Source organism: Cydia amplana, chromosome 9 (assembly GCF_948474715.1).
Source record: "Cydia amplana chromosome 9, ilCydAmpl1.1, whole genome shotgun sequence".
Classification (NCBI taxonomy): Eukaryota; Metazoa; Arthropoda; class Insecta; order Lepidoptera; family Tortricidae; genus Cydia; species Cydia amplana.
This window is the reverse complement of record NC_086077.1, coordinates 830,214-958,303: the sequence shown is the minus strand read 5'-3', so window position 1 is coordinate 958,303 and position 128,090 is coordinate 830,214. Positions and strand designations below refer to the sequence as shown.

General features: G+C 39.0%; 8 protein-coding genes across 9 annotated transcripts; 2 read left to right on the top strand and 6 right to left on the bottom strand.

Annotated features, from left to right (window-relative positions):
• Positions 1-4,930: 4,930 nt before the first annotated feature.
• LOC134650884 (cuticle protein 7-like) lies at positions 4,931-9,458 on the bottom strand. The gene is made up of 4 exons (XM_063505820.1): positions 9,348-9,458; positions 8,423-8,590; positions 6,118-6,351; positions 4,931-5,442 (listed from the first exon to the last, which is right to left on the bottom strand). Exons 1-4 carry the CDS (start codon positions 9,441-9,443, stop codon positions 5,332-5,334), a joined length of 609 nt encoding a protein of 202 aa, XP_063361890.1. The 5' UTR covers positions 9,444-9,458; the 3' UTR covers positions 4,931-5,331.
• A 4,954-nt stretch (positions 9,459-14,412) lies between these two features.
• LOC134650796 (intraflagellar transport protein 56) lies at positions 14,413-30,757 on the bottom strand. The gene is made up of 13 exons (XM_063505729.1): positions 30,731-30,757; positions 29,011-29,133; positions 28,414-28,597; positions 25,709-25,764; positions 25,082-25,257; positions 22,358-22,420; positions 21,274-21,420; positions 20,672-20,795; positions 19,593-19,772; positions 17,588-17,785; positions 16,400-16,555; positions 15,670-15,776; positions 14,413-14,640 (listed from the first exon to the last, which is right to left on the bottom strand). The coding sequence occupies exons 1-13, from the start codon at positions 30,755-30,757 to the stop codon at positions 14,430-14,432; spliced, it is 1,752 nt and encodes a 583-aa protein (XP_063361799.1). The 3' UTR covers positions 14,413-14,429.
• Positions 30,754-44,858, top strand: LOC134650883 (coiled-coil domain-containing protein 40). The gene is made up of 21 exons (XM_063505819.1): positions 30,754-30,929; positions 31,478-31,593; positions 32,322-32,460; positions 33,919-34,005; positions 34,802-34,934; positions 35,927-36,084; positions 36,270-36,383; positions 37,095-37,225; positions 37,442-37,584; positions 37,786-37,886; positions 38,156-38,338; positions 38,782-38,949; positions 39,429-39,506; positions 39,709-39,877; positions 41,525-41,733; positions 42,097-42,216; positions 42,454-42,549; positions 42,941-43,144; positions 43,611-43,769; positions 43,907-44,049; positions 44,673-44,858. Exons 1-21 carry the CDS (start codon positions 30,756-30,758, stop codon positions 44,851-44,853), a joined length of 3,006 nt encoding a protein of 1,001 aa, XP_063361889.1. The 5' UTR covers positions 30,754-30,755; the 3' UTR covers positions 44,854-44,858.
• Positions 44,859-47,539: 2,681 nt separating this feature from the next.
• LOC134650794 (gastrula zinc finger protein XlCGF46.1-like) lies at positions 47,540-51,468 on the bottom strand. Its single transcript, XM_063505728.1, has 7 exons — positions 51,277-51,468; positions 50,799-51,207; positions 50,171-50,437; positions 49,567-49,765; positions 48,862-48,951; positions 48,371-48,517; positions 47,540-47,737 (listed from the first exon to the last, which is right to left on the bottom strand). Exons 1-7 carry the CDS (start codon positions 51,397-51,399, stop codon positions 47,593-47,595), a joined length of 1,380 nt encoding a protein of 459 aa, XP_063361798.1. The 5' UTR covers positions 51,400-51,468; the 3' UTR covers positions 47,540-47,592.
• A 1,295-nt stretch (positions 51,469-52,763) lies between these two features.
• Positions 52,764-53,144, bottom strand: LOC134650793 (bone morphogenetic protein 2-like). The gene has a single exon (XM_063505727.1). The coding sequence runs from the start codon at positions 53,142-53,144 to the stop codon at positions 52,764-52,766; it is 381 nt and encodes a 126-aa protein (XP_063361797.1).
• A 997-nt stretch (positions 53,145-54,141) lies between these two features.
• On the top strand, positions 54,142-54,869 carry LOC134650633 (uncharacterized). Its single transcript, XM_063505566.1, has 2 exons — positions 54,142-54,186; positions 54,435-54,869. Exons 1-2 carry the CDS (start codon positions 54,142-54,144, stop codon positions 54,867-54,869), a joined length of 480 nt encoding a protein of 159 aa, XP_063361636.1.
• A 1,673-nt stretch (positions 54,870-56,542) lies between these two features.
• Positions 56,543-57,944, bottom strand: LOC134650918 (protein FAM234B-like). Its single transcript, XM_063505870.1, has one exon. It carries the CDS (start codon positions 57,911-57,913, stop codon positions 56,582-56,584), a length of 1,332 nt encoding a protein of 443 aa, XP_063361940.1. The 5' UTR covers positions 57,914-57,944; the 3' UTR covers positions 56,543-56,581.
• A 4,986-nt stretch (positions 57,945-62,930) lies between these two features.
• On the bottom strand, positions 62,931-115,035 carry LOC134650927 (suppressor of cytokine signaling 2-like). Of its 2 annotated transcripts, none has more exons than XM_063505882.1 (5): positions 114,586-115,035; positions 75,157-75,374; positions 69,307-69,452; positions 65,319-65,561; positions 62,931-63,095 (listed from the first exon to the last, which is right to left on the bottom strand). In XM_063505882.1, exons 1-5 carry the CDS (start codon positions 114,602-114,604, stop codon positions 63,002-63,004), a joined length of 720 nt encoding a protein of 239 aa, XP_063361952.1. In that variant the 5' UTR covers positions 114,605-115,035; the 3' UTR covers positions 62,931-63,001. The 2 variants fall into 2 exon arrangements, with proteins under 2 accessions (XP_063361952.1, XP_063361951.1); XM_063505881.1 differs by lacking the exon at positions 114,586-115,035 and adding an exon at positions 80,547-81,202.
• Between the last annotated feature and the right edge of the window lie 13,055 nt (positions 115,036-128,090).

Genomic DNA, 128,090 nt, shown 5'->3' with positions numbered 1-128,090 from the left:
AGAGGCAGTGAGTACAGCTGCATATGTGATCAACCGGACCGGACCAAGTAAGGTACCTAATAAGACACCATACGAGCTGATGTATAACAAAGAATTTGACATAAATACATTGCACAAATTTGGTTCAGAGGTGTACATCCATATACCAAAACAGAAACGTCTTAAATGGGATGCAAAAAGTAAGCGCGGTATTTTTGTGGGATATGGAGAGTACAGTAAGGGGTACAGGATTTGGGAACCTAATACAACTATCGTTGATACATACAGAGATGTTACATTTATAAAAGATGTTACAGAGAAGTCTGACGGAAAGAAGAAGAGCAAGACAATAGAAGAAGGAACAAAGAGTGATTGTATTTTCCAGGCATGCATAAGTGAAGACGAAGAAAAGGAGTCATCATCTGAAGAGTTGCATGAGATACCTGGATATGAAACCCCAGATGAATCTGTGGAAAATGAAAACAGAATTATGGAAGATGAAAATCAAATTGTGGAAGATGAAAACCAAATTGTGGAAGATGAAAATACAGAAATTGGCCCTGATACAAGGCATGAAAATAATGCAACACGTCGAGGAACCAGGGCTAGACAGATAACCAAGCCTAAGCGTTTGGATGACTATGTTTTGGGATTTACAGCAGTTAATGACGAAAGTCAACTCACTTATAAAAATGCAATAGAAGGAAGTGACAAAAATAAGTGGAAAGAAGCCATACAAGCAGAATTTGATGCTCTAGAACGGAATGACACTTGGATAGAGACTGATTTACCAGCGGGAAAGAAGGCTATTGACACCAAATGGGTCTTCAAAATCAAGAAAGGTGAGAATGGGAAGCAACAATATAAAGCAAGACTGGTGGTTAGAGGTTTTAAGCAGGAAGATAGATTTGATCACACAGAGATTTATGCACCAGTGGCTAGACTGCCAACTTTGAGAATCCTACTTGCAGTTGCGTGCAAATATAAACTGAAGATGTTACAGATGGACGTAAAGAGTGCCTTCTTGTACGGAGACATACAAGAGGACGTATATTTGGAAAGACCTGAGGGAATGACGGAAGGCAGTAAAGTCCTTAAACTGCAACGATCAATATACGGATTAAAGAGATCACCGAAGATGTGGAATAACAAGTTTAATGATTTTATGATTAAGGAAGGGTTTTCAAGAAGCGAAGCGGATTGTTGTCTGTACTACAAGAGCAAAGACAAAATTTATGTACTGATATATGTGGATGATATACTTATTTTAGGAGAAAATTCAGAACAGATAAATCATTTAAAAATGGCACTGGAAACACGTTTTGAAATGAAAAGTCTCGGTGAAAATAATCTAAAATATCTTGGAATAAACATAATTAAAGAGAATGACACCATAGAGTTAAACCAAAAGCGATACATAGAAGACATCTTAAAGAAGTACAAAATGGAAGAATGCAACACCATAGCGACACCTATTGAAGTGGGTCTTGAACTAAATTCGGAACCGTCAAATGACGCCGAGATGACTACGAAATGCAGAGGACTCATAGGAAGCCTCATGTATGTAATGCTGGGTACGAGACCGGATATATGTTTCGCTCTCAACTATCTTTCAAGATTTCAGTCGATGGGATCTTCTGGATTATGGAAAGCACTTAAAAGAATTCTTAGGTACTTGAAAGGAACCATGGATGCTAAACTTATTTACAAGGCTACTGAAGAAGCACCGTTGTTGGGTTACACGGATGCTGACTGGGCGGGAGATAAGGCGGACAGAAAGTCGACATCCGGATATGTTATGAAGGTTTTCGGATGCACAGCTTCGTGGGGTTGTTCAAAACAACAATGCATCTCCCTTTCTTCAACCGAATCGGAATACGTAGCTTTGGGGAAGGGGGTCACGGAGGCGTGCTGGATACGTAACCTTCTTCTGGAGTTAGGGCTGCATTTTCAAAATTTTAAAATATACATTGATAATCAGTCAGCTATTCATGTTGCAAATAATGTAGACAACAAGAGACTTAAACATATAGATCTAAAATATCATTTTGTTAAACAGAAGGTGACTGAAGGTCTATTGTTATTAGAACACATTCCAACAAGTCAACAATTGGCTGACCTGTTTACAAAAGCGTTAGGGAAAGTGATTTTTCGAGACCTGTGTTCTCAAATAGGTTTGAGCGGTAATTTTTAACTTAAACTTAAAAGTATGTAGATGGTATCTGACAGACAAGTAAAGTGTTTATTATTTAAAGACCCGTAAAGTGTTCTTTTAGTTTATATATTTTGCTGACGTTTTTTGTTTGAAGGACTTGTAAAATATTCCTTCAGTTTATAGTTTTTATGCTGTCGGTACCTAGCTTGTTTTTGTTGAGGAAGGGTGTTAATGTCAACAAAAAAAAAACAAATATAGAGTATAGTCTATGATATTTGATTGTCAATATCTATGGTCAATATAAAACAAAATGAGAGTGTTCTTTATATGAGACGCCATTACTGTAGTTTTGCTTGAGATTTAATAAACATTCATTTGGTGTTATAACAAGCTTTTCTTTCCTGCTTGGAGCCCTAATCCTAATAATATGGCACAGATTCACGTTGAAATAAATTTAGTAGATATTGAGATCGCAGAGAACGATGATCAAATTAAACATTCTACGTGTAGTTAAGTGCTTATTTATCAAGTAATTGCTCTCGAACTATCAGGTACCTACGTTACATTATAACACTATTTCATTCCTTAGATCTCGAGCGTCCTAAAACTTTTTAATGATTTATGTAAATTATTTAAAATATAATGTGGACAAACTAACATAGGCACTAGGCACCTATAGGCCTTTGCGTGGAATACCTGAATACCTAGCAGAGTTTTAAAAAGTGAGTAAACAAGAGTTTTCTGTAGTAAAATGAAAATTATGCATTATTTTGTAACGTTTACCTATATCCGATAATAATCTGCGTAGTAATCTAGCTGCCTTACAGGGCTGCCTCGATTAACATACGTTAGGGAGTCTTGCCCTAACCGCATGGTAATAGCTCGTTAGGCGACGGAAACTTCACCCAGTCTACTGACCGACGTGTGCCACATACACACTATTACACAGATAGATGTAATTACTTCTTAAACACTGTATAATGGAGGTATAAGTAACCTTTAATATATATACAAATTTTTAATTATTGAAAACGACCGTTTTCCAGAGAGATGTTGACCCATTTATACAATGGCTCATTTTATATTTTAATTATCATTCTCTAAGCCAAGCCATTAACATTGGAATGTGGTTGTGGTTGTGGTCTTTAAATGAGCGGGCTTGTTGAATATGACTGTCAATCTTAGTTTAATTATTTGGGCAACCAATTCTAGGATACATTTCTAGTACATTACTGCAGACGCCGGGAAAGAAGGGCTTGCCGGGTGAGTAGGTATAGTGATACGAAGTCGGCAAGACCTTTTCACGGCTAGGCATGTATAGTGCTTTTCTCAAACATATGCAATGAAATAAAAAAAAATCACCACTCAAAAAAACAAATTATAAATATCAACCACAAATAGCTACACGACAAAAGTTTTTTAATTTTCCTTCCAATCCTGCCATAATGACTTTTTTTTACGGAAGTCGTCCGTATTTCGCGTGTGTAGTGTTCGAATAGACCCTATTAGGGCCATTATACACAACCTGATAATAAGAATCTCAATTTCAATAAATAAAATAAATGCAGAGGATTTTAAATATTGTCTATGGTCTCTGGTGACATACGTATAGACAAGATTTTAAATTTATTCATCAACACATTGAATCATACAGATTCGTACTCTTAATATCATCAGTACGTTCGTGTATAACAGGCGTTAACACGGATATTTTGGTTCGATAACCATTCATTCACTAAAAATAAAAAATATAATTCGGCTAGCCTGTTCATGGACACAGACCCCATGTTTACATTAGAATTAAAAAAAAATTACTTCCCGGCCTAGGCCTTCAATTTCGTATGAAATTCCTTTACAGTTCTCTGGAGTTGCTCCGCCCTAAACGTGATACTTCGAAGCCTGATATAACGCCCGGAGCGACGACATTTCATTGCATGTTTGAGAAAAGTATATTTTTCATATTACGATCTAATCTCCAAAAATGATTAATTTTGAGATGTGGCCGTATTGCGGGCAGGTGGAGCAGTTTAATTCTTTAGTATGTCTTGATGGTCAAAGATCGTGAGTTCAAACCTCGGTTGCGTTTACAAACATGGCGTCCCAAGGTACAGTCGACGACAAAGATAAGTTTACATTATTCACCTTATTATAATCGAGTGGATGCAGGAGTGTAATAGGTAACCTACTGATTACCATAATACGTCGACTGTACAAAAAACAAGTTTCAAATGCACTTTACTATCTCAAATTTAGAAGCGGTGACAATTTTAAAAGTGGAAAAATTACTGTCAAGACAGTAACAATTCACGATCTCACGGCCTCTGGATTTCAAGTCTCACCCAAAACAGTAATTTTCCCAGTTTTAAATCTATTCTTAGCTTAATAGCATCGTTCGCCGACGTTTCTGCTGGTTAAAAATTAAAATTAGCGGTGACAAAGTTGAAGTACTATATGTGATAATTTTTAGGTCAGCGAGTTCAGCGACGTCAGTCACGCAAGTTAACAGCAATTTAAAGCTGTAATTAGTCAGGATTCCGACATACCTATTGATTGATTTATCGCTCGTAAGAGATCTTGCTCAAATATTTAGTTTTCCTTGAGTGATTCAACTATTAGTAGGTTACATCTGTTACTCAGATCACCGAATACCTACACTTAGATCTTTGCCTGTTTACCTATAAGTTGAAAATGATGAAATATTTTTTAAGTGGACACTAATAAAACTAATAGAACTTAGGTCCTTAACAGGTATCTCTTACAAGGTAAAAATACGAGGAAAATGAAAAATATAAGAAGTCGGTGCAAAACTTGCATTTATTTATTAACTATAGGTACATCATATTTACATACGTAAACGCGTCAAGATCATGTTCGTAGGCAACAGTCAAAGCATTAAATAAATAAACAATATTCGTGTCGTTCGGTCCATGGGCGAGCATTGCTGAGCAACAACCACTAATAATACTTTTAAACTTAACCGACGAAATTCAAAAACCATTCCCTTTCCATTCTGCGCTCGCTCCCACAGAACTTAGACGTTTTTACAACTTCAAACATAACACAAACGGAAATAACGCCGCTTGATTTTTGCGCAGTCGAAAAAACGCCTCATTTTCAAAATATCACAGACTGACCTTGCTTAACCTTTGCTATAACTAGAGCGGGTGTTGGTCAACAATGCGAGGGCGGGTGGTCGGTTAGCCCCAGGGGTGGGCGACGGCTGGGAGCGTGTAGCGGGCGGCGGGGGCGGCCACGGCTACCGGCGCCGGCGCCAGCGCCACCGGCGCGTGCGCTACCGCTACGGGTGCCTGGGAACAATGCAAAGGTTTTAGGTTAGGTTTTCACGTAGAGCAGATAGCTGAGGGGCTACCGCGAAAACCATTTTTCGCAAATTGCGATCTTTCTCTTTTACTCCAATGAAGGCGATTAGAGTGACAGAGAAAAATGCCTGCAATTTGCGAACTTCGATTTTCGCGGTTATAGCCCTGGCACGCAAGGAATGCGAGTTGATGATCTACCTTTTTGCAATACAAATTTCCATACCTACTATTGCTGTCATCGTTCGTCGTCATCGGCCTTCATCATCATCATCGGTCCAGAGAAAAAGGCAGTCTAAATCTAGCTAAGCACCGTGTCATTTATTGGACAACTGCTTTCAGATATTTTACCCTGTAGATTATCTCAGGAGGTTCGCTTTCTCCAAATAGATTAGAAATATTTTTTCATAAACAATCATAGCCCATTGACGTATATCTCAGGACGGGCCTTACGGGCAATAAGAATGGGGCATGAACGGGGCCAGTACAGCGGTGTGACACCGCTACAACGCGATTGGTTGATGAGTTCGCGATTGGTCGCATCTAGTTGCGTAAGACTGCACGATTGGCTCGAATTCGTGAGTGACACCGGTGAACTAGTACAAATTTAGTGTCCGTTAGGCCCGTCCTGAGATATGTACATCAGTATAATAGCCACTGACTTACCGCATGAGCAGCAGCCCCAGTCCTCTCCACAACAGCATTGAACCCGTTAACCTTGTCGGCCGTGTACGTAACCTTCCGGACATGTCCGTCCGGCTCCACGAGGCTGTAGGAGCCGTGGACGACGCCGTTCTGCAACGTTTCGGCTGCGTTCTTCTGGTCGCCCGTGGCCGGGTCCGCCACGCCGTACGAGAAGCTGTAGGCTGGGTTGGGGTCTACTGGCTCCGCGCGGATTATCTGGGCAAAAATTTGTTGATTAGGATAAATTCTAAGTATTTTTATAACAACAAGGGACTTATGGGACGTTTAAGTATGAGTGAGAATATAATTTCTAAGTACTTTATATCCTTTCTTACACACACACACACACACAAACACACACACACACACACACACACACACACACACACACGATACACATCTATTACATAATGATATTAAAGATTTAAATTACAATCATTTAACTAAAAACAAACAAAAAAAACATTGATAACCTCCTTTTGAGATTTGGAAGTCGGTAAAAAAATTATCTTCATATAACTTTGATACACTATCGCAATGATTTTTTACAATTATCAACTCATCACAGTATACACCAACAATTAGGTATTACAAAAAAGTTTTTATCAACGAATTTTATTGGCATTTTTTTTGTGTATACACGTACCTACAATACTTTACAGCGAGTCAAACCAACAGTCAAACGAAATAATTGAACGAACTATAGTTCGTTTTTTTAAGCATTAGAAAGAACTTGAAAGAAGGTAAGCGATCTTGACATGTCTTTTAATTGAAAAACGCTTTTTAAAAATCAGTAACTATTACTTATGAAAGCAGAAGACTATAAAAGATCGTATTAGATTCATAATTGTTACATATTTACCGTAACTTATTTTTAAAATGTGTTTTTCAATTAAAAGACACATCAAGATTGTTTACCTTATTTCTAATACTAAAAAAAACGAACTATAGGTTCAACGTGCGTTGATGTCTTTTATTCTGCGGTTTGTTTTATCCCTGCGCCGGCGGCACTTAATCTGACATTCATATTAGTTCAATAAAGCATTTCGTTACCTACGTTATATTATTTGGGCTATTTTACTTCAAATTGTACACTATATTTTTTTAAATTTGATAGTTTCTATGTTATTTTATTTCTTTTAATCTTCTTTCGATCCTGATAGGAGAAAAAAAGTCTCCCAATATTTTTATTTCCATTCCATTAACATTTTTCATAGACTTTATACAGGGTGTTTCCTGTAACAGGAGCAATAAATTAAACTGTGGGCTGTAGGTACTCCTCAAACTGACCAACATTTGTTCAGCAACTTTTATTACACTTTAAAGTTTATTTTAAGACGCAATTTATTGCAAATTGTGTTATGTTTAAAGCGTGACAAGCAACTTCAAACGCACTGATGTCAGCGTACATTGAAGGCAATATTTATTTTGTATGAAAAAGAGGAAGTCTTTTAAAGGATTCATAATTTTTAAAAGTTGCTGAACAAATGTTGGTCAGTTTGAGGAGTACAGCCTTTAGTTTAATTTATTGCTCCTGTTACAGGAAGCACCCTGTATGACGGTAACGAAATTCTTTGATCGATAGAGGTCGTGATTCTGATTAGAAATAACATAAACATTCTCAAATAAAAAAAGTGTAGTGTAGAACTTAAATAAAATGGCCCTATAGTTTGGTGTACACGTACAGTCGCCATCAAATATATCGGAGCGGCTAAGGCGCTCACAAATATCTGAACACGCCTCTATTGTCAGGGCGTTAGAGTGCGTGTTCAGATATTGTGGACACCTTGGCCGCTCCGATAGGCGATATACCTATTCGATGGCGACTGTATTGTGGCCTACTCCACATAAGCACACATAAGTCTGTAGCGAACCTTTTTCCGTCGCTAAGTCAATGTTATACCTAGGTGTCACTTTAATTGTCTAATGTAAGATCTTCTTTTAATGTCGTAATAAATATTAATACGTTTTAATTTTACGAGATTAATTATTTCTTTAATTCTAAAATAGGAGTCCCACAACTGGTGACCCCGACGTGATGTGAACACGCAACCTTCTGATAATCGGAATCGGCGCGAGCGACGATCGTTGCCTAGCAACGGTTGCCGGCTCGCGCGCCGCCATGTTGTCGACTTTCGTTGTGGGTCCACACGAAGAAGGTTTTGTTGATTTATTTAATCTGCGTAATTTTGATACTGATGTGGAGTAGGCCACAGTATTTCAGCCTTGATTCAAACATTAAAGTCGAGTAAATACAAATATGGTATGGTATAAGTAAGTGACTCACCGGCGCATGCGCGATGGCGGGCGCATAGGCGGGAGCGATGGCGGGCGCGTAGGCGGGCGCGATGGCGGGCGCGTAGGCAGGCGCGAGAGCGGGCGCGAGGCCGTGTCCTAGCGGCGCGTACACCGGCACCGCCGCCGCCGCCGCCAGCGCGCACACCGCCACTAACAACTGCACAACACAATTAGGTAATCACTAGTACTGTACACGAAACTACAAGGTCATATTAAAAAAAAAGAATAACAGCTGGGGAGCTAGGAACTCTAATCAAATAGGTACCAATATTATACTATTCTTTGGTACCAAAAGTAGGTAATCACTAGTACTAGTACTATACACAAAACTGCAAGTTCATATTTAAAATAAGAAAAAAATAGAATAACAGCTGTGGAGCTAGGAGCTCTAATCAAATAGGTACCAATTATTTTCAGTCAACTAAGGGACACACTTTACAGACTAATGTACATTCTATAGTTATAACCTGCACCAAAGAAGGTCCGGTTCTTAAAAAAGCTAGCCCACTTTTAAAATTTCAAGCTTTTATAAGTGTGCTAGGGTTCAGGCGTTCATGTTCACTAGTACGTCAACTAGTGCTATAGACAAAACTGCAAGTTAATTTTAAAAATAAGAATAACAGCTGGGGAGCTGGAATTTCATATGTGTTAGAATTTTTCACGATTTCAGGGTTGGCTCTATGGTGAAAGTTGTTCGGTATGATGTAGTACATAATGAATATAATGATATACCTAATTAATAGGTATAATAATAATACACGTATTTTTTTAAATATATGCCTAATTCAACGTCCCACTGCCCCCATTTTAATGATTATTATATTTAATAATTATTAGATATTGACATCTTTTCATTTTGTTACCCTTAAATATTTTGATAAAAATATTAAAACAATTTAATACAGTAATCGTACCTTAGCGATCATGATCTTGCGTGGAGGTAGACAGCACGTGTGGCCGGACCGGCGCACGCATGCTATATATGTGCGCAGGAGTTGCACTTGATACATATTTCGCAACCTGCACAGTGTAAAGCTACAGGCAGTAACCGAACGTGCACGCTCAAGCAATGTAATTTCTGTGTGAATCAATATGAAAAGCCTCTTGGAGACATCGTCTCTAGGTACTAAGTGACACTTTTGTTTTATACATAGCTGTAATATAAAAACCGGACAATTGCGAGTCGGACTCGCCCGCCGAGGGTTCCGTACTTTTTAGTATTTGTTACAGCGGCAACAGAAATACATCATCTGTGAAAATTTCAACTGTGATAGCTAGCACGTTACGGTTCATGAGATACAGGTGACAGACAGACAGACGGACGGTAGAGTCTTAGTAATAGGGTCCCGTTTTTACCCTTTGGGCCTTTGGTACGGAACCCTAAAAATAGAAACTGAGAAATATAAATTAGTTGAGTTACTTTACTGTATTATTCTAAGTATTGTTGCTTTGTGTAGCGACAGAACTTGTGCCGTATGTGGGACTAGATATTCATTAATTCATACAACAGGCAGGACTGTGTCTGTCTAAATTGTCTTACAAAACTATGGCTTGTTCTTATAAACCTATAGTATGTAGGTACCTATATAAGTAAGTACTCGTTACATAATAAGATTATACTCGTAGCTGTATCATTAGGTTTATTTTTTTTAGACGATAAGCTTTTCCCACGGTATTCTCCGTAGGAATATAAATAATCTTTAGGAAATAAATGAGCTCCTATTTCTGCAATCATGCGCAAAGCATTGAGCCATTTTTTATAAAAAAAATCGACCACGTTTACAATTTCAGGGAAAAATGATAGTATGCGATTTAACAGCTTTTATATGGCTCTCGAAGCAGGACACACACCGTCGCGTGATAATATGTCCGTTTTCCTCCTAATTTGTGACTTGGATAACATCCATAAGTCAGGAACAAATATTCATGAAAAACACACAAATAAATGCCCTTACTGGTATTTGAACTCGGGACCTTCTGTTTCGTAGGCCGAAGCCCTAGTGTAAAAAATCGATAGCGTGACGCTGACGAGCGTTTGCGCTTGCATTGTCTACTTTTGTTTGGATTATGAACAGCGCGCCAAGCGGGACGTTTTGGAAACTCGAAATCCCATACAAAATGAGACTTAACGCAAACGCGTACGTCACGTCACGCTATCGAATGAAATGTACACTTAGGGGTCATCACTACCGACTAGACTAGGAGGTATTGTCTGGTATTAAAGTTCTTAACATGGCCTTTACTTATTTTAAGTTGAAAGTCCTAGTTGATCTATAAATGTACTTATGCATATGTATTTAAGCAAATTACCATTGTATTAATCAAATTAGCATAAGTTTTAAATTAATAAATATTATCTTATCTTATTTTATCTTACTATAATTGTTGATTTAGGTATAAGAGCCTTAAGGAAATACATAGGTATGCAATCTAGAAAATATTAAGGCCTCACAGTCCACTTACTTTATAAAATATTGAGACATTTATCGGGCTTCGTTACTCGTTATGTTGGACGCTGATTGGCCACATGAGTCTAGTTCTGGGTTTGCAATCAAATATCTGCATCTATTGGTTACATTTTATTTTAATTTACACATTTACATACATACCTAACACTTAATAACATACTTAGGTGTTGGTTTTGGTATAACGTGCTTTAAGATTATACTTAATACCTACAGAAAATTTCGATAATTTAATGAAATGCAAAGATAATTGATTGTAATAGAGAGGTAAAGTCAAAGAAAAAGCGTGCCCATTAGTTTGACATCCAAAACAGATGGCGCTTTACTGCGTACAACGTTAGCATGCACCAATCTGCGTGAGCGATCTACTGGGTCGTGTCAAAACCAGCTCAAAACTATAACAAATTATGAAATCTGAATCGAGCCCCAGGTGTGAGTCTACGTTTCACGTATGTAATGCGGGCATGGTCCGGAGCGACATGCCGGGCGTTGCTGTCACAGCTAATTGCGGCGGGAAGGCCGCTCACACAGTTCCTAGGCGAGGGCCCGATCACATATAGTACCTACACACGTGGCCTGCGAGTAACGAAGTTATAGCTAGCTAAAAAGGTTTTAATACATGTAAAGGTCTATAATGTGAGAACATAACTGAGCTGGGAAAATAACCATTTGTGTCTATGTTTGTGGGCTACTTTTTAAATCGTTCCTAAACCAGACAAAAATATGGCTAAAAATGTGTATAGGATGCTAAATAAGGTGAATTATATAAGTATTTATTTACATACTGCCATGACAACGTCAAATTATTTGAACATAGGTAAAGAGTCTTGAAAAGGAGTCCGCAACATACCTAAATGTCAAATAACATTGTGAGGAGTATTTATAACACGTCTAGTATACATGCACTAACGACCCGCCCCGGCTTCGCACGGGTTAACAAATTATACACAAACCTTCCTAATTTCACACACCGCATGAAAATCCGTTCAGTAGTTTTTGAGTTTATCGTGAACAAATACACAAACAGACAGACGTGGCGGGGGACTTTGTTTTATAAGGTGTAGTGATGAGTGAGAGGGCTCTTTGTTTTTATCAGGTCTCACTTACCTACCTAGTCTTGTTGTTTAGGATTTAAACAACCTAAGATAGTTCTCCGAAGACGATGATTCGTAAATCGTAACCTAAAAAGTTGACTATTTGGGAAATGTGTATGCTCTTACGATAATAAATCTTTTGATAGTTGAACGCGAATCACTCCTAATTTTTTTTATGTAATAGAAAGCAAACGAGCAGACGAACCGCCTGATGGGAAGCAGTCGTCGCGTCGCCGCACATGGACATAAGCAACATCAGAGGAGCCACTTATGCGTTGCTGACCTTTGATAATCCTAAATACCTGCTACTGCTAGTGCGATATTTTGTAAATAGCATCACATGTTCTAATAGCATTAAGCATTAAGTTTCCATTAACAAAATGCTTTCACGTCAACGCCATATTAGTTACCTACCTATTACATGATCTGTGCTATTATTAGGTACTTACTGTTGGGTTAAGTTAACTCTTTTCCTTTTCCTTTGATATCATAAATGGAGGTTAAACTAGTTGGACTTAGTTAAAACAGCAGACACAGCATATACCTAATTGCACCACATACCTATAGTTCTAAAGAATTTCGCAATCTTACTAACTGTATCAATTGAAATCAACCCGATCCTGTGTCGTTATACTTCAAACTTTAATCCTTGTGAATAAAGTGCAGTTTCGGTGAACAGGTACATACGAGGTATTAGTAGTGTGGTTTGTATAGAAGTGGGTCACATTCGATTCCGGTGCAAGCCACATGGTGCGTGCTTAAATTCATATCTGCCGCGCCCTGTCGCCCGCACAAGGATTAGTGCTTAGGGAGATCACAGTATTGTATAGATGCGGCATTGGTATCAACTTGGCTAATATTTATTTTTATGTCCAGATTCTAACACAGGTACCTATCGGCTTGTACAGTAGCCATCAGATATCGGAGCGGCCAAGGTGTTCACAATATCTGAACAAGCTCTCTAAGGCCTTGACAATAGAGGTGTGCTTAGATGTCTGCGAGCACTTTGGCCGCTCCGATATATCTGATGGCGACTGTACCAATGAGTTTTTCGGAACTTATTTTACGATATATCATTTGACATTTAGTCGCTTTTCAGTGAAAGAAAACTTCGTGAGGAAACCGGACTAATCCGAATAAGACCTAGTTTCTCCTCTGGGTTGAAAGGTCAGATGGCAGTCGCTTTTGTGAAAACTAGTGCCTACTTGGGATTAGTTGCCAGGCGGACCTCAGGTTCTCATACGCCGCGGCAAAAGCCGTGACAATGCGAGGAGGATGATGATGATTGAGTACATTCAACAACCAGCCAATTGCAAGATTGACCAACAAGTTTAGAACTGCGGCCGCTACCAATAAACTGGTCAGACTCACACATCTATCGATAGCCTGCATCAGTCCCGTATGTTGCAAGGACAGGTCCACGCCTGGCGATATGTTATCGGTCGTTCATTACATTATATGTAGTACTAAGCTTTATCAGCCCGGCGTTTAAGTCCTATAATTCATTAATTATTCCTACTCGCGCAACACTTTCAAAATATAACTCTCACATATGTACACACGGGTATTACGGGTAAACATTAAACTTTAACGGGGAGTTGCAATTTCTTTGTCTACCCCGAACATTTTTATAAACAAATTTCGGGTAGTTCAGTGTTGTTTTATTTATGCATGCAATGCAACATGTTGGCGCGTAGCCGTAGGTTTGCAAGGAGGCGACGCTGTTCACGGCATATTGCCAATGTTTTTACACCTGCAGCCTATGGATCAACTACACGCAGAAGGCTTACAACGCTCTACGCGTGCAATATAACAATGCCTATAGGGTTCTGATGGGGTTGCCTCGTTTCTGTAGCGCCTCGGGGATGTTTGCCGATGCCGGAATAGATGGATTCCATGCCATCATGCGAAAGAGGTGTGCTTCAACCCTGAGCAGGATACGGGACAGCCCCAATAGAATCCTGGGCATTGTATCAGAGGCGAGGGACGGCCCCCTAATGAGGCACTGGCTTTTTTTGCATGCGCCAGTTCCTTATGTACCGGGTCATAGGTTAAGTTAATTTTGTTTTATTTTGTTTTGTTATCTTATTTTTTAGTTTTATATAATAGTAACCCTAACTTTAAGTTTAGTAATAATGATACTAACCCGGATGGACTTTCTCTGAAATAAATGCTTTTTTTATTTTATTTATGTCTCCGTTGACATTTGCCGGGACGTCAGTCTTTCTATGACCACAGCTGGTGCAACTCAGCTGAAACGTCGTAATTTAAGATAAAACAATGAAGATTTTCAAATTAGTTGAGCAGTATGGAATAGGTTTATTATAGGTACCCATGGGCGCATTTAATTACTAACAAACTGTTCTGCAGTTTTGTAAGTATATATTTTACGCTTACTTATCAATAAATTAAAAAAAAGCTTGTGTATAAACATTTATTAGACAGGTATCCTGTTCTGCTGCGCCCAGCGCGCTATAGGGCGCAGGATGTGGTCCGCGCGCGGCGCCCTGGTCCCGCGCAGCAGCGCCAGCGCGTCGCGCAGCTCCGCGCTGGCGGCGCCCGAGCGGCCCGCGGCGGCGGCGGCGGCCTGCGCCACGCCGCACACCGCGCCGCGGAGACCCTCCCACATCTCGGGCCCGCCGTCCAGTCTGAGGATATTTCAATGTGGACTCATCTAACCACAGACAATCCAACCTCTATACATAGCATAGTCGCGCTACCCCCTCTGCCACACATACGGTAGCGTTACTCCATCTTCGAGTCAATCCCGTGCCGTGATTGGTCCGTGTTTTTGAACGGACCAATCACGGCACGAGATTCGCTCACCTCGTCCCCCCGCACCCCCGTATTTTTGGCAGCATCGGTTTCATGAAAGAATTGGCCTAAGCTCAGTCTAGAGGTTGGATTGTCTGTGCATCTAACAGATCAATAGACGAATAGATCCAAAGAACTAATATGAGGACCGATTTTAGTTCATATTTAATAAAAATCTCAAACATTTAACTCACTGAACGGGTATTTTGAAATGATTAAATTATGTAGAAGAAGCAAGCATCCATAGTTTCATAACCAAGAGTGTCGATTTATATTACACATAGGTACTGTGAATGCTTTTTATATGAGTTTTTTTGTTTTATTTATTTATTCACTTAAAAGTTTAATACAATTTTTACATGCATGCCACTATTGGAAACCTCTAGGGTGTATGTAATAGTTGGCGAGATCGCGCGGTCCAAACCGCGTTTGCTTAATACTATTTATCAGTGTTGGCCAAAACGTTAATGCAATTGAAAATGTTGGCCATTAACCATTATAAATTAAACCGTAAACTGTAATCGTCCGTTACGGTTTAAGGTTCAATTTATAATGGTTAATGGCCAACATTTTCAATTGCATTAACGTTTCGGCCAACAGTGCTATTTATTAAGTACTTGCTTAGATGTGTTTTATAGGTAAACTTAAGTTACATCTATAAACATCAAATAACTGTTTTATTTTATACATTATTCTAAATTTAGGTAGTATTATATTAGTAAGTATTAGCGGTATTAGCATACATTTGCCGTGGTTTACGTGGTTTTTGAATAGGTACTTAATGATGGGAATTAATAGTCAGAGACATGAGAAACAGAGTCCTCACTCTACAAAGAAATAGGTGTAGAATAGGACAGACGTACTTGTCAAGCATGTGGAAAGCCTTGGCAGCGACCAGGAACTGCCCCATTCTGTAGCTGTCATTGGCCACCAGTTGCAGCAGGGCGAAGCTGTCTGGCGTGCCCGCCGCCTGTGACACGGGTGCATGGGTGGATTTCAGGGGCTTATAACTTGTATATAAATATAATAGAAGCGGGCGTCACTTTTTGACAGCTTTTGTTAGAAAGGGACTTCCACTTTAATTACATCTTACAAGCTTTTGAGCAACGGGCCCCAGGTTTACATAGCTAATGTCTGTTTCAGAGAGTTGTTCGATCAGCGGCGGGTTGTGCTGTCAGAAATGTTGATGCCCTAAGTATATCTAGACCATAGCACAGAAATCAGAATAAATAATAGTACCTACTAGGTACAGACGTTTCACTCTATAACAAAACACGTCTATGACAGATATGACCGATAGGTGGCGCAAGCGCGAGCAGGCGTCCGTTCCGTAGCGGTGCGGAGCAACTACTATGGCTAGACACCAAAATTGGTGTGGGCATGTACTTGTGGCGACGCGACGAAATCGCGAAGTGAGCCACGGCTGACCATAGTACCCCCCTTTTTCCGATTATCCGGATATCTATTCGCGTGCAAAAAAACTCGCCTAATCGCTAGATAATCATATCAGCTGACAGCCACTTAAAAGGTTCAATATGTGACATGTGACTCTATCACGTCTCTCTTCTCGTGACATAATGTGTGTTATGTCACCTTAGCACAGATGTCCCAGGCGAGATGAGCGTCCTTATTCATGATATGGCAGCGGCACAGGCACGCCAGGTACGTGAAGGAGCTTCGTATGGCGTCGTCCTGGATGGCCAGGAGGCACTCCTCGGCTTCCCGGTAGAATCCCGTCGCCACTTTCGCCTATGAACAAGTTATCCATTTCTGTTATAACGTAACAAGCAACAGAACATAGTCGATAGGATTACATCGCCTACAATTTATTTGCTTTGCCCAAAGCTTGACTGGGGATGCTTCCGCAAATATCCCACCCGAGTTGGACATTTAGTGGTCTTGGAGCTTCCACAGGATAGATTTCTACTGGTTCGCCACCTAGTTTGAGATAACAGAACGTCTTGTTCCAATAAAACTCACAGAAACGGCTCATTGAGTACCTATGTTTAAAATTCCGCTACCGGAAAAAGGTCATTTTTAGGGTTCCGTACCCAAAGGGTAAAAACGGGACCCTATTACTAAGACTCCGCTGTCCGTCCGTCCGTCCGTCCGTCCGTCCGTCTGTCACCAGGCTGTATCTCACGAACCGTGATAGCTAGACAGTTGAAATTTTCACAGATGATGTATTTCTGTTGCCGCTATAACAACAAATACTAAAAACAGAATAAAATAAAGATTTAAGTGGGGCTCCCATACAACAAACGTGATTTTTGACCGAAGTTAAGCAACGTCGGGCGGGGTCAGTACTTGGATGGGTGACCGTTTTTTTGCTTGTTTTGCTCTATTTTTTGTTGATGATGCGGAACCCTCCGTGCGCGAGTCCGACTCGTACTTGGCCGGTTTTTTCTTCCAACTTAGCTATCGGTTGGGAGAAAGAATGGCCTTTTTCCAGGCACAAATCAGAACACCAATAAACTAACCTGATGATGATGATAATGCATTCCTGTTATCCCTCATTAGGGACATAGGTCTCGTAGAAGCATCTTCCATTTGTCGCGATCTTGAGCGGCAACTTCCAAGTTTCCAGCCGAGTCCAGTTGCCAGCCTCCTTCTTAATTGAAGGGATGTTTACAAAAACAACATAGGTAACTGCTTAGAGCGGTTGACACTTTTTTAAGAACATTGTTAATCGTTTCGGGTGTTAACCAGTGTAGTCAGTTATGTTGTTTTTGTAAACATCCCTTCAATTGATCGCCGCCATGTAGCCTGTAATAAACTAACCTGGGCATAGTTAAAGTTGAAGGTGTCATCATTGACGAAGAAGCTCTTGATGGAGTTGAGGTAGACGAGCACCTCCTCGAAGTGCGCCGCCAGGAAGTAGGAGGAGGCCATGCACTGCCGGCCGGGGATGGTGTCGCACTCCGACGCGGAGCTGCCCACCAGGTGGTAGCTCTGCTGGGCCAGCTTCATCTGCTCCTCCTGACCATGAATCTAGTATTTTAACTGGATAGGGCATGAGTGGTGGGGATAACTGACCGAACGGGATAGTCTTATGTATCTTTCAGTAGGAGTAGTAGTAGTAGTAGTAGTAGTAAACTCTTTATTGTACAAAAAGACATATTAAAAATAACATACAATTAGTAAGAAGTACAAAGGCGAACTTATCCCTTTGAGGGATCTCTTCCAGTTAACCTTTGAGTAGATGAGAGGAGAAAGTGAAAAGAGGGTGACAAATACAGCAAAATGTACAACAAGGTACCAGAAAGATAAAGGATATAAATACATACAAAATGTATAGGATAAACATACATATATTACACAAAAAGGAATGGGGAAAATACACATATATACATTGGAAAGAATTAGAAAGATATAAAGCAACTATACAATAGAAATATAGACAAATTAATCAGTCAGATCAGATAGCCATAGCTTCTTTAACCTCTCCTTGAACGACGCAACCGATTGTGCCTGCCTGAGCGAAACAGGCAGCTCATTCCACAGCTTCACTGGACGCACTGCGAAGGACTTATTGTATCCTCGAGATTTATGAGGAGGGATGGCAAGTGATAAATTCGCGCTCGAACGCAGACGGTGGCCACTGCCTTCAGCCAGAAATTGAAATTTTTGAGAGAGGTATAAGAGCAAGAGGAGTAGCAGCGAAAGCGCTATTATTGTTTGTTTTTTTCAGTCTCACTTTTTTTTATTCCCCACCATAAATTAGTATGGATTATGGTGGGCAACAAATTTAAATTCGACCAATCATAGTGTCGCATTGACTATGTTTTGTCCCTCGCGGAGGCACGCGTATATCACTTCTATAGGATCCTACCTTCTATGCTCCTGAGTGTCACGAGAATCATTTGACCTTGACACCAAGCTGAGTGGAAACCTTTTCAGTGACGTTTTAAACCGTTTTTGTGACATGTTTTTGTAAAATTTTGTGGTATAAACGTCCTGAATAAATCTTAGTCTACTCTATTCATTGCGTATGTGTAGTTACCTACAGAACTACCATCTACCACTACCATCGCCCTCACTCTTAACTGTTCATCGGTGGACCTTTGCCTTTTGTATCTAATAAGGTCCAATAGACAGTTAAGAGTGTTGCTGTTTGTACTTTCCCTACCAATATTATCCTATCTACTAATTCGATCTCTACCACATTGTAGCCGCCGTGCAGGTCAGGATCTCGACGACTCAAATAAAAAGCTTCAATTCTTAGTGAACTGATATAATCTTCCAAAGATACTGGTTACAAGGGTTCTTGCCAAAATGGTTTGCATTTAACCGTTTAGTCAAGAACCCCTTGTAACAAGTACATTGGAGAATTATATCAGTTCACTAAGAATTGAAGCTTTTTATTTGAGCCGTCGAGCTCCTGACCTGCACGGCGGCTACACACATCTTCACGCTTAAACCGCTGTACCGATCTAGGAATTTTGATCAAATTATAGGTTTGGAAATAGTTTGAGTCCTGTTGACATACCTGAAGTTTTTAACCGAGGATTTTAGGACGGAAAAGTCAGTACATGATTGTATTATTTACTGAACTTCAGTGTCAAACAAAACCAATGGCTGACAGCAGAAGGTTGCGAATGATAGGTACTATTTCTTATCATGTTCTAGACTTCTAGATGTGCCTAACTTCTCTAGACTATTCTAAACTGTGCCTAATTATTATGGAGTACCTAACCGTAAGAGTAAGCCTAACGCGCCTGAACAGATAAGTGAATGGGCTTAGGGCTCCGGAAAGGCGCGGGTACTACAGTCCCCGGGTACTCACGTCCCCGGTGTCGTTGTACAGGCGCACGGCCACGACGGCGCGCAGGATGTAGTGCAGGGGCGAGGTGGGCTGCACGGGCTCCAGCAGGGCGCGCGCCTCCAGCGCGTCGCGGGCGCGGAGCCGGTACCCGGCCAGGTTGAGCCGCGCTTCGGGGACCACGTCTACCAGCTCTGGTAACACCTGGGAATCAGAACACTGCCCTGTTAGAGCATTTTCACATTATCCGATCCGATATTGGGTGTCGTACGTCTCGAAAAGAGTAGTTACATATTTTCTATCTAGATACGCTGTTTTGCCATTCCGTTATATACTCACATCATACTGACATCATCTCTGGCGTGGTCCTGGATTTTTGCTACGGCTTATGGGAGCCTGGGGTCCGCTTGGTAACTAATCCTAAGAATTGGCATAGGCACTCGTGTTTACGAAAGCAACCGCTGACCTCCTATAACCTAGATGGTAAAAACTAGGCCTTATATATTGAGATTAGTCCGGTTTCCTCACAGTTAGGGTTTGCACGACGGATCCGAAATGTATGGGAAGATCCGCGGATCCCGATCCAGATCGTAAAATTTCATACATTTCGGATCCGGATTGAAAACCCGACTTACAATGTTTAAATTCCTTCAAAAGAAAAGAGACTGGTAAATATCAAATTATATCGTACCTACATTAAATTCAGAAAACTCATTGGTACGAACGAGCCAAGGTTTGAACCCTCCGCCTCCCTGATTGAAAGTCGCACGCCCTAACCGCTAGGCTACCAACACTTCTATACATATATTTTAGTGATTTGTCATGGATTAGGTAAGGTACGTCTGGATTGAAATTGAAATTGATTGAGTCAAATTCTGAAAGTCACATGACAATAGCTGAGAAAACCTCCTTACTTTTTTATACTTATAAATGTGTCTCCTACGTCCGTTGGCTCGTTGGGTGGATACTATGTGGAAGATTGCGGGTCACTTCTGGATGAGATTGGCTCAGGACCGTGATAAGTGGCGTACTAGAAGAGAGGTCTATGCTCAGCAGTGGGCGATAAAAGGCTGATATGATGATACGTAAAATAGGGACCATACCTTCAAGGCCCCTTCCCCATTCCGGAACACGACGAGGTTGTGCTTGACCAGGTCCTGGCCGAACGTGTGCTGCTCCGACGCGATCTGCTTCAACTCGTTCTCTGCTGCCTTCCCGTTGTACAGCCTATTCGATAAACAGTTTAAAAGAATGTGTAAGGACATTGTTTTATTGCGGGCTTACCACGAAATTTCAATTAATGGCCGTCAAATCTTTAAGAATAAGAATGTTTTATTGTATACAAGAATACAAAGACAATAAAAGAAAAACATAAACAAACAAATAGACATGTTGAATAGGAGAACAGCAACAACTAAATTAGCATAATTTCTTAAGTCTAAGAGGAAAGGGGACGACCGCTTCTTTCGGTCAATATCCAGAGAGGACAATGAGGACTACGTTTGTATGAAAAGGCGAATTCGCACGTGTCCTCCACTTTGATCTTAAAACTTTTGTTTTTTCTTAGCGCTGGGTGCATGCTTCTGATTAGACATGTGCTGGTTTCGGTTCAGCGACTTGCGCGCCACTTTTTAAATACCTCACTTCCAAATAGATTTTTGGAAAAAATGATATTGAATCTTCAGTGTCAAAATTGTTCCATCACCTGAACAGGTTGCAGGCCTTGAGGTTGCCGGCGACGGTGGAGGTGGGATGCTGCGCCAGATACACCCCCAGCACCTCCTGCGACACGTCGTAGTAGTCCAACTTGTAGTAGCACAGGGCCACATACACGTTCAGGGCCATGTATGTCCTAAAAGAACAATGTAATCACTAGACAATTATATCAACCGAGAGATATATATATATCGACTGGTATGCAAATAAATATCTCTATCTCTATATATGAACCGATCGATATAAGTCTAGTGAAACTAACCGTGAATCATTCAAAACAATGTATTCGATTAAATATAAGTATTATAATAATAATAATAAGCCTTTTATTCAGACCAATTTTAAAAATTTACAAAGCATATCCTTAATCTAAGACATCGACAATCAGTTAGTCTGTGTGCCTAAGTTGGCAAAGGCCTCCTCCAAGTTTTTCCAATCAGCACGATTTTGCGCCATTCTGGACCACGTGCTGCCTGATACTAGCTTAATTTCATCTTCCCACCTCCGGTTTGGTCTTCCTCTTTTCCTTTTTGCTCCTCTAGGGTACCAAAATATAATTCTTTTGTTCCACTTTTCTTTATATAAGTATTAGTGCGATTAAATTGCTTTACCTTATGCAACTGCTGTTTATGTCTCAAACTACGAAAGATTACTAAGTATACTAAGACTTATACATCGAATATTACTTTCTGGTTCCTACCAACTACCTACCCTAGGTACTAAACGATATACCTAAATTATGACTACTAAACATATCTTCAAATCTAAAAAAATATGTACCTGGTCTACCTATGGATACTTATTGGAATATCTGGGTCAAACAACATTTTAGAAAAAGGTCCCTTCTGTGGAAAAAAAACAACAAAAATTCAAGACCCGGGTACCTACACAATAAATACATAAGTATATCACTATTTTCTTATTTGAGTCTCAAGTAGTACTGAAAAATGTATTCCGCCTGTAAAGGTGCAGTGTGAACAGGAAAACATGTCCACAGGAAAACTTGAACGAGTTGACTATACTATAAAATGTGTATGACCCATCTACAAGGCATCTATGTGAGCTTGAGTTACCCGGAGTCATACGGCAATAGTTTAATCCAGTCCGTATCGTCATCGTTTTGATATTTGTAATATCTGTGAATTTTAAGTATAGTACATTTTAATACGGGACTGCAGCCGTTATTTGGCTACAAGATGATGGTATATGGAGAACTTATGACTTGACAACTACCTAAATAAATTGTATTGTCTGTGTCCTTTAAGTTTTATATAAGTAATGATATCTCTTAATTGTCTTCGCATCTGTATTAAGCGTTAGCGCAAAATCCTAACTCTCTGAGAGAACTAGATCATATTTAGTTGGCTCTCAAGTACTTGCTTATGCAGGGCATGCACTACACCACATAATCATTAGGCACTAACAATGTCAATGCAATGCCCTGATCTACCACTATGATGTCATAACGTGGCCTCCGTACTTTCAAATAACGATTAGTATCTTCACTTTGTTATGTTGTTCAACAGTCAATTTAAAATGTACCTACGAGGGCCGACTGAAAAGTTCGCGGCCTTAGAAAAAAAATTAAACAGAGTAATGGCGACAATATTTAAACTGCCAAAGAGGCGGAGAAAAAAGTTGCATAGTTCTTTTTTTTATTAACCGACTTCAAAAAAAAAGGAGGTTCTCAATTTGACCCGTATGTATGTATGTATGTATATTTGTTCGCGATTATCTCGCGTTTGGCTGAACCGATTTTGATGCGGTTTTCAGAAAAGTGTTTGTTACATTCTGGAGAAGGTTTTAGTATACATAGATCTGAGCTGATGCTGAACCCTGGCTGTACATAGTGGAACTCAGGTTTGGTACAACATAGGCCCACGCTGTTTTGGTCATCCGACACGCCTTGATGAGCACTTGGGAGAGCAGTACCCAAGATAGAGCTGATGCTGAACCCTGGATGTACCTAGTGGAACTCAGGTTTGGTGCAACATACGCACACGCTGTTTTGGTCATCCCACACCCCTTGATGAGCACTTAGGTGAGCAGTACCCAAGATAGAGCTGATGCTGAACCCTGGATGTACCTAGTGGACCTCAGGTTTGGTGCAACATACGCACACGCTGTTTTGGTCATCCGACACCCCTTGATGAGCACTTGGGAGAGCAGTACCCAAGATAGAGCTGATGCTAAATCCTGGATGTACCTAGTGGAACTCAGGTTTGGTGCAACATAGGCCCACGCTGTTTTGGTCATCTGACACCCCTTGATGAGCACTTGGGTGAGTAGTACCCAAGATAGAGCTGATGTTGAACCTTGGCTGTACCTAGTGGAACTCAGGTTTGGTGCAACATATCATATAATCTGTTTTTGTCATCCGACACGCCTTGATGAGCACTTGGGTGAGCAGTACCCAAGATAGAGCTGATGCTGAACCCTGACTGTACCTAGTGGAACTCAGGTTTGGTAAACCATAGGCACCTACTTTTTTGTTTAACCGACTCGTCGTCGTGTGCCTATGTTGCAGAGTTACCTAGAGACACCTAGGTATGGGTCGATCGACTTTTTTTTTTCGAACCGCCTTAATAACTATAGGAAACAAACTCATATTTTAGCTCAAAACCTAAAATAAATGAAGAATGTCTATCACTAAAAAGTAAAAAATAAAAATAAAATTAACAAAAAATAATTAAAAAAAAAAATCAACCAAAATAACTACATTTTAATTCTTTTTTTAAAAAAAGGGAACCGCCTTCAAAAAATCAACCCACTGAAAAGCACAAAATAATTTTTATATACCCCACCCCTATCCTTGTTCAGTCCCTATACCGTCGTTAAGCAAATTTCTGCCAAAAAGTAGTTAATACCTAATAATAAGAAAATTAATAGCCATCCGGGTAATTACTTAGTTTTTGAAGTCGGTGCCAAACCAAAATTTTAGAGTCTTGCATTAGGTACTTACTAACTACTCGTTTTTTATTCTGTTTGGCAGCAAAGAATATTTTTGTTGGTTTGGCACCGCCTTCAAAAGCTAAGTAATTACCCGGATGGCTATTAATTTTCTTATTATTAGGTATTAACTACTTTTTGGCAGAAATTTGCTTAACGACGGTATAGGGACTGAACAAGGATAGGGGTGGGGTATATAAAAATTATTTTGTGCTTTTCAGTGGGTTGATTTTTTGAAGGCGGTTCCCTTTTTTTAAAAAAAGAATTAAAATGTAGTTATTTTGGTTGATTTTTTTTTTTAATTATTTATTTTTTTGGGAATCTTGTAAGCAACGATGGTGATTGGCTTTTGGCTTCTGAAACTACCTTTTTTCAAGCCAAAGATTAGGGTTTGCATGACGGATCCGAAATGTATGGGAATATCCGCAGATCCAGATCCAGATCCGGATAATTTCATACATTTCGGATCCCGATTGAGAACCCTAGTTCTGATCCTTATATTCCGTTCAGACACTAACCCGAGGGCCACTGAACGCTTAGAGCCGTGCGATTCGTGGTCGAGGCGTAAAAGAGCACTTTTAAGTCGCATTATTTTTCAAAGCGTCATTTAACATTTTGGAGGCCAATGACCGATATATCCGTACCGTAGGTCTAACGCCGAAGATGGATTAATCGGTCACAGACCACGGAGCAACATCGACCTACGTGCATATACATAAAGTTCAACTTCAGTTTTGACACTTCAATGACGTGGTGTCTGTGTGACAGCTTTTGTGTTTGACACGGCGTCGAAAAGGTTAAAGTCGGTTTATATTTCAAGGCGTCCATTTAAAGCGAACGCTACGTACCTCTTCTCTAGTAGAAGCTTCTTGTAAACATCGATGGCCTCCTGGTAATGCGCGCGCAGGTAGTGCACGGAGGCCAGGCTGAGCTGGTCTTCGGGCACGTCGCGGAGCGCCGCGTGCGCAGTCATCAGGGTCTCCTCGTCGCCGAGCTTGTGGGCCAGGTGGAATTGGAGACGGGTCTGAGGGTCGAAGGGTTTTACGACTAATATAGGATATATCTTCTTCTTCCTCGGTCCCTCATTGCAGAGGATCGCGAGTTGCGACCATGTGTGCTTCGTCTCCATACAGTGCGATCAAAAGCCATATGGGACACGCACTGCATGCTGCCACCAACCATCCTCTTCACAACATCAGATAGGATAGATATATAGGAACGTGTAATTGTCGCAATTAGTACCTATGTGATGGCTCTTCTAAAAAATGCAACTACTTAATCCGAAAGGTTTCCATGTTAGGTTAGGTCACGATTATTGAAAAATTACGAGGTAAGAGAAATAGTTTGTTTTGCCCAAGGAAGACGGATAGAATGACCTTACAAATTTCCTTCTCTCCTCGCTGTTCTTCTTACCCCATCCGACTATATTCACATGATGTATAATGAAACATTTTACCTGGAACGCTTACGCTTACCTTGAGTGCGCAATTCGGTGCTTCCTCCACTGCCTCTTGTGACTCCTTGTACATTCCTACGCAAAAACAAAGTGTTTGCTTTTATTCATATGGTAAACGTTATCTATATATATAAATGCAAGTGTCCTGACTGACTGACTGACTGACTGATTCATCAACGCAGAGCCGAAACTACAAATGCTAGAAAGTTGAAATTTGCACACTAGGTTGCATTTATAAAGTGTACACGAGATAAGAAGCGATTTTGAAAAATTCAACCCCTAAGGGGGTTAAAAAGGCAATGAAAGGTTGTATGGGGTACAAGTTTTATTTTAAGCTAGGAATTTGAAACTTTGTAAAAATGTATTATATTAAAAAACAAGGAAACTAATTTCAGCGTTTTCGAAAATTCATCCCCCAAGGTGGTGAAAAAGGGGTTGAAAGTTTGTATGGAGATCAAATATTTTTGTGAGTGTGGGACTTGAAACTTTGTAATTGAGGATATTATTATAAGACACGAAAAGTAATTTCAGCGTTTTTGAAAATTCATCCCCTAACAGGGTTAAAAAGGGGTTGAAAGTTTGAATCCATTACAAATGCTTTGAAACTTCTTAGAAAGGCATAATAGCCGATTACAAAAAAAAGTAATTGCGACGTTTTAGGAAATTCAACCCGTAAGGGGGTTAAAAAGGGGATGAAACTTTGTCTTGGGGTGCAAATTTTATTTTAAGCTAGGACCTTGAAACTTCGCAAAAAGGTATTAAATTAAAAAACAAGAAAACTAATTTCAGCGTTTTTAAAAATTCATCCCCCGAGGTGGTGAAAAAGGGGTTGAAAGTTTGTACGGAGATCAAATATTTTTGAGAGTGCGGGATTTGAATCTTTGTATAAAGCCATATTATTAGAAATCAAGAAAAGTAATTTCAGCGTTTTTAAAAATTCAACCCCTAACGGGGTTAAAAAGGGGATGAAAGGTTGTATGGGGTACAAGTTTTATTTTAAGCTAGGAATTTGAAACTTTGTAAAAATGTATTATATTAAAAAACAAGGAAACTAATTTCAGCGTTTTCGAAAATTCATCCCCCAAGGTGGTGAAAAAGGGGTTGAAAGTTTGTATGGAGATCAAATATTTTTGTGAGTGTGGGACTTGAAACTTTGTAATTGAGGATATTATTATAAGACAGGAAAAGTAATTTCAGCGTTTTTGAAAATTCATCCCCTAACAGGGTTAAAAAGGGGTTGAAAGTTTGAATCCATTACAAATGCTTTGAAACTTCTTAGAAAGGCATAATAGCCGATTACAAAAAAAAGTAATTGCGACGTTTTAGGAAATTCAACCCGTAAGGGGGTTAAAAAGGGGATGAAACTTTGTCTTGGGGTGCAAATTTTATTTTAAGCTAGGACCTTGAAACTTCGCAAAAAGGTATTAAATTGAAAAACAAGAAAACTAATTTCAGCGTTTTTAAAAAATAATCCCCGGAGGAGGTAAAAAATGGGTTGAAAATTTGTATGAAGATCAAATATTTTTGAGAGTGCGGGACTTAAATCTTTGTATAAAGCCACATTATTAGAACACAAGAAAAGTAATTTTAGCGTTTTTAAAAATTCATCCCCTATAAGGGTCCATAACGGGTTGAAAGTTTGTATAGGGTTCAAATTTTATTTAAAGGTAGGAACTTGAAACTTCGTAAAAAGGTATTTTATTATAAAACAAGAAAACCTATTCAGCGTTTTTAAAAATTCATCCCCCGAGGAGGTGAAAAGGGGTTGAAAGTTTGTATGGAGATCAAATATTTTTTAAGAGTGCGGGACTTAAATCTTTGTATAAAGCCATATTATTAGAGCACAAGAAAAGTAATTTCAGCGTTTTTAAAAATTCATCCCTTAAAAGGGTTAAAAAGGGGTTGAAAGTTTGTATAGGTTTTAATTTTATTTAAAGCTAGGAACTTGAAGCTTCGTAAAAAGGTATTTTATTAAGAGAAAAGAAAACTAATTTCAGAGTCTTTGATAATTCATCCCCCAAGGTGGTGAAAAGGGGGTTGAAAATTTGTATGGAACCCAAATATTTATTTGAGTGCGGGACTTGAATCGTTGTATAAAGGCATAATATTAAAAAACAAGAAAAGTAATTTTAGCGTTTTTAAAAATTCATCCCCTAAAGGTTTAAACGGGTTGAGAGTTGGTAGAGGGTTCAAATTTTATTTAAAGCCAGGAACTTAAAACTTCGTAAATAGGTAGTTAGGTAGTAGGTTTTATTAAATAGTGGACTTGAAAATCTTCTGGGGGTTGAGAGAGATTATATCGTGAAAAATTTTATTCAGTTAGGGGCTTGAAACTTCGTATTAGGTTATTCTGTGGTATTATATAGCCAGGTTGTGAAAGACAAATCTCATGCGTTGTAACAAATGATTAACCGTCCCTACTGCTATCTTTTGCTGCATAATGTTCTAAGCTAATGTAGAAATTATAACCACCAATATACAAATCGACGCGTACGAAGTCGCGGGCAACAGCTAGTGTCATATAATCGCGCGTAGGTAAACTTGAATCTGAAAAATCTTTGGGAGTACCACAAGGAAATGTCTTAGGTCCAACACATCTTCTCTTGGTGAGTGGATCAGATCTTTATAAAGATACCTATGTGTAATTTGATTAAGGAGACAACAGTGTGCGATGAAAAATGCATTCATATTCACCCAGAAGTAAAGGCATCACTGTACACTAACCCAGGTAGAAGTAGCAGACAGCGAGATCCATACGCCCAGTGTCAGCTATAAGCGGGTCAAGCGGACTCCGCGCCAACACGCGCTTATACGCGTCAAGTGAGCGACGATATTCTCCCAGGTGGAAGTAGCACCACGCCGCCCACACGTCCGGCCACACGTCCGTGTTGCCTTCGTGCTTGAGGAACTGCACATTGTTTGTTTGTTGAAGGAAAAATTATGACGAATGACATCAGGCTATACTTATTCTGTTAATTGACCAAAGCAAATTAGAGCTGCGAAATTGCATGGAGAAATTATGAAAAAAATCATTGAAAAAAGTCGTCATGCACTTTTAGAGCCATCCAACACTAGCGTGAAGCGTCTCCCTGCAAGACAAAATGTTGGCGCGACTGCGCAGTGGCGCTGACTAGACGCCGACGCTAAAAAGACGATAGTGCGGGGTGGCTCTTACGGCTGATGGTACATGCCTACATGGTTCTTTAAAAAAAGTGTGCAGTAGTTTCGGGTTTACAACGCGTAGGGGTTTGGAGGAGCGTGGGCTGATGATACATGCCCCTGGGGTTTGAAGGAGCTGCGCATGTATTCGGCGTGGCTTACCTCAAGCATCGTGAGAGCCCCAACATAATCCCGCTTCACAACGAAATCCTCTAGTTGCGGAACATGCTTGGCTGAGCTGCTGCTGGTGCGGCTGTCCGCTGCAGGCTTCGATCTTGACAGGATCTATTAGAATTATTAGTGGGAATAAACCTCTTGTTTTATTGAGGCGTTGCTGGCAAATGTTGTTGAAATAATTCAATCTAATTTAAGATCATTCTGATCATTTAATATCTACATACTTAAAAAATAATCCGCTTATAAATGAATACATTCAAATTCTAGGTAGGTAGGCGTACATAGGTACTATAAAGGTAATCCCGGTCAGACTGTACGAAAGGGGGGGCTGGGACTTAGAATTTTTTTTGACAAAGTGGTATCATTATGACACTATTTTTAAATGATTGTAATGTGTAGATCACGTCAAAATAAGCATCTTTTATTGGAAAAACTTTTCTCTAAAATAAAAAATGGCCGAGTTAGACGCGACCAAAGATTGATGTTTTTAAAGGGAGCTGGGACTTGTAAAATTGTATTATTATAAAAACGTCGGTTCTGGCGCTTCGCCGGCCGCTGCCGCGGCACGCTCGCTTCGCTCGCTCGGCTCGCGCGCTGTATGGTCGCAGTTCTACCTAACACTCCTCCTCGCTTCGCTCGTCGTCGTACCTACTCCGACCTGCCTTAAAAGCCTGGCCTGCCTTAAGCTCTATCTCTGCCATTTTCAGTTTTAGTAAAAAGTTTTCCAAGTAAAAGTTGCTTATTTCGATGTGTTCTATACATTAAAATCATTTAAAATATATGTCATAATGACACCACTCTCAATGAAAATTTTCTAAGTCCCAGCTCCCTTTAAAAATATCAATCTTTGGAGGTGTCTAACTCGGCCATTTTTTATTTTAGAGAAAAGTTTTTCCAATAAAAGATGCTTATTTTGACGTGATATACACATTACAATCATTTAAAAATAGTGTCATAATGACACCACTTTGTCAAAAAAATCTAAGTCCCAGCCCCCCCTTTGCTACAGTCCAACCGTAATCCCTACTAATATTATACTGTTATCTATTCATGAAATTTGGTAAGAAGATAAGAGTCCGGGGGAAATAATTACTGTACCTACGCAGAGCTAATAAAAAACAACTAGTGGGATCGAAGGACCTTATATTTTGCGTAACTCCCATAAACGTTCCACAGGATGAATAGGTATTCAATTATTCATCCACTAAATTTCTAAATCAATTGAAGTGTAGGTAGTTAGTATATTAGGTATGGGTACCTACTAAAGATACAATTAAGACCTACCATTTTCACGATATTTCACTGTAACACTGTTTTACGTGTAAATATCAGGTAAATATAAATACTGCGTATCACCTCAAAAATGTCACCCCTGACAATACATTTGTTGACATAAGATGCCACTGCGTTGCCATGGCAACGCTTCGCGCGAAAAGTTTAGTCAATTTGAACGAAAACAGTTGCTTGGAAACGCCTAATGAGAAACTTTTCATTCAATAATAATTTTGATAAAATTGTGGGTTATTTATTTGTGTGAGTTATTTACCGTAGTAATTTGGAATATTTGTGTTCATTTGACTGTAGGTAAGTACATATATTTTTAAGTGTAGAAGGTACTGGCTTTACCTTATTTTATATTTAGGTCACGTTATTTAAATTTATTTAACCTTTATCGTGATTGAAATGTCTTTTTTACACTGATTACTGTATTAATCACTTCACAGATCGCCATGTCTGCGTCCACAAGCCGACCGTCGACACCTACCTGCGGTTGTACTGAAGACAATCAATCTACGCCACCTCTGCCGTCCCCACACTGCGTGTGCCCCCGAGATGAGCTCGACATCGTGATTCACGAGGAACATTGTCTCATGTACAAACATGAGACTTTAATTTATCCACACGTAAGCTTTAGATGCCCAACACTATAGTGTCCTCAGAGCGTCGGTGTCTAGTCAACTCTATGGCTGCTGCTCGACGCAACGTTGACGCAACTACGTAGCGACGCCGTTTTCTATAGCGCTGACTGACGCCGACGCTCAAGAGACGCTAGTGTGGGATGGCCCTTTAGTTGCCAGAAACATAGCCGCCGCTATACCATCTAAATTCGCGCACAACGAGTGCATCTTAATATTCGTAATCAATGAAAGTTGTCGAGCGTAATTCAACTAAAATTACGCGCATATGTCCCGTTTTAAGCGCCGAGAGCCGTGACGTTAGTGTTTGGAAAGACAGACAGACAGACGCACGAGTGATCCTATATATAAGGGTTCCGTTTTTTTCCTTTTGAGGTACGGAACCCCAAATAAGACTACACTCATCCCTTTTTTGGGTGCTAGTAGCTATAGCGTACGACAAAGATAGTATAAATCTCTCGATATATGTTTGAAATAAAGATAATTGGTTTGTAATCTAATGAGTCAGTCCCAGTTATTCTTGATCGTGTCAACAGGAGCCAGAAGGGTGCGAGTGCGTGACGCCGCAGTTCGAAGGCGGCTTGTGCAAGTGCTGCAGCTGCCCTCCGGAGCAATGCCACTGCAGGAAGGCGGGCAGGGAGGCGGTCGATGAGTGAGTGCATTTGTAGACAAAAACTGTATGTTTATGTGATCAGAGTAGTTTTCTTTGGCTCGGTGCTTCGCCGTCGATGTGATCCGACCAGTGTCATCGTAGGAACGAGATGGTAGGAATTTTGATGTTCAGCTTTGAAACTTATGAGGTCCAGTGACGAGAAGTTTGTGAGGATAGATTAGATTAGATTTAGTTTGACCTATAGGCACTTACAAATAAAAACACTTTGAACTTTGATTTATTTCACAACATATGATTACAGTTCAAATTATTACAATAATGACAATTTATAAGAATCTATATTGTGATATACGACATAGGTACCTACGGTTTAACAATATAATGTTAGAGTAGGTGTTTCCCACAAGATACATCTCACATTACTTTACATAGGTATTGATTATTGTGCTATTGATTATAACTACTAGCTACAGTAGCTACCTTACGTATAAAGCTCAAACTTGACTTAGCTTAGAAGGTTTTAGTTTCAAGGGTTTTTTTATTCTTAATTTTTATAAAGGCTTCCGTACACTCGTGGTGACGATGCCAGCTTCATAGGGGAGTTCACGTGTGTAACTAACCCTCAGACCTAAGTTCAAGATATTAGTTTCAAGGTGTAAGAAATTATTTGCCAAGCCGACGTCATATGTGATTGATTACTTCGAATCGACATGTTCATCTCATGTAGATACCTACCGCTACCTAACGTTTTTGATACCTACCAACAGATGGCGCAGGAACCGCGACGTGGGCGCCATGCCAGCTGTGCTGGAGTCCACACACCCCCTCATGCAGAAGTTCCAGGCCTCGCTCAAGCAGTTCCTCGAGAAGGAGAACGCTATCGCGGCCGAAGAGATACTGGAGCTGGTATGTTTATGGACAAGATGAGAATGCCTAATTTCCAGTGTGTGTAAGAATTAGAACCAGAATTATTTTATTTGCCAGAATACTTAAAAACAACATGTAGTACTTACCTACAGGATGTTAAGGTACAGTAGGTGATAAAACTGATAAAGTATTTAGTCGGTGAACGAGATGCAAAAAGAAAACGGTATCAACAAAATAACATATTATATGTAACATAACATATTAAGAATCCCTTATCCAGGTTGCCCTGAAAGATTGCCCCTAAGTAGGCAATGTAGGCATGGTTCCCATTTAAACTGTAGAAGACTGATTTTGACTTGACTTACACAAAACTAGCGGAGCTGACTCAAAAAAGACGTTTTTTTTTAAATACCACATCGGTGGCAAACAAGCATACCGGCCGCCTGATGGTAAGCAGTCACCGTAGCCTATGGACGCCTGCAACTCCAAATGTGTTACATGCGCGTTGCCGACCCTTTAAAAACCTGGGTATACTCATTTTTTGAAGAACCCCATACTGTAGACCAGCGGTCGGCAACCTTTTAGCAACCTAGGGCCACATAGTAGTTAACGAAGTTGACGCGGGCCGCACTTTGTTAATATATACAGGGTGTCCCAAGAAGTAGTGATATACTGAAGCTGGGAGGTAGAGGACCTAGAGGGCTATCTGAATCACCCCCATGTATGTTCCGCGATTTTTCGTATTTTCGGAGTTATGATTTTTTTTAATTTTTCACCTATCGCCGAGTACGATGAGATTTTTATTTATGGTGACGTGAATTATTGCGGTAGATGCTTGATTTTTTTTGTGTGCTACGCTGATAGATAGGCCAATTCAGTGGTAACATTTACTATCGTTAGATCTTTCAATGGAATTAAAAAATAAAATTAATGCCAAGAAAGATAAAATTACCCAGTATGTTCACAACTTCAAGGGCGCTTAGAAAAATAAAACATACTGGGTAATTTTATCTTTCTTGGCATTACATTTTTTTTAAGAACATTCAGAGATCTAACGATAGTAAATGTTACCATACTGAATTGGCCTATCTATCAGCTTAGCACACAAAAAAAATCAAGCATCTACCGCAATAATTCACGTCACCATAAATAAAAATCTCATCGTACTCGGCGATAGGTGAAAAATTAAAAAAAATCATAACTCCGAAAATACGAAAAATCGCGGAACATACATGGGGGTGATTCAGATAGCCCTCTAGGTCCTCTACCTCCCAGCTTCAGTATATCACTACTTCTTGGGACACCCTGTATATCAGACATTGTCGTTTGTCAATATTATATACAAAATAGCCAGGGAGGCTCGCGGGCCGCAAGTGACAGGTTCACGGGCCGCATTCGGCCCGCGGACCGCGGGTTGCCCACCGCTGCTGTAGACCCTCGGGGAAACCTCGTTTTATTCACTTATGTTGATTAATATGACACAAAGTTTATTTACAGAAAGACAAGCTCCGCCTGAGTAAGTTGGCGTATGATAAAGACTTGGAAAACATCTACAGAAGCGACCACGATACTAATGCGCAAAGGGTAAGGTATTATTTTATTAAACCTAATCTCAGTAAAATATGCATAAGCAGGTACGGTCAGCTAAATGGAATAGAATAGAATAAAATTTATTCAGGACGCTTATACAACAAAATTTTACAAAAACATGTCACAATAACGGTTTAAAACGTCACTGAAAAGGTTTCCACTCAGCTTGGAACTGGGAACTTGGAATGGATTCGTCAAAAAGATTAATAAAATCGAGTAACAATCTTGAAGAAAAATACTCGTCTGACTATAATTAACGGTGGATATTTTTCGGAATAATTTTACACAGTAGGCTATAGTCTTTCACTGAGCCTAGCCAAGATGACCTGACTGTGATGAGTACCTACATCAAAAAACCGGCCAAGTGCGAGTCGGACTTGCGATCCAAGGGTTCCGTACATTAAGTCCGACTCACGCTTGACTGCACATTTCTAATAGGTTTTCCTGTCATCTATAGGTAAAGAACTATTTTGTGTATTTTTTTTCAAAATTTTAGACCAATTAGTTTCGGAGATATAGGAGGGAAATGGTCGGACAGACAGACAGACAGACGCACGAGTGATCCTATAAAAGGGTTCCGTTTTTTCCTTTTGTGGTACGGAACCCTAAAAACGCCAAACGAAAAATATAAATGTATATCGGAATGACATGCAGATGCTACGAGAAGTCACGCGTCTATTTCAATACATTATTTAAGTTTCGATTAGCATTTTCTATCATAGATCGTCATCTTGGCTAGTCCCAGGCACACGAACTATCGCTTTTTGCGCTAAAACATGTTTAATTGCAGGCCCTGATAGAAGAGTACGAGGCAACTCTCACCAAGAACAGGGAGCTCCGGATGGCAGCTGAGAAGCGTGCACAGGACTCCGCCGAGACCTACAAGCGGGCTAAGGAGAAGCTGGAACAGAACATGATCGCAGGTACGTACGGAGTTATCCCTTTGACCGCCAAGTGTGTAGTTAAGATGTTGACATATAGGCCCTGATAGAAGAGTAGGCTACTCTTAACAAGAACACGGTACTGAAGAAAGAAGCGGTGAGAAGCGTGCACAGGAGTCCGCAGCAGAACTATCAGCAGCTAAGGAGAGGCTGGAACAGAACTTGATCGCAGGTACGTATCGGAGTTATCCCTTTGACCGCCAAGTGTGTTGTTAAGATGTATGACATATAGGCCCTGATAGAAGAGTAGGCTACCCTTACCAAGAACACCGAGTCCGAACAGAACTACGAGCGAGCTAAGGAGAGGCTGGAACTTATTGGAACAGAACATTATCGCAGGTACGTACGGAGTTATCCCTTTGACCGCCAAGTGTGTAGTTAAGATGTTGACATATAGGCCCTGATAGAAGAGTAGGCTACTCTTAACAAGAACACGGTACTAAAGAAAGAAGCGGTGAGAAGCGTGCACAGGAGTCCGCAGCAGAACTATCAGCAGCTAAGGAGAGGCTGGAACAGAACATGATCGCAGGTACGTACGGAGTTATCCCTTTGACCGCCAAGTGTGTAGTTAAGATGTATGACATATAGGCCCTGATAGAAGAGTAGGCTACTCTTAACAAGAACACGGTGCTACGGATCGCATTCGAGAATACTTAAATTTCCCGATGTCAATCCCAATGAGATATTGCACGAGAGGGTTTAGGCTATTGTCCCCACGCGGACACAATGTTGGTTGGGGACTTCACATAGGTACATCTTTGATTTTCTTCGCGGAGGTGACCAGGTTTTCCACATGTTGTTTCGCTGAAAAGCGCCTGGTAAATACCAAATAAAATACGCACATAAGTAAGTAAAAAATAAATCCAGTTGAAATTATCCTTCAAAATTATTCTCGTTAAACTTGAAAGAAGTGGATAAATGTAGGTAGTAGTCATGAATAACACATTTCTCAATAATATGGTTTTTTAATACAGAACGAGAAGCGATCGAAGAAATGGAGGCGCTTACTTCGCTCTGCAGACAGCTTGAAGCGTGGCGTGAGGAGACGGAGTCAGAACTCACTGTCAACCAGCGAATGTCTGACAAGATGAGAGCTGAGAAGAAGGCGATGGCCGACGAGAAAAGAGAGCTGGTAAGTTAGAAAGAGATGTATGATGATGATGATACGGTATCATACATCACACTTCACACTCACAAGAAACTAGAGAAAGATCTACCTATACCCAGATCTCACAGAAGTTTCAGGCTGTAGAAGGGATTTTACTAAAAATCTAAGTTTGAATCACATATTTATGACAAGAAACTGTATATTTGCAGGACATGGTGATCTACGGACTAAGCAACGAGGTCTGGAAGCTGGAGTCCAAGCTGGAGATGTTCAAAAAGCAGTTCGAGATCAAGAACAACGAGATGGAAATAGTTAATGACAGGGTACGAGTACGCTTAGCAATTTGCCTAACGATAGGTAGATATGTTTCCCTCCTCTTATCAATTTAATTTTGCGAATTGTAAGAAAAATGAGAAAAATCATGTAAATATTGGGTGTCATTTTGTAGAATATTAAGTTTTATATTATTAAACGTAAACAGAAACTCGAATGGCATGATACGATGTCTTGTGTGGCAGATACAAGGCCTCCTCCAATTGAGGGGGGATTTAAATCTTCTCGGGGCAGAGGTGTAGGGTTGGAGCCGGTGTAGCTTTATTTGACGTTCATTAGCGCATTGTAATATGCCTACTTGGATAAACTATCTTTTATCTTTATATTTATCAAGGTTTATTAACATCACCGTGAGCAAATTGCAATTAAGTATCCTCAGAGTTTTCAAAGAGCAAAGTATGCTAGGAAAACCGGTGCCTTTCTCCTAACCAGTACCGTCTTTAACATAAGGGCACACGGGGCCCGTGCCCAGGACCCCCATCCTCAGGGAGCCCCCAAGGACAGACAGGAACAGTATATTTGATTACCCATAAATAATAAATAGAAGATCATAGTAGGAAAATGTTAGTTTAATTAGCTTTCTTTACTTTCCAAAAGGGCCCCAAATTCTTTTGTGCCCAGGGGCCCCAGCATAGTTTAAGACGGCCCTGCTCCTAACACACTAGATTTTCAATGTCAACAGTCCCGAAATGCATTTCCAGGTGACAGCATACTCGACGGAGCTGGAAGACCTGGAGCTGGACAAGCGGCGCCTGGTGAGCCTCTGGAACTCCGTGCTCGTCAACATCTCGCAACGGGACAAGGTGTTCGACTCCGTGCGGGACGACTACAAGTGAGGAAATAGAATAATAAAGTAAAATGGAGAAAAATTATCACCTCGGCCGAGATTCGAAGTCACAGCTCTGGGACATAGGTTCATCACTCTATTCAACTGAGCTAGCGAAGCTGACGGATTTGGCCACCCTGACCTTATATACTAAAATAGATCGAATTGTAGTAGGGCGTGTTTTCGTGTCGGAAATTGAAATGACGCACGTTTCACTTTCAGCACCCTGAAGGAGAGCTACCGCACACTCCTGAACAATCTGGAGATCACGAAGAAGGTCACGATGGAATCGATGGAGAAGAGTGCTGAGCTGGCTATGAACAAAGACAAGCTGATGTATGATATCGGCGCCATTACCAAGCTCGGTGGGTACTGGCCATACTTGGCCATAAATAACCGCGAACACCTTCGTTCATCTATTTGCTTCTCTTCCGCACGAATATGCAAGTGCGGTAGAGAGGAAAATAGACGACCAGAAGTTCGAAGAGGTTCGCGGCCCCGTGATGGATAATATGGATATTTTAAGTATTTTTTTAAATCTTTCACATAATGTTGTTACTTTACAGTGGACGGGGAGGAGGCAAAGCGCCTGGCTTATGAGACGCAGATACAAGAACTCACCGAATCCATCGAGATGACCGAAAGGGACCAGGAGCTTATCCAAATGGTTATTACGTTATTAAATATTTGTGGGCAATCTAGATTGTCTCTGCGCACTGTTTTGGTCACAGTTCACCTAACACACTCCTCGCTTCAGTCGTCGTCGCACCTATCTAGGCTATATGCAGTATGCAGTTCGCGCGCCTTTGCAAGCCTTTCCGCAGTTTCCACATTTCCGAACTTTATCACTGCAAAATCGACGCAGAGTTAGCCTAGACAGACTAGCGCAATTTAAGTGCTGTATTCCACAGAGAGCAATTTAACGTTTGGTTCCAGGAAAACAAAACATTGCAAAATATGCTGACGACTACAGAGAAGGACTTCGACCACAAGACGGAGATGAGGCTCAAGCTGGAGACGGAGATCCTGCAGAACATACAGGACTGTCTGCTCAACGACAAGGCCGTGGAAGCCATGGCCAAAGGCATCAAGAAGATGAGAGAGATGTCCAGGAAACAGGTTAGTTAAACTACTTTTAATCAAGCAGAAATGTCTGCGAGCGATGCTAGAGAGGTTAGTTAAAGATTGAAGCTGTAGAGAGATCCTGTTAAATATACAGGATTGTCTGCTGAATGAAAAGGCTGTTGAATCTATGGATTATGGCATAAGATATCCAGTATATCTTCTCCAAAAAAGTTACGCCAACAGAATTGTAACGTTTTCCTAAGACAAAGTTTACTATTTCGAAGCTTTGTGTAAAAAAATTAAAAATGTAATCATAGTCAGAGTTTCTCACAAGGTGCACCAACACAACTAACGGACTGATCAACGTCGCGCAGAGTTTTTTCTAAAACGCTGACTGCAGATGTCTTGGGTGCAACCGAATTTGTACACTCAAGTAAATCCTAGAACAAAAATTGGCATAGGATATTTTAGCTCATGAAAATTTTCGCGTTTCCCAGGAAATAGGTCTAGTAGGTATGGAGAACGCTCACGCCAAGGTGATGCTGGACATCGAGGTGTACCGCAGCCTGAGCGCGCGCAACAAGAAGGTGCTGGAGGAGGTGGAGGGGAAGGTGCGAGAGCGGGAGAGGGAGATCGAGCGGCTGGAGGAGAAGTATGACCTGAAGGTGAACACTGGCTAGTCTTAACTATTTAGTAAGTATAAGCTGTATCCAGGCGAGCTGGGCAAATCGACCGATCGATTTAATCACCAATTTGCATTCCATAGATAGATACTATCTTCGAAAATTGGCATTTTTGTGTCCGCACCTGCTGATTGCACGGCCTGATTCGATTGGACAATTTCATCAGATTGGCGAAAAATTGTCTCGTTTGGACTCCAATATAGTTTGTCAAGCCGGATATGTCAGTAGCACTTTAAAGCAAACTAAAAGTATGGTATCCCTAGGAAACAAAAACAAACCACACACAAAAACACACACACATACAAAAAGCAGCAGCTCACTGTACATCGAACAACCATGAAATGTAAACAAAAGAGTTCCACAGATAAGATATAAATGACAAGCGGTTTTCGAAAAATTCAAACCTAGTGTATGTTGTATGACTTGTGTGTAAATAATAATGTTGATTTTCTTATTGACAGACAATGGACCAGACAAGAAAACAGAGAGAACTCGACATTGTCACCAAGAAATACCTCGCTTTGAAGGCGATATTTGACGTAAGTATCTAATTTTGAATGCATAAGTTAGACCAAGAAAAGTCTGCAACGATTTTGATAGCATACGCATATCATCTTGATCTTACTTAGAAGTTCCACAAACCTATTTTCATATTGCTATTGAGCGTGGAAGAACCTCCTCCGTTTTTTTCGTCGGTTAATAAATACTTAACACAATACAAATTAAGTTGTCTGTATGCAGAGTAAATCCCCTCAAGAGCGTCGTATAGAAGAGCTGGAGATGCAGATCAGGACGCTGCGCGAGCGCACGGAGGGCATGCAGCACGAGTGGCTGCGGCTGCAGAGCAACGTGGTCAAGCTGTCGCAGCAGCACCAGAAGGTGGTGGCCGACGTCAACCTCATCAACAAGCGTGAGTGCTATTGCAATGTTTACGTATATTTAGGTATATTCATATTCTTTATTTGTACATCATACATTGTCACAGACGCGTTATACAGGATGACCTTAGCCATTGGACAAACCCATTGGAAAAACCCGCTGAAATCCCACTTAAGGTTACTTCTGAGGAAAGCTCTAACGTTATTTTTTTGAAACGAGAGCAAAAGATTAAAAAAATTGAAACAAAAGTTATTTCCAATAATCGACAACAAAAAGAAAAATAATGTATTAGAGACAAACCAAAGAAAGTCTGCAGCGCAATAATTTGACATCGAATTAAAAAACTACATATGGCAATGTTTTTTAAGCAGTCAGTAAACGTCATGCACTATGGTATGTGTTTGTCAAAATCGTTTAAATATTCATTGTGTTTTGTGATGAACGGAATAAACATGGTGAAACCTTACAAAACCGGCGTGCGGGAGTTACTTTTCCGCATGACGAATAATTTTACACTTGTAAAAAGTCAGCACGAGGCGATTCAAGCTGAAAAACGACAATGTTTACAAAATTTGGAGTTGATGACGGGTAAGTGGAATGAAACATCTTAATACTTCACCATATGTACCTACTTAGATAATATAATATTGGTTTAGACTAAGGTTTTACAGCAAATTGAACACACCTAATAGGTATAGGCATACTTATGAACTTCCTCTAACATTTCGAGAAACTCATTGGTACTAGCCGGGTTTTGAGCTCGAACCCACAACCTCCATGCTTATGCTCACGGCATGGGTACCTACTAGTTAAAGCTAAAATTAATTTTTAATATATGTTTATTGTTTTAATGGTTTATTTCGTTTTTCCGAAAACTTTAGTTCGCAAATTGCGGGCAATTTCTCTGTCAATCTAATTACGCCTTAATGGGAGTAGAAGAGAAAGATGCTCGCATATTGAGAACTTCGGTGTTCGCGGTAGGCCCTCTGTACCTATTTACCGCCGTCGCGGATATTACAAAAGCTTATTAATTTTGATGAAGCCAAATGTCACATTCTCCCAATATTATTTATCAATATTAGTATATGTCTACATATTAATAGTGACATCTATTGTTGGAATGAAATTTATTTTACCATAAAAATTAAGCTGTGCATACAGCTTAATTTTTTCATAGACGGTAAATATGGTAGAAATTTCACAAGTATCAAGACTATTTAATCCATTTTCTGTGGTGTTGTCGCATACTGATTTTTAAAAACTACTTTTAATCTAGCGCTGCAGACTTTCTTTGGTTTGTCTCTATTAATCATTGGCAGTGCTTTTGACAATTTGTTAGAAAATGTGCGGCAATGATGACATTTGTCAAAAGTCGGAAAAAGGGGCAAGCTATGGATCGATGTTGTCTGCAATACATGATTTTATTATTTATGATGGCGCCATCTATGAAAACCTTTGACAGTTGCCGCATTGCACCCCATGCCTCTTGCATGGCGCTCACAACTTATATATCGGAGCGGCCGAGGTGCTCAAAAATATCTGAACACGCACTTTAACTCCTTGACATTAGAGGCGTGTTCAGATATTTGTGAGAACCTTGGTTGCTCCGATATATCTGATGGCTACTATACTTGATAAAGTGACAAATGTCGTCCGAGACTATATTTTTTCTTTCCAGAAATCCAAATCTGCGATCAAAAATCCATGCGCATCCAAGCGGACATCGAGACCGTGGCCGCGGAGCGCGCAAGCGTAGATCGCTCGCTACGGGAGCTGCGCGGGCGACTAGTCGTGTTGGAGAGAGAGAGAAAGGACGCTGGAGAGAGAGGGGAAGTGTTGAAGCTTGAACACGCTTCACTGGCTGTAGAATACAAGGCCAAGCTCAAGGTACGTCCATAGATCATAGTCGTAGACTACTTACTTTCACAACAGCTTTCTTTTCTCGGCGTGAAACGTCTAGGTTTGGTGAGTTTAGGTTAACAATGGTTACCTATCTCATCTCCGAAAATTTTAAACCCGAATATTAAAATCCAGAAAAATGTTAATTTGACCAAATACGTTTTTTTTTTAACCGTTGAATTTTTAGAAGGGTCACCTAATCTAACATGGCTTTTACAGGATGCTTTTTACAAACGTTTAGAAAATTTAACTGTTTAAAAATACGCGTTCGGTAAAATTAAAATTCGGCAAGTGAAAGGTCGAGCAAACATATTTGAAAGTTGAGATATGTTACCCATTACTCACTTGCAGGACGCGGAAGCGGAAGTGTTCGAATTGGAGGAGTCTATAGAGACCATGGACAAGGAGAAGATCAACCTTACGCAGAGCCTCGACCGCGTGCAGCGGGAAGCGCTCATTTGGCAGCGGAAGGTGACTTCTTATTCCCACCTTTTGCAGGCGTTTTTACTATTCGTGTATCCGGTCCGATGATGATTTGATGCCCTAACTACTATAAGCATTTCTAAACCATGCAGTGCGTCAATCAGGAAGAAATTGTACATCGATTCCACGTACTACAACAAATATGTTTTCCTGCGTTAATTTTTTGCTTTGGATTTACCTTCGGTTCCAGTAAGATTAAGTTGCTTAAATATGTTGTATTGACAGGGTATTATGGCTGTTGAACTGAAGAAAAACATGCAAAACGCCAAGTCTGCGGCCGGTGAAATCGGTCAAATGAGGATCGAGATTCACAGGATGGAAGTAAGAATTAACCGTGTTCTATATAAACACTTAATGGAATAATGAATAATTTAACCGTCCTTGAAAATGCCAACTACTTACTGGGAAGCGGCACAGAATAGAGAAGAGCGGCTTCTTTGTCGGAGGCAAAGATCCTCAAAGAAGAGTTTCATTACATTGCGTCATTTGATCGGTCGGCTGAATTGTTGTAACCTCAATGGTCCGCAATGTATCTAAAATCGCATGCTACTTCGCGTGCCGCCTAAATCGCATGCTACTTCGCGCGCCGCCTAAATCAGCCCTAAGGGCTAGTTACTTAGTAGCTACAAACGACTGTCAAATACAACTTGCCGTTGACTGTGACACTTTTGAGTGCCAAAAGACTAGCCAGTCTCAAACCAGTTACGCACAGGTCCGCCGTGACCAACTCCGCCGCACCGCCGAGAAGCTGTCCGATGACCTGGCGTTGTTGGTCACCCGTCGCGAGACCGCCATGGATAAGAGCCGCTCGCAGGCTGCCATTGAGGCCGCCCACGGGACCCACGGGACCACGTCACAGACGCAGTATCATCATAAACTGAGGCTGGCGAGGGCTGATGTACAACGAGTCACCAAGGTAAGAACAATAGGTCAAGGTCTGATGGTTAAGTCATAAGCTGCTCTGGAGGCCGGCCATAGTTCCCATGGAAATACATCAGACACAGTACCATCATGATCTGAGGCGAGAACTGACGTGCAACGAGAAGGTCTAAACACACGCACACACGGCACACACAGACACTCACCACTTCTATTGGACCACAAGTATCAGTTTTGTAGGAATTCTCACTACAGCTATCGTATCGCGGTCTCGCTATCGTAAGGAACCGTACGACATACGGAACCACGTGACTCGTACAAGTTGTTGTGCCCCGAATCATGAAGGTATTGAAGACCAACGTTCACCAGCGGCCAGAAACTTAGATACGGAAAAAGCTCGAGTCTCTTACTTGAGGGAATTGAATTCAAAAAATGCCAAACTAACTCCTGCTTGCAATATACAATAGGTAGGCTTTTTTCTATTCTCTTGTTTGAATTTGCAGGACTTAGCAGAGGCGAATGCAAAAATGAAGAGCCTTCAACAAGAACAAGCGAGGTTGGAGAAAGAGACAAAAGAAACCAGCGCTCTCAACGCGCAGCTCGAGGAGCAAGTTGCCGCGTTGCTGCGCGACTGTCGCGCGGCAGAGCGGGACAAGCAGTGGGTCAGTTCTAGATGTAGATAAACGTAGTAGGCTGTACGTACAAATTATGTCTTTCCAAATTAAAAGTGCCTGGTTTGTCTCTCTCATGTCACCAGGGCTTATTCATACCTTTTAAATTTGACTATATCCATCCATAGCTCCTGGAGCGTGTGGTGCGCGCTCAGCGGCTCGGCGCCGAGTTGGGGACGGCAGTGAAACGGCAGTCGCTGCGAGTCAAGAAACCTAAAGCCACCGTGCTGGCTGAGTATAAGCAGGCTACTGCGCTGAATGAACGCATCGGGTAAGTCTGGACGTTTTAGAACAGGCAAAGGCCTTTGAGTGAGTCTAGTATGAACATTTTCTATAGAAGCTTTGGTTCTACGCGTGGTCAAAGAGGGTAGATTGTTGACCAATGGAAAAATATTTTCATTGGAGCATAGATAGATACTACAGTCATTATTAGAGTTAGACTAACACACAAGACGTATACTACTGACGAAACACATGTGTTCCCCAAGGATCTGCATTAGGCTCACTTTCTTACTATTATGTTATGAATTACCTAATGTTATTGACTTACCGAGCTACAACTAAAAAAAATGGTTTCGAGTCGATTAACCCTTTAACCGCCAGAGTCTGATATATAAGACATTACATACCCAGCTCTTTTCGCCACAGTCTGATAAATAAGACAAAGATCTGATTTGGTTTTTACAGCACATTTATAACTCCCGTAACTATGCCAACCTTACTCTGCGTGGTGCAATTACTGTCGGTGGTGACACGAGCACGCTCTATCAAAAATTGCTGGCGGTTAAAAGGTTAATAACATTTCATGATTACTACTTCGAACCTGACCTAGGTAACATTATATGTAAAAAACAGAGATCGTTTTAACATGTCATCCGAATATTTGATTTTCAGGTCCATAGTAGCCAAGCTCGGTCGCGAATACCCACATCTAGAAGACAGGCTGGAGATCATCTCCAACACGCTGAATATCTTCGAGCCGAGCGAGATGCCACGATTGTGCGACGAGGGAGGTGATTGTATCACTAGCGAGCTGGAGGCGAGCGACGTCGCTGAGAAACCACTGTGCCCTTAACGACACTTAACATCAGTAGCATAGGTTAAAGACTCGCGCCGAACATCTTCGAGCGAGCGAGATGCCACGATTGTGCGACGAGGGAGGGGATTGTATCACTAGCGAGCTAGTGGCCAGCGATGTCGCTGAGAAACCACTGTGCCCTTTAACTATAAGTACTTGGCATAAAGTGGATGTAATGCAATACCCCCTGTAGGTATTGGTTCCTAGCCAATATGACAATGATACATCAACAAACGCCAAGCGAAAAGAAAAAATGTATCGGGGTGACAGATACTATTTACGCAAAGTCACGTGACTGTTTCCCTAGGTACATTATTTGTTTCGATTGGTTATCTTGGCTAGGCCCCCATGTCAATTGCCTAGTGTTGTGAATAACGCTCATTTTGAGGTTTAAAGACTCGAACCCTTAAGACTCTCGAGACTTAACGCCTCATAGGCGGCAAAGATGATTTCTTACAGCCATACGCGTAAAATAAATAAATACAATTCTCAAATATAGTCGAGTCTTCAAGACTTACGAGTCTTGAGGGCTCGAGTCTTTAAGCCTAAAAATAAGCGTTATTCACAACACTCCAATTGCCCCATTGAGCCATGAATGAGTCAGTATTGTCAATGTTTGCAATCAAGGCATTATAACGTGATTTTATTGCTGAATATTTTCGTTTTTATGTGTGGTCTTAGTATTTGTGCGAGTACTTAGTGTTTTTGACGTTTTTAAATAAATATAATAATGTAATATGAAAGAAAAATTATAAACTAAAATTAAAAACTATATAAAGCTACAACTAAAACATAAACTAAAATTATAAATAAAAAAGTGGCTCCAGCTCTGTGCCTTTGGGCAGGGTGCCAAGAAGGCTGGCGGCATTGCCGCGCTGGACGGCAATACCAATGCGTTGCGCAAGGTAGGAGCCAGCCCTCTTGTCACCCGTCGCCTCCACGAGGCGCTTCGCCAGCTCGGTGAATATGCCGTGGGCGCCAGGTCCCCACGGCCCAAGGGTTTCCACCCCAAACGGCTCAAACATGCAGCCAGGATCAATGGCTGCATATTTGCGCCGCTTGAGGTGTTCAGCCGCGTTGGCGGCCGCACCAGCTCTGATTGATGTTCCTGGAAGATGGGACGGCGCAAGGGTGTCCACGCATGTGGCATCCCAAACTAAAGGCCGTCCAATCTTCCAGGGAACGAGGGTCATGCCGTCCGGTCTTTTGCCATCATCGCGGGCCAAACCAGACGGTTCCAGAACCGCCGGCACCCCAGCCGTGACAAGAGCACGGCGGAGGATGTCATTTAGGCTCGCGTGTCGTGAGAGACGGCCGACCCTCCTCGCACAGGATAGGCCGTGGAAACCAAAACGCGTCACGTTTGCACCGCACTGGCACAGATGAGGAGCCACACAAGCCACCCCCAAGCGCAAACACAAAGAAATCCTAAAGGTGTTCGTAGAGAGAAGTGTGCCCAGGTTCTTTGATGGCAGGGCCTGCAACCATGAGCCGGATTCCCATCTCGTCGCAGCAAGGAGACGAGCGCGCTCTGTGGTGCTGGTAGACGTTTCGTACAGATTATCCCGTACCAGCAGACAGAGCGGCTCGTCCCATTGGTGTTGCGAATGGCGAGTAATGGGCAAGTCCGTGTTTGGGCAGGCCGTTTTCCAGCTGTCGATAGCCTCCGGCAGGAAAGGGACGTCCAAATTAATAAGGGGGTCAGTTTTAAGGATTTTTCGGAACAGTTTTTCAATGTTATGCGCTGAAGAAAGAAAAGCCGGAAGAGCAACAGCAGAAGTTTGTCGTATCCCAATACCACCGTGCCTAATGGGCAGGGAGGCTTGGGACCACTGAGAGTTGTCGAAAGTAATGTTAAAAATGGACGATACTGTAAATTTTATTTCTTGGTCTAGTATTTCCAAAAGGTTGGGATATTTCCAAAAATGGCTACAACGCAGGACATAAGTAAATTTAGGGACAAACAAACAAAATTTAATTATTGTGTAGGCCATATGAGGGTTAATTGTGAGCAAGCGGTCCGAATAGTTTTTAAAATTTTGAAGCTGATTATTAATGTAATTCGGGAAGGCTTCGTCCAGGATCGGTGAACCTAGGAGGTAAAGTGAACTTTCATCCAAAACTTTGATGCCAGGAGCTAAGGTGCTGAATTGTAATATTTTGGAAAAAAAAGAAAAACATTTTTATTTATAAGGAACCTTAAAAATTAAACAAATAAGAGAATATTACGATCAGAGATCCGGATCTTAATCACAGATTGAAGTTGATACTTACCGTGAACGTCAACGAAAATGTCCCGTTTTGCCTTGGAGGATACAACTAAACGGAGTAACCATTAACAGGCTTTCCCCTCTGTCGAAAATAGGCGGCCAACGGTCATACACAATGTATGGACTGACGTTTATCTGACATGGCTATTTTTACGTTACGCATACATTTGACGTTCCCCTCCCCCGCAAAAATCGGCAGACTGTTTTGTACAGAAAATTACAGACATGGCGTCTCCGTTTGATTATATCCTCCAAGCGTTTTGCTATCACAATACATTTTAAGATTGCGGAGAGTTTCAACCTTATTTCTTGGAGATAAAGTTCTCAATCCTTTGACGCAGCGCAGGGAATATCAACTTTTTCAACAAAAAAAAAACCTCATGACACGTTTAGTTGTTTCATTTCATACACGATGAACTCCGGCCGCGGAGGGAATTTCAACCTTAATTCTTTCTCATAAAAGTCCTCAATCATTTGACGCGTTTACAAATTTCTTGTGCGCGGTGAACTCGTGCCGGTTGCGGTGGTCGGAGCGGCCGAAGCGCGCGCCGCAGAACGCGCACGGGTATCGCTTCTCCTTCGTGTGACTAATCATGTGGGCCGATAGATATCTAAAAACATATTTTTGCATGAGACATTAATTAATGGATCTCATCTACTCAAAGGTTAACTGAAAGAGATCCCTCAAAGGGATAAGTTCGCCTCTGTACTTCTTACTAATTGTATGTTATTAGTACACCAAACGAAAACCAAAAATTGCCAATCGGGGAAAATAATTCGTGTAGTCGCGTGTTTTGGCATAGTTATAGGGAATGGTATATTAAACAACATACTAAAAGTACCGGAGGGGGGTTTTAAAGGTCCCTTCATTGTTTTTTTATAAATAACTCGTAAACGGTGGCCCATAGCATAAAATGTTCGTTTACATACATAATCTACATAAAATTGTCTACAAAAAAGATCTTGTACGCTTTCTGCTACGATCTAGGATCCATATTTAAAAAAGATTTTAAAGCGGGAAAGTTACTTATAATCAATCCTAATATCGTTCTTTTTAGTTTTTCGTAAATAACTCGTAAACGGTAGCACATAGCAAAAAATAGTCTATTGCGTAAATAATTTGTATAAAATATCCTACAAAATAGATATACAGAGTGTCCCAAAAATATCACGTCAAACTGACACTAGAGGTGAGGTGGTGACAATCGGTCGAGAAACTACGGAATTTCAAATGGCGCCCTTACCCTTTCCTCACAAAACTCATGTCGCAGATCTCACAGCGGAAACTCTTGACGTCTACATGAGTTAAGCGATGGTTCTTCAGCGTTGTCCTGTCTCCGAATGATTTGCCGCACTCTTCGCACTCGAATGGACGTTCTTTGGTGTGCGACCTGTCGATATGTCGAACAATATGTCTTGTATCTTAGACAGATGTAGTGCATAATTATTTTCCATCGTATTTTCACGGAAACGTACGAAAGCGTCTCGCTATTTCAGTCAGGCTCGGTACAATAAGTATGGAGGTTGACTGAAGTAGCATGAAAAATACGAATGGAAAACAATTATGCACTATATCTGTACTAAAATGACACTTACAACTTGGCACAGTACAGCGGCATCTGTTTTAGATGTCAAACTAAGGGGTAAGGGGCACGTTTTTTCTTAGACTTTAACTCTCTGTTACAATAAATTCTCTTTGGTAATACTAATACCTATATTATATATTTTTGCTTACCATACATGTTTTTGAAGTGAATACTTTTTGAAGAAAGCCTTCGAACACAGATGGCATTGATACAGTTTTTCTTTTATGTGAACCATCCGACTGAAATAAAAATATAGACATAAAAATACACACCTGGGCAGTTCTTATTTTATTTAGTCTTATAATTAAATAAATATATGTATTTATTTAATTATAAGACTAAATAAAATAAGAACAAAAATTATAGGACGCCTTTTTATAGGACATTTATATATAATAATTTAATAATTATGGGAACTAATATATAGGATATAATATTTAAAACTTTGGCGTTTTACACATATGGGGCATTATCTATGAAAAGGGTGTCGATGGCGCCTACGCCGCACAGCGTCGCGCGGCATTGTATTTATATCGGAGCATCGTTAATAATGATGTAAGCGCCATCGACAACAAGGTCCCTTTTCATAGATAACGTCACATATTAACTGACATGGCGTTTTACACATATAGACGGGTCTATCGCGAAATTTATTTTATTACGCGGCTAACCGCGACCACGACCAGTGAAACCTGTGTCGAAACGTTCTGTACACAAAGGTAATAAAATAAATTTCGAGATAGACCCGTCTATAAATGTTAGTTAATATAGGATGCTAGTTAGAATCCTAGTTAGGCCGACTGAATTAAGTAAGGTGTGTGTACTGTTTAACTTTAAGGCATTCTAGTACTTACATATGAGTAGATATAGACATTTTAGATCGGAACCTCTTGTGGCACTCATCACACTCATATGTAAAATGTTTAGTGTGCCCGGCCACATGCGCTTCAAGCCCGGACCGAGAGATGAAGCGTTTCGAACAAAACACGCAGCCGAAAGGCAACTCGTGCCGGTTGTGGACTTGCATCTTGTGTGTTTTCACACTTGACACTTCTGGAACACAAGTGAGACAACTTTGGATAAGTTAGACCAGGGGTCACCAAATGGCAGACCGCCAACCTATTAAATTTTTATGCTTATTTAATAAACTCAAGGCGAAACGGACCCAGGTGGTCATTTTATTTTAAGAAATGGAACCCTGAAGAAACTAATTGGCGACCCCTGAGTTAGACCAAGCTAAGCTTTGAAAAAGAAAATGACAAACCATACTTAGTGAACAGATTTTTTTTGTTGAACAACGTTAAATTGTATGTAGGTGGATTTTTCTTTGTATGGCTGTGCCTAGGGTAAATTGAGTTCGACAATTCAGTTACCACAAATCATGGAGCTATAATCTTGCAGAATAACCAAGGTTCACCAAATAATTTTTTGCCAACATAGATTACAAAAATAACTTGCCTTTATGACAAATATCACATTTCATTTTATGTCCTAAATGTGCCACTGCATAATGCTTGTTTCTACCGCTTCTTGACGAGAAAACCTTCGAGCAGGCCTGGCACTGAAGCATCTTCCGTTCGTCCTTCGGTCGGTGCTGCAGCAAATGCTGTGTGAGATTCACAACTGTTTTGCCACATTCCTCGCATATTCGTTTTTCTGGCTTAGTTCTTTCTGCTTTCACTAGACTTAGTTTCTTTGGATGGCCACGTTTTTTATATGATGATACTAGAAAACAAGGTTTTATTACTGGATTACAGCACCTAAAGTAATTTCATAATTATAGTTTGTCAAAGGACTGTCTCATTTCAAACATAGGCAGAGAGAATCATATTATCTTTGTCTTACACTAGTACTAGCACCCAAAAGAAAAGGATGAGTATAGATTTCCTGAGGGGTCTTACTGACTGACAAATCAGTTTGACCAACTGTAATAATTAAACTTTTTTTGACGTTCCTCAAAATTTGCACGAATTTTGCCTCAGAATTTGAATAAGTGTAGTAATAAGTGTAGTAATGCTTAAAATGTGGTTATGCTAACTAGTATCACAAACTTGATGGTTTTTGTATATCTATTTTTTACTATTACCTTTTTGTCTTCCTCTCTTTACAATTTTCACTAACTTTTCATCTCCCTTTTTCTCATTATGTTCATCCTTAACATCTATTTCTTCATGTCCTGGTGTGTCTGCATTTTCAGTATCTACTTCATCTCCTAATGTACGCTCATGTTTAAAGTCTATTTCTATTTTGATCTCTGTATTGTATTCTTCAACTATACTAGGACCATATTCATCAATTTCCAAGGGATTTTCATGTTTAATTCCATTTCCGTCTACATAAATAGATCTTTTTTGGTCTACCGACTGCTCAGATGGCTGCAGAGATCTCAAATAGGCATCATTTTTCAAAGATAGAACCTTAAACTTGTAAAACGATATAATTTTTCTATAGCACTTGTTGCATAGTTTCGTTGTTATTTTGGAGTCTTCCGTAACCTGTAATGGTACTGAGTCATGTTATAGTTGTAATATAACGTATATGAAAGTTCAAACACTATTGTTTACCTTTATATCCAGACAAAACGCTATGATATCAATGCATTTTCTGTTGTCGTCTTTTATACTCCTTTTTAGCTTAGAAATATCTGTGTCGGCTGGAGTTTTAAGGCAGGTTCTGCAAGTATTCATTTCTATTGATTTCCGTGTTGAATATTTAAGCCTAAAACAACTGCAAATCAGAAAGAATAAACTATTCTCGGCTACGGGACCTATTGATGTATTGTTATGACAATAATGCAACAATAATGACATTGACAGCACTAAGTTTTATTTTATTACACCAAATTGGACAGGCTCAAGCACTAAACCATACTGCCTTGTTATAAGTACATTTCCATTCGAAAAATCATTTCATAGCCGGTCAAACAACTTTGTCAGTAGAAAAAGGCGTGAAATTCGAATTTTCTATGGGACGATAACCCTTCGAGGCAACATTTTTTTTTTAATTTGCCGCTTTTCTCTACTGACGGAAAGGGCTTCACAGACTACATTAGTAATTTTTTTTGTTAAAGTTTCGTTATTATTCGTATACGCAGTCAATTTTCTAGTTATCAATGAAGATGCATGATTGTGGTTTAAGCCGTACAAGCAGACCAAACTACTTCCCGGATCTTAACTGGGGAAATACCATGAAATTACTTACATAAATGTATTGCCACCTTTGAAAATAGATACCGTCAACCGGAGTGAATAGGGATGGTTGGGGTGAATAGGGAAATAGGTATATAAAAGCATAAAACGCATGAATCTAGTATTAAACTGGATTGGGCATGGTGGTGGATAACTGACAGAACGGGATAGTCTTATGTATCTTTCAGTAGGAGTAGCAGCGAAAGCGCTATTATTGTTTGTCCTTATCACAGTCTCACATTTTTTTTATTCCCCACCGTAAATTAGTATGGATTATGGTGGGCAACAAATTAATTCGACCGATCATAGCGTCGCATTGCGTATGTTTTGTCCCTCGCGGAGGCACGCGTAGACCATGCACTTTTATAGGATGCTACCTTCTCTGATAAGACGTTATTTTCCTGACAATTTCGTCAAAAATACGCACACAAATTTTTCAATCGAATGATAAGATTTGTGTCGTCGTGGCGGCCTAAAGTACAGAAGTTTCGAAAAAGTAGGAAAAGTTCTTGGAAATTTCTTGAATATGTCACAGATACCTAAGTATATAAGAAATTTCCATTTTATGTTTCGGAAACGTTTATTCCCCATACAAAAATGTGAGAAGTTTCTGAATCTTTCCTGTGTGGAACATTCGCAATTTTGGAAGCATTCCTTCGGCACATCAGTAGCGGGTAGTAGTAGGCGGGCGGCGCGATCAGTGCACGAGTTGCAGTCGTCGCGAGCACTCGAGCCTGAGGAAGGACCCTCGAAGGGCCCGAAACATGTCGCCAATAGCGACTAAAAATTCAAGTGAGTGAAACCGTTGTCGTATAAACAGTTTAAAATATGTCTCAGGAAAGTTTAATATCGAACAATATAGTTTATCGGCAACCGCAACTCTTAACTTTCATGTCCGAAAAATTTCTAATCACCACATCTCTTTCCTCTGAAATATATAACAAAGCAATCGGCTCAAACTCGGTCGGCACGCAGCACGGTCTCGGCACAGCGTCCTGTATTTTCCTCTTGAGTGTTTGTATGATTGCGTGGCCCGTCGTGTTCGGGAGGTTCTGGGGTAGACACTCGCCGGAACAGTAGCCAGCGTCGTAGTCGTATAGAGCGAGTATGTAGTCGCTCCATCCTAAGTCTGCGAATCTGACGGTCAGCGGCCGGCGTTGGCACACGTATTCTGGCATGCTTGTGTGGTAACTGGGTGGGGAGTTGTCTTCTGGCTGGTTAATGGAGGCTGGCTTGGCGGGCATTGTAACTACTAGTGGAGACGTTAGGTCCTCAGGTTTAGTAGCCTGAAAAAAGAAGACGTGCTGAAAAATGGCCTTTGGTAGGAGATTCTCGTAACATATTAGGTATGGGAAGAAAAAGTGTATGTTATGTTATGATCCGAGACTCGGTAATCGTCAGACGATTCGTTTTATGTACCTACTTATGCACAAAACTTACGCTTAGTAGCGGTTATTAGGTACCGATGTGACGTCGGAAACTTGATTTTTTTATATTTTCAAAAGAATAGCTTCCCTGAACTAATTTTCCTGAAATTTACGAGAATTTTGTGAACATTTTGGAAACCTTCCGCCACTTGCACGTCTGTAGGGTTTAGGCCTTTAGGGTCGATGGTCAATGCAGAAGATGCTGATACAATTTCATCCCTGGGAAGTTGGGAACAGGGGGCCTACCGCGAAAACCGAAATTCGCAAATTGCGGGGATCTTTCTCTTAGAGTGACAGAGAAAAATGCCCGCAATTGACCAACTTCGATTTTCGCGCTTATAGCCCTGAGGCCTTGTTCACTTTATCTTTCTTATATTATTTCAGTAAACTTACCAGTTTCTTAAGGTCCGGTGGAGCACCATTTGCAGTTATACACAGTGCAAGCATCACGCTAACCACGACGCACGCGCAAGTTTTTATACGCATCTTCATATTTTTTATGTTCCGTCCGAAAATTCACACAGTTGGAAGCACAGTGCCTGCGCCAATTTGAAATTGTATCTCGGGTTTAAAGGTAACGGGAAAATTGCAAAGAAAAACACTCGAGTAGAGGAATGTATCCGGAAAATTAAATACGGACATGATGTGACTAGCCGACTAGCCGTGCAAGATAAAACTGACTTGAAGGCCTAACTGACTGTACGTTTGTTAATTTGGCTAGGCCCCTTTACCAGTAGCTTTATTGGGATTAGTCCGGTTTCTTCGTTACGTTGTTATTCATCGAATGGTAAATAAAATATCAAATATTCCGTAAATGATCTCGAAGAATCTGCGGAGTTCAACCCTACGACACGTCCGGGTTGAAAGTGGCATGCTTACATCATGCTTATCGCCAACCCAATAGCGATTCTGAGTAAAAGCATATAAAGGAATTGTTTTGCATTTATTATAATAATAGAATTCTTACGTACACAAGCCGATTCTAGTGAACAAATAGGCATTGTGAGAATAAATGTTGTTTTACTATTTACGGCAGCTATATATACTTACCTATATAAGCCTGCCTAGACAACAATCGCCTTACAATCCTCGCCTCCAAACGATCAGGCTGTAAAAATGCAGATTATTTTCATATATATTTTCTTACTTAACTTCATAACAGTGAAAAGCGTATGCTGCCGCACTTTCGCCATTTCATTCGTACCAAAAATAAATGAATTCGGCCCGTGCGATACGTACGTACGATACGGGCTCAGACACACGGAATTCACTAATGGCAACCAGGTCCGTCCCGGTCCGTGCAAGGTCAGAGTATGCAACGACGGCAAACCGACGACCGGCATTTACTGTGGGAAAGGACCTTGCAATATCTTCGGCTGCAATTGCGATGGAGGGTGTATCGAAGGGGATCCTGATTATCCAGAGGACCCTGTGAGGAATTTTATGGACTATTATTCGGTTGAAGTGGATCTCGCTACTGAGCCTCCCACCACCACCACCATCTTACCGACCCCACTGCCTAGGAAATGTCCTGGCAAATGAGAACAAGAACACGCCTGCGTAATATCAACAAGCAATGGGCAGATTTAAGTGAAATATAAATACAACTTTTATTGAAACAAAAAAATGTATTTTTACTAGTTATTTACGATACAAGTGCGAAAAATAGGAAATTCGCAACGAGTGGGGAGTCGCAGTATAAAATAGAACCGAGCTCAGCAATGCCCTTTTAGTATGGTTCAAACCTTACAAACATTTTCTATAAGTTAAATTAAATATTTTTTATTAATTAAATATCACCCATATTTTTATTTTATAAGAAGATTAGAATGAAACATCGTTTTCCAAAATATATCAGCGTAAGTTCCAAATTTAATTGTCTATCATTAGTCATTACAGATCACATTCTATATTAGTAATTTAATATTCTTGCTAAACTAAACATTTATTTTAAATATTAATATTAGGTATTATATTACAATTTACAGTGTAAATGACTAGATTTAAGTACCAAATCTCACTAAAATGGATAATTTATCATTGATACTATACATTTGGAATTTTTTCCTCTATTTCGAGTAAAAAATTCATTTCAAGTGGTTATAATACGTCATACAATTGAACAATTTTTAAAATAGCTTTCAGATATATTGGAGCGCGTCCAATGCGTTTAAAAATATCTGAACATGGCTCTTTTGTCAAGCAACAAACAGATCTAAGTTATGCTCACATTTTAAAGCGACATTCTGAAATAATATGAAATTTAGCATGAATTTGAATTATTGATGAATGAATTATGAATTATGAATGAATTATTACGGAGTGTCGTAAAATCATCATCATCTTCCTCGCGTTGTCCCGGCATTTTGCTACGGCTCATGGGAGCCTGGGGTCCGCTTGGCAACTAATCCCAGGAAAAGTGAAACCAAAAAGCGACTGGTGAATATCAAATGATGATTCGGAGTGTCGTAAAATGAGAGCGTAACTTCGAACCTAAGGCCCAGCCATACGAATGATAAATCTAAAATTTGCCACTGAAATTTGAACCTATGGTGTAGGAAATAGAGTTAATTTTGTTTTGTTTGAAAATTGAACGAAACAAAGCAAAGGCGACTCTGTTCCAATTGAAAATAATTTAAATTTCATCGAACTGAAGAAGTACTTTACGTAGGACCTTGGGCCTTAGCAGGGTATGGCGGCGGATAGGTTCGTGTGACTTAATATTCTTAGAATTAAACATTATTAGCAACAAACAACTTAGGCAATTCAGATTCCAAACGAATAACTCTAACTACCGACGTCAAATGTAAATCATTAGGTTCCATAGGAATGTCTTTGGGACTGTAACTCTCTGGCGCCACAAATGTACTGTAATAGGATATCAACTCGTGCGAATGGTCACCGTCTAAATCTGCAATCATTAGCGAGTTGTCCTGATACTGCAGATCAGGCTGACATATCGGCAGAGGAGTTGGGGAATCTACAGAACCCCGCACACATATTTGAACGATATCTGTCTGACTTACGTTAACATTATGTGTCTGCATATTATCAAATGACACTAACACAATCCGTTCCGATATATCATGAGCAGTGAAATTCTCATATTTGATACATGATGATATAGAAGCAACGTTAATCATGGGCTGGTAGTAGAAAATATCATAAGTATTCTTTGGGCTATGATTCTGCACATTATACGGGATATCGTCGACTTTCTGCGCACCCTTTGCCAGGTGTGCGCTGTTCCACTGTCATAACTTTAGTACAAATCCTCGTATAGAGTTTGCAAAAGCAAAAGAACTAGGTCTCATTGCGTATACGTGATTAGCAGTGTATTCCCAACTAGTGTTTGTAGAATTATTCCTTCCTAAGTATAGTTTAAGCTTGACTTGGCAGTCGGTTGGGCATTCTCCAAAATTCTCTACAATCAACTTTCCAGGTCCGTTTGTGAATATCTCCCTCGTATTCCCAATACTTTTCTTTAAGCTTATTTTCTGCTTCTTAGTCGCATTTGTTATTGGTGAAACATGACTGACCACTGTCTGGTCTAACTTGGCCAGCTTCCTGCTCAGAGCAGAATAAGAGGTCCATCTGAAGGCTTCCGAAGACCCATTTTTGCAAAGATAGGTTATGTTTACCAAATCTGACTCGGTAAGTAGCTTAACTGATAAGCAGTCTTCTATAGTCATCGGTTCACCTATGATGTTGCCCGTAGCGCCAGAAATGATAAGCAAGGAGTTGTGGTTAGTGTTAGGCTCAACCGTAGCAACTGTCAAGAGGTCATACACCTTGTCTTTATCCATGTCTTTCAGAAGAATTGGGAAGTCTATAGCTACAATTTTACTAAAAATGTTACCTTGTTTATGTATGTACCAGTAATAAGTCCCGGAGATGGGGTTTATAGCTGCTAGCAATCCTTGCGAGCCTGATACAATGCAATCTTTCTGCTTGTCTCGGTTAACATCTATAAGGTGACAGTTGATTTCAGTCGGAATCCTTTCCTCACGGGTGTACCAACCAACCTTACCCGATTTTCCCACAATAAGCAGCACACCATTAATAATTTTGTTATTTTTTTCCGCATGCACCATATGGTTACCTCTATAAATGAAAATTAAGTTTTTCGTGTTGGGCGCGACTCCGTCGACAACCTGTATAGCACCGGACAGCTCAATATCTTCATATGGTAACTCCCAACTAGTAGTTTTGTCTTGCCACTCGTTATTCGTGCAACTATTCAGCTCCGAGCACGGAATCCCCCACAAGAATATTACCACAGTGAATATACAAACCAGTATAGACGCTATGAAGGCGCAGCGGCGCGGAAACGACATCTTATTCGAGGTATCAGACTGTAAGAAACTTACGTTGTCCATGGTGCTTTCTACTGTGTTTTCATTTGTGTTAAAGTCATCCATATCGCTCAAGCTGATATTCTTCGCATGTTTAAGACCACTATTGATGTCCAGATCGCTGCTACCGATGACTTTTGTGGCATCTTCTTTTCGCTCATCATCAGAATCAGATTCGGTAAGTATTTGCTTCAGCGGCGCGTAGATACCGCTATTACCGTTGACTGACATGGCGTTTACATTTACGATATTTTTCACATTGTTTATTGGTTAAATCGGCAAATTTATTTATAGCTTTGGTGAATAAATAAATACTGCGGATCAATACAATACGGCTGACTTTGACGTTTCCTTGACAGATGACAATTGAAGAACGCGTTGGTATATTGCCCGATGCTGCCATGAAAGTAATTAATTTAGTATTTAAAACAATATTCTTAGCTTCTTGGACAGCGCTATTTTATATTAAACTATACTAAATAATAACATATAAATAATATACTTACATCTTTTAATTTCTTCTACCCCTTCAAGAGTTAACTTACGATTGGAGGAAATCTAGGATCAAAATTTATGTTTCAGAACGCACTTCAAAATAAAAATACGAATTCGTTTTGGTAAAATCGGTAAGGTATACTTGGTCAACCAGATCTTGACAGTAGAAAAAGGCGGCAAATTTCGATATTCGATGACGATATCGTCAGATAGAAAATTTGAATTTCGCGCCTTTTTATACTGACAAGATTTGGTTGACCAGCGGGTAAAACGCGTTCGGTTATTACTGTTTTCCTATTTCTTCTCATAAAGTCTGTTCGGAAAGAGAAGAATCGTGAAATGTATGGGATCCAATACATTTACGACTCTTCTCTTTCCGTACAGACTATATATCGCCTTAGCTCTATTTTGTGCATCATTACCCTGGCCGCAGACGTTCGGAATTTTCATTCGGTTTCCGTACAGTATGACAGTGGCCTATTTTATAAAGCTACAAGGTACAATTTACAAGCGGAAGTCTCGTTCTAACACATAAGGTTAGAAAGAGACTTCCGCTTGTAAATTGTAACTTTATAAAATAGGTCACAGGTGGGAACGGGACGTTGCTCTACAAATGCATATCGCTCTCTCGCTTGGGCATGGCATTCCGTACGGAAAACAACGAATGTGTGCGGCATAGAAGGTAGGATCCTATAGAAGTGGTATTACGCGTGCCTCCGTGAGGGACAAAACATAGGCAATGCGACACTACATTCCACGACTCCTCTTTTCGCACACTCTATTAGGCAATTAGGAATTAAAAGTACAAATAAAATTCGGTATATTTAGTCAGAACGTATATTTGTTTCTGTATATAAATTATTTTCATGTTTAGCATACATTAGTCTACACACACGCACACACACCTCATTTCTATTATGTCACACTTATGTTGCACAATCGGTGATATTTTCTTAGAAAATGTACAAAACTAATTGAACTTTTTTTGCATAGGTATGCTAGAAAATTTGGCGCAAAATGTATCGCAACCTATAATCTACAGACACCGTATGGAAATGCCACCATAAACGACAAATTCACATGAAAATATGACTATGGCAATCCACACTTTGTCACTACGGTGTTTGACGGATTCGATTGTCGTATTAAAATGATTATGCGCCATATTTTCAAGAATACACTCAAAAATAACGATAAGAACAGCTCCATTCATATATCCCTGCATTTTAATGCTTTACATGTCCTAAAATCGGTCACCTATTTGTGATAATTTCTTTGGTGACGGATATCAGGATTATGTCTATAATATGAAACTCTCATTGGCAGATAAACACCAGAATGCGTCAAGTTTTAGAAAAATCACTACTGGTTCTAATTCTAATGCATTTCAAAATTTATTACAATTTATCAAAAGGAAGTTTGAATGGACTTTACATATGTAGTTCCATTCCACTTATATCTCTGACCAAAACTGATGCAAATTTTGCACTTTTTTGATATTTACCCAAGGGCGCTTCAATGAGTTTAAAAACTAGGGCGTCCGCTAGCTGGCGCGGTTGCACAGAGCGGGTGAGCGGATTATCGAAAAATAATGAACGTCGCTAACTGGCGCAGACGCGTGCGAAAGAATCAAATATTATCTTATCTCAGCACCCGCCCGCGCTAGCGGACGCTCTTTAGAGTTCGTAATTCCACAAATAAAAGATTTTTTAAAATTCGAACACATAAGCCCATGTCTGTTAGTTTCTATTCGATTGCAGCGCCATCTACATCAAGCTTCGCGATTAGATTAACCTTGGGGAAGAGACAGTGGAACCCAGATGAACTAATGAACAGATAAATACTAAAAATAATTGAGATTATTCAAGGTACATGTTTATTCTATATTATTAGTGATCACTAGCCACCCCGGCTCTTGGTACACCAACCAAATACCGCCACAATTCTCCTGGCCATACAACTCGATTTCCACCGGCTTGCCTAATTTTCAGAAAAGTGACAAATGTAGCGGTATCTAATATTTCCTTGTTATTGAACATAAACGCCATTACATGGCGCGTATAATTATTCTACTTAACTACATTACGTCTAAGAAATAAATAGAAAACAATAACTATTTACAAATTCAGCCTCAAACCAGCTTCTCATGGCGACCCTGCCGATGGCGATTGAAACGGTTGCGTTCGAGCCTTTAAAATATCCAGAAAATACATGCCCCGTACATGGCACTGTTTCAAGTCACATTTTTATTTGCGATTGCGCCGAAAAAGAGAAGTAATTTTCAACTGAATTTTCCAACTGAAATAGGAACACAATTTAACCTTCATGTAAATCTAATTCTTAACCGAATAATAAATAAATTAAATAGTTTTCTAACAAAATAGTGTGATGATTTCTTACTTCGAATGGACAAGAGCGGCATTAGGGAACAAATCATTCAAATTTGTTATACTTAATACAAAAATCTAAATTTAACAGTTTGGGAAAATATTTTTTGTTGTACCACTTGTAGCCATGGTTAGAAATGGACCAAGTTAACTCTGCATGGCTGACAAAGAGTGGCAATGTCATCATTAATGTCAAATTTCTACAACAACAAAATACTGAATCTACCCTTAAACTTGTTTAAACAAAACATGTTATTACAAATAATTGTGTATGATATGGGTAATTCAGTTTATATTTCACAAAGAAAACAAACTAAAATTGTAGCGACTTAAGTAGTAAACAAGCACAGCTGAAGTAGATGCTCTCAATATCAGTCTTACAAACAAATCTTTATATACAAACAGTACTTAATTAAATAATATGCAGATTTTCCGCTAAATACCATAGTTGAGTCCCTAGTCCTACATTATAATACATAAATTAAAATCGGTAAAAGGTCCCTGCCTTAGCAACCTGTGCTTACAATGAAAAAGGTACCCGGGTGTAGTGACTCCAATTTTGTGATTGTAGGGCGTCCGGCGCTACTACGAGAGTTTATCAAGTTAAGAATTCTTAAGTTGCTAAAATGTATGCACATTCAGTTATGAACTACCTTCCAAAGAATCTAGTTTCACATCTTATCATGCCTGTGGCAATATCATTGTTATTAATCTGATACCGATTTTTAGGGTTCCGTACCCAAAGGGTAAAAACGGGACCCTATTACTAAGACTCCGCTGTCCGTCCGTCCGTCCGTCCGTCCGTCTGTCACCAGACGAACCGTGATAGCTAGACAGTTGAAATTTTCACAGATGATGTATTTCTGTTGCCGCTATAACAACAAATACTAAAAACAGAATAAAATAAAGATTTAAGTGGGGCTCCCATACAACAAACGTGATTTTTGACCGAAGTTAAGCAACGTCGGGCGGGGTCAGTACTTGGATGGGTGACCGTTTTTTTGCTTGTTTTGCTCTATTTTTTGTTGATGGTGCGGAACCCTCCGTGCGTGAGTCCGACTCGCACTTGGCCGGTTTTTTATTAAATCTATAATTGTACTGGAGTTACAGCTACCATAGGCACAATAAGAAGTGGTAACGTGTGCGGCGCGCCAATGTGAACCTTGTTGGCAGAGATGTACAAAATGGTTTTAAAAAAGCATTTAAATACAAAATGCAAAATACTTTTCAGATTTATTATTTCAAATGCAAAATACCAAATAGTTTTGCGTTATGTATTTCAAATGCTAAATGCAAAATAGGTATTTTCAAAATACTTTTTCAAAATAAAATACCTTTTGACCAAATCTCAGATATTTTTATTTATTTTAGGTATTTGTCATGAGAAATAGAGACACAATGCAGAGCCGAACAAAAACGTCTAATAACATGGCACCTTATGCATGACATTTTGGTCATATTTATCAGTACGCGTATCAATAAATTCTGTTATTAATAATAATAATACTTCGTCTAATAGCGAAGAGTCTCGACCAACATCTTGAGAGACTCTCGCTAGGTGGTTGGATCAAGGGTCAGATGCAGAAGGCGGTGATCTTGGACACGGCGCGGATAGTCCGCCGGTTCCTCTCTCTGTGGCCCTGACCACCGGCAGCTTGGGCCTTGCCCCGCTGCTGGCGGCACCCTAGGTTAGGTTTTTTTATAATATTTTTATATTGTTTTTGTAAGTGTTTTTATATTTTAATTTTATATCCATATTGTAATAAAACCTAACTTAAGACGAAAAATGAATAAAGAGAATAATACTCACTTAAAATAATGTAAAAAACTAGACTAACGAAAAGAGAGCCATGGCTCCATTTTGTGACTTGTGTGGCCATTTATTTCGGTTGAGGGTAGTTCTTATTTTATTATTATTACACTTTTCTTTTATTAATAACAACTGGACTGGTATTGTTAAAAAGTGAAAAAAAAATAAAACATCAATTTTTATTTATCACGCTTTTTAACAATACCTGGCGCTGGCGCCAGGCGCAAGCAGGCGCCTCTATCGGTCAAATTCGGCAATACAAGCGTCATTCGTTCATTTCATTTTGTTTGACTGGTAATGTTGGCTAAACTTAATCACAAAGTATTTTGCATTTTGAAATGAATATAAAAATGCAAAATACATCTCGAAAAGTATTTCAAATAAAATACAAAATGTTTTTTACTAAAAGGCATTTAAATGCAAAATACAAAATAGGTATTTTGCATTTTGTATTTGCATTTTAAATAGAAGTATTTCAAATAAATCGCATCTCTGCTTGTTGGAATGCACGAAGGTTGATATTGGGTTGTAGCCGCGCACGTCGTCTTTGGCGGTGAAAGAGGCAGCACATTAGAAGTCACGTTAGACCTAGGTTTAATCTACATATCTAGTCTAGGTACAGACGTGCTAGATCGAGTAGGGGTACTCGCCGAGGTAGTCTAGGAGCGTCGTCGGCAGCGGTAGGAGGCGGTGTTTCGGCGCGCTCCATAGTTTAGGCGATCTGGAATAAAAGTTTTATGTTAGACAATTTACATTCAAGTTTTATAAGTATTCATGTTGGGCATGGTTTTTATCAGATAATCTACAAGCGCGTTCTGGGGCCCGTTTCTCAAAAGCTTGTAGTAGTAGTAGTAATCAGTTTATTGTACACAATACAGGTTTACATAATATTGACAGAAATAAAGGTACAAAGGCGGACTTATCCCTGTAAGGGATGTCTTCCAGCTAACCTTCGAGTAGATGAGGGGAGAGGAGAGCTTGTAACTTGTAATACAAGCGGATGTCACTTTTTGACAGCTTCTGTTAGAAAGGGACTTATAAGTTGTAACTTATAAGTCCCTTTCTAACAGAAGCTGTCAAAACCCTGTAGGGTTTTGAGAAACGGGCCCTTGATGTGCTTTAATACAAAAAAAGGGATATATGAACAGCCAGACGGACATGACGAAACTAGAAGAGTTCCGATTTTGCCATTTTGGCCCTACCCACCCTAGCCAACGTGGTAAAACATCCGACCTTCGCGGAGTTTTTCAGTGCAAGGTTCCTAAGAGATGTCTACGACTGCCCCGTTTTTTTTGTTTTTGTTTTTATGATATAGAAGGTAAACGAGCAGACAGATCGATTACAATTGACACCTGCAACATCAGAGCGGTTACAAGTAAGTCGCCGGCTTCTAAGATGGGAGGACGATCTTTTCTTGAAGGTTTGACCCTCATGACAATATTGTCATGCAAATTCGAATATTAGATAGATAGATAGATAAACACTTTATTCATTTCCACAACATACATGGTAATTACAAAGTTATTAAACATTGGCATACAGCTTAAATTAAAAGAGAAAATTATTATAATTACACAATATGAACAAGAAAACATAAAAGGACATAACCAAGTGTCGTGGCAGAGAATAGGCGCCGGCTCAGCATGACGATGCGGCAAGCCACATCGCTGATATTCTGCCAGGACCTTACATAAAAGTTTGTGCAACGCTTTATGACGTATTATATTATTATATACAGGGTGGCCAAATAAGAGATATACACTTTATTTTTGAAATTTTATTCTATAAAACATAAAAAATATTAAGTATTATAAGTATAAGTAAGTAATATAATATGTAGGGTCAGCAATTACACATGGAAAATAATGTCAGACAAATGTCCACCTCTAGCAGCATGGCAGATGCGAACCCTTTTCATCGCGTTTTTCATCACTTTTTCACACATTTCTGGCGTTATCTCAGCGACAGTGTTTCGAATATTTTGTTTTAATTGCTGAAGGTTCGTTGGCCTATTAGCATAGAGACGTCCCTTTAGATAGCCCCACAGAAAAAAGTCAGGAGCTGTTAAATCAGGCGATCTTGGGGGCCAGTCAATGTCGCCGTTTCTCGAAATTAATCGACCGGGAAACGTTATTTTTAATGTTTCTATTGTTTTTAATGATTAAAACACGTTGTTCCGTCGTAAAACGCTCCATAATAAATTTGCCGTATCTACACAAACTAATTTTCATGCAATAACTGTTATATTTACCGCCAAAATAAAATGGCGGCAAAAAAAAGTTGTATAGCTCTAAGTTGGCCACCCTGTATTATACAGAGCCCACTGCTGGGCAAAGGCCTCCCCCCTCTCCTTCCAGTCGTCCCTGTTCAGTGCTACATCTGGCCAGCCTCTCAAGGAGTCCAAGTTATCCCGCCATTGCCGACGAGGCCTGCCGGCTCTGTGGTTAACTTGGCCCACAAGTCGACCGGCATTCGGCAGACATGACCAGCCCAGTTCCATTTTAACTTAGCCGCTTTCCGAGCTAAGTCTATTATTCGAGTCTTAGAGCGCAGCGTGGTGTTTCGGAGTCGATCCCTTAATTTTACACCTAATATGCTGCGCTCCATAGCTCTCTGGCAAACCCCGAGTTTAAACTTCTGAGCTTCCGTCAAAGACCAGGTCTGAGCACCGTAGGTGAGGACTGGAAGTACGCACATGTCCACGAGCCTACGCTTGAGTGACAGAGGTAGGTCTCCCTTCATCAGGTGTTTCATTGACCAATAGCTCTTCCAGGCGTTTTCGGTGCGTCTTTGGACTTCTTTCTCCTGTCGCGCCTGGAAAGAGACTATTTGGCCAAGATAAAGACGGCGACAAGATGACGTACCTTATGTTTATGTAGTATTTGTGTAAGCGTTGAGTTAATGCGATCTAGGATGTGTAATTGTGTAGTCGCGGCAATATTACCTAGGGTCCGAGTCCAGCGCTTTATGTATCGCGAGCCTGGCGCAGTGCAGCAGAGTGGGCGGCGCGCTGCGGCGGGGCGCGCGCAGCAGCACGGCCGAGTGCGGCGCGCCGGCGCGGTCCACCCACACCGTGCCCGTCCCCGCCGCCGTCGCCGCCGCGCGCAACCGCATGTAGTGCGCCACCAGCTCCACCACGCAGCGGAAACGCGGCATGTAGCGCGCGAGCGGCTTCTCGCAGTCTAGTCTGGAACAGGAGAGGTTCTGTTAGGGATATAAAATCATTTTCACCTCAGCAGCTCGAACAAGGGTACTTTGCTACTTAAAAACAGTGAGCAAAATCGCATTTTGCTCACTGAGTGAGACAAAATGCGATTTTGTATTTAAGTAGTAAAGTACCCTTGTTCAAGCTGCTGAGGTGAAAACTTAATTGTTGGTATATCTTAAGAAAACATGAGTGAATAGGTAAGTGATGAAGAAGGAATACATTTTTCGGGTTCTCTAATAAGTATGTTCTCACTGCTGAGGTGAAAAGTTTTGTAAACTACACGAGATCAAAGTTATTTACATCTCGTGCGCTTTTGAATCCCTTACTACGCTCAAGATTCTAAATTAGATTCAGTCGCTACGCTCGTGAATCTAGAATAGAATCTTTCGCTTGCACGGGACTCAAAATAAGCACTCGAAGAAATATCAAACTTTGATCTCTTGTTGTACAAATAACTATTTCGTTTGGAGAATATTTGCGTCGAGTCTACATATGTAGATATAAATGTTAAGGAAGCGCTGTAAAGAACGTGCGACTTTCGATCCGGAGGTCGCGGGTTCAAAGGTTCGTATCGGCAATGAATTTTTCGGAAATTATATACGAAATTTTCCCAATAAGGCCTAGTTTCCCTTCTGGGTTGAAAAGTCAGATGGCAGTCGCTTTAGTAAAAATTAGAGCCTAAGTCAATTCTCGGGTTTAGTTGTCAAGCGGACCCCAGGCTCCCATGAGCCGTGGCAAAAAGCCGGGATAACGGGAGGAAGAAGCCATAAATGTAAGACTAATTATTTATAACTGAATACAAACAAGTTTCTACAAATAGGTACTATTAAAGTTAGACAAAGGTAAATTGGCAGCGATTTTGGTAACTCAGACTATGAAAGTGTTATTTAAATGTCGTAATTTCATATACTTAAGTTTGTACTTTATAAAGATTTCAAATTCCATGGTTCCATGACATACATATATGTACATAATAATTATACATACAACACAGAGCCTAAGCTAAACCGTTGATAATAAGACCCTGAAATATATATTCTTCAAATGTTGTAGACCTTCAACTAAAATAGTTATTTACGATACAAGTGCGGAAAAGAGGAAATTCGAAACGAGTGACGACAAGTTAAAACACGACCGAAGGGAGTATTTTAAATCGACACGAGTTGCGAATTACCTATTCGCACGTGTATCGTACAACGTTTTACAGTACATATGACCCTTTAAAGTTTTGACATCGCACGAAATGTGAAAAACGCTTTTTAAAAATCAGTAACTATTACATATGAAAGCAGAATAATGTAAATAATCGTATATGATTCATAATTGTTACATATTTGGTAATAAGTGGTGAACGGTGTTGGTCACACATACTGTATATAGTGTTAAAAATACTTTATATTTAAGCCTTTCTTGTAGTGACTGTTTGTTTACCTAAATAAATTAAAAAAAAAACTATTACATATGAAAACAGAATAATGTAAATAATCGTATATGATTCATAATAATTGTTACATATTTGCCGTGACTTATTTTTCAAAAGTGTTTTTCAATAAAAAGACACGTCAAGATCGCGTAGTCTTTTCTAATGCTAAAAAAGACGGCCAAGTGCGAGTCGGACTCGCGCATGGAGGGTTCCGCACCATCAACAAAAATAGAGCAAAACAAGCAAATAACGGTCACCCATCCAAGTACTGACCCCGCCCGACGTTGCTTAACTTCGGTCAAAAATCACGTTTGTTGTATGGGAGCCCCACTTAAATCTTTATTTTATTCTGTTTTTAGTATTTGTTGTTATAGCGGCAATAGAAATACATCATCTGCTAAAATTTCAACTGTCTAGCTATCACGGTTCGTGAGATACAGCCTGGTGACAGACGGACGGACGGACGGACAGCGGAGTCTTAGTAATAGGGTCCCGTTTTTACCCTTTGGGTACGGAACCCTAAAAAAACGAACTATAGTGCGGGAAAATAGGACCATATGTACTGTAAAAGGATTTTTGAAATTATTCCCCAAAGGTGTAAAATAATGTTGTATGTTTTTTTTTTAAACCTCTAAGCAAAACAAAAGTTAGTTTCCTTATAAAACCTATTGTATGTAAAACACGATTTTCAAGATCAAATAATACCTACACGGATGACACATTATGACAGGTTTTTCATATAAAGCCTTCCTCAAGGAAACTGCATAATATGACGAAACTTAAACGTACATACCTTTTGAGGAAATGTCAAAACTAGGAAAATGATACATAGAAAACTACCTACATAGGGACGTAAAAATAAGGAAGGAAAATAGGGAGATAAAATAATGGTTAAATATAAGGTAAATAAATGATAGTAGGAAATTGGTTATTAGACTGCAATGACACTGGTGCCGTGGTATAAGTATAGATATTTTTTTTATTAAAGGGCCATATGTACTGTAAAACGTTATACGATACACGTGTGAATAGGTATTCTATCGTAAATAACTATTAGGTATAGTTTATGGTTTTTAAGCTGTGCTATTAAAATAAAAGTTCGACCTGCCAATCTGTCTAATCCAACTGGTTCTGAGATATATATTTTCTATATCTTTCAACTTATATCAAAATATTTACGATAACGACGATCAAGAATGACCTTACCCGTCCCTAATATTTAATGCATGTCCCATTTAACCTCACGCATACATCACACATCGCTATTTCACGCGACACGCGCTGTTATCTGCCACTTCATGCGGTCGTTAAATATGTCGCATGCCGAGAGGCGACATATAATTGTCACGCATGGTCACACCTCTAAAAACGCGCATGATTAAATGATATGATAAACCACACCAGCGGGCGCAGCATGGTTCCATTTTTATCGCCTGTCACTTTGTCCACTCCTTACGAACTTACATAGAGTCTCACTCACAGCACAGACCACACAGCACAGACTCTACTTGTTAAGGGCCAGCCCACATCTAGCGTCTTTCGAGCGTCGGCGTTTACAACTGGCCCTGCTCGACGCCACGTTGACGCAACTGCGCAGCGACGTCATTTTCCATAGCGCTGACCGACGCCGACGCTCGAAAGACGCTAGATGTGGGGTGGCCCTAAAAGTGACAGGCATGGTGACAAGCGATAAATGCGACCGTGCTACCGCCGCAGGTGTATAAGGATCTTTGACTTGTACTTCGTTCTTTTATGTTATTAGAAAGAACTCCGGTGGTAACCTCGACAAGCTTATTGTGACCGGCAAAAGATGGGAAAAGGCCTCGTGGACGCAGCCTATAATACGTTTGTATGGAGAAGCGACTGTCCCCTTTCCTCTTAAGGTAAAACCCGCGCGATTACCAAATTTTCCATCGCAATTTCGCGCGGTGCTATAATATCTTTTGTTCCTTTTTTCCTGGTTAATGGTGGTTCACGAATTGTGGCTTAACAGTATGGGAGTTGGTAAAATACTGCAAAATCCTTAAGGTTCCGTCACACACGCGCATTTTCCGGGCGGGGCGTGACCGTTTTATATGTATAGCTGGTCAAGCAGATCTTGTCAGTAGGAAAAGTCCCATAGAAAATTTGAATTTCGCGCCTATTTTTACTGACAAGATTTGCTTTACCAGCTTTAAAAGCGGCGCGCCCCGCTCACGCCCCGCCCGGAAAACGCGCCTGTGTTACGAGGCCTTTATGGTAACTTCTGCTGAGTTTTCTCTAAAGCCAATAACAGACTATATATTATGAATGGCTAGTTACCTAAAGAAGCCACATTCAAAATGTAGCCGAACAGATGTGGGCCCTCTTTCCGTTTGCACCGACAGTGAGAATATGAAGTTCCTGTCTCCGGAGTCCCGGACCAGGAACGCGCCCACACTCGCTTCTTTTAGAAGATTTCTCGCTCCCTGAAAGAAAATGAAGTTTTTGTTAGATATATGAAATATCTTAAAATGTGACGTCCCATTGGTAAAGATACCCTATGGCGGTTGGCGCTATACGACGCGAAGAAGCGTGTTCGTATTAGAGCGTCGTGAATAACAGCGTATTCGCCAGCCGCCATAAGGTACCTTTTGCCATGGAACGACACAAATTTCCTAGAAGGATTTTACATATTAAGCGACAAAAGTAGATCCCTTACTTACAAAATAGCACATCCTAGAGTTTTGGGAGCTGATATACATGCATACATATCTTCCAAGAAGTAGAAATAGGTATTACTTTACGAATACATTTTATAGATATACTAGCGACCCGCCCCAGCTTCGCACGGGTTAACAAATTATACATAAACCTTCCTCTTGAATCACTCTATCTATTAAAAAAAACCGCATCAAAATCCGTTGCGTAGTTTTAAAGATCTAAACATACAGACAGACAGACAGCGGGAACCGACCTTGTTTTATACTATGTAGTGAAGATATGTAAAATTTCGTCTATCTGCGAAATGAATTTACAACAGGAAATAAGATATTTTTCACGGAAATCGTCAATAACGTATGATAGGTTTGCTATAAATGTATCTTATCTCTTCTAAAAACTTTATCTGTGGGCTTTCCCACAATACTGATAAAAAATGTAAGTACAATTCGAAGAAGCCATATAGTGAGACCGTACTTGAACCCTTTATAAGGCTAAGGGTGTCAGATTATGCAAAATTGAACCCTGTCACTTTGAAACAAAGTTCATAATCATGTGGGAAATATATTCCCTCTGCCTTAATAAGTGCCATGTGCCGTGTCTTACACGTGTACACTGTACAGACAGCGTCTATAGTAGTTGATAAGTGATAAGACTGATAAGTCTACGTCAAAGATATCTAGTATCTAACCATTCTCTAATAGCTTTACAAAAAGAGATATGCCTCTGTCTGTATGTAGGCCAAGGGTCCTTCATGTCTAATTATCTCAAAGAAATTTAAACCATTATCAATTGGAACAGAGTTGAATTTCTTTCGTTTCGTTAGATTGCAGAACAAAAAAAAACAACCATATTTCCTTCACTATTGATTTCAAATTCTACTGCCAATTTTTGGAAAAAATATTTTAAAAATTAAATAAAAACATGTTTTTTGTTTGCCACAACTACAAAAAAATGCACTAATAATGCATAAAAAACTGAACAGTAAACTACATCCAATAGGTGATTTTGAGTGTAAGGGCATGCAATTTGTACGAGTCTCAGTCTTTTGCTAGACATGTGTACCCAGATAGCCAGATACCCAATATTTGATATTGACTGTCATGCGAATCATGCGATTTAATATAATTATTTAGTATCAATATATGTATATAGGGAATTATGTTTATCAATATGAGAATAACAAATACGACATTTACCTCAAATAATGAGGAAAATCTCATATTAAATGTACGCATTAATTTGATAATATACGCCTTCAATTAATTTCATCATTGATTGAAACGTACTTAACATTATCTCGACTCATGATAGTCATGATATTAGTTTGTCGCACTACGATTTAGATAACTACGCGTTTCCTAATAAGCACGATTTCGCGTTATAGATGATGGCGTCTGAATGGCGCTATTCAAAGGCTAATAAACCAGACACGTGATGCAACAATACATTGTTGTGACGTATGAAATTATATTACTGATTTGAAGTAATATATTACGTTAATGAATATTACTTCAAATCAGTTTGTCAGTTATAACTGCAAGAATGTGAAGCGCTCTCTTGAGAGTATTAGGGAAATATGCAGGTCCTCCGATCTGGTTGCTCTTCAAGAAACTTGGTTGCTGCCGGGAGAAGTCTCGTATTTAAGTAGTATTGATGACGAGTTTGGAACTACGGGAACTTCGGCAGTTGACACTACCGCAGGCATGTTACGTGGCAGGCCCTATGGTGGCGTTGCCCTTCTGTGGCGAAAAAGCGTATTTCGTGATGTGGCTGTGTTAAGCTGTGACAACCCACGTGTTTGTGCGATTAAAATAGTTATCGAAAAGCGCCAGATACTGGTTGTAAGTGTATATATGCCTACAGAAAAGCATAGCAACTTAGCGGAGTTCACGGATTGTCTCGGTGCGGTGAGTGCTATAGTGGATAATGCTAACTGTGAGTCTGTTTATATACTCGGGGATTTGAATGCACATCCTAGCGGTTTATTTTTTACTGAGTTGTCGGATTTCTGTAGTGAGCGCGAGTGGACTATAGCGGATACAGATATTTTGGGCTTGTCGTCGGAAACATACACCTTCATAAGCGATGCTCATGGATCTAGACGGTGGCTAGACCATTGTTTGGTGACTGAAACTGCATTGAAGTCTGTTATGAATGTGTATGTTGACTATAACACAGTTTGGTCCGATCATTTTCCGTTATGTTTACGAATTAACTTAGGTGTTATTAGACAGAAAAATTATCCCAATATATTTGATTGTAATAATCTTAAGGTTAAATGGGGGCACAGAAATGCGCATCAGATTAGCAAGTACACAATGCTTTGCAATGATTTATTAAAATCAATTGACTATCCACATGAAATGAGTGATTGTTGTCGGTCTGATTTTTGTATGAATGATGGGCACAAAAGTGTTATTTGTCGTTTATATTTGAGTATCTTGACTGCTCTTAGACGGGCTGCTTTGCTAAGTTACCGTGGTAGTGGTCCCAAAGGAAAAAAGGTGAAGTGTGTCATTGGCTGGAATAGGCACGTAGGTGAGGCTCACAGGCAGGCTAGACTAGACTTTAAGGTGTGGGATGAATCCGGAAAACCTTCGACGGGTCGTTTATATGAGGCGATGTGTGCAAGCCGTAGAATATTTAAGTCAAGATTAAGGTGGTGTCAAAACCACCAGGATCAAATTAAAATGGACAAACTTGCATTACATCACTCAAAGAATGATTTTTTTCTACTCCAGCACTTAAATGTGTCAATTAAATGACTGACAGTGATATCTAAAGCAATGTCATTTGAATGCTTTGTCTATAGGCTCATAAGATGACTGCTAGCAGTCATCTTATGAGTATAATACAACTGCTTTATTTTTTTTAAAGATACAAGTTCCGATCATCTTGATTGAAAGAGGTATGTTTTCATTTACAATAATAACTCTTTTTTTTTTAAATAATAACTCTTTTTTTTTAAATAATAACTCAATTTTTTTTAAATAATAACTCTTTTTTTTTAATAATCTCTTTTTTTTTAATAATAACTCTCTCTTTTTTTTTTTTTTTTTTTCTTTTTTTTTTTTTGCTGCAGCTGTCATAGAAAAAGTAATGTATGCAACAGCTCATAATTGGTTCTTAAAATTCAAGGGTCGAAGTTACAAAACGAGACGTAGTCGAGAACCCTTATTATATCACTGTTGCATAAACTACTATAGGAGTTTCTGGAAAACGACTAATAAATTAAACCCTGCGCCTGGCTTACCTGTGAGCATTAATGGTGTGACCGACCCTTTGGAAATAGCCACTTTGTTTAAAAATCATTTTGCAGTAAAGTCACCACTCGGACCGTCCAAGTCGATGCTTGACACTGAGATTAAATCTGACGTCCCAGTTCTCGAGATTTCGGCTAAAGATGTGGCACAAGTGCTCAAACAGATGTCTAGAGGAAAGTCACCCGGTCATGACGGCCTCAGTGTGGAGCATCTTCGTTACGCCGGGCCGCACTTGCCCAGAGTGCTTGCAATGTTTTATTCGCTATGTCTCCGCCACTCATATTTGCCTATGGAATTAATGAGAACTATTGTAGTGCCTATAGTAAAGAGTAAAGTGGGGGATATATCGGATAAAAGTAACTATAGGCCTATTTCCTTGGCGACTATTCTGGCTAAGGTTCTTGACGGCTTGCTTAATGTTCAGTTGGATAAATATCTGACAGTCCATGACAATCAGTTTGGTTTCAAGCCGGGATTGTCTACTGAGTCTGCCATACTGAGCCTTAAGCATGTCGTTAAGTACTATACCACACGGAAAACACCTGTTTACGCCTGTTTTCTCGACTTATCTAAGGCTTTTGACTTAGTAAGTTATGATCTGCTGTGGAAAAAGCTGGGAGAGTCTAACGTGCCGGTCGGAGTAATAAATATTTTCAAATATTGGTATAATAACCAAATAAATAATGTTCGATGGGCCGATAAGCTCTCTGAGCCTTACAGGTTACAGTGTGGGGTCAGACAGGGTGGGTTGACTTCACCGAAGCTGTTCAATGTATATGTGAACGAGCTGATCGTCGCGCTCAGCAACCAACATGTCGGCTGCCACATAGATGGCGTGTGTGTTAATAACCTGAGCTACGCGGACGACATGGCGCTGCTGAGCGCGTCGGTTTGCGGGTTAAGGACACTGCTTCAAATATGTGAAGACTATGCATCTAGTCACGGTCTGATATATAACTCTAAAAAGAGTGAAGTAATGGTTTTCAGGTCTGGGACTCGTTTACCAGAAAATGTGCCCCCAATTAGGTTGAACGGGATCGAACTTAGTCATGTAAGGCAATTTAAATACCTAGGTCACCTGCTCACGGACAACTTGATGGATGACGCTGACATCGAGAGAGAGCGTAGGGCGCTGGCAGTCAGGGCGAATATGTTGGCTCGTAGATTTGCGCGGTGCACGAGAGAGGTAAAAGTGACTCTTTTCCGAGCTTACTGTACCTCATTGTATACGTGCACTCTATGGGCTCATCACACGCGCAAAGCTCTCAGCGCCCTACGCGTCCAGTATAACGATGCGTTCAGGGTGATGTTGAGGTTGCCGCGTCGCTGCAGTGCATCGGGCATGTTCGCGGAGGCGCGCACCGCGTGCTTCTTCACCACTCTGCGCAGGCAGTGCGCGTCCTTGCTCTGCAGAGTGCGTGCTAGCCCCAACATCATCTTGAGCATGATCTCCAGCAGGTTTGATTGCCCTTACATGAACCACTGCATGCTAATACATGTAAATAATAATATAAAGTGAGGTATATTTTAATTCTGTTGTTTGTTAAATTTTAAATTTTAATCTTTAATTTAATTGTAATTTTAATTTAATTTTAATTTTAATTTTAATTTAATTTAATATTAATTTTATTTAATTTAAAAATGTAAAAATATGGACTGTTTAATTGTCTGAAATAAATTTATTTTATTTATTTATTTATTTTATTTATATGATTATTGTCAAATAGTTTGCGGCGCGTGCGTGCGCGCATAGGGCAATGCGGTTCGACCTCGCCACGAATGTATGACGTGTAAAAAATCCTCATCGAGTCATCGCCATCATATAGACCTAAAACATCTGTACGAGAAAAAAAAAACAAAAAATGGTGTTCCAGGTTGGTCTTTTTGAAACCGCTGCCCTATAAAAAGGATTATACTTTGTTTTCTCATGCAATCGTTTTCTGCGATATTAACTAGATCGATCCACCTTGTTGGGGGCTTACTCTTGCTGCGTGCTTGCAAAACCTGATCCTCTTTGGACATCTTTCTGAAGACTCTGATGAAGCCTCTCTAACATTAAAAGCTTCGTCACACAGACGCGTCTTCCGGGCGGGGCGTGAGCGGCGCGTGAGCATTTTATATGTAAAAGCGGCGCGCCCCGCTCACGCCCCGCCCAGAAAACGCGACTGTGTGATGAAGCCTTAAACCTTTTAAAGCTAATACACACCTGCCAATCCAAATTCCCATAGTACCACCCGGACAATCTGAGTGCCTTGACGGTGTCAGCTAGCCTCTTCAGCTCCTCGTTGTAGGGCGCGGGGTAGAGGGGGGAGGTGGGCGTGGCGTACGCGGGGTAGTGGCCCTTGCAGCCCAGCAGCACTTGCTGCCGGCAGTTGGGGCAGCACACGCCGGGCCAGCCGAGGGGCAGTGCCACTTCTGTTGCATCTGGAAACAAAGGAAATATGGGTCACTTCTTTTAAATATTTTAACACATTCATTGCCAACCAGCCAAACAAGACATCCGCGCCAGGCCACAAAAATTATTTTTCATTATAAGGTAAATACGGGTATAAGTGTGGATGGCCTTCACATTGGGGCCTGTTTACACATTGATTAATGTTTATTACGAGTTCTTACATTTTCTACTAGCTACTTGCGTTTAGTTGCAAACGTATGATATTACCACTTCATCATATATTCTCATTTTCTTCGTTCAGATCTTCAGATAAAATAATGCCTTTCGGCCAAAAATATGATATGACATTATCAAAAAATAGAATATTAAACTGTAAAGATATTTAAGGCTTCACACTGATTTAAACTTTTACGATTTTTACACATTATTAAGTCCCGTTGTATAATTTAATAATATTTAAGGCTTCGCCACACAGGCGCGTTTTCCGAGCGGGGCGTAAGCGGGGCGCGCCGCTTTTACATATATAAACGCTCACGCCTCGCTCGCGCCCCGCCCGGAAAACGCGCCTGTGTGACGAAACCTTTATTCTACAATTTAGTCTATTATAAAATTTATAATTCCGCTTATAAAAATTCAAAAAACGCAAATAAATAGCGCGGGCAAATTCCACTATCTCGTTAAGTGATTATTCACGTCTCACAAGAAATCAACTTCATAATAATCATTAATTTGACAACTCACCAGTTCCACTTTATAATGACTCACGGATTACTATGAATTAACAGTTTTTAGATCACTTCATCAATGACAGTTCATAAATGACAAACTAAATAATCTAGTTATAATTTAGTTATTATGCGCCCGTATGCGGTACTTATATGTAAATTATTTATAAGTTGCACAGATTAAGTTGGTCCAGAGTTGTCTCTCGCCCTAAAGCTGATATTTACTACCTACTCATGTTGGTTATTACGAGTAACTCGAGTCTGTAGAGAGTCTAAATTTGAAGAACTCGACTCTTTTTAACGAGACTAAGTACGCTAAAAAACTTCCGAGTCTTTAAGTCCCGAGTCCAAGGCTATAACCGCGAAAATCGAACTTCGCTAATTGCGGGCATTTTTCTCTGTCACTCCAATTACGCCTTCATTGGAGTAAAAGAGAAAGATCCCCGCAATTTGCGATCTTCGGTTTTCGCGGTAGCCCCTCAGTTTTAAAACTGCAACTAAGGACACGAGCTTCAGGGGGTCTCCCGCGAAAACCGAAATTCTCTTTTATTTAATCTTTCTCTTTTACTTCAATGAAGGCATAATTAGAGTGACAGAGAAAAATGGCCGCAATTTGCGAACTTCGATTTTCGCGGTTATAGCCCAGAAAGGACTCCGGCAACAATTTTATGTTTTATGTAAATACTAATAGCAGTAAAGAAAACAAGTGTTTTTGTATAGTGTACCTAACTTGTGAATTTAACATCAAGAGTAATCAAGACAATGCATTTAGAAAAAAAATTGCTCTAGGTATTCTATTATTCGTCATCGTCATCCATATCATACCTTCATACCTATCAAGCATTTATGTTAATACCTAAAGTGTCATTGAATAGAACTTGCTAACTATGTAAAGAAACGTTACTAGTAAATTGACATTCAGTGACAATTTTAGTATGGCGGTTTGTTTACATAGTTAGCAAGTTCTATTGAATGACACTTTATGCCTACTCTTTACCGATAGGTACTGTCACCACCAGAGATCGGACAAATTTGCGTCATTGCTCGCAATAATGTGGACATGACTCCAAAATTGATTAAATAATTAATAATTTAATTAATTTCTTACCTGAGGTTTACTTAATTTTGATTCCTAATCAATAAATAACACAAATATTTCTTATAAATTATAATGTAAATTTATTTAAAAAAATCAGTATGTTTTCCAAATTTTCTGTAGGTACTCATTTTTTATATCAAAAATATATTTACCTAAGTGCTATTTATTGACTAGGGAACAAAATTAAATCTCATGTAAAAAAATAATTAAATGATTAAATATTTAATCAAATTTGGAGTCGCGTCCATATTATTGCGAGCAATGACGCCAATCTGTCCGATCTCTGGTCACCACACAGGATGGTTACGCCATTTAGGGTTCTTGCTAAATTGGAAATTCTATAGCGTAAGTTAAGTATTGAATAACTAGCTAGGACCCTAAAGTTAAAATTTAAAATATCATATTTTGTCAGGCAACTAAGACCCATAGATACATACCTTACAAACTAACATACATACAATAATAAAAATCTTACAAGCTAAAAATTAAAAAAAAAAAAAAAAACAAATTAACAAAATGCTAAATATAACACTTTAAACTCTCGCGTTTTGTACACATATTTAATTACACAAAAGGGTCTACCGCGATATAATTTCATTGTTTTTACCTTAAATTCCGACGTTTCAGCTGAGTTGCACCAGCTGTGGTCACGGAAAGACTGACAACCCAGCAAATGTCAACGGATATATCAATAAAACACCACTAAACTACCCGAAATTAGTTTATAAACCACAGCTGGTGCAACTCCGCTGAAACGTCGGAATTTAAGGTAAAAACAATAAAATTATATCGCGGTAGACCCGTTTGTGTAATAAAATACCAAATGGCGTAAGAATCGCGGAGCCTGATGGTGTAAGCAAAATTAATTTCTTTGTAATAAAATTCCTAAAAACGCCTCCGTCAAATTCTACGAAATTTATCTATAGGGCTTGATATAAATCAATCTGGCTGGAAACCTAATTCTCGGAAAGTTACGTTTATGTATTTCAAATTCAAATTGAAATTCAGTACTAAAGGTATTTCATAAATAAATTGCTCAAGTATTCATATAAAAGATCGAACCACACCAGTATCCTTACCACGAGTTAGATGCTGAATTACTGACATATTCGCTAATGATGCAGGCCGGAATTCAGGCAGACCGAAAAGGAGATGGCGGGACGACTTGGACGCATTCTACCCCAAATGGTGGGAAAATGCCGATGACAGGGTCGAGTGGAAAAAACGAGGGGAGGCCTTTGCCCAGCAGTGGGACACCAAAATAGGCTAAAGAAAAAAAAAAAAAAAAAAAATTCGCTAATGACTGTGTAAAGTAATTCTCAATGCATCCCCGTCGTACTGACATTGTTACAAGTGAGATGCACTGCGGTAGAATTAAGAGGAAAGAATGGCCGCTTCTCCATACAAACATAGTCCCCATTTTCCTCTCTTGATATTGACATTCTTCTTCTTCCTCGCGTTGTCCCGGCATTTTGCCACGGCTCATGGGAGCCTGGGGTCCGCTAGGCAACTAATCCCAGTAATTGGCGTGGGCACTAGTTTTTACGAAAGCGACTGCCATTTGACCTTCCAACCCAGAGGGTAAACTAGGCCCGTATTGGGATTAGTCCGGTTTCCTCACGATGTTTTCCTTCACCGAAAAGCGCCTGGTAAATATCAAATGATATATCGTACATAAGTTCCGAAAATCTCATTGGTACGAGCCGGGGTTCGAACCCGCGACCTCCGGATTGCAAGTTGCACGCTCTTACCGCTAGGCCACCAGCGCTTTCTTCTCTTGATATTGACATTATGGAAAATATATTTTTTTTTACATAATTTGATGTATATTAAATTAACCATAGCTATGCCCCTACGTTTGACTTTTTTACCAATAGAAATCCACAGTCAAATAACTTAAGCGCAGTTGACAACAAGGTCTATAGATAATGTTGAAGTGCTTTATCAATATCATCATTGTTTAAATAACATGGTGTCATAATTTGATACCATTATGCTACTTACACACTTATCTTAAGTTAGCAGGGGTCATCAACATTTATCACTTCAAAATAGCTTGATAATAACATGATAGCTTCATTTGTTTAAATTAAGTCTATTTTAGTTGTGGAATATTCCAGTTTAAGACAAATTTATTGAGATACAGAATTGCGACGAAATCGCAGAGTGAGCCACGCCTGATTTTGCAGATTTCTAGTTCTCTGCATAGTATGTTGCTAGCCACATATGATATGTTATAGTAAACCCCATTATCTATGTTGTAAAATTCATTGAAAATTTGGATTGACTAAATTTCCACTAATTTCTTATGAACTATAGTTGGTTTTTTTTAGCATTAGAAAGAACTTGAAAGAAGGTAAGCGATTTTGACCTGTCTTTTAATTGAAAAACACTTTTTAAAAATCAATAACTATTACTTATGAAAGCAGTAGACTATAAAAGATCGTATTAGATTCATAATTGTTACATATTTACCGTAACTTATTTTTAAAATGTGTTTTTCAATTAAAAGACACATCAAGATTGTTTACCAAATTTCTAATGCTAAAAAAACGAAGTATAACAACCACATATAAGACATGTGGATACATTTTTGTGTATACATACAGTCAACTGCAATAATATGTTACTCTTCGAAGGCCGCAAAAATATGTGACACTCTTTTATGGCTTTACAAACAAGATCATGTCAGATATTGTTGCGGCCTTTGGCCTAACATATTATTGCAGTTGACTGCACCATATTGATTTTTTTAAGTTTCAGTGGCATGTCACTGTTTTTAGTTCAAACAAAAATGCTTACTGAACTGAATAAATATCCATGTCAGTTTAAAGTCCTCAAAATTTGTACAAAAGCATATTATTTCTCAAATCGCATGCACAAAGTTTAATTTATGTGCATACGTTCAATTCTGCTTAGTCGTTATATGATATTATTGATACCTACACAAGTGTACATACTGATGTACATACATTTATAAATAACTCCTCATTTAGATTCTCGGAAACTGATCAGAGGATGCCAAGGTTGAAACTTTAAATATAGGTTTCATAAAGAAACAAATTATAGTGTCTACAGTGAAATAGTTTTACGATTAGTGCATTAGAAATAACCATTTCGTTCTCAATAAGTTTCCTAACCTTAAAGTTTAAAATAAACTATCTATATTGTTAAAAAGTAATAGTAAAAGATGTTTGATGACGTGTTATACTCGTATTTGGGCAATTTCATTTAACTTGTACTTTAAAGCGCGACCTAAGTCGTGTTTCAGTAACGTATAACCGTCACATTCCTGACAAAATGTATGGGACCGTCAATTTTGTGACGATTGCTACGGCCGTGGTACACAGTTAAGTGAAAATGTCCATTTAACTTACATTGTGGATATCTGGCTGCCAAAGTCATGTCTAAAGGACTGATGCAGGCCTTTCGTTTCTCCAGCAAACACATTTGTTGTATAGCACTATTACTACACGGCGCGCCGCGGGCTCCGCTAGTCTCCTCTCCAGAGGCCACGGTTTATCACAATAAAAACACACAACACAAATTCCAAGCGGCATTCACTTCCATAATTTTCACCAAAGTAACTTTGTTTGTAATTGTAAAGTCGCTTGCACGCAACTTTCAAAATCCGTGTTCCCGAAAACGTCACTTCACATAAAATTTGACGCTAACTAGTGTTGGGCAATGTCCGTCAATGAACGGTACCGTGAACTGATTGAATGAACAAATATTTTAAATTAAATAAACGAGTTTAAAGAAATAGCGCGCTTGTAACCGTACAAGACAGCCAACTGTGTCGAGCGACAGCTAACAACTGAGTCAACACTCAACAGTCGGCACCGCGTCTATATTCTACACACGACTCGTCAGAGCCCGGAGCGAGTAGGTCCGTCACTACTACGGTCTGCTAACAAACTGGCATGTCGATGCGAATGAAACTTGCCGCTGGCATGCCTACACTGTTTGTTTTCCTAGAATCCATTCACCTACCGACAATGATTTAACCATTTTATCTAGTCATTGCCATTTTGCATTGTATATTGTTGCCATTGTTGGTATGCCGCGGTTCTGAGTATCGTAGTAAAACGTGCTTTCACGCCTACCTATATGGTCTTCCACTTATTTCTAATTTAGAAATAGTACCTACCTATTTCTATGATTTATTGTTAACACCTTTTAAGTACTTACTTGATAAAAACTTGTCAAGTTTTATAGGTTTCCAATTAAGACATTGCGTCAGTTTATACACGAATTCTGAGACATAAAATCGTTTCCGAGAATACACACCGAGGATGAATATGCAATTTAATCCGAAACGGATATGGTAATATCGGTCTTAAAATAAAACGAGATTCGCCTTGATCAGAAAAGAGGACAAGAACTGTCCTACTTATTATTCATAGTAGTAATCTAATACTAATTATGCCCTTCTCCTATCGCTTAATCATCACTTCTAAGAATATTTTATTGATTCCTTATCAGTAAATGGAACAATAAGAATGAGTAACAAGAATAAAATTATCGTGCGCATGCGATAAGTCAGAAATAGAAGATGAAAAACATTAGGTAAGTACTTCGATGTCCCCGTGCTGTTGAAACTAATTTGTGGAATTCTCGTAACAAGGCCCGTGATTAGCGATTACGGGCACGCGCGATTGTGAGGGGATTTTTGATGTAGTAACTAATGGGTCAAGATCACCAATATAAATAAGCATATGATCAGTGATTTTTTACATAGGTACTTTGCCAGGCTTGCTCGTGCGCAAGTTTAGTTTACTTTTGCTTTTGAGATATGAATCGGCATTTCGAAAACGTATAATTTTGTGTTGTTTGAAAACACAATACACACTACATATACAACAATAGTAGGCCAGACAATTGGTTGATTCTCCATCGGCATTGACATCGCATTCAGGACGCAGGTGTTCAATTCGCGCTGCGCCGCGCCATAGAGAGTGAGTTCTCCGTATTGCGATTATATTCGGCGTTCTCGGAATCCCTTACCTGCGCCCGCGCGGCTTTCACAACCATCTGCCTCGCCGCATGTCGCTTCGAAAAACGCAGCTGTTGCGACTGCCGAGTACTTTCAAATTTATCTCCGAGAATTCAATTTGGGACTAATTTCTTACTCGGAATGAGTTTCTCAACGCGGAGACTACGTTTTATTTAAGTGCCGTATTTAATTAACTTATTGCGTAAACAAGTACAAAAGGTAAACTTGAAGACATTACGTTTTTTGTACGACCATTACCAGTAAATTACATATAGTAGGGCAGATGTCGATAGAATTAAACAAAAAAAATGAAGGCAAAATATGCCATAAGAATTGAACGCTTTTTTTATTCAGTCATGCAATGCATGCGTTAATAGGTACGTTAATTAAGCATGCGAGTAAATACATACTTATATTGAAATAAAAAACACAGACTATACCGCACTACCACAGACTATATCGCGGTAGACTCGTTTGTGTAATTAAATATGTATACAAAAATTTAAAGTGTTATAAAAAAGACAGATCAGACAAAAAAACCTTCTTTATACTCTCTATAAATTACTTAAACGTCTTAAACTTGTTGCTGATATCCAGCTACGTTATTCATAATAGCACGTACTAAAATACAAAATATGTATTAAAACTCGATAACGTGTCACTGCGAATATTACCTTCGTCCTTTCAAGTCTTTGACCCCTCGGTTCTTTGTAACACTTGAGGTGAGGCGACCGATGGTGCCTTTCCGAGAAACAGTCTAGAGGCAATGCGTTTTTTCTATAGAACGCCTGTCGATGTGTACCTACACACTCAGAACATACTTGGTATAATGGTGTGAATGTGTGTGTGATTATGTATTAATATGATGACTTCGCATCATATATTTTAAATAAAAGCAATTAAGCATAATTATTCGTAATTAGTGAACTTCTTCGTTATTAACTGAAGTAAATTTAAATGTAGATTGGCTATAGTTTGTTGCCATTATCTTAAGGCTAAAGTACAGACAGGTACATCAGAGTGTGACTAGTTTATTACAATTTACAACCGTAGTATAAAATATTTTAGACAGTCACAATCTAGAACTAAATGTCGCAATATGGTTTTGTCACCTTACAGGAAAATTAAATAATTACACAAACTGAACAAAAAGTTGCCATCCGGTTGGCAAAAGGAACTAACTTTTTGTTTGTTCTATTTTTGTCGACCATCTAATAAGCCTTCGCATCAATTGCCAAGTATTTCGTCATTCGTTAGATGAAAACCGATGTATACCGATATAACCAACATTGACTCCCGCATGTCTGCCTCCTATCACTTTCTATTATAGTAGCTAACTGCGAGAATAAAAACCCATACCAGTATCATAAGAGTAGAATGGAATCCTGATGAAATAACTAAAAGAACTTTTTTTAACTTTATGAAAACTGTTACTTTGACGTACGTTGTAGGTACGGATATTTAGACGGTAGACAGACAGTTGAAATTTTAATCCCATAATCGTGCCAGCCACCTGAATCACCGTTTATTTAGAATAAGTCTACGCTAAAGACATCGTAATTACCTATCTAAGCATTTGCGGTATTAGTCTAGTCGTTATTTGTAGCTGAAACGTAGTCGAGCGAAGTGACGTAACTGTCGTCACCCGGACCTCGCCCAAGATACCTCGGTTCTAAGAATTTACCTATAATGCCTATATAAGTCCGGTTTTCAAACACGTACCTATATTAGTCAGGTATTCAAATCGACAGCGTAATTTGACAGCTTGTTGCGAAACAAGAACAACGGTGACAGATTATTACCTATACCTTACATATACGTTAGCATACTGATGTGCCTAAGGAAACTTTCCAAAATTGCGAAATGTTTCGGAAATTGAACGTAAGAAAAATTCGGAAAATTTCTTACATTTTTGTATGAGAATTGAAACTTTCCAATTTTAAATTTAAATTTCCCATATTTCCTAGTGAAAGTTTCATGAAATTTCCGAGAATTTATAGAATTTTATGGAAACTTTCCGCAACTTGCACATCTGTACGTTAGCATTTTGGAATTCAGTAACAATTAAAAACGACACGTAGGTATATAAAATATGTTATATGGATGATTGACTATAAAACGCACAATTTCATCATAATGTCAAGCATGTATGTAAAAATATATTCAAATGTGAAATATAACTAGGTAATCTTATCTAATCTAGTAATTACGTCTCGATGATTTTAAGATAATTCGCTTCATTTAAAGTTTAAAAAATCATTCGGTCACTGTGTAATCAACCAAACAGCTATTTTAACTTCATGAGAAACCAGTAAGTACAGTATATTATAACTCCAAGAAGCTCTTGTTTAATAAACAGTTTTATTTTTTGGTGTTCATTTATTATTTACTTTGAAACGTTAATAAATTGTATACAATCAAGAACCGGGTTATGAGGCACCCTAGGGCGCCCCTAATTGGCTTCACTAAACCTGTAGTTTGCATTCGACACTTTAATTGAAACTAGAAAGCTATTCCGCTCGGGATCGGATCGGCATGAGCTAGAGTCGAACTGGAGGAAGCTTGTTGCTCTATTTTTATTTAAAATAATATGTATATATTTCTTCATTATTATCAGTTCCGTTTAGAATTAAATATTTGATTCAAACCCATACTCGTATTCTCATATTACTAAGAGGAAGTGAATTAGATTTGGATTCCGAAATGCTTGATATTCTTACTCCACCCGGCACTTTTGAACTCTTTGATTTGGATTAGATGTGGATCTGATCTGTCAGTGTCAATAGTTACATTTCTTCAACCAAAAACGTCACTTATAACACTGACAAATCAGATCCATATCTAATCCAAATCTTATTCACATACTCTTATTAAAATTAGAATACGCCTAAATAATGTGTTGTTCACATCTAAAAAAACCTGGTTCACTCCTTGCTTGTATAACCCGAAACTATGTGTGCTTAGGCCAAACTTTTCAACTACATAGTTTATTAGTTATAATAGGATTAGGAACTTTGAGGCTCATCAAGCGCGTATTGATCTAAATACGTGTGCTACATTTGTGTGACGCCATGACAATAAGTGTATTGCATAACATTAAGATTTTATTGTAAAGATAGTGTTCAATTGGACAAATATTATTACAAGAATTGTTAACGAGTTTATCCATTAAGCCGAATCTTGGATTAATTAGTTAATCGTTTCCGTCTGATATTAATTAATGATAACATATAAGGATCTCGTTGATAAAAAAAATCGTCGCGTTGTGTTATCAGTCAGCAGTGGCAACAGTTAAGAATTTTTCCGTCGTCTGCTACCACTGGCAACAACTGAGAAAAAAACCCAGTAATTACTATTATACCAATTCACTTCAGTGATTTTTTTTTCAGTTGCTCAGTGGAAAAGGCGAGAAGAAAATCCCAGCTGTTAAATTTCTTCAGTACAGTACCAGTGGTAAATTTCTGCCGTAAATGACGCTTTTTGGACTTATTTCGCCCAAGGTTGTATATAAATAATACAAACGAAAGGCCTATGACACAGTTCGTTCAAAAGGAGCCTATTCGTGTGGCCCGACATTTTTGTGACGAAGAGTTCCCCGTATAACGATAATAGAATGATGTTTTCGTAATTTTTGTTTTTGTAGTCTGGAGTTCTGGACATGTTTTTAATTTGACTCAATTACCAAAATTATTTATTATTAAATAAAAAAATGCGATCAGAACGCCTGTTGTTCACCTCTGCTTGTGTTGCTGTTTTCTTTTGTATTGTTGTCTTTTATGGAGGTGTGCAATAAAGAGTACCTATTTGTATTTTATTGTAGGTAAATATTATTAAAATAAACTCACAACTTTACAACTTTTTTTTGTGATATTTCAGGTAATCAGATCGTTAATGTATTAATTACCTATGATTTATGTCTTAAAGGACATTTCTTTATTTCTACTCACTTTATATATAATCACTCATTAAAAAAAAATAGTGCGCATGTAATTATCTCACGAAATTGCTATAAATGAAACAACCGAAAGGCCTGTGAGTCAGTTCCTTATAAAAGTCAGCCTATTCTCGCACGACAATTTTACATTGTGACGGAGAGTTCCTCGTATTCCGTTAATAGCACGGCGATTTCGCGACTTTCAATTCTTCGGAACTGGCACCGTTATTGTGCGACTGAAGGACGCTGAACGGTAACTTTCGATGTTAGTTTACCTGGGCTTCCATAAAAAACTTTTTTTTGCAAATAAAATATGATATTTTTAATTTTTTATTATATGGGTGCAGGTAGTTAAAAATCTATGGACCCTCAATTGTTTCTATCAATTTGTCTCTTTAAAAAAAGACATGGGTGACAATCGGGTCTCGTAAAAGATTTTTATTAGTTTGAAGCACGTTTATTTTATAATATATGTAATTGAAATTTTCATCATGTACCTAATTGAATTTTTCATTACAACAAAATAATCATATCACTTACGACTAATAAGACATATTTTTACAAAATCTTATATAAGTTCCCTTTTGCCAACCAAATATTTTCGCTGTAGCCGATTATAATATAATTATGTAGTATATATTTTTAATTGTATATGAAAAACAAAAATTAAATTATACGAATTCCAATTTTTACATCCATACTTATTTCATTCAGTTTTAATCATTCGGTCACTAGCGCCACGTGTACAACACTATTTCTACATATTTCCCGCGCAAGTGACAAACAAACACCAAACAAACAAACGAAAAGTCCGAAGACCGACTACGAGAAGTACCTACATAAAAAGTGATGACACATGTACAGTCACCTGCAATGATACTCTTCGAAGGCCGCAAAAATATGTGACACGCACTTATGGCTCTACAAATAAGATATTTTTGCGGCCTGCGTTGTGTAACATAATATTATTGCAGGTGACTGTAACTGTATTTACATTGCTATCACTTTAAAACTTGTCTCAAAATCTCAATGGTTATAACCTCCTTTTTTCGAGAACCAACCCCATGGCATAGGTAATCCTGACCAGACTCGAGAGTCGTTAAAACGTATTATTTGCAAAAATTGACGGTTTATTTTAAGCGGTTACTTTAGTCTATAGATTTTAAACATTTGACCTACTTACTTACTAGTCAAATAGGTACATTTTCATCATCATCAGCATTACCTACTTTTTTTTATAAACGGACAGTGTGTCACATGCGCATTGCCGCCCTTTAAAGAACTCCATAGGTCCTTTAATCCCTTGAGAAAACTATTAAAAAACCGGACAACTGCGAGTCGGACTCGCACACAGAGGGTTCCTTACTTATTTTTAGTAGATAATATTTGTTGTTTATAGTGGCAACAGAAATACATCATCTGTGAACATTTCAACTGTCTAGCTATCACGGTTCATGAGATACAGCCTGGTGACAGATAGACAGACAGACGGACAGTGGAGTCAATACGGTCCGGTTTTTACCCTTTGGGTACGGAACCCTAAAATTGACAAAAGTACTTGTCAGAACAGATAATATAGGTATTTCAAAGAAACGTCTTATGTTATGTTATGAATATAAGGAAGGACGTCTCAAAGAAGACAAAGGTTCCACAATATCGTAATAGAAATAAAATTGCTATATCATTATCTACGTATTATGCGCACGTAATTGGTGGACGCGCCCCTAAATTACTACTTACTTACATATTTCTCGGAAATCGGCACTTATTTTCGTATATTATAAGGAGTCTTTTGTTCGAGTGTTCGGGATAGGTACCTACCTATTGCTGTATCAAGGACCGTAAAATGATAATTTGTAAAAACAGGCCAAGTTTTTATGTGGTTTAGTAAAACATTATATAGTTTGTCAAAGGACTGTCTCATTTCAAACATAGACAGAGAGAATCATACTATCTTTATCTTACATTACTACTAGCACCAAAAAGAAAAGGATGAGTATAGTTTTTATGTTTTTATTTACTGACAAATTGGTTTGACCAGCTATAGTTAAGGGATGATTATCGGTCCGCCGGACGATATCGGCCTGTCAGTTAAAAGCAAAATTTGACAGCTCCGAACAACTGACAGGCTATATCGTCCGGCGAACTGGTAATCTGTGAGCCCCTTTATATAGGGTGTAATCGTTAAGTGTTTAATGTGCAGTAGAATTCTCAGATTAAGGAGACAAATATGTACCTATTTGTAAACTTCTAGTTAAGTGATGAACTGATGAATGGCTGAAAAATCATACAAACCCGCCTCCAAGAACACAACAGACAGACAGACAGATGAACGGGCATAGCTATAAAGTTGCTTATTTCTCCGCTTTCTTTCTCCTACGCATAAAGTTAGAATCGGACCAAACTGATGAGTTGATGACAAAGTGTGGCGATGTCATCATTAATGTCAAGTTTCTATGAAAGTATGACATTTATAATGACACCTTTCCTCACTTTTATTCTATTGAAATCATGTAGCTTAGATACGGATTCTATATGGGTAATGTGGGTGGAAAAGAGAAAAGAGTGTGAAGGGTTTTCGTCGAACTTGGCCTGACACCGTGACACGACACGACCTAGCCTATTCCTTTGAGTATTCTGTTCAGTACTGAATACTTTCTTTCACATGAATACTTCAGTTTCTCAGAAGACGTCCGCTTGAATTTCTTTTTAATCGTTAAATATTTTATTCTACTTTGGAAAAGTTGATGTTGAGACGTTTCATATTAATACTAAGCGAAATAGAAATTAAATTTTAAGAAGAGAAGCTTAATGGAAATTCTGAAAATTTTCGAAATTATAGCTAACCGTAAAACCAGCTATTAGAATACTATAAACGAAAGTGGAGGACCCGCGCGAAATCGCTTTTTAATCGCATAAAGGCGCAACTCAGCTATCTGCCTCTTTATCGCTCGAATATGCAAGAGTGATAGAGAGGTAACATAACAAAATTTCGACTCTCGTTTGCGGTAGACGCTTAGATTGTGACATTTGTGACGGATTGTGGAAGTGCCCCCCCCACGCAGAGTTTCGCGTTATACATATGCTATAAGTACCGTACGTATGTATAGGTGACAAAATGTTGATAAACTCTAAAAACAATAAAGGCTCCGTCACACAGGCACGTTTTGCGGGCAGCGCGTGAGCGGGGCGCGCCGCTTTTTCATATAAAACGCTCACGCCCCGCCCGGAAAACGCGCCTGTGTGACGGAACCTTAACCCGCCTTGTTTACCAGTCGGCTAATATAAATGGTTTTACAATGAAACGCACTTACTTACTTGTTTTCTCCTTTTCAGAATTTTCCATTATTTTTTATAGTTTGTACGAAACGTTCTTTATCTTTGTGATTACGATTAAAGCGGTTTTTACGTAAAAGCAATTTTCTCGGCACTTCGCTTTCATTTAATTAACGCTAAGAAATGTTCTTCTTACTTAATCAACATTTTCATTCCTAGAACACCAACAGAACTATTCTTGAAGAGGTTTTCTTTAAGAGAAGTTCTCTACTAACAATTTGCTGCGTGTGTTTAAATAATACGACTGACAAATTAAATTTTTTGGGGTCTGTACGTCAAAAGGAAAAAACGGAACCCTTATAGGATCACTTGTCCGTCTGTCTGTCCGCCGGTCACAGCCTATTTACTCCTAAACTACTAGACCAATTTATGTTGGAATATTGCACAAATATGTAAGCCTATGACCCAAATCCGGACATTTTAACGTAAATAAATGAACTTTAAACGTAGGGGGCACCTTGGGGGGCTAAAATAGAAAATTAAAAAAAAAAGTTTTGCAAAGTGTGTCAGTGTTATACCTAACTTGGCTGGACACGCTACCGCGTGTCTAGATAGCCGGTCAAGCAAATCTTGTCAGTAAAAAAAGGCGCGAAATGCAATTTTTTATGGGGCGATATCCCTTCGCGCCTAGATTTTTCCAATTTGCCGCCTTTTTCTACTGACAAGATCTGCTTGACCAGCTATAGGTATAACACTAACACACTTTGCAAAACTTTTTTTTTAATTTTCTAATCAAATGAAACGGCTCATTATAAGAATTTCAAATATATTTTTATTTTAGAAATCCAGAAAATATATCAAATGAAAGAAATCATTATGAGAATTTCAAATAGATATATTTTTATTTTAGAAATCGAATGAAATACATGTATTTCGACTGCCTATAAAGTTCAAAGAAATAACATCTATTGTAAAATTTGTAAATAAACGATACTGTTCTAAATTTATCGTTTAACAAATATCAAACCACTAAAACCAACTTCGTTGTACTACTCAAGAAGATACCTAACCTTAATGGAATGAAACTTATGAAACCATCTTACTTAAGTACCTAAGTGAATTTAAACTGAAAGGGTGAAAGCAGGTGCCGTGCCACCCCCACGCACCACCCACCTACCAATGCCTTCTCAGAGAGTAGGTAATAGGTAATTTAATCAGAGTTAGTCCGTCCGTCTAGAATAGTCTAGATACGCTAATATGTATATTTTACAAAATTGTATTGCGATAATGAAAAATACTATCTACTTTTAGCCAAAAAAACATTTCAATTTCAATTCAATTTCAATTTCTTTATTCATAACGTAAGTTACATGTAAATTTTATTATACATATTTACATCTTAATTTTATATTAACAATAATAAGTATCTCATTTCAATAATCACATATAACATTGTTTGGATTCATAAATTCATCAAATGAGTAGAACGCCTTATCTATTAAATATTCCTTTAGCTTTCTAATATAATAAACATATTGTCTGATAATTCTGCTGACTTCAAATTATTTGGCAAAAGATTATAAATTCTAGGTCATTGCGCTAGTTTCCGTCCATGTTCTAGTTTTCGTCCACTTGTCAGATTAGCGAATAATACATTTGATTTTTAATTTGCTACTGGCGAAATATCATTTTTATGTAGGTAGATATATTGTTTAGACATTAAGGATTGTAATAAGGCCAAATTTGTGCAGCAATGTAGGTTTATATTAAAATTTCGTCAAGTGGACGAAAACTAGAGCTGGACGAAAACTGACGCACCTACCCTATGTACCACACACATTGTTCAGACTTTTTTAGTCTGTGCCGGTTAGGGAGGAGATTATTTCCATTTCGGAAGTTAGGACCACGCGTTCTAAATTCATTAAGAGTTTTTCGAACTACCTTTGCCACTTCAAATATGTACAGACCTGGAACAGTCATGATCCTTAAAATCTCAATGATGAATGATGAATTCTCAATGATGTCGAGAGACAAAGCGTTCATCGCCGCCAAGCGCTGCGTATGCGATGTTCGCGTTTCCATTGTTGCCACCCAGGGGACCGATTTTTGAAATTCGACCGCTCGATTTCGTGTATTTCTTTCAGTAATATCTTCACTACTAGGCTTGTAAATTCTACTAATAGAATGGAAAACGAGTGGTAGATTATCAATTTATATCGCTCGTATTTAAAAAATCTGCATTTCGCCGTTTTCCACCGATTTTCGTGTGCCGAAATCGAGCGATCGAAATTCAAAAATCGGCCCCCTGGAGGGGTAAATAGGGATAGGGGACCGTCTAAAAACCGCTAACACTACTCGGCGACGACTTTGACGTGACAACAGAGGGGCAACCGCGAAACCCGAATTTCGTAAATTGCGGGGATTTTTCTTTTTTACTCCAATGAAGGCGTAATTAGAGTGACAGAGAAAAATGCCCGCAATTTGCTAAATTCGGTTTTCGCGGTAGCCCCTCAGCTCAGCACCTAAAGTCCCCTCCACACTAGTTAGTGCGCGAATCGCTTGCGAACCCGCGAACGCGAGTGTGGAGCCAGTCAATTTCACAGATCTGATGCGAACTTGACTCCACACTCGCATTCGCGGGTTCGCAAGCGATTCACGCACATAGGGGGCTTTAAGTACCTTATACGACTCATCCCTTGGTTAACAATCTACTATTTCAACACATTTCCGTAAAATTGATTTCATGACTGGCCCAACAACTGGCTGAACAATTGAAGCCCTATTTCTTACTTATGTTACAATGTAACAATTCCACAAATGAAGCCGTCCGTGCAACCCGCTATTTTTCGCCGTAGTCGGTTAACGAATTACATTATTATTATCGATTCCGGGAACAATCTCCGCGAGTGGCACACAGCGGGCGTTCAAACGTTCCGTTTCGCGAAAGATAAACATTGTGTAAAAATTCCAGTTTCGTGCGGCTCAAATGTTCTCGGAATCGGTTTGGTTATTGTTTCGTGTTTAACGTGAATTGGAACGTTTTGAGCGGCTTCTACATCAATCTATAGCCGGTCAAACACATTTGTCAGTAGCAAAAGGCGCGAAATTCAAATTTTGTATGGCACGATTACCCTTCGCGCCTACATTTTTTTTAATTTGCCGCTTTTTTCTACTGACGGAAATGGTCAAGCCAAGCCAGACTATAGTATACTTGGTCAACCAGATCTTGACAGTAGAAAAAGGCGGCAAATTTGAAAAATGTAGGCGCGAAGGGATATCGTCCTATAGAAAATTTGAATTTCGCGCCTTTTTTTACTGACAAGATTTGGTTGACCAGCTATAACTGGATCGCGCATGAGGGGTGGGGTGATGGGGCGGGGTGAAATGACCGAACGGGATAGTCTTATGTGTCCTATCTAGATATTAATTATACTCTGGTCTTATGTATCTTTGCAGGAGTAGCAGCGTAAGCGTTATTATTGTTTGTCCTTGTCACAGTCTCACATTTTTTATTCCTCGCCTAGTATGGATTATGGTGGGCAACAAATAAACTCGACCAATCATAGTGTCGCATTTAGGGTTTGCAATCCGGATTCGAAATGTATGAAATTATCCGGATCTGGATCCGGATCCGCGGATATTCCCATACATTTCGGATCCGTCGTGCAAACCCTAGTCGCATTGCGTATGTTTGTCACTTTTGTCCCTCACGGAGGCACGCGCCGCACATCTATAGGATCCTAGTTATCCTAGTACCATATATCTAATCAAATGTTCTCGGAATCGGTTTGGTTATTGTTTCGTGTTTATCATGAATTGGAACGTTTTGAGCGGTTTGTATGAAATTTTAATTAAGGTGTCTACAGACGTTAAGTACAATACTACGATTATTATTGCATGTTAGTTTAAGCTACTAATAGTTTTAACTGTTTAGTGTATAAGATCTTCTTTCTTAAATTTATATGTGTGGTGCTGTATGTAGATGGTTTTTGCAATAAACGTTTTTCTATTCTATTCTATTCTAAGTAAGAGCAACGAATTCAATCGATCGACCAAATGCCGCAATGTAGGTATGTATTTAAAATCGCATGCGATTATCGGTCACCTTTGGAAAGGCTATTAGATAGCTACTCGTAGTGGTCTTCACTTCACATTTGTACGAAAAGTCAAAAACGCCGAGACCCAAAGAGAAAAATTTTCCTGCCTTGACTTGAGGGCCTACCGCGAAAACCGAAACTCGCAAATTGAAAATCGCGAAATACATATTCACTTGAAAAAACTTCGGAAACCTCTCATATTTCTGTACCTATATTTTTTTTGAAAATGAAAGTCTCCTTAGTTACCTGTGAAATATTCTTTTCACCTCAGCAGCTCGAACAAGGGTACTTTGATTCTTAAAAACAGTGAGCAAAATGCGATTTTGCTCACTGAGTGAGACAAAATGACATTCAAGTGACCTTTATAGTCAAATGTCATTTCAACATGCGGGGTCTAATACAAGTTCGAAATACTTGGGTTCTATTATCTCTGTCCCTTTCACACTGTTAGCAAAAAGAAACAGACAAAAAAAATAGAGCTGGGTCGTTTCGAGTTTTCCGTGAAACGAAACGTAACCGTTTCTTTAAATCACGTAACTGTTTTCAAAAACAGTTTCTAAAATAACTGGATTCCCAGTGTGTGTCGAACGAAACGAAACGAAATCGCATTGAATTTAGAAACGTACGTACTAGTTTTTAAAACAAAATTATACAATCAACTTAACTCGACACTCGACAAATACAATCACATTAGTTTGTTATTGTCACGAATTCCCGCCAAGTCGCGAAACCAAAACTAAAACGATCTGCAATTCACATTTCAAAAAAACCTAATTTGCATCGTCTCACAAATGTCTGATATAACTTGACCCCTAACTTCAGTACTTTATAAAGATAAATCGATAGGTCACACATAAAATGGCCCCTAAATTCGTGATGCTAGCGAGTGTTTGTTAAGCGTCGTGAATTATTTTTAAAGTAGTCCAACTGGCGCCAATTTCGCTATTTGCTTAAATTTTACGCATTAAAAGATTCCTTAATTTAAACCCTAATGCTTAGAAAATAGAGCACTTATTTATCTAACGAACATTGAAGTTTTTGAATATAATGCCTGCTAAAAAGCGCGATTAGCGTCTACCTGACAAAGCTCAATACGTTTCGTTTCGTTTTTATCTCTATCTCGCTCTTTCGTTAGCCGATAACCTATAACTGTCCCTGCTCATCGGAAAACGAATAAAACAGTTTTAGAGCTGCATTTTGCTTTGCGATAGTTGCGTACGTTATGCGTGGTTATGAGCGACTATGTTATCGTATGCCGCCGCCTCTTTGTCATCGTTTTTATAAAAACAGTTTGTCGTTCCTACCACAAACTGTTATTTCGTTACAGCACAAGAAAGTGTTTTTAAAAACACTTACGGAAAAAAACGCTCAGCTCTAAAAAAAAAGTTAAAACGACATTCAACGGTATATTCAGGGTTTATAATAGACCGCCGAAAAACTTCAGACCGCATCGTTCCAAATCCAAACCACGTACGAGTATGAATTCTTAATAATTAACTAATAAAAATAAAGTTTAAGATTTGATAAAAACTGATAAAATACTATATTTTAGGTATTTTATTGTACAATTAAAATAATGAACTCAAAAAATATACAGAACACCATCACAATAAACAGAAATACACAGAATATCATCACGCAAAATTAATTATTTTACTTTTAAGAATTTCTACCATAGTTGACAAATAGTACGTATCCACAATTCGGACCGTATCTTACAAAGATTTATTTTACAAAAAAAAAGTTGTCGATTGAAGTGTCAGTTGACGTTTGTTATTTCCATATTATTTTACTGGAATTTATTATTACGTTTTGTTTTTGTGTTCCATTGCGGTAATTAAACTTAATTGTTTGTATATCTTAAGAAAACATGAGTGCAGGTATTAAGTGATGAAGAAGGATTACATTTTTCAAGTTGTCTAATAGGTATGTTCTCACTGCGCTGAGGTGAAAAATGTTGTGTACTACACGAGATCAAAGTTATTTACATCTCGTGCGCTTATGAGTCCCTTACTACGCTCAAGATTCTAAATTAGATTCACTCGCTACGCTCGTGAATCTATTATAGAATCTTTCGCTTGCACGGGACTCAAAATAAGCACTCGAAGAAATATCAAACTTTGATCTCTTGTTGTACAAATAACTATTTTCAACTTTTTGGAAACTGCACATCTGGGGCCTGTTTCTCAAAAGCTTGTAACTTGTAATACAAAGTGGAAGTCCCTTCTAACAAAAGCTGTCAAAAAGTGACATCCGCTTATTGTATTACAAGTTACAAGCTTTTGAGAAACGGGCCCCTGAACTACACTAATACACTAGGGGTACAAGACCTTAACTAGTCTTATACCTTCAAACTTTACCTTATCATTAGTTAATACAATATCAGACTTTACTGAGAACAACGTGAACACTTCGAAAGTACTTATAAGTATTATACTCCTACAGTTTCGCATAATAATAGGAATCCAAAGTTTGGCTTAACAAGAGCGGTGCAAAGAGCTTTCAAAGTCTTTATCACTATATACGAGATTACGAGTATACATAGTATAAAACAAAGTCGCTTCCGCTGTCTGTCTGTCCCTATGTATGCTTAGATCTTTAAAACTAGTAGTTCGCCCCGAACTGAGAACTCGCGGTTCGCCAAAAATATCAATTGAATGCAGTCGTCAAAGGATTGAAAACCGCGTACGATTTATTGCAAGGTCTGTGGAGCCCTTAACTGATACTGTATCTGTGGTAAGCCGAAATGTTTCCTGTCAAATGTCAAATACCTATATTATGTTTATTTTATTTTTATCTTGCTAATTATTTCAAAATGGTAAATTTTAAAACGATAGTATAAAAGTGTAAGCCGAGCACTTTCATTTGATACCAAACTCGACCATACTTTCTTGCAAATAAAATGACCGGAATAGCAAAACACCTCACAAACAGCTTTTTGGCCTTCTAAGCTCTTCTAGCTCAATAACCCCTTGATCGAGCCTAGGGCTTCCAAATACCGGACTTCTCACAATACCGGTATTAATACCGAAACTGTCTTCATCAATACCGGGATCCCGGGATCCCGGTATTGGATATGAATCGCTTAAAAATATATAGTTTTATTAAAAAGGGGAATTAGAAAGGCTCACTGGAATACCAGATATGTCCTAAAAGCTATTACAATAATAGGTATTTATTTTGCCAAAAGCTGGACTTTATGTTAGTAAAGTAACTATCATTCTGTTGGTTAAAATGTATTCCTGGTACACCGCGACACAGGCGAAGCCTAGTGCGGAGACCCCGCCACACTCTGTAATTTGTATTTTTGGAAATAAAGATTATTATTATTATTTGTTTAATAATAATAAACAATCAATGCCGCCATTGCAATAATTTTATTTCACACTCCAGGTTGGCAATAATTATATCCAATTTGTTGACTTCACCTCACCAGTCTCATTTGTAGTCCAACTTAACCAACCAGACAACATTTTTTCAAATTTGCGTCACAATAAAATTGGTTTGCCATTATTACAATTATCCTTGCTCTTTCGTTTTATTTTTTGATAAAATTATAAGAACTAATTATGTAATGTTAATGTCACTACCATCATATACATCACCCACATAACTTCAGGATTCATCCACCACCAACTTGGAGGATATAATCAAACGGAGACGCCATGTCTGTAATTTTCTGTACAAAACAGTCTGCCGATTTTTGCGGGGAGGGGAACGTCAAATGTATGCGTAACGTAAAAATAGCCATGTCAGATAAACGTCAGTCCATACATTGTGTATGACCGTTGGCCGCCTATTTTCGACAGAGGGGAAAGCCTGTTAATGGCTACTCCGTTTAGTTGTATCCTCCAAGACCACCAACCACCAAATATTTATCTGACGCATAGACAACGATCTTGTTTCAATAATAAGATGAGGGCTAGAGACCAGTTAGAGTTAGACCAAGTAAAGTCTGCAACGATTTTGATAGCATACGCAGTACGCAGTGCAAGTGTTATTTGTACGTCATAATTTCATAGAACTTTGACGTTTAAAATAACACTTGCACTGCGCGTGCTATCAAAATCGTTGCAGACTTTTCTTGGTCTAACTTTAGATGCGTCTGACGTTTAGTAAGCTTTTTGATACAGCCGAATATAATGGATTTAAAGGGTTTATACTGCGCATTTCCCTCATTTTTTAAAATACCGGGATCCCGGTATTGCCTTTAAAAATACCGGTATTGAAAAATGCGTTTAAAAAGGCGGGATCCCGGGATCCCGAAATACCGGGATCCCGGTATTGGAAGCCCTAATCGAGCCTGCTCATAATTTAATGACTAAAATATAATGCCCTCGACTACACGTTTACCCAATTTCATTTAAATTAGAACAAATTTACTTAAGTTATTGTGTATCAAACTATCTTCTGACAGTTCAGCTTAAAAACATCGAAATGCCGGGACGTGCCGCTAGCCAGCCGCGTGTTCAAAGTTGTATGTAAGAACTTCGCTTCGCTTCGCTCGCTCGCTCGTTCGATAAATAAAACCCTTGCACGGGGTCAAGAGACTCAAGAGCTGTGCACAAAGCACAAAGTCAGGCAGCCTCGTTACAGCCATTATCTCCCGGACTAACGAAATTAGATCAGTGGTTCCTAACCTTTTCAGTCCGGTCACCCCTATGACTAACTAGGGAACCTGATTTTACCCCTCCTCCCAATGGTAAAAATAAAACGTGTACCTACGTTTGTTGTATTGTTATATTAGGTTAGCTTATTACCCCCGTAAAATACCAGTTTTACCCCCACGCAGTGGCGTAGCTAGAGGATGTGGCGCCCGGGGCAGGCACCAAATTTGCGCCCCCCCCCCCCAAACGAAATGAACTAACGAAAGGGTTACTTTTTACTTATTAAAGTTTATTTTTGATTTAGACAATTGAGTGTTTTTTTAGTCCATCGGTGGTTAACAAGCTTACGACTCACCTGATGGTAAGCGGTCACCGCATCCTATGGACGTCTACACTCCAGGGGCGTTACATGCGCGTTGCCGACCATTTTAAAACTTATACACTTCTTTTTTGGAGATCTCCTTAGACTTGAAGATTCAATATCGCTTGTAAGTTTTGGATCGTAGACTATTCATAGTGCGCCTTTGGACAGATTTGAAGGGACCAAGGTGGCATCTAGGTGCTCCTGCCCAAAGGTGACAGCAGTACTCATGCATTATATGTGATCTGTCCATGGTCGTACGCAGCATTTTTTAACGGGTGGGGCAGAAGTAGGGGAGGCTGGGGACGTTGTAACAGGGTACGGTAGAAACAGAGATTCTTAGCTTATGGTCAGAGACCAGGGTGGGACAACTGCCCCACCTTGCCCCACCGTGGGTACGCCTATGGATCTGTCTGCCCCAGAGTAAAGTATCGCCTCCCTTTATTGAGCACACCGAGTTTTTTAGATACGAACGCAGCGCAGCCTACCCAGCAAGGTGGCTACGAAATTATTGGACGTCACTGATTGAGATGTCAACACCGAGGCTCCCAATACTCCCTGACATGGGAAGGGTTGTGCCTTGAAAAATGAGGTTTTCTTAGCGGTAAACGCGCAAAATTGAGCCTTGGTGGGATTGAATTGGACTAAATTCTCCCGATCCCACACCGAAACTCTGGATAGAATGTTCTCAATACCTGACACAGGTATTTCACGGCATTCTAGTATCACAGAACGAGCGATGTTAGCACGGCATGTGTTATAGGTACAGGTTGGTCCAAACCTTGCCGTCCTAAAAATTTTTTTAGATTCCTCACGCTGTGGGCTATCAGAATATGTATGTTAGGCGACTTTTCGTAGTTTTCGAATTATGATTTTTATTTTTATTACTTTTAACTTTTGTTGAGAAATTCCGGGGTGAAGCAATTATTTATTAAAAAAAACTATTGAACTTTTCTGAATATTTCTTTTTGTAATATAATCCTTCACAAACGGCGCAGTTGCTAAAAAAACAGCATCCTCACTTGGCTGAGTTGGGAAAAAAAGACAAACTTTTACATTCAAGCATGTTGCCCTTACCTAAATAAATAAAAAATACAAGCGATTTCAAGGACTTTTGGTTATTTTAGACCCTACGTTTTTTTTAAAGGTCAAAAAAGTGATACTTATAGTCATAATTTGTCAGAGTCGCCGGTCAAAGGAACTGAGGTGGAAAGCTTCCAAATTAGTAATTCATTACAAAAATCCTCTTTTGTTATTTCTACTATTATTTTATGGGGTCACTTCCCCATCGCTATTTCATGTTATCAGTGCAAATAGATACCACGAACAATTATTAGAAGGCATAAAAGCAACGCAAAGCTTTACCCCGGAATTTCTTAACAAAAGTTAAAATTTAAACTCGAAAACTACGAAAAATCGGCTAACATACATGGGGTATATTCTGATAACCAACGACGAAGGATTCAAAAAAATTTTTATTGACGTCAAGGTTTGGACCACCCTGTATACAGGGTGGCTAAACCAACACCTAAGTCGCGAAAAACAAATTTGACTGTTTCCTACATTTTGGCAGGTCCATTTTCTATGGGAGGTCTTTTGCCCATTTTGGCGCCCCCCCCCTTGGACGGCGCCCGGGGCACGTGCCCCCCCCCCCCCCCAGCACCCCCCTAGTTTCGCCACTGCCCCCACGGGGGTAATTACCCCCAGGTAGGAACCACTGAATAGATCCTGCGTCAAAGAGCGCTAACAAGGGTAGAAATACTACAAATAGAAATGTACGTCTATTAGGTATAAAAGGTACCATACCCATTCTTCGAGTCTTATTACTAGGGAAAAAATGCATTTATTTTAGGTATAGACTGAAATGCATAATACATAGGTACTAAATGAAAATGTATTGAGATCTTCGTCTTTATGTATTAACTAGGTATACTAGCGACCCGCTCCGGCTTCGCACGGGTTAACAAACAAATTATACATAAATATTCACCTTGAATCACTCTAGGTCTATTTAAAAAAAACGCATCATAATCCGTTGCGTAGTGCGGCGGGAAGTGACTTTATATATTTATGTGTTTATGTTTAAGTCGCTGTAGTATTCTGTTTGCAACTAGTACGGAACCCTGAAAATGGTGGGTACTTATTATATTTCTATGAAACTAACAATACGTAGGCGCTTTCAAATAAACAAACTTAAAGATAGTCTCCCACACATTTGAGAGCGCGGGCGATTTTGCTACGACACAAACAAAACAGATAAATAACATATAAATAGTGATTCTAACTTTATTCCAGTTCTTTCAAATCAGATTAACGCTGAAAAGTGGCTGAAAACTAACGCCATTGGCTCTCTCGAGCTCGAGGCAACATGATGTGTGCAGATGGAGAGACCTTTTAGCGTACCTATTTTCGTTTCAAATACGTACAGTGAAACTAGCTAAATACGATTTTAATACGACTTCCTAGTTCCTACGTAACACGCCATTTTAGGCTGGTCCCAGTCACAGTACATTAAGAATGTATGAATCTTGTACTGTGTCCCAGTGGTCCCTGCAACTTGTTTACATAGGTTTAAAAGGCTGTTGTTGATAAATTAAATTATCAATTGAATTAGTTAAGTTTTACTTATTTCCTCTTCGCAAAAACGCTTTTGTATCTAATTGATGATTACATGTTTACATTAAATATGAACCTCCAGGTCTGTTTTTATATATTTTTGTAAGTTATATACTTACTTTAAGTAGGTATGACCATATGTGTTCAGAACAATAAATAAATAAATAAAAATAAATAGGATTTACTTTTTTCACGATTTATACCTACTAGAGTGACTGCTATGACCACTACATAGTAATTGGCCACTCCTAAGAAATCAGAAAGAAACAAACCAATAGAGAAGTATTATTGTTATGAGTGGCCAATTACTAAGTAGGTAAGTAGTGGCCTTAAATACGCTTTCTCGCTTAAAACACGCTTGTACTTAAGTGGCGTGGACCCTTCCTTTTTTTTTTTTTTTTCTTATTGTGATTCGAACCTGTGGGCAGACAGTCACAACTCACAACTAGGCTAAGTTTAAATTGATATTCAAATAGGCTTCGTTCGGCAGTTGCCGGAAGTCATACAAAAGTACAACGGTAAATTCACTTCCGGTGCAGAGGCTAGAATATAGAAGACTTACAACCTCTATAATGCACCGCGAGCACATGCAATCATTGTTGTAGGTCATTGATGGCGCTATAAGTATGATATATTTTTCATTTCACTGTTGGTGTAGAACTGCTACTAGTAGTAGAGTAGAGCCATTTATTTCAATAAATATTATACATATTTAACTTACAAAACATGCCATGGTTTTTTTTTCTCTAAATAAATTTAGTATTCATAATATTTATACAGCTATAAATATAAGTACTGAATTTCGATTGTTACATGCATTTTTATAATTTAATTTTATAAGTAGTTTAATAATTAATTAATGAGGTATTGTATTTATTTAGTTCTGAAATATTTATTGAGATGTCCATTTGTGGACACAGGCCTCCTCCATCGTGTGCCTTATCTAATAATTTTATATTTCATTATTTTTGTGTACTTCTGCTTCAACGAAGGGTTTTAGTCTAATACTCCCGCGGCGATCACCCGTACTGGGAGATATAGAGGGTTCTTGCTTGTCATTCTGTTTTGTTAACTGCTACTAGAACTACTAGTATTTGAACTAAACCGGATTTTTTGCCGAATCTTAGCAAGCCGAGTAAATAACACCACCTATAACAATAACAAGGTAGGCGACATTGTATAGAGGTTAACCACAGGTTACCACTCTCGATTAATTTACTACTCCCTGCTATAGTAAGACTCGGAAGTAATAACTTTAAACTCCGGCGCCGCGCCGCGACAATGAACTATGAAGTTTAATTAAGCTCAAAATGTCTGCCCATTTCAAGGAGCGAATTTAAACCTGGATTTCGTTAAAATATTAAATTAAACGAAAGTTCAAAATTAATTAGGAAACTGCATTTTCTTTACGATTTCCGAGTGGTACCCGTAGTTAAATAAGTGTTTATAGTTTTAAGACTTTGTATTAAACTAGCCACCCGCCCCGGTTTCGCACGGGTTACAAAACCTTAACACCGTTAACGCAGTGTCAAATTGTACTGGTAACCATGGTAACTCCAGGTTTAACCTGTTAACCCCGGGCTAGTGGAATGGTGGATGTGGAGCTAGGCAAAAAAATACAGTGTAAACTCTATATAACATCATGCACTCGATATAACGTTTCACTCCCTATAACGTCGACATATTTTGCCTCTACTTGGTTTATCTCTATTTAACGAAAACTCTATAACATCAAAAAGTGTCCGGTCACTTGAGTGTCGCTATATAGAGTTTACATTACACTGTATAAAAAAAGTTGCGAATTCAAAAGTACAAAATTTGCACTGGGTCAATACGAGGTTAAAATGATTTACTTTTATTGTCATTTAGAATATATTATATATAATATTCTTCAATTCATCATATTAGAAATCCCGATCAATTTTGATGTAGTCTGGTCGTTCGGCGCGCGCGCATCTCGGCCCAGCCCAGGTACTCCGTTCCCAGAACCGTTTTTGCTCCTTTTTCGACTCGAGTATAATACGGGGAACGGCCTCGGCCGCGGCCCGCCACCGGCCTACTCGGAACTCGTAATTAATCCGTGGAAGCCTTCCAGGGTTGTTATGAGAATTATGACTTCATTTTTTATTTCATTGTCTCGAATTTGTAAGTGCGTATTGTTCGGGGAATTTTGGCATCGCCTTTTGACCCCGCGGACGTTCTTTGTCGTATCGCTTTCACGTTTCGTTTGTCGGAACTGGGCTATAACCGCGAAAATCTAAGTTCTCAAATTGAGGGTATTTTTCTCTGTTACTCTAAGTACGCTTTCATTAGAATAAAAGAGAAAGATCACCGCAATTTGCGAATTTCGGTTTTCGCGGTAGGTCCCCTGTTTGTCCCTACCTTAATGCATCTACACTTTTATTTCCATGCTCTCACGGACGCTACTATAAGTACCTCGGATCGGGTGGGACCGGATAGGGCCTCCAGCAAAAAGACAATTTCCCGGAAAAGAGGTTTGTTTAAATTTCAATGGATTACTTCGATCTTGCAGTTTCTTGTGGGTAAGGTTCGAATTTAGATATCCAGCGTAACCTGACCAGCGGGCTCAGCACGGTTCCATTTTTACCCACTATCACTATGCCCGTCACTTTCGCACTTACATACTTCTTAGAACGTGACAGGCATGGTAATAAACGATAAAAATGCGACCGTGCTACTAGGGCTGAGGGCCTTTAATTAGTAATAGCTTAGTAACTCTTTATTGTACAAAAAGACATATTAAAAATAACAAATTAATTGTAAGAGTACAAATTCGAACTTATCCCTTTGAGGGATCTCTTCCAGTTAACCTTTGAGTAGATGAGACGAGAGAGTGAAAAGAGGGTGACAAATGCAGCAAAATGTACAACAAGGTAGGTACCAGAAAGATAAAGAATTTAATGGATTACGCGCCGAGTGTCTGCTCAACCTCGAAAAATGTGACATTCATTACTTAAAGGGCCGACACAGACGGACTGCAACCCGACTGCAAATTGTATGGGAACTGCACGCCAACTGCAACGTCAGCCGGCCCTACCCTGCCTAGCCGGCTACCATCAAGTTTGGCACTGACATATAAACGCCTTCGAGAAAGAAAATTACGTTCTCGATAGCGCAAATGTCAGTTTTGACACTAGTCAGTAACTCATGGTACGGGCTCTGAGAGTATTTTCATTTTCAACACTTTTTGAAATGCTTCAAAAAGCGTTCGCAGAATCAGCAAATTAAAATACGCTAGTCCGTTCGATTATGAACTCTAAGCAGTACTTATTAGGGTTGGATTTAGCGTGTCGAGTACGAGGCAGTATTTCAATCAGTTCGTTAGAGTTAGAACTGGACAGGTAACGTTGCAAATGCTTAGAGACTGACAGTCGTTAGTCGAATTCTTGGGAGAACCAGTATTATATTAACTCATCATCATCAGTTATTTGACATTTGACAGATGTCATATGCCTAGTAAGAAAATACGAGCCCGCAAAGAGTAACAATAGTTACCATCCCCACACTATTAACTGACAGTTTAAGGCATAAGGTCCACCGATGGACAGTTAAGAGTGTTGCTGTTACGTTAGTAATAACACTAATAACTAATAAGTGGCAGAATATATCACAACGTTATTCGCAACGCGAAAGTGGTTCCGGGAATTCATTTTGAATATTTTTGATAAAATAGGATTAGGCAACCGAAGCAACAGAAGATATATTTAAAAAATGTAGGTAACATTAAAGTAGGTAATAAAAATAGCGTGACTACTAGTTATTGGCCACTTTATAGTAATTGGCCACTCTTAAGAATAAGACTTCTTTTGGCTTTTTTCGTTCTGATTTGTTAGGAGTGGCCAATTTACTATGTAGTGACCAACAACTACGGCAGTCACCCTACGGAAAAACATAATACCTATTTATACAGTTATATTTAAAGAGACTTAACGGAACAGGAACTGTCATAGGGACCATCACATCATTAGACGCGAGAGGTATAAAATGTTATTAAACTATGAGGGATTAGGTCACCGATGTTGTGACTGTTACAATGTTTTGCTATCTTTGTGTGTGGGCTTCGGACTGACGTCACACATACACGCGTCCGACGCGTCTTATGAATTATGTATGGACAGTTAATTAAAACCTCACGCGTTCAGATCCAACCGATAGACGTTTTGACGCTGCGGCTGTTACGAAAATAATAAACAACACGTAAAATCCCCAGAAGCATTGCCAACCTTAAAGCTTTAACCAGTACTCGGAAAATTTAAAATTAACTTTATTGCGTTGCTTACGAAACAGAAATCGAGACTTTCTAAGTTTCGCGAAACAGTTTTATTACATGAAACTTGTTCCATCCACTTTCACTCTCAGATAAAAATAGTGACGGTTACATAACCTCAAAATAAGCGCATATCGGGAATCCGAATTGAACGTAGAATGGAACGTTCTATTTTAAAAATCGAACGGCTGGACTTCTTTCCGGGAATCGCTGGGCTATATTCCAAACGCATAGTTAGCAAGCATTAGCTTGCTTGTGTAGGAAGTATGAGAAATATAAGAATACACTTATACTGGTTTTTCGGAGGCGAATGTTTTACAAGCGATGTTAATACAAGGGCGCTCGACTTGAAGAACACAGTAAAGTATGTAGGTACAGTTACGTATGGATTTGAAGCGTTCCTTTGCGATGCGCGTTTCCGAGAAGTTTGCGCTAACTCTTTACGTCGAATTGGAATGGTTATTGCGATTTTATGTAGCACTCAGAATATTGCCTCGCTAATTCAAGTTAAAATAAAACCATAAGGTAAACGCCCTAGTGCTCGACACGCTAATGCCCAATAGATGGCTGCTGCCACCTGTACAATGACCAAGTTTAAAGATGACATACGAGTACTGGGACAGTGAAGAGCACTCATGTATTGGTGGTATTGGTGTGCCTTAGCAAGACGCGCTATAATACTAAATGACATCATTCGGATATAACAAAATTAAATTGGACTGTTTATATTGATCCTCATCTCATCCTTTGACTTTTTGTTTTCGAGGACATTTTTTTTCTACTCTACGGCCCGACCGAGGTTAGAACCCAAACCCACGATATTTGACCACCAGACACACTTATAAAACAAAGTCCCTCGCCGCGTCTGTCTGTTTGTGTGTATGTATGTTCGCGATAAACGGATTTTCATACGGTTTTCACCGAAGATATAGTGATTCTTGACGAATATAGGTGCAGTGTAGGTTTAATATGTTAACCCTGTGCGAAGCCGGGGCGGGTCGCTAGTGAAAGGCTAAATCCCGACAGATAACTCTGACTGAACGGCTTGGTAGTTCATTGAGGCCCGGCGCCGCGCCGTCGCTCAAAGATCGCATCAGTTTACGCTACGGTCCAGGAATGCCCTAATGGCCCTCCCACGGAAAGTAAGATCCGAGATTCCGTCATTCCTGACGTAGGTACAGGATCCGGAAATTGTGCAGAAGTTTTAGATAAAGTGTCATTCTATGGAACTTGCTAACTTGTGTAAACAAACCGCCATATTGAAATTGTGTCTGAATGATGAATTTACTAGTGACTTTTGTTTACATAGTCAGAAAGTTCCAAAGAATGACACTAGTGCACTTTAGAATATAGAATACTTACGTCAGTCATGTCTTTGCGTTAGTGATACCTACACGCATAATGAGCATTACATCGGGGTTATTGGGACGTGAATTTTTACACTAGAAAAAAAAATTGGTGAAAACTGTATAAACCAATAATATACCTACTTTAACAATTCTTAGCACATTTGGAGTTTACTATGGACCTACCTCCCCCCAATTTGAAATGACGTAATTTATGAATAGCCCCTAGGATCATTAAGGGATAATTTCGCGATATCACAACGTTGGCAATGTCACAATCGAACAAAAAATAAAGTACGATGCCCCTTCGTAGAATGCGATAATAGTTCCGAGTATTATTGCCTTCTCGGTAATCGTTTGCTTTGTTTTCATTTATTGACTATTGACTTGTTTTTACAGTTTTAAGAAGGGTGACAGTGACAGTCACAGTTTCCATGAAAGATTGGTCGCGTGTACAGTCACCTGTAATAATATGTCACTCTTCGAAGGCCGCAAAAATATGTGACACGCTCTTATGGCTCTATAAATAAGATCGTGTCAGATATTTTTGCAGCCTTCGTTGTGTAACATATTATTGCAGGTACCCACACTTTTAACTGACAGTTCGTAAGCCTTATTACAAAAGGCATAAGGTTCACCGATGGACAGTTTAAGAGTGTTGCTGTTTGTATGTTTGTTTGGGCTAATAAACTGGCCAACGGCATGTCGGGTCATGCTTAGGGCTTAATAGCTATTCCGACATTTTGCCGCGGCTGGCATGTGGTCTACTCGACAACATTTTCCTAAGCATGGCACAGGCACTAGTTTTTACGACAGCGACAGCCATCTGACCTCCCAATCCTGAGGAGAAACTAAGTCTTATTGGGTTTAGTCCGGTTTCCTTGCGAAGTTTTCGCCGAAAAGCTATTGGTAAACATCAAACGTATTTTGTTTGTAAAAACGTTCCATGAAACTCGGTTCGAATTAGCGACCTTCGCCTTCGGTTTAAAAGTTGTACTGTAGGACTTACCGCTAAGATAGGTACCAATGCTTGTTAGTACAGTCACCTGCAATATATTATGTTACTCTTTAGAGGCCGCAAAAATATGTGACACGCTCTTTGGCTCTACAAATAAGATCGTGTCATATATTTTAGCGGCCTTCGTTGTGTAAAATATTAATGCAGGTGATTGTAATTTATATTTATTACTAAAATCTCAAACGTGTTGTTTTTAATAATTTTAATACGCGTATGTCATATACTATAATATAAAGCATCGCCGCATATTGGGTGTCACAACAAAATAAATTAAGATTAGTAACGTAGTGGAACAGAAGTAAACACATTAATAACACAGTTCCTACAATCCACTTCGAAAAAATTACAGACTTACGATTTACTAGTTTTTACGATAGCGACTGCCATCTGATATAGGTACATTCACCTGCAATAGGGTATTTGACTACTAGTCAAATCAGTTTCTTTTTTCGAAATGTCAAAACGATTTTTTACTATGGATGTCAAACTGGTGTTAGCCGTACAGGAAGAATTCGTTACGTCTCTAGACATTCTATGTCGTAATGGGAAAACCTCGGAGATGGACGCGTGCCAGGGTTTTTACAAATTAGACGAACTCTCGCGCATTTTCCCCTACGAACACCGCTTCCTCTTATATTACTACTAGCGACCCGCCCCGGCTTTGCACGCGTTAACTAATTATACAAAAACCTTCCTCTTGAATCACTCTATCTATTAAAAAAAACCGCATCAAAATCCGTTGCGTATTTTTAAAGATCTAAACATACAGACAGACAGACAGACAGTGATACTAGCACGTGACGTCAGAATCAAATTAAAAAATAAAAAGATATTTATTTACCGACACAAAAAAACACAACGAATTGCAAGTACATTGAAAAAAACAGGTAGAATTTACAAATATTTGTGCAGTAAAATGGATGAGACTCAGCGAGACCACTGATTTTCAGTCCCCAACCAGAAAAAAACCTAAAGCTAATTCTTAACTAAGTTCTTAAATCTAACCTAACTAACTTACTAACTAACTAAATTACCTACTCTTTATAGTTTTATACGGGTTTTAAAATTGAAATTGTGTCTAAAAATAACTGCTGCCTACGTTATTCCATTACTCTTCTGGTGCTTATAAATATTAAATAATTTATTTTAAATATAGTCAAATACCCAATAAGATGTTACTTTTCGAAGGCCCCAAAAATTTGTGAACCCGCTCTTACGGCTCTACAACTAAGATCGTGTCAGATATTTTTGCGACTTTCGTTGTGTATATTATTGCAGGTGACTGTACGTACGAAAAACGTGACCCTCCAGCAATCGAAAAATAAAACACGCGGAATCGAAGTAAACACAATATGTAATTAGTTCCACTACGAAAAAGGATTGGGGTAAATGGTTCGTAGAACTGGCCATTATAGTTAAACAATAACGCGCTGGTAACAATACTATAACAATGGGCAATTAGATGCGCGCCAAGACTTCTTAGTGCCGCTACCGTCGTAGTGCAGGGTGCTTAAACAAGGTGACAAGCGCTTGCGCTACGACAGCGAAACACTATCTGCCTCTCTATCGCACTAATATGGAGTAGTGTCGTAGCGCAATCGATTGGCATCTTGGCTGTGACCCCGGCTTGGAATTGTCATTCGGACGTTCCCTGAAAAAGGAATCGTAAGACACTTTACTTTAGCATGTAGCGACTAGCGAAGCGGAATTGCATCTGCGAAGCCCTGAAGTCCTTTCTTAAGGATTTCATACTTGAAATATAAACGACTAAAGTAACTAATACGAATTGGAGCCGCCAGAGTGCGTAGTAAAAAAAATCTCTTGCCAATTCGACATTTCGAGCGATAGAGAGGAAGATAAGGAAATTTCGATTTTAGTTATCCGCGGTAGGCCCTCTGGCACACTTTTTATGTGTCTGCGGAATTTTTTTCCCCAATGATATTTCGTACAATCGTAGGTGCACTTTATTACAAAGCCGTAAGGTGTAAGGTCCACGGATAGTCTATTGATATTCAATGTTACAGTTAGTTCAACCAAGTGTCATGTTTGTGTTGTGACAACACAGCGTTCATTTGTTTCTGAACTGCTTACTGCTGTGGAAATTCCTTTGTAGCTGGATTTAGGCTGACACACACAGCATGCGTTAAGGCCGCGGACTGGACGCACGCGACGTGACGTGTCGGCGGCACACCGCTTGCGTGACGTGTGCGTGCACGGCTCCAACATTTTAGCGCACGTGCACGTCTACGCACACGCAGCGGTTGTGCTCTGGCCTTAGAGCAAAGTTTTATAAAATGTTATCATTCTAAACATTTGCTTCTTAGCTTTATTCCAAGAGAGAGAGAGAGAGAGAGTTCGACATCCCCAATTTGTCGGACCGATCTGTCATATCATATCTGATCTGTTGTACTTATGTACTATGGTGGATTAACTATTTCTTGTTGTTATTCTATCCGGTCAGCCAAGAGACAATATAGTAGCATAGTTTGTTAGAAGACATTGTACACCACCTTCTTCTGACACGCTTGGTAGACCCTTCTAGACGCCCTTCCTAGCAAGTTCATCCGCTTCTTCGTTTCCGTGAATGTCGGAGTGCCCTGGTACTAGGGCTTCCAATACCGGGATACCGGTATTTCGGGATCCCGGGATCCCGTCGTTTTAAACGCACTTTTCAATACCGGCATTTTTAAAGGCAATACCGGGATCCCGGTATTTAAAAAAATGAAGGAAATGCGCAGTCAAAACCCTTTAAATCCATTATATTCGGCTGTATCAAAAAGCTTAATAAACGTCAGACGCATCTAGAGTTAGACCAAGAAAAGTCTGCAACGATTTTGATAGCACGCGCAGTGCAAGTGTTATATTAAACGTCAAACTTCTATGAAATTATGACGTACAAAGAACACTTGCACTGCGTACTGCGTATGCTATCAAAATCGTTGCAGACTTTACTTGGTCTAACTCTAACTGGTCTCTAGCCCGCATTTTATTATTGAAACAAGATCGTTGCCTAATGCGTCAGATAAATATTTGGTGGTTGGTGGTGGATGAATCCTGAAGTTATGTGAGTGATGAATATGATGATAGTGACATTAATATTAACATAATTAGTTCTTATAATTTTATTAAAAAATAAAACGAAAGAGCAAGGATAACTGTAATAATGGCAAACCAATTTTGACGGAAATTTGAAAAAATTTGTCTGGTTGGTTAAGTTGGACTACAAATGTGACTGGTGAGGTGAAGTCAACAAATTGGATAAAATTATTGCCAACCTGGAGTGTGAAATAAAATTATTGCAGATGGCGGCATTGATTGTTTATTGTTGTAATAGCTTTTAGGGCATATCTGGTATTGCAGTGAGCCTTTCTAAGACCTCTTTTTAATAAAACGATATATTTTTAAGCGATTCATATCCAATACCGGGATCCCGGGATTCCGGTATTGATGAAGACATTTTCGGTATTAATACCGGTATTGTGAGAAGTCAGGTATTTGGAAGCCCTACCTGGTACCCATCTAAGTATGACTTTGTTGGAGTTAGCCAGTGCATTTAGGTTTGATTTACTGTTCTGGACTAGTTTTGAGTAAGTTATATGCACCCATATTTTTACACTTGACTGTACTATTATGGGTACCTACTATACTCGTAGCTAAACGTTGAAAAAATACTGTGTATAAAATAAACTTTCATAAAAATGCTTCTTTTCACGTGCATTCCTAGAATTTGTTTTCATTATTATCGACATATGAATTGTGTGCAATCCGCCGCGGCAAATTAGTTGTGTTTCGTTGTACGACTAGGTAAATTATAAATGGGCTGTTTTATTGTTTCCAAGAATGGTATAACTTTATACAATGTACGAGCAATGTATCGGTACGCAAATAACAGATAATAATGATAAATACATAATGACTAGTAGTTATTGTGAATGAAAATAATCCTTAATAATACTAATATTATATAAATAGGAAAGTGTGTCTGTCTAGTAGTAGTAACGTGCCTGTTAGTAACCTCTACTATTAGTAATTTAGTGAAAAATAAGCATTGAAAAGATAAAGCAAATATAGATGGTCAAGCAAATCTTGTCAGTAGAAAAAGGAGCGAAATTCAAATTTTCTATGGGACGATATCCCTTCGCGCCTACATTTTTCAAATTTGCCGCCTTTTGCTACTGGCAAGATCTGCTTGACCATCTATAATTAACATAACCCAATAAAAATAAATTAAAAAAAAACTTCAATCCATATTTGGAATCGGCAATAATTGCGGAATCTGAATCAAGCGCGTTGTGCTTTTCAAGTTGGCTCAACTGAATTGTTAAAAAAATAAGTTTGAATGAAAGAGCAATCTCGTAATGGATTATCGGATTTTCCGAAAAAAAACGCCGAAAATCCGGCGATTTTTGTTTGCATTAAGTAGATGTCATATTTAAAATAGTAAACTACACATTTTCTCAGATTTGGGAACTTTTATGTTATTTCTACTCAGAATCACGAGCTAGAGTGACTGCTATGTTACCTAGTTATTGGCCACTTCATAGTAATTGGCCACTCTTAACAATATAAGTAAGATTTCTATGGCTTGTTTCTTTCTGATTTGTTAGGAGTGGCCAATTACTATGTAGTGGCCAATAACTTTTATATCAGTTACCCTTTTTCTATCTCAGGGAGAAAAGTGTCTAACCGAAACCGAAACTTCGACAAGAATATTACTTTGCTAATTAACGAAATAGGTACCTACCTACCTTAATGCCTATTCGCTTCGCATTCGCGGTTCGTATAGTTCGTTTTTTTAAGCATTAGAAATAACTTGAAAGAAGGTAAGCGATTTTGATATGTCTTTTAATTAAAAAACACTTTTTAAAAATCAATAACTATTAACTATTACTTATGAAGGCAGAAGACTATAAAAGATCGTATTAGATTCATAATTGTTACATATTTACCGTAACTTATTTTTTAAAATGTGTTTTTCAATTAAAAGACACATCTTGATTGTTTACCTTATTTCTAATGCTAAAAAAAAACGACGTATAGCTTCATTCATTCGCACACCAAGTGTGGAGGAGGCTTATACTATGGCTATCATGGACCTAGAATATTACGGACGGACTGTCACCTAAGACAAACTGTGACACTGCAATGGCGGACGGTTTGAATGTGTGCGTGTAGACGAGTGTTACCATGTAACACAAATTCTCCCCTAATGGTGAAACAATTATTTTTAATATCGTTCTTGCTTTCAAATAAAAAAATTGGGACAGTTTTACGTTAGACAATAAAAAAGGTGTGTACGTATCTGATTTTATAGGTCTTGAAATTCGCAATATTGCACAATTACTTTGTGCAAACATTATTTTCAATACCTAATGATTAATGATACTTAGCATCGTAATGAAATCAGTTCGTCATGTTTTTTTAATTTATACATTTAACTTGAAACATATCTGGTTTTCAACAAAAAAATTATAATACATAACAAACAAACGTTAACTATCAAACATGCATGTAAGCGTCTAATCTCCTTAGTATCGGGAAATTACCATACCGACCTAGTTTGAAATGCACAATCAATAATTTAACCATTTACCTAAATGATCTCTTAATACATAATGATTTAATAAGAAGGGTATCAATTACCCTACTTTCGGGAAATTACCCTATTCATGTTACTGGTCACACTCCTGTTTTGCAGTTTGATAATTTATAAACAACAAATTATCGTGATTTTACGTACTAATTGATAAACTTAAGTATGAAAAGTTATTCCGTGACTTTTTTTCTTTCGATCGGTACAATTCTAGCAGGATTTAACTACGCATGCCGGCATATTTTATATTTTTCTTCGACATGTTTACTTCAATGACGTTTCGATTCGTCTGACGGCAAACTGGTGGATGTGGGCTGTCAATGTGTGTGTGTCACGCGTAAATACTATGAAACTGGTGGATGTTGGAATCACAGTTGTGTTGTAAGCGAAATTCTGTCCGTAATATTATAGGTTCATGATGGCTATCAGCTAAAACCGCTCAATTCCGGTTATCCATGCATATGCAAATAACTTATTTACAACAGGAAATATTTCTACTACGCGCTCATCCAAATTCATGGCGCGTTCTGTATAGATTTTATAAATAGATTATCTATAACAGTTAAGACAGTATATGTATATTCATACTGGAAAATGTGTATACTTGGGTGTTTTTTCCTATTCAATAATACAGAAAATTGACCAAAATACAATTAGAGATAGACCGAGGTAAGACTGCAACGATTTTAATAGCACACGCACCACTTGCACTGCGTGTGTTATCAAAATCGTTGCAGAATTATCTCGGTCTGACTCTATGCAATTCTACGACGTGCATAATGAAAAATCATGACACAAAGTCATATGTGACTTATTTTATTTACCTACTGGTATTAAAAAAAATTTACGAAGGACCAACATTAATACGTTATTTTGATTTTGAAAACACGCTTTAAATGATAACGGTCTCCCAAAACATGCCACCAAACTAAACTAGTCCCAATTATTACCTCATTAAAGTTCAATTCCGCTAAACCCGTTCCCAGATAAATACAACTTTGATAACGATACGCTGTGTGTTATCATTCAAGGCGTCAACATATGTTAATCGTGTTTATGTATGACGTAATGGCATTCGCATCGCAATTTATAATTAGTTGGACATAAAGAGCGCAAGCGGCGTCACGCGTTGTTTACGCTCGGAAAAGCATCACATTTATTAATTTGACCTCGGTTGAGTTGATATGGTGTGGCGCCACTTATTTATACGATAAACATAATTTGAAAATACTAAAATAAAATTGGGAAGTTAGTCAACTAAATTTAGAAAATTAGTAAAATTACCTGGTATTTTAACCACCATTTGAGGTGTTCGCTGTTGGTTGGGATCCAACTTAAACGTTGAAAATGACACCACTACACGGAACACTTGTAATTACAGATATTTCCTCAAATCCACTTCGCGGCCGTTTTCTCGGTAAACTCTATAAGCAGTTTCGTAGAAACAAGTCCAACGGAGAAATTAATTTGCGGGAAGCGCGTTCCGTCACAGAAAACGGTTCTGAGAACGCGGCATACGTTCAATTTCACTGTATGTAGGTAGCATTTATCACAGATACAGATATCACGAGAGGTGAAAGTTCGGAGGCGAAACGCCTCGCGGCAATGACGTCCCTCTACCGTGTTCAAAAGCAGACTGAACGAAACGAAACGCAAAGCGTGGTCTGAACGACCGCGCACGCGCGAGAAAAGGACGCACGATTTACGTTTTAAAAAGAATAACCCCTAATTAAAATTCCACATGGTAACTGAGAACTACTTCGATTCAACCTCGAAACAGCTGTTAAGCTAGCTACCCTTGTCAATATGTGACCGAACAACTCGAAGGTCAAAAGCCAAATATAATGCAGCTCGCCTGCCATGTTTAGGTTCTAAGAATTAGATAGCGCGGCAGTTACTGGAATCGGCATTGTCACTGTAATTTATTTGAAGGTTCTTGCTGTAGGTATATAGCTAGTATACATCAAATTGTAGGTGTGTTGACCTCTTTCCGAAGCAACAATGTGTTTATGGTTTTAAGTTCTATCAATCATATCTCCCGCGAGCATGGGAAAGTTCATTCACTTTTGGTCTATTTGTGTGGGTGGGTGGGCCTCGAAATTCTTTGCTGTAAAGGCAAAGGCTTTGTGTGGGATTATAAGTGTAGACGATGCGCTGGCAGCGATGGCATTGGTAACCAATGAACAGGTGCCAGATGCTCAGATCTAGTAATGATAGTGTCGTTTCAAATTTGACAGATGGCGCCAGCTTAGGTTATCTGGACCGGAGTCCTACGAGTAGTGTCAAATTCTTGCTTTTTTTTTATGGCTGGATACCATTAGCCCTTTAGTCATAGATTTTTTTTTCTTTTGTCCATCTAGACAGGCTACGGCACTAAACCATATTGCCTTCATACAACTAAACTAGAGACAGGTAAAACCGCTCCTGGCGCCATCTATACAAACCTTTGACAGTTGCCAAAGCCATTGTAATTCCTTTCCAGCGAAACTTGCAAACTATTATCTAGATAGGATACCTCTATAGGTACAGTCAAGTGTAAAAATATGGGTGCATACAACTTACTCTAAAAAAATAGGTATGTCCCATAGTTCTTAATTCGCTGACATAAGAGCTATGGGACATATTTTTGAGTATGATGAGTGCACCCATATTTTAACACTTGACTGTACAATTTACACGTGAAATTTTCTAATTTATTATCTATTTGCACGCATCACGCACGCACGTATCTATTAGTCTATTATAGAAAATTTATATTATGAAACCTGCGTAAAATGTCTACCTAATATCGAATTTCGATTACCTACCCAGAATTTTAAGAATTTAAGTATATTATAGTTGCGTAAGTAGCCTAAGTAGGTATGTAGTAACGCATATAGGGTGACTACTATTATATAGTTATTGGCCACTTGATAGTAAGTGGCCACTCCTAATAACAAATTAGAAAGAAACAAGCCAATACAAAACTTATTCTTAGGAGTGGCCAATTCCTATCGAGTGGCCAATTACTATAGACTGGCCAATAACCATTAACAGTTACCCTATGTCACCGTAAAATTGTAAACACTCGTATGATTATAAATTGACGGTAGGGAGATAACTTACGGAGAGTGAGAGAAGAACACGAAACTACGGGGCCTTAACTGATCATCGGTGAACCTTATGCGTTTACAATAAGGTCTATGAATTATCAGTTAACAGCTGTACGTGGGTGGATCAACTATTTCTTGTTGTTATTCTGTCCGGTCAGCCAAGAGACAATAATAGCATAGTTTGTTAGAAGACATTGTCCACCACCTTCTTCTGACGCGCTTGGTAGACGACCCTCAATGGAAAGGGTAAATTATAAATAAGTTTCACAAAAAAGCTTGTTTATTAAATGCCGAAAAATCAGGTTTTTAAGAGTGACCCAGGGGAACGTAGCCATGGCAACGAGTGACAAGAAATAGTTAATTCACCCAGTGTATGCAACAATGGGCAACGATCGATAAGGGTGTAATCTCGTGTTCCGCGAACGCCGCGTGCGTGCGCCGGCGCGGGTTCCGCGAACGCGGGAGACAGTTCAGACTGTTTCTCGCTCCATGTACTGGTGGGCGCACATTGCACAAGCGGCATTGAATAACTTAGAATCTTAGAATATGTATGTACCTAATTTATAAATAAAACACCCAATTCTTAGTCTCCTCTTCCATTAGTAAGCTTCTACTTATTGGGACATTGTGCATAATGCATAATTAACAACTTATTGTTATGAATTATTGTCGAACACTGATGATTTAAATCGAAAACGTAGTTAGGGCGGTTTCAGATTGCAGACTAGCGCATTTTTCTGCGCGTATATGCGGTCGTTTCGGTATTATATTACGAGCTTACACACGCGTAACGTTTTCCTACATTTATTTTTTACGCGCTTACTCGTACATATGTAATATGTATTACTTACATTAACTGCTTGCAAGTATAAAAACTTTGCCCTCTTTCACAGGTTTTTAATCAACATATTTTATGTTAAAAATGTGTGTTCTTCCGCTTAATTCAATGTCTGTTGTGAAAGACGACAGACAACCCTGCGTGCCAAAAGTGTGCTTTTGACGGGCTTTCAATAACTAGGTATGATTATTACGTTAAATTCTCGCTGCCAAAGCATAAGCACTTTAGCCGGCAAGTGTACCGCTGTTACCAACAGAAGGTCGTAAATCACCCAAAGACTTATATGTTTATACGACCTTTTCAAACGGACGGTGGACAACAGATGGTCGCCGGGTGCTTTGTACCATCACGCTGTTTCTGCTTATCGGGGACATTGTGCAGAATTGGTACGAAATATGATAGCCTGATTTTTAGGGTTCCGATAGTTCCGTACCTACCAAAACTACCCAAAGGGTAAAAACGGGACCCTATTACTATATCCAGGGCGTTTTTTTTTGTTGTCCCCTACACTTTTTTTTCAAATTTGGGATTTTTTATGTTATTTCTACTCAGAATCACGAGCTCTTTCTATCCTAATAGGAGAAAAAAAGTGTCCTAAGGTTTTTATTTCCATTCCGTCACCATTTTTCATAGACTTTGTATGGCGGTCGCGAAATAGAAAGATCGAAAAATGTATGGAAATTTTGGAACAGTTTTTTTCTCCTATTAGGATAGAAAGAGCTCGTGATTCTGAGTAGAAATAACATAAAAAATCCCAAATTTGAAAAAAAAGTGTAGGGGACAACAAGAAAAAAACGCCCATAATAAGACTCCTCTGTCCTGTCTGTCTGTCACCACTCACCGGGCCTAGGTTAGGCTGTCTGCCCTAGTAGCACGGTCGCATTTTTATCGTTTATCACCTAACAATTGTATGTAAGTGCGAAAGTGACGGGCATAGTGATAGTCGATAACAATGGAACCGTGCTGAGCCCGCTGGTCTGTGTAAACCGTGATACCTAGACAGTTGAAAATTTCACAGTTGATGTATTTCTGTTGCCGCTATAACAACAAATATTAAAAACAAAATAAAATAAATATTTAAGTGGGGATCCCATACAACGAACGTGATTATTTTGCCGTTTTTGAAGCATTCGTGCGCGTGTCCGACTCGCACTTGGCCGATTTCTTATTATTATTTTCTTGTCCATTTTTTTGAGAAATTTCGATAAACTTTGGTGGATAGAGTTGAACTCAATGTAAGCGTAATTTTACTGTATGTCTTAAAAATGCTAGGTAATGTTTATGATGTTAAAAGAAAAAATCTATGTCTATATAGGTATGTCTAAGAATAAACGGTTATTTCCCTCGTTTCTTCTCAGAACGTGTAGAATGTGGAATGAGTTACCTCCTGAAGTATTTCCTTTGAGCTACGACATGGGGTTCTTCAAGGATTTTATGTTCAAGGAGCGGGTATTCAGGGTTCTCAAGGTTCGGCAACGTGGATGGAAATGGCAACTGATGTTTCTTATGTCCATGAGCGACGGTGACCGCTTCCCAACAGGCGGCTCGTCTGCACGTTTTCTATCACAAAAAATGCGATGTTTTATAAATGTTTTTCCTTCTTTTCAGACGACACTATTCATATACCTAATTAAGGGCCACTTGCACTATTCCACTAAATCAGGATTAACCATTTGACACTGGGTTAACGGTTTAACCGGTTAACCCCGGGTTAGTGGGATTGTGCAAGTGGCGCTAAGAGAATCAGGCGTAACTTTGCGGAAATCCATAATAATTTAATAATATAAACAAAACTTTGCTAATAATAACGATTAGTAACGTGGACAGCGGTTGTCTAAGTCTAAGTGATACAGATATTGACGTATTTGCTACGTCAGTTTTATTTACTGACGTAAAAACAAATTACACCGCTAACGTAGCGTTCTTCAGAAGTTGATGAAAATAACTAAGTATGAAACACTCGCTGAGCACTGAGCCCAGTGCCCGGGATCGCGGGTATCATTGTTATTGAATTGTTATTTTAACAAAACAAAGTAATCGATGACTTCGATCAAAAATAACAATTACGTATTTTTAGAAGCAATCTTCATATTAATAGCTTTTGTGCAAATACACTTAGAAAGTTACAATTTGTTTATAGTGCTTTTTAGACCTATGTTTTTATGCGTTACGTACCAAAAAGGTACAAAAGGAACCATATGGTGCGACTCTGTCCGTCCGTCTGTCTGTCACATTGCTAAATATCTCGTTACACTTAAAACTATCGATTTTTTTTCGTGCGAATGTTTAATCAGGTTTCGAATCGATGACGTTATTAGAGAAAAGCCTGTAGAATCTAGATTTATATCTAGATTTATATTCATATTTTTTGGCAACCGTAATATGTGCTACGATTTTTAAAAACTGCTAACTGAATCCACTGCTCCTCAAAAGGAGTCGGATCAAAAATCAAATGTAACGAAAAGTAGTCATGATTTCACAATACGTTACGTAATATAAGCAAAAATACGTTAGATTGATAGAATTTACGATATTTCTCAAAATTATGCACCTTAGGCTCGTTACAAATTAAAATATAGACAAAAAATGTTAGGTACCCCTGTTAACATTTCCGACTTCTAAGCTTAACATATTTGCAGAGGTGCCCAACCTTCGTTGAAAATAATACCAAAGCTAGAGTTCCCTCGTTAGAAACATTATTATGCCGAAATTCGTTCTGAAAACGCAGATTGAAAAATCCTTTAACACTGCAAGCGAAATTGAACCTTATCTCACTGAAATAAAGCTCATAATACAAAATAAGATATTTCTTTATATCCGTAGGAGAATTTCAAAGGAATGCACATTTGTCTGGTTCGTATATTGAAAACTAAAAATAACCTAACGGTCGGGAAACCCGGGATTTTTGTTTATAGTATTTTTACTAGAATTTATGTACAGCAGTTGTTTCGTATGGGCCTAGTTAATTTTCTGTGAATTGAGCCATTATTTAGTGAAGTGCGTTGGTGGTACATTAGATATTATTGCCTCGTTATTGGTGTCAGGTCAGCGCTAGTGATTTATGAAACACTACACCTTATAAAACAAAGTCCCCCGCCACGTCTGTCTGCGTGTATGTATCTATGTACGCGATGAAAACTACTGAACAGATTTTCATGCTGTATTCAGTTCACTTATCAATAGAGTGATTCTTGAGGAAGGTTTAGGTTAATTTGTTAAGGTTTTTTGTAACCCGTGCGAAGCCGGGGCCAGTCGCTAGTTAATAAGATACTAGGCCATGTTTGTGGCGTAATAAATACATATATACTTAACATATATAAAGAACACTCACTCGAACTACTGCTAACTCGGGTATCGTAGATTTGGAGGTTATTGGAAACTCAAACTAGAGACTCAATACTTTTATTATGTCTCTTCCATTAATCTAACTAGGTATTATTACAAGTGTGTTCCTTCTTCAACGACCAACACTAGAATGTCGCAACTGGTCCGGTCCCCCATCGTCGCTCCCTTTCAATTCTAATCACCTGTCAGATTTCCACCAATCACCGATCAGTATTTTCGCGCCATTTACCATAGACGGCCGTCTATGGTAAAATGTCGTACCGCGCACTTTATCGACCAATAGGCGATAAGTATTTACCCGCCATTTCAATATAGACCGATATTGTCTATGTTGAAACGGTGTTGCCATGTTTTTTATCGAAAATAACAATCAAATTAAGGCTTCTATAAACGAACCCTAACACATACTATCACTACTAGGTTTAGGTTTAAACACATTTATTCTCATAAAGACAATCACGAGAACATATTTAAAATACATATTTACATCTATTTTTCGTCGTCTACCAAATTATTAGAAAACGTCAAAAAATACATGCAATATACAAACGACTGAATGGATTATTCCAAAATACACAGGTACCGTACATACCAAGTCACTGTGAGCGAGACTCTCGACCAAATACCTAATATCTAATCGCACACATTCGGGAACCCGCCATACGCAGAAAGGGGGTTACCTAAAGTACCTATATTGGACTTATGGCCTGATAAATTAAAACTCATTATAATTTTCTTTTATATTATCTTTGACTTGCTTAGCTTATCGGTGACCAGTTATCACTACACCTCATAAAACAAGACGTCTGTCTGTGTGTATGTACATAATTATTATGTTCGCGATAAACTCGAAAACCACTAAACGGATTTTCATGCCGTTTTCACCTATCAATAGAGTGATTCGTTCAATTGGTTAAGGTTTTGTATAACCCGTGCGAAACCGGGGCGGGTCGCTACTCGCTAATGTCAATTTTTCATTTTGGCTACCCCTCATTTTTGCTAGAAAAAGTTCTAGGTAATGAAGTTACAAACGATACGTTTAAAATAAATCCTGACGAAACAAAAAGGTTAGAAAAAAGATAATGATATTGCTCTTAATTTAATAATATATACCTACTTAATTAGTTATTATGATTTTGATATTGCTTGCTATCGATATATCGATAAAACCTAAATCGATATTTAATGAATCACTAGCATTGATACGTTTACCCCAAAAAACCGTGCTATAGGCAGGTATAGGTACCTATAACTCCCTTTGTGGAATAATTCCGTGAAAAATCAGTGAAATAGCACCGTGAATGCGCAAGCCGACAGGATTTCAGGAATTGGAAATGTTTCAATTAATCCATTTCCGAAGCTTGCGATTATTAACTCTACCAATTTTATTTTATATCGTTGTACAAATGTACAGTCACCTGCAATAATATGTTACTCTTCGAAGGCCGCAAAAATATGTGACACGCTCTTACGGCTCTACAAATAAAATCGTGTCAGATATTTTTGCGGCCTTCTTTGTGTAACATATTATTGCAGGTGACTGTACTTATATATTTATCGTATCGTTGTCTAAGTACTCATAACACGAGTCTTATTGAGCATATTGTGGGGCTTACAATTTGTCAATTTGTGTAAGAAGTAATCACTACACCTTATAAAACAAAGTCCCCCGCCGCGTCTGTCTGTTTGTGTGTTTGTATGTTCGCCATAAACTCAAAAACTATTGAGCGGATTTTCATGCGGTTTTCACCTGGGGCGGGTCGCTAGTAATGTTAATAATGTCATATTATATTTACTTGTTTATTTTATTTAACCCGGCTTCTTCAAGTTGTGTCGAATTCCCGCCAATACCCGTGAATGTTTTTTAGGGTTCCGTACCCAAAGGGTAAAAACGGGACCCTATTACCAAGACTCCGCTGTCCGTCCGTCCGTCCGTCCGTCCGTCCGTCCGTCCGTCCGACCGTCCGTCCGTCTGTCACCAGGCTGTATCTCACGAACCGTGATAGTTAGACAGTTGAAATTTTCACAGATGATGTATTTCTGTTGCCGCTATAACAACAAATACTAAAAACAGAATAAAATAAAGATTTAAGTGGGGCTCCCACTCCCATACAACAAACGTGATTTTTGACCGAAGTTAAGCAACGTCGGGCGGGGTCAGTACTTGGATGGGTGACCGTTTTTTTTGCTTGTTTTGCTCTATTTTTTGTTGATGGTGCGGAACCCTCCGTGCGCGAGTCCGACTCGCACTTGGCCGGTTTTTTTATGACACCCGTCAAATTAATTTGAAGGTTGACTGCGCATGCGTACACACGCGCTAATGAGGTTTTAATCGCCGTTTAATTGCTAAAGTGGGACAGACGACGGTTCGCGGAACCCGGTAATAGGTGGCAGGATGTTTGTAGAATTAGGGTTCCGTAATAAACTAATCAAAAGTTAATAAATAATAAGGAACCCTTATCGACTCTCACCGACCGTTTGTCTGTACAGTTACCTGCAATAACTCTTCGAAGGTCGCAAAAATATGTGACACGCTCTTATTACCTACTCTACAAATAAGATAGTGTCAGATAGTGACAGCTTTATGCGGCCTTCGCTGTGTAACATATTATTGCAGGTGACTGTACTTACGTCGCTAATCAACCTCAGTACTTTTTAGGGTTCCGTACCCAAAGGGTAAAAACGGGACCCTATTACTAAGACTCCGCTGTCCGTCCGTCCGTCCGTCCGTCTGTCACCAGGCTGCATCTCACGAACCGTGATAGCTAGACAGTTGAAATTTTCACAGATGATGTATTTCTGTTGCTGCTATAACAACAAATACTAAAAACAGAATAAAATAAAGATTTAAGTGGGGCTCCCACTCCCATACAACAAACGTGATTTTTGACCGAAGTTAAGCAACGTCGGGCGGGGTCAGTACTTGGATGGGTGACCGTTTTTTTGCTTGTTTTGCTCTATTTTTTGTTGATGGTGCGGAACCCTCCGTGCGCGAGTCCGACTCGCACTTGGCCGGTTTTCTTTCGTACGTTTCCCAGAAAATTCGACGGAAAACAATTATGCACTTAGGGTTACCAGATACAAATTTAGAATTTCCTGACAAAATTCCTGATTTCCAAGTTTTATTCCTGACATTCATATTTTTGATGACGACGACGGGGTGGAAGGGGGGGGGGGTGGTTGTGGCTGTTAGCTGCGTGAACGCGGTACGCGGCCCTAAAAGTGCAATTGTATTATTTTGGTGAGTTAGTACTTAAGTATAGTCCGATTAAACAAGATGTTTTACCTATTTCGATTTCTAAGACATCTATGTATTTATGCATGAGTAAAGTTTTGTTAATTAATAATTACGAAGTTATTGATAAGTTGAGTGGATCTTATTTATTATTTTTTACAATGTTATTGGATTCATTTAAGTAAATAAAAAGGTACTTTATAAAAACGTCAATCAATTCAAAAAATTCCTGACATTTTCGTGTTCCGTCCCCATTCCTGACAAAAGGCCAAAATTCCTGACAAGTCAGGAAAATTCCTGTCATCTGGTAACCCTATATGCACTACATCGTATGTCAAGTGGGGTATCATTTGAAAAAAAAATCTAGAGTTGTTCATTCCAAAGCAATGTTTTCTTTTTTACTTTATATAAAACTAGCGATCCGCCCCGGCTACGCACGGGTTAAAAAATTATACACAAATCTTCCTCTTGAATCACTCTATCTATTAAAATAAACCGCATCAAAATCCGTTCCGTAGTTTTAAAGGTCTAAGCATACATACAGACAGACAGACAGCGGGAAGCGACTTTGTTTTATACTATGTAGTATGATTTATGAAGGAAAATGTTAAAAATACCTTAAAACCTCACCCCTTATCTCCGAAGTTTACCGAAGAGCATCTGTCGTTTTTGTAGTTAGGTACATGAGATACAGGGATATAACCGTGAAAATCGAACTTAGCAAATAGCGGGCGCGGGCATCTTTCTCTGCCACTCTAATTACGCCTTCATTGGAGTAAAAGAGAAAGATCCCCGCGAATTTCGGTTTTTCCGGCAGGTTTATACGGAACCCTCGTAGCGTGAACGAACTCAACGAACTCGCACTTGACCGGTATTTTTTTAATTTCCGCGTCCAGTGGGCTATGGGACTCGCTTCCCATGCCAGTGATTTTCATTTTTTATCAAAAGAGACTTCTGTTTTAGTAATCAAAGATTTACATCTTTTAGGCCGGTTACTATAGTAGTTTATGCAACAGTGATATAATAAGGGTTCTTAAAATTCAAGGGTCGAAGTTACAAAACGAGACGTAGTCGAGTTTTGTAAAAAAAGACCCGAGAATTTTAAGAACCAATTATGAGCTGTTGCATACATTACTTTTTCTATGACAGCTGCAGCAAAAAAAAAAAAAAAAAAAAAAAAAAAAAAAAAAAAAAAAAAAAAAAAAAAAAAAGTTATTATTAAAAAAAAAATTGAGTTATTATTTAAAAAAAAAGAGTTATTATTGTAAATGAAAACATACCTCTTTCAATCAAGATGATCGGAACTTGTATCTTTAAAAAAAATAAAGCAGTTGTATTATACTCATAAGATGACTGCTAGCAGTCATCTTATGAGCCTATAGACAAATCATTCAAATGACATTGCTTTAGATATCACTGTCAGTCATTTAATTGACACATTTAAGTGCTGGAGTAGAAAAAACTTTAAATTGTTCGAGAGCATCACATTATATCCTACAGTATATTTGTGTTTGGAATATAATAGAACACTATTTTGTGAATGTATGTGTAAAGTTATCTCTAAAAAATATATTGAGATTTTTGGAAAAAAAAAAATTAAAAATTTAGTTTAAAAAAAGATGTAAACAGCAAATTCTACAGTAGCGATTTTTTGTTCAAAAGGCATAACTAAATATTTTACACTGTAAGTAAAATATGCACCACTTTTTTAGTGGTGCATACGTCACGAGCAATAAAAATGTTTGAAATAAATAATTACAATACAACATTAATTAAACAGTTGGTGATTTTCCACTATATTGTTACGCCAATTATTCTACTCAATCTAATAAAATAAAAAACCAGGGGATTTTATTTTTACTATTTTTTAAACAATTATAACGTATTTTACCCCACGCGCATTAATTCTACAGTATATTTTTTTAATGCACCATACAGCCTGTAATTAATGTTATCACAACGTCAAAGAATCTCCTATTAATACAATGAGCTTTTGTCACAATTGTAAAATTGGTTATCGTTAAATTATTTAAATGATCGGCGCGGGGCGGGAGGGGAAGCGATGGCGATACCTCAAGGCCGCACGGCCGCAAAGCAACGGATTGGATAGGATGAAGGTATCTTAGGGCGGTTACAGAGTAGCGTTTTATACGAGCGTATGCGTACAGTCACCAGCAATTAAATGTCTGCTAGTGCACGAAAATACTAACGACCTTTTTTCCTACGTCCAGTTGACCTAAGTTTAAAATGTATAAATTGCGAAACTTGTAACGACATGTGTCCCACGTTTAGCTGACCTAAGTTTAAAAAGTCTACCGTACCGCGAAGAAATTCAAAGGTGTATGTGAAGTCCCCAATCCGCATTGGGCTAGCGTGGGGACTACCGTACGAAACTGATAATTTTATTTAACATCACGATTTTTGGTCGTTCATGAACTGTCAAAAGTGACGTTTCTTCAAATAAAAACGTCACTTTTGACACTTGTATGGATGGGATATGTCAGTGTCAAACAAGTGACAAAAGTGACTTTTTTTAAAGAAACGTCACTTTTGACATGTATGGATGGGCTATGTCAGTGTCAAACAAGTGACAAAAGTGGCGTTTTTGAAGAAACGTCACTCTTGACACTTGTATGGATGGGATATGTCAGTGTCAAACAAGTGACAAAAGTGACGTTTTTATGAAACGCCACTATTGACACTTGTATGGATGGGATATATCGGTGTCAAACAAGTGACAAAAGTGACTTTTTTTTTAAAGAAACGTCACTTTTGACATGTATGGATGGGATATGTCAGTGTCAAACAAGTGACAAATGTGACTTTTTAAAGAAACGTCACTTTTGACATGTATGGATGGGCTATGTCAGTATCAAACAAGTGACAAAAGTGACGTTTTTGAACAAACGTCACTCTTGACACTTGTATGGATGGGATATGTCAGGGTCAAACAAGTGAGAAAAGTGACGTTTGTTTTTAGGAAACGTCACTTTTGACACTTGTATGGATGGGATATGTCGGTGTCAAACAAGTGACAAAAGTGACTTTTTTTGAAGAAACGTCACTATTGACATGTATGGATGGTATATGTCAGTGTCGAACAAGTGACAAAAGTGACTTTTTTATTTAAAGAAACGTCACTTTTGACATGTATGGATGGGCTATGTCAGTGTCAAACAAGTGACAAAAGTGACGTTTTTGAAGATACGTCACTCTTGACACTTGTATGGATGGGATATGTCAGGGTCAAACAAGTGAGAAAGCTGAAATTTTTTTAAGAAACGTCACTAATACACTTGTATGGATGGGATTTGTCGGTGTCAAACAAGTGACAAAAGTGACGTTTTTTATGAAACGTCACTATTGACACTTGTATGGATGGGATATGTCAGTGTCAAACAAGTGACTAAAGTGACGTTTCTTCAAAAACGTCACTTTTGACATGTATGGATGGGCTGTCAGTGTCAAACAAGTGACAAAAGTGACGTTTTTGAAGAAACGTCACTTTTGACATTGACACTTGTATGGATGGGATATGTCAGGTCAGGGTCAAACAAGTGACAAAAGTGACGTTTTTGAAGAAACGTCACTTGACACTTGTATGGATGGGATATGTCAGGATCAAACAAGTGAGAAAAGTGACGTTTTTGTAGGAACGTCACTCTTGGCACTTGTATGGATGGGATATGTCAGAGTGACAAAAGTGACTTTTTTAAAGAAACGTCACTTTTGACATATATGGATGGACTGTGTCAGTGTCAAACAAGTGACAAGAGTGACGTTTTTGAAGAAACGTCACTCTTGACACTTGTATGGATGGGATATGTCAGGGTCAAACAAGTGAGAAATGTGACTTTTTTTTAAGAAACGTCACTTTTGACACTTGTATGAATAGGATATATGTCGTTGTCAAACAAGTGACAAAAGTGACGTTTTTTATGAAATGTCACTATTGACACTTGTATGGATGGGGTATGTCAGTGTCAAACAAGTGACTAAAGTGACGTTTTTTTAGAAACGTCACTCTTGACACTTGTATGGATGGGCTATGTCAGTGTCAAACAAGTGACAAAAGTGACGTTTTTGAAGAAACGTCACTTTTGACATGTATGGATGGGCTATGGCAGTGTCAAACAAGTGACAAAAGTGACGTTTTTGAAGGAACGTCACTCTTGACACTTGTATGGATGGGATATGTCAGGGTCAAACAAGTGAGAAAGGTGACGTTTTTTTTTATAAATATTGACTTTCAAAGTATTGTCATTAGGCTTTTTGAACG

Coding starts and splice junctions, on each gene's coding strand:
- LOC134650927 (XM_063505881.1), bottom strand. CDS start 80,619: ATGTGTTTGCTGGAGAAACGAAAGGCCTGCATCAGTCCTTTAGACATG. Junction 69,453..75,156: donor ATGGGAATTTGGATTGGCAG/GTGTGTATTAGC, acceptor ATTTTCTTTCAG/GGAGCGAGAAATCTTCTAAA. Junction 65,562..69,306: donor TTTGAATGTGGCTTCTTTAG/GTAACTAGCCAT, acceptor CTCCTGTTCCAG/ACTAGACTGCGAGAAGCCGC.
- LOC134650793 (XM_063505727.1), bottom strand. CDS start 53,144: ATGCCCGCCAAGCCAGCCTCCATTAACCAGCCAGAAGACAACTCCCCA.
- LOC134650794 (XM_063505728.1), bottom strand. CDS start 51,399: ATGAATACTTGCAGAACCTGCCTTAAAACTCCAGCCGACACAGATATT. Junction 50,438..50,798: donor AAAGAGAGGAAGACAAAAAG/GTAATAGTAAAA, acceptor CTTGTTTTCTAG/TATCATCATATAAAAAACGT. Junction 47,738..48,370: donor ATGAGTTTTGTGAGGAAAGG/GTAAGGGCGCCA, acceptor ATATGTTTTTAG/ATATCTATCGGCCCACATGA.
- LOC134650633 (XM_063505566.1), top strand. CDS start 54,142: ATGATCTCGAAGAATCTGCGGAGTTCAACCCTACGACACGTCCGG. Junction 54,187..54,434: donor CAACCCTACGACACGTCCGG/GTTGAAAGTGGC, acceptor CCAAACGATCAG/GCTGTAAAAATGCAGATTAT.
- LOC134650918 (XM_063505870.1), bottom strand. CDS start 57,913: ATGTCAGTCAACGGTAATAGCGGTATCTACGCGCCGCTGAAGCAAATA.
- LOC134650883 (XM_063505819.1), top strand. CDS start 30,756: ATGTCTGCGTCCACAAGCCGACCGTCGACACCTACCTGCGGTTGTACT. Junction 34,006..34,801: donor ACGATACTAATGCGCAAAGG/GTAAGGTATTAT, acceptor GTTTAATTGCAG/GCCCTGATAGAAGAGTACGA. Junction 43,770..43,906: donor CAGAGCGGGACAAGCAGTGG/GTCAGTTCTAGA, acceptor ATCCATCCATAG/CTCCTGGAGCGTGTGGTGCG.
- LOC134650796 (XM_063505729.1), bottom strand. CDS start 30,757: ATGGCGATCTGTGAAGTGATTAATACA. Junction 25,258..25,708: donor CACCGAATTGCGCACTCAAG/GTAAGCGTAAGC, acceptor TTCGACCCTCAG/ACCCGTCTCCAATTCCACCT. Junction 15,777..16,399: donor CCTGGGACATCTGTGCTAAG/GTGACATAACAC, acceptor CCCGTGTCACAG/GCGGCGGGCACGCCAGACAG.
- LOC134650884 (XM_063505820.1), bottom strand. CDS start 9,443: ATGTATCAAGTGCAACTCCTGCGCACATATATAGCATGCGTGCGCCGG. Junction 8,591..9,347: donor GCAAGATCATGATCGCTAAG/GTACGATTACTG, acceptor TGTGTTGTGCAG/TTGTTAGTGGCGGTGTGCGC. Junction 5,443..6,117: donor CTGGGGCTGCTGCTCATGCG/GTAAGTCAGTGG, acceptor CATTGTTCCCAG/GCACCCGTAGCGGTAGCGCA.